We start from the raw sequence: 140,497 nt of genomic DNA, 5'->3' as shown, positions 1-140,497 counted from the left end.
TTTCAGGTTCTCCGGTGCTTTTTTTTAGATCCTTCGGATACACCTAATCCGAATTTAGCTTTGGCTTTGATGATGGGAGTGATCAGTTTTCTTTCGTTTACTTCTCTCTGAGTAGGGTTTGGAATGGAGTTCATTTCTTCAAGCATCATTTGATCAGCCAAAATTCTGCTTTGAACGTCGTTTAAATATTTATAAGCTAAATCGTGATGGTATGCTGCATTGTCCACTCGATCTACCGGTTTGCTCCACTCTTGATACATATCGGTGGATGTGAGCCTTTTGTCCAAGTTTGTGCCAGGTCCTGCAAAATTCATTCCTGGAATGTGCATTTCTCCTGGAAATTTTGCCCATGGAAGCTTTATTTTTTTTGAAAAATTGTTGATCGATTCCACCAAGTCTCCTCCTTTTGCCGTATGCGAAGATGATCCTTTGAGCGCATGCGAAGAAACAAACTTACATTTGGTCGTTCCGCAAACGTTGCAAGCCCCTTTAACTATATGCTTGTTGTTTTTTGTGATTTCGTTTCTCAAATGATTCGTTTCTGTTTTCCTTTTGCATTTAACACAATACATTTTATTTTAAAAAAAATATTTTTAAACTAAAAATGGAAGTGTCTGATTTGTCATGGAATATTGGAAAAATCAAAAGAAACAACAACAAGCTTTTACCGAGAAGCATTCGAGGAATCATCGTTGGAAAATCTGGATGTGGAAAAACAACGTTGCTTCTCAATTTATTGCTCAGACCTGGATGGTTGGATTATAACCATTTGCAAGTTTTTGGAAAATCTCTTTTCCAACCCGAGTACAAAATACTAAAAAGTTCGTTCGAAAAAAAATTACCAAAAAAAATAATTCTCGACTTGTTCAAGGTACAAACCGAAATTGAAAAATTGAAACTAGACCCTGAATGCGTTATCAACGACCTTTCAAAAAATTTTTCCGAAACCGAGGGTATGGAGTGTGAATTTTTTGAAACGGCTGACGATGTGCCTAATCCTGAAGATCTTGATTCATCCAAAAACAATTTAATGATCTTTGACGATTTACAACTAACCAAACAAAACAAGTGTGAAAAATATTACATCCGAGGAAGACACTCTAACGTCGACTGCTTTTACCTCGCTCAAAATTATTTCATGCTCCCAAGACAAACGATCAGAGAAAACACCAATTTTATCTGTCTCTTTCCCCAAGACTTAAAAAACATTAACCACATTTATCAAGACCACGTTTCTAGCGATATGGAAAAAAAAGAGTTTGAAAAGTTTTGCAGACATTGTTGGTCTGAACCTCACGGATTTGCGGTGATTGATTTGTCGTCAAAAAAGGACAATGGAAAATATCGAAGCGGATTTGACACTTTTTATTTTCCAAAAGAAGCCATTTAAAAAATGTCACATAATAAAAAATGTCAGGCATAATCATCGACGTGGATGGAAATTCCAACGTAATCATAACAGAATTTTTAGACAAAATCGTTTTTGAAAAAGGAAAAACTTATGAAATGGCTTTTCTAGGACTTGAGACGTACAACAGCTTTCCAAACATCACCAGCAAAAACAATTCTTTCCGGTATAGCATGAACAACGGAATCAATTGGGAAAATGTCTCCATTCCAGACGGGAGCTATGACATCATTGACATTAACAATTATTTACAAAAGACCGTCTCAAACACAATAAAAAATTATGCATCTCAAAGCGCAAGCTTCGTCACAACAAATAAAATCAGCTACTCTCCAGATAACATAAAAATCGGATCCAATTTAAACACTTTAAAATCAACCATCACACTTGGATTGAATTATATGATGGATTTGAATGTGGATAACAGCATCGCCTCACTTTTAGGATTCACAAAAAGACAATTGGATCCTAATTCCGAATATGAGTCTGACGATGTCGTCAGAATTTCAAGCATCAACACGATTAGAATCCTCAACAACGTCATCGGGTCGGCTTACATCAACGGCTCCCAACTCAATTGCATCTACTCTTTTTATCCAGCTGTTGGTCCTGGGTTTAAAATCATCGAAAGACCCACTCATTTGGTTTACCTCCCTGTCAAAGTCCCAGAAATCTCCACAATGATCACTCGCGTTGTTGACCAAAATGGAAATTTAGTTGATTTTCGTGGAGAGGACATTACGATCCGTTATCACATTCGAGAAGTGAAATAAATATTTTTTCCCACATTTAAAAATGAGCAAAGATGTTAGTGTTAAATTAAATGTGTCTCAGGGACAGATTGAAAAAATAAAAAAATCAATGATAGCAGGTAAACCTGTGAGCATCCGTATTTCAAAAGATGATTTTAACGGAAACGACGTTTTACTTGTAACACAAAATCAACATCGAAAACTTTTGGACGCTCTCCATCGAGGAGTTGGAGTCACCATTAAAATGAGCAAAACCCAATTGGAACATAACGCAAATGTGAAAGGAGGATTTATTGGAGCTCTTCTACCTTTATTAGGTATGTTGGGTAGTACACTTGCAACAAGAGTAGTTCCAGCTCTTGCCACCGGATTGTTAGCAGGTGTAGGATCTTCTGCAGGTTCTGCTATGGTTGATAAAATTGCAGGAAGAGGTATCGTTTATTTGAAAAAAAATGGAAATGGAATGAAAATGGGAACGCACAGAGGAAACGGATTATTTTTAACACCCTGGCCTAAAGGAGGATCATTCAAAGACGGAGTTTACGTTAAAAGCGGAAGAGGATATGAATCTATCGGCGCTGGTTTGCTTCTCGGACCAAACTCTCCATTCTCAAGCATCCCTTTTTTAAATTTAATTTTGTAAAATATACAGTGAAAACTTTTTTTAAAATGACTTAAATAAATTTTTTCTTGTTATAAAAATGAGTATTACAGAACAAGAAGAATATGAGGAATTCTGTTACAGTGAACTACAGGAAATAATTAAACCCACTTTTGATCCAGAATTACACAGAATTGCTATACAATTCCACTATGATAATCACAAAAACAAAATTGATGAAAATTATCTTAATAAAATTAAAAAATTAAATACCTTACCCATTCATCACAATACTAAACTCTTACTACAACATGGATTTGAAGAACAACGACAAAAAGAACATAATCAATTAATAAGAGAAACACGAAGAGAAAAATATAAACATCTTTTTCCATACTTGAAGAACAACCAAAACAAAGAATAAATTAACTAACACATTCACAACCTTTTTTCATAATGTCATCTCATTATGAAAATGCGCAAAAATGGAAATGAGCCAGAACCCTTAAGTATGGAAAAGTATCAATGAGCCAGAACCCGCTTTTTATAGTAGTGCTGTTGATTTCGTGATTTAAGTTTAAGAAACCGTCATTCTTGTAACTGTTAATCTTTTTTCGAGCTACAAGAAGAAAGTTGTGTCGAGAGCGCAAGGATTTCCTTATGAGAGGTCAACTGACTGAGGCAGATCAAATCTAACGCTTTTACATATTTTCATTATAAATAAAGGTAATTATACAAAAAATGACATAAAATTTTAATTTGCTTGCATTTGATGCCATCATCAGAAAAAAACAGATTCCACTGCGTATTGTACATTAGGAGGTTCGAAAAAAGTAAATTTTTTATGATGCTTTAGGGGTAGATAGGAAAAATTGCCTCTATACATAAGGAACTTCTGTTCAAAATATCATAGGATAATATCTCCTGTTCTGGCAAGGGACGTTAAATTTCAAAAATTTAGTAAAATAGCCAAAAAAAATTTTTTATTTTTTAATTTTTCAAATGTCACAGTACTATGCGGTAATGTGCAACGTTGCACCTATGTATAACTGTGAAAAATATGATGCCCAACGGACAACATCTTCTGTTCTGGCAAGGAAACAGAAATGATCTAAAAATCGATAAACTGTATACACTTTCATATTATTATATCTAACAATTAAGAAATAAATATTCAAAATTAAAAGCACAAAAATGTGTGTTTTGTTATGTCTTTTTGATTTGCACTGTCTCTTGCACCTTCTCGTTTTCACAGTTGAGCAAATAAATCTATCCCGTTTGTTATGACCACACAGTTTCTTTTAGGCCTACGTAACCAATTTTACTATTCTTTCGGCAGGTTGTGTGTGGCATTGAAACTTTGTAAAAGCCCAGTCAGTTGGTATTGGTTCTTCAAGCATACTTTTCAAATCTTCTGTGGTCACATTATTCAGTATTGGTGGGAGAGTTACTTCGCTGGACGACCAGTCAATTAGTTCGATATAGTCATTTCCTTCAAAGTTTATTTTTTGAATATTGAACTTTCTAATCCCAACGTACCCAACCGTCTCAACCTTCTCGCACTTTTATAACTTTTCGAATGCCAAGGGTTCTGATATGTGTTCTCTTATCAGTCAGCATCGCGAGCAAAATGTTTTCTGGAGATACGAAGTAATTCCGAGAAATCACATGGTCGATGGCGTGGCGGTTAATTTGATCCAAGTATCTGGATGACTAAATGGTTAAAATGCTGAGCTCCATCTTTAATTGTGGATTTCGATGCGGAACCAAGATGGCACATACACCCTGATAACAAACTCTATTATGGTACGTAAGTTGTCTGATGGTTCTGTGGTGGAAACATACAGTCTTAACATCCTGTTGGTTGTTGTAAACCAGCGGAATATGTTTAGGGGAGCTGGATCGCGCTTAGCAAGACCTGGAGGACACATGTCTGAGCTAATGGTAAGAGCAATATCCCCCAGATACTTCTGGTCTTTATTAAAAATTGATGCATCATCAGATAGCAAGGTACAGTTAATAGGCTCAAATGTTACTACTGGAATCAGCTCACTCGCCTTCAAAGATTTTTCAATGCAACCAGTGTAGGAAGCTGTGGCTTGAAGCGCTATCCCAAATCTTTGGCTTATTAAGTTCAGATTCCTTATGCCTCATCATCTTTTAAGAACGTTGAAATTCAACCCCTAACACCTCTGATGTAATCATCTTTTAAGTACGTTGATTTTATTCCCCTTACACATCTGATATCTCTTCATCTTTCGTTATCGGCTCGGTTGTGTTGAAAAAATCATCCGAGGCCACCACATCTTTCGCCGTAATTTCTTCAGGGTAGAGCTCGGAGGTATATTTTTCTAACTAGTCCTTAAGATCCCTAAAGGGATTATGCACGTCAACACACTTTTTTTCTGAAATTCCAGCTGTAGTGAAACAGTTGCAAATAGTTTCTATCACTCACCTTCCTCCAAACATTTGCATGGCATCCAGTGTAGAGAATTCCGGAAGAGGCTTTTTATTCTGTATAGAACCTATCAATTTTCAAACAGACAATGTTCTATAATGGGTTTTAATTGACCTAATTACGTCCTGGTCCAACGGTTGGATCTTTTAGATAGTGTTCGTTGGTAGAAAAATCAATTTGGTAGAAAGATCAATTTGGTTCGTTGGTAGAAAGATCAATTTTATTGATCTGGACAATGATTAACTAATAAAACTTATCGTCCTTCCTTCGCAAACTGCCAATCAATTTCACGAACCCATTCCTCAAATAGTGTGCCATCCATCTCTTTTTTTGGTTTCGATACGGCAGGGCAAGTGCTTTACATTTTTGAAGCATCTACGCGATTTAGTTTTGGTTTCTAACCACTTTATTTTCACTTGTACAAGCATTGGCTTCATTAGAAACCGATTTGAATGATATGTTAAATGATTGCTTTCAACGGTCTAACCAACCATCTGAAGGATGAGAATTATCAAAGTTCGTTTTAACAGCAAATTCCAGGGCTTTAGTTTTAAGAATTAAAGCAGAGACAGTGACATTTCTGCTACGAACGAACAGACGCCATTTGAAAATGGCTTGATCTAAATTTACAAACGAGTATGTTCTCAAACGCTGACGTTTTTGGTAGTTTCATTTCTTCACAGTAACAAAAATCTTTTCCTTATTTCTCAACCAGGTGGATAAGGTGTTCTTTGGTATCCCATACTTTAATGTAACCTTTAACTTGGGGATACCATCTAAAACTTCTTTCAGCGCATTGCATTTGATTTTAATAGCTTTCAACTTTAACTTGCAACTGTCGCCATGTTGTAAATTTTGAGTTAAAAAAGCAAGTGTTCACGCTAAAACTTTCGTAAAAAAATTGGCAATACAATGACTTCTTTATTATTCGGTATTAAGATCACGTCTATCAGCTTGTTACACGTACAAAAAGTTTGAGTCATCCAAAGAAATTTGCCGAAAGGGGACGAAAAATTGGTTTGACTTAACGAAGTTTGAATTATCCAAGGTTCAACTTAACCGGAAAATTTTGTTAGAAATCGGTTAAACGACTTCAAGGGAACAAAGAAAACAGTTTGAGATGATAAAAACTCTAGTTAACTGATGTTCGAGTTACTACAATTTAACTGTAAATGTTATTAAGAGATATCAGCCATGTCTCTGCCCCATAACTAATGTTCATTATTGAGAGCAATAACCGTTAACGAGATTGAAATTTAATATGCATTAAATTCCCATTTGTCAACATTCAACAGCCTTTGTCAAAGTGCGACAGGAGTAAGAAATTGGAGGCAAGTTTGAACGTTTATCAAAAGTATAACTTGATAACGATTTAAATGATAAATGAAACAAAAAAAAATATTGCCCCGCATCCTTCAAAATGAATCTCAAGTATTCTAGTTTACATTCCAACAAAATTTCGTCATCCGTCTGGGAATCGGCTGCGGCGTCTAAAGCGGGTTTAAAATGTCGTGGTTTAAGAAAGTTTAAATTGAGGCTTGTAACAATTCAAAATTGCATGACACCAACAGTCTATAAGAATAGTTCAAATATCGCAAAAACTTCAGTAAAAAAAATGAAGAGTAAACATCAAAAGCATCTCTTTTTATTTAAAATACTTAAAGAAGAAACCGTTATATGCTCGTCATTTTTTAACAAATCGAGAGGTTAGAATTATTTTGTTCTATCTCCTATTTTAAACGCTCAGAGAATGTCTTTAATTTTCTTCTAAAAGTAAAAATTACCTCAAAGTTTACATTTTAAAGAAATTTAAAACTTATGCTTTAAGTAATTTATATTTAAATAAATTATTTAGAAAAAAAATTAAAAGTAAAATATATTTTGAAAATAATCATTACTTACTAAAATTAATAACTTATTTTCTATCAATTTCATATCATTTTCATTTTTTAACTCGCGAAAACCTGACCTTAAAATTGTATAACTTTGTTTGATTTTAAGACACAAAAATAATTAAAGAATGTAATCATTTTTAAAATATTCGGCTACAAATAAGGTTTCATTGCAATAAAAGTGACACCCTCCGACGTGTGCTTTACAGATCCGTCAGGAAAGAGTTCAAACTTGGCTTTTGCACCCGATTCTTCGTAGATAGCTTTGAAATCATACTTTCCACTGTAGAGTGCAGTGACCCAATTAAGAAAGTTACTTGTTGTCCCCATTTTTACTTCTTTGTAGCGATGTTCGTATTTGAGGAGCCTAAACCCAGCTTCCGTAAGCATCTCGTGCAACTCGCTGGGGCTCTCTCGGTAGTAGTTACTTAATACCTTTTCTTGGTCTTCTTTAGCAAGAAGCGATACTGCCAAATCCAGATTCTTTGAAGTCTTCAGCGATATGTTACCCACAAACAAACCGCCCAGTTTTAACGAACTAAGGATTCTTTTAAAACTGGCAACTTTTTCGTTAGTAGGAATCCAATGCAAAACAGCATTGCATATGGCATAATCAAAAGGATCGCTCTCATCGACCGGAAAATTGATGCTTTTAGCAGAAGTAAATGTTAAATTATGCAAATGCACAAACTGTTTTTTTGCCACTTTAATTCGGTCTAAGTCCGGGTCAATTCCAACCACTCTACCAGTTTGCCCTACCTAAACGCATTTGATAGATGTTTTTTAAAAAAAGGTAATTAAAAATGCAATTCCAAGAAAAAAGCTCATACCGGGCTACTAGTTTCTTACTTTTTTAGCCATTAGCGCCGATAAGTTCCCACATCCGCACCCAATGTCCAAAACATGGTCGCCCTGTTTAATGTCAACCAGTTTCAAAAGATCTTCGCCGTACGATTGTTGAACTTTTTGTGACCTTTGTAGGTAAAGCTTTGCAGACATGTCTCCTTCCATTCTCAAAAGCGGCGTCTCAAAAGTGCAAAACTATTCGATGTTGGTTTCAAGTATTGTGATGGTGCGAGTTGTTTATCGATAAAATGCTCATAAATTAAATATTCTCCATAAGCTTCGTAAAAAACCTGCCGGAAAATGCTAATGATCCTTAGCGGAACTTGATTTATATAGATAATAGATATTGATATGAGTTTTTTTTTCAATTTTATTTTAAGAATGCATTGTTTGGTTGAAATTGAGGTGAAAAAAAAAACTGCAATCAGAAAATTGCAACACTTCTTGTAATTATTAATAACCAACAAAATGTATTCCAGTGACGCCTCGATGAATAAGTACTAAGGTTAGGGTTAATTACAATTCAATGTTAAAATAAAAAAATAAAAAAGAAAGAGGAAGAAATGCATTTTTCTATAATTAGAAAAATATTGATTTCAACTAATAAATAGTAATAAATACTTAAATAATACAGCTCACTATGGAAATTCATGAGCTATTCAGATAATAGGGGATTACAAAAAATTTTACAAACATGCCGTAACGTGCGGTTACATTGATGCTTAATACTTAATGAAAATATTGCTGCAGTTATGTAGGATCCATATCTAGATTTATAAACAATAGAGTAAAAATTTTTCAAAAAACAAAGGGTTGCACCCTACATCACCAAATTCGCTGAAATTTGGCACAAAAGTGTAAAGATGTAAGTTAGGAAAGACTGTGAATTTTTTTCAAAAATTTTTTATTCCTTGAAGAATTACAGCAACTTAAAGTTTGTTAGATTTTGACTGAAAAATGAGGGGGGAAAAGTGCCGGAAATGTGTCCTTTTACTATTACCCTTATAAGGTACTTGTAGTAATTTTGCATAGCTAAAATTTGGTACCAAAGGAGTTTGAATCCTGTTTAATCTGAAAATTATAGATTTATATCTCTCAAAACATCAAAATATAGTTTATTTCAAGATCTACAAAACGCACCATCTAATTATAATAAAAAAGAGCATTGACAACTATAACTCTAGAAAAAATCTGACTGATAGAAAAAACTTTTGGTTTTAATTTTCTTAAAGATTAGACATATATCTACTTTACGAACCAATTTTGTTTCGGCCTTATGTTTTGCTGAGGAGTTATTAATGTTTTGGTTTTTCAATTTTTCTGAAGAAATTTAAAAAAAAATAAGTAAGCAAATTCATTTTGGCTTTGAACTAAATACAATTATATTTGTTTTTGATCAAATTTTGAGTCAGTTAATTAAAAAAACAACAGAATGTGTGTTATGTGATTTAAGTTTTCACAAAGTTGTTACAAAATATTGTTAAATATTTTGTAAACATATAAATTTGTTATTTTCATTACATAACAGTTATATTATTTGAATTGTTATTTTCATTACATAATTCTTATGTCATTTTCATTGTTATTTTCATTACATAGTAGTTATGTAATTAAATTAAATAATATTATGTAATGTTTTTTTTCTTATTGATTGTTTTATTGTAATAAAATAGTGATTATCTCATCAATAAACTAAGTAATAAAATGACAAGTGTAACATCCAATAAATATTACCTTGTTAAATTATATAACTAAATATAGTTATATTTAGTTATAATCTACTTTCACCCTAATTTTTGGTAGATAATTAGTAGAGAATTGACAATAATTAGTAGATAATTAGGCATTTAAAGTATGTCTATTAAAACTAATAGCTATTTGTTCAAGCAAATGTTCTTTATAAATATAACTTTATTTTAATTTTAATCATATTGTTTGTGTTCAAGTGTACTTTGCTCATTAGGAATATTGTATTGAAGATTTCTTCTATTTAAGTGTTTAGATTATAATTCCTCATTATAGTTTTATATGGATAACAAAATCAATTGTTCATTTGTAATTGATTATGGAGCTTGTTATAAACAATCATATACCTAAGTAAGAAATCTGATTGAAGATATTGACAGGAATGATCTTAAATTACTTGTAAAATGAACAAACTTGAAAGAAGAACAAATTACTAGTATATGCACACATCATTGTGATATGTTAATAGTGAGATATAAGAGTAATCAGAAAAGTTGCTGTAATCCATTTCTGACTCACAAAAAAGTGTGTAGAGATAAAAGCTTATCTATTTACATTTTAATGGGTAATACCATTCTTAATAAGTTGTTTATTAGGATTTGTTCATTGTTTTATAATAATAGTATAATTAATGTTATAGTATTTGAGTAATATAGTACATTTTCTTTTCAGCATCTCTACATGCGATTGCAATGCATACTGTATTAGAAGCAGAAACCATAGGTTTAAATCTTATACCTGGAAAAAAGTTGTGTCCAAGCTATCGAAGTAAAGTTATGAAACATTTATCAAAAAGTATGAGTGAAAATGATGAAGATTTTGATATTGTTAGTGAAACATCCATTCAAAATAAAAAAGAGGGTGTAAATACACACTTTACAGTTGCTGGAATATCTCCTATTAAGGTCAAAGGATTGCATAAGTCAGGTAAAATTAGAGAAAGTAAACGAAAATTGACAGCATTAACAACCTCCATTAAAAAAAAAGTAGCCACTTCCCTTAATATACCAGAAGAAAGTTTTGAAGAACAGTCAGGTTTCGGTAATGAGTATATGGAAAAGGCAAACTTGTTTGATAACATGATAGTATTGTAAGCTAATAAAATGTAGCTCGAACTGCACGTAAATTAGCATTAGAAAAAGGTATTTTACCCATGCCTAATCCTAAATTAGGGAAAGTTCTTCCAAATGTAACAGTTCAACTGGTCAAGTCTTTTTATGAAGATGATGAATATAGTCGTATAATGCCTGGTAAAAAGGATTATGTAAGCATAAAGAAAAATGTTCACATGCAAAAACGTTTGCTATTATGTAATTTAAAGGAATTGTTTGTTGCTTTCAAAACCATGAACCCAGAAATAAAAATAGGGTTTTCAAGGTTTTGCACATTGCGACAAAAATGGTGTATTACTGCTGGTGCTTCAGGAACACATTCAGTATGTGTCTGTGCTATTCATCAGAATTTAAAACTGCTTTTACATCCTCTTGGTGTGACATATAAAGAACTGTTACCTTATATTGTATGTGACATGACTAATAAAGACTGTATGATGCGTAAATGTGAAAGATGCCCAGCAACTATGAATGCATTGGTTGAAAAACTTTATAATTTAATTGGAGAGTTTGAAGATGACGATGAAGTAGAATTTGATCAGTTGACAACAACAGATAGGTCAAACTTAACACATAATAAAGAGCCAGTGTCTGAATACATTGACTTAGTATGTAAAAAACTGACTAAACTTGCACCACACTCATATTTACCTAAGAATCAAGCATCATACCTGAGATCAAGAAAGGAAGATATGTATGAGTTAACATCATTATTTCTGGGTGATTTTTCAGAAAACTATAAATTTGTAGTTCAGGATGAAGTACAAAGCTTTCATTGGACAAATTTACAATGTACACTACATCCTGTGATTATCTATTTCAAAAAAAAAGGTTTTCTCAATCACAAATCTTTTTGTATTATTTCAGATAATATGATACATGGTGTGAACATGGTTTACAAAATTATTGATGTTGTCAGCAATGATATTAAAACAAATCTACCTCAATTAAAAAATATTGAATACTTTTCGGATGGGTGTGCAGGTCAATACAAGAATTGTAAAAATATTTTGAATCTTTGTTTCCATCTTGAAGATTTTGGTCTTTCTGCTAAATGGAACTTTTTTGCAACTAGTCACAGTAAGCAACCTTGTGATGGGATAGATGGCACAGTCAAACGTTTAGCAACACTAGCAAGCTTGCAAAGAGATATGGGTAATCATATTTATCTCCACAAGCAATGCTCAAATATTGCAATCAAAACGTTGAAGGTGTACATTTCATTTATATATCATCAGAAGATTTAACTTTGGTGAGAAACACTCTTAAGGAATGATTGGATACTGCAAATACCATACCTGGAACACGTAGTTTCCATCAGTTTGTACCACATGGCCATCAAAAGGTTAAAATATATATATTTAATATACCTTCTATCATCTTTAAAAATTATGCATAATTTTTTATTGATAAACTCGAATAGATTTTTTATTTGTGTGGAATCATCCTCAAAAGTATTTTTGTTTTATTTTGGACTTACAATTTTTTTTTAATGCCTTTAAAAAACCATGTTTAACAAAATAAGTAAAAAAGAATAAATGTTGCTTTTTTTTTTCTAGACAGGTGCAAAGCTATGCAGTGTTGATGAAGATTTTGCTTTCATTCATGATTTTGGAAACATCCCTGTAACAACTGTATACTTAGTACCAGGTGATTATGCCTGTGTTTCCTATGAGCAAAAGTGGTGGATTTAGCCAAAGACGACTTGAAAAAAATTGTTCTCCTTAGGAAATAGAGATTTTTTATATTTAAACTAATTTCAAGTTTGTTGAGTCTGATATGTCCTATCCATACTTTTTTTTAATCTTTTATTTTTTGTACAATTTAAATAATGTGAATGAAAAGCATATATAAAATCATTTAAATTGAGTATTCATTTTTCAAAAGGTTTTTTTATACCTTATTATTTTGTTCTAAAAAATTAATAAAAATAATTAAGTCACTAAACTATTAATTTCTAATTTGATTAATTTGTAGAAAATTGGGATAGATTGCCTGATTTTTAAAATATCAAAAAATTTTGTGTTCATATCAAACCTTAACAACTCCTCAAGTAAACGTAAGGCCAAAACAAAATTGGTTCGTAAAGTAGATATATGTCTAATCTTTAAGAAAATTAAAACCAAAAGTTTTTTCTATCAGTCAGATTTTTTCTAGAGTTATAGTTGTCAATGCTCTTTTTTATTATAATTAGATGGTGCGTTTTGTAGATCTTGAAATAAACTATATTTTGTTGTTTTGAGAGATACAAATCTATAATTTTCAGATTAAACAGGATTCAAACTCCTTTGGTACCAAATTTTAGCTTTGCAAAATTACTACAAGCACCTTATAAGGGTAATAGTAAAAGGACACATTTCCGGCACTTTTCCCCCCTCATTTTTCAGTCAAAATCAAACAAACTTCAAGTTGCTGTAAATCCTAAACAGATAAGAATTTTATAAAAAAAATTTACAGTCTTTCCTAAGTTATGTGTCTAAACATTTGTGCCAAATTTCAGCGAATTTGGTGATGTAGGGTGCAGATTTGTGTTTTTTTGTGTTTTTTGAAAAATTTTCACCCAATATTGATATAATTTTTTAAGCTATATTGAAGTTAAAGAAATTTTTTTTATAGATCTTGGTTTCTACTCTCTTAAAAAAGTTTGATTTCATTACAGAAATAGATGGTATAGTGAAAATAGATGGTATAGTGAAAACCACTTCTGGTTGTAGGAACAGTAAGGAGCTGCTCGAATAAGAATTAGAAGATTCTCGTCAAGTCAATTACTACAACGAAAGAATTAAAACTTGTAACCTAATTCTTATTATGTGCGATTGTATGTTGAAAAAAAAAACTGTTAGCACAGTTTGTTTGTTTTTTAATCTACAACCGCACATAACGACAATTAGATTATTTTCAAGGTTCTAACACTCATAAAACAAAAAAGTATAAAAGTGTTGAAAAACTCTACGAACTAAGTTCCATTTAGTTTATAGAGCTTCGGCCGAGTGCCGTGCGATGAACTTACGCCGCACAGTGACTCAGGACGATCAAAAAACGGTAAAAATCAAATAAAGTTTGACATAAATCGTAAATAAATAATGTTATATATCAAAATAATAATTTTTGGGTCAAAGATTTCAAATTTGTTAATTTTTTTTTTTACGCGCAGCTTCGACGCGTATAATGCGCGCTTACGCGCATTTAAGGTGACTACGCGTATAAAAATTTTTTTTTTTCAAGTTTTAGAATCGTGGTATATTAATTATCTTGATATATTACTCTACTTGATATTTTTATGAAAATGGTTTTTAAAGGATGTTGATACATTAAAAAAATTGAATGATTGAATAAAAAAAAAAAACTGTATTTTATTACATTTGTTTTATTATTTACATTACAATTAATTTAATAACTTCATCTGGTAACGGTTTTCCTCAATAGCTCTTATGTTTTCTAAAAGATATGCTTGATACTTTTGGATCTTATCTCATTAGAAGGTAATGCATCTGATTCATTATTGTGTTTAACCTTGATATTTTTGCTGTGTGCTTAAGTCTAGAATTTCTTATCTGTTTATTTAAACTCTCCAGTGCATCTTCCGAATATACCCCGATTGGCAAAGGTAATATGATATGTGATATAGAAGAACTATGCAGCAGCAGTAGTTTGTGTACAGTAGGAGGCATAACATACCAGTTGTACAATCTCACTATACGTTTAGCTGTTTCAGTGCAGTGTAAATCTAAGTTCATTGATATTAATAGCATATCCACAAGATATGGTTATGAGAATATATGCAATCTTTCAATTATATCAAAATCAACTTTAGTAGTTTCAGAAAAAACTTTACTAGTTTTAAATGCTCTTCTGGCGGTATTGCCGACATTGGTATTTCCAGACCCAGTTTTAGGCATGTCAACATATAAGCTTAACCGTTCTCTGAAGAGTACCTGGATCTCTTTTTTTTTTAAGTCTACAGATAAATTTTCCTCAATTGTTTTTGGCTTATACTTTTTAATTTCAATTTTATAACTCAAATGAAGAATAAATTCCAAGCATTTTATCCAGCAATGCAAAGCTGTAATTCCAACCCCCAAGACTGACTCATTCTCAGTTTTTGCTTTTAATAAATCAATATTGTTCATTTCGTTGGGTTTAGCATTACAAACATTGCAGGATTGAGTGGATTTTGTCTCTGTAAGTGTGTTGACTACTTTATTATCATTTCCATTTTTCCAAATTTCTCCATCTTCTACTTTGAGCAATAAAGGCATAAAAAGCCGGGTGAATAAAAATGAGCAATTGCTTTTACTCAGTAATTGGTCAGCTTTACGTGAATAAAAAACTTAAGCAGTTTTCCTCATATTTTTATTCGCGTAAAGGTAAGCAATTTACTCAGTAATTGCTCAGTTTTACATGAATAAAAACTAAAGAAAAGTTGTTGAATTTTTTATTCACGTAAAGCTGACTAATTACTGAGTAAAAGCAATTGCTCATTTTTATTCACCCGGCCTAAAAGCTGTACTGAAAAGATTTTCTTCACTCTTAAGTTCTATACTTGTGTTGCTTGTCTCGTATTTCTGTTTATAAATACTTTGGCTTGATGCTCCATCAAAACCAATCTTTTCATATAAAACTTCAAATATTTCGTTACCTTGACCACAATTAGGCATATCAATCATTTCAGTTATTCTACTCACAGTGTGATCTAACATGCTTTGAAGAGTACACCTTGAAGAAATTTAAGAAAAATGTATATTCTCAGGATAGCATTTCAATTTTTCCACAAAAATATCGTGCAAGGTAGGATAAATATTTACATTGTGTACAAGAGCTGAGTTTCTGATCATTTAATATTATTTATCCCTGAGATCAGTGTTCATTTTTAATGCAAGAGCTTCCTTTACACTTATTAATGGGAAAGGTTTTATCCAAAGTTTTATCAATTTTTTCTATCTCTAAAACATTAGACAAATTGTTTTTTAAAATAGCTTTTTTTTTTTCTCCAGCAGCATTTGCTTTTTTTGCAGACGCTAAAAATAGAGCTTCATGATGTTCAGTGGCGAGTTCTTTTATTTTTTTTCTTTTGCTTTGCTCTCCAAGAACACTCCATTGCTTATGGGGCCTTCCAGAACCAAAATGACTATTTTTATTGTTCATAAGACTTCTTTGAAGCCAACGATTTTCTTTTTGTATAAATTCGTCCACATTGTGTTAGTTTTTTCTTTACCTTTGAAATAAATATAACTAAAAGCAACCTTTACTTTATTTAAGTTTTCTTTGCGAATTTCTTCAGTATTTTTTATTTCATTAAGTAAATCCTTCCATAATCTTAATTTATCCACTCCTAGTTCACGTATCTTTGGGATAAGATCTAATCTTTTCATTGTTATTGTTTTTAAGAACCATCAATATAATAAAACTAATAAATCAGAAACATTTTAAATTACATTATATATTTTTTTACTTTACACTGTTTAAAATTTTATTTTGTAATGGCTTTAACAATTGTCACATTGTTACATCCTGTAATAACACTATATTACTAAGTTAACTTTATATTACAGGAGCTACTAAAGCTGTTCAGTTGAGCTTTTTCAAACATGTTGTACTTATCAAATAATAAATACTTTCAAAAATGGCGGAAAACAAGTTTTTTAAGTGTTTATCAACATTTGTTTATCAAGATTTTTAAGTGTTTATCAATCCCTTTATAATTTTAAAGTAGAAGCGTTAATTAACTAGAAAAAATGTATATATTTTTGGAACTCGGTGGAACATTTTTTAGCTGATATATAAACCAAAAAAATACAATTGCTACCTTTTTTTAGAAAAGCCTTTAAATTTAAACAAAAAAATTAGACTTTTTTTTTCTTTTTAGTAAATTTGAAATATATAGAGCCAAAAGATTATCTTTAAAATAAATATACACTTTTATTTAAATTAAAAATACTTTTTTTTAGTTAAATAAAAATCGCACATTTTTCAGATTTCTTTGAAAATAATATCAAATTTTTTTACTTCTTTTAACTATAAAATACAAAATAAAAGTGTTATGAAACAATTATTTATACTTTTGAAATAAAAAATTATTGCAATTTAATATTATTTAAAAAAGGGCATTTAACTTATAGAAAAGTTGTGAGGGGTTTATTACCATTTTTTTTTTGTTTTGAGTCACTGTGCGCCGTATTGAAGATGTTCTTGAACAAGAACCCTGAGCTGTATAGAAAACATTAGCGTTGGCAAATCACATATATTAACTAGATACCTAACTCGCGCTTCCGTAGTGAAGCAAGCTTTTTGCCAGCCGGGTTTGTTTTGCCAGCCTGAAATGACCCAATGATGAATAAAAGCAAAACAATTTGTTGTAAGCGAGTATGTGCGGCTGAATGTACTTCTTGTTTAAACATTTAAAACCAGTGTTATTGTTCCCCTATCAATTAGATTGGGTGGATCTCTTTGATTGTGGTGTCAGCAAATTACTTTTATCACGTACATTTTTTGGTGAGTTTTACATTTTTTATAATGGGTGCGGTATATAACAACTTGCTCTTCAAATCTTTAGCGCATCCATTAAATTTTATGCCATCTTAAAATCAAAAGCGCATCCACTAAATTTTATGCCATCTTAACAAATAAAGAATCCATGCAGGAGTGTATCCTAGATTTATGTGTGCCAAAATGATTGCTAGAATCCGATGAAATTGAAGAGAAATTTTCATATAGCTGAACAAAACAGCTTTTGTTTAAGAGTGAAAGAAAATTAAACAGATATTTCCGTATAGCAGAACAAGATAGTTTTTTTTATTTATTTACAAATTGTTTTTAACAGACATTAAAGTTAGCGAACATGTTTAGATTTTCGGCTTAGTTGATATTCCATACAAAAAACTACATGTCGATCGTGATGTAAGCAGAATGCGTGTAGTTAATTGTTCCTAAAAGTGTTGAAAATTATAGAGCGGCATGCAGAGCTCCCTCTATTTAAATAATTTGCTACAACAATACTAATTTGGATTTTTAAACATCGTAAATTGAAAGTATTTTTAACGGGTGACAACTGAAAAACGAGACTGGATTTTATGACACATCTCTTTTAAGTTGCAAGGAAAAACAAAAAGGAAAAATATTCTAGAAAATATTTTTATTCTAGTTTTTCTTTATACAATCAGTTATTTTCAATTAAACTATATAGACTGAGCTAAATTCCGTATGAGCTCAATATCAACTTTATGAAAGCAATACTTGATTCTAGAGAGCAATTTTTTAAGATTTTCTGCATGACAAATATTCTTATAGACAAGGCCTTTTAATATACTCCAAAAATTTTTGATAGGATGACATTCTGGCAAGTTTTCAGGGTTATCCGCTTTTTCAACAAAGTGGACTTTTTACTTGTTTAGGTATGTGATTACTGTTTTTGTATAATGAGATGATGCCAAATCGGACTTAGAATACATATGCATTATCTGAGTGATACTTATCTCTTCTTAATGCATTTGTTTAAGTAGATTTTTTGATTTACAGCCAGTCCACTAGGCACAAAATAGGGCTGAGAAATGCCATTTTCAGAAAAGGCAATCCAGAGAAAAAAATTTTTGAAACTTTTGTTTTGTTTGATATTTACCTGTAGATGGAGTAGATTTTACATTGCTAGTATAAAATATATCTTTTCGATTGATACTGGAGTGAATTAACATGAAATAAGACTCATCATCAATGATTGGTTTACGATTTTTGAATTTCTGACACAATTGACTGCACTTAGTTCTAGCAACTGCTTTTTGCTGGTCAGATTGTTTTGGAAATTTTTTCTTTTTTTTTGGTTTAATTTTTTTCTTTTTTCTTTTAATGTTTTATAGAGCATCCGGCCATCGGAAATTGCGTAAATGTGTAAATTCCGATGTGAGAAATTATAGGCGTAGAACGCGCTGGGGCTCGGGGGCTCGAGCCCCATCCGAACATTTGTCGCTAGGGCTTTGCCCCACCCGGGAAAATTCACCGAGCTTTCAAAAATATTTAAAAAATAAACCTGCATCAAAACTACCCAAATGAAAATGCCTTTACCTCGTAGTTCAAGAGAAAAAGATTCGTACGAAGCTTTTATTTTAAACGGATTTTCTAATTGGAAGAAAGCGTTACAAATTTTTGGTTCTTACGAGCGATCTGCACTCCATAGGATGTCTGTTAGTATGATCATCTCAGTAACACTGGAATTGACCGTTATCCAACAGCTTAATTATCACCAAAATAAAAAAATGATGGATAATCGTACGGCTTTATCAAAAATATTTACAACACTTCTTTATTTGGTAATTCCTCAATTTTGTTTAAGAATTTATTTACTGGATAACTAAATGTTTCTTCTTAATGTGTTAGGGAACTCAAGGCCTTGCCATTCGTGCAAAGGTTGAAAATAATTCAAACTTTCGCATGCTACTCAAACTACGAGCAGACGATTCTCTGGAACTGAAGAAATGGTTGAATTGTCCTGAAAAGCAAAAGTGGCTCTCTCCTGAAATTGAAAACAAAATCCTACAAGACTTTGCTCATGCAAAACTTCGTAAGTATGCGAAAGTATAAGGGAATCACAATTCTGTAGTTTGATGGCCGATGAAACAATGGATATGTCCGCGAAAGAACAAGTTTCGATCTGCATTCGATGTGTTGACGAAAAATTTAAAATTCAGTAGCTTTTTATGGGATTTTACCAAACCTGGAACATCAAGAGCGTAACTTTGTTAAACTGTTTGATGGACGCTTTGTGTCAATTTAGCCTGTTGATTCAAAGTTGTCGGGGCCAATTTATTTTAAGCAAATTATAATGTTAAATGTTGATTGAAAATCATTTTAGGCATGCAGCTTATTTTTTGTAAAGCAAGAAATACCATTAACACGCACAAGGAGGTGTTAAAAGAAGCCCGGGGTGATACTCGCTTCAAAGTCTTATGGGATGCAACCGTTGTAGCAGCAGAATGTAGTTTACTTGACAAACCAGAGATGCCACGGAAACGTAAAATTACATCAAAATTTACTGAAAGTGGAGTTCCATACTTTGATACGACTCCAGAGGACCACTACCGCCAGCTTTTCTATGCATCTCTGGATTGTGTAATAACGGAACTTGCGACCCGTTTCGAACCGACTGAGACCACTAAGCATTTAGCAAATGTAGAAATATTTCTCATTGATCAGTGCTTGGAAGTTAGATTAGTTGAGGCTTTTTACAAAGATAACTTTGAAGATTATAGAAGGCTACAACTCCATCGCGACATATTTTTGGATCACGCAAAATTCAAGAATATTCAACTAATTGATTTTGAATCAGTTTTGAATGAGCTTGTAGACCATGATGGTGTTCTTTTTCAATTAAATCCACTGATTCCCGAGTTTGGGAAGCTGGTAAAAATTTTACTATGTATGCCTGTCACCTCATGTACGTGCGAGCGCTCTTTTTCTTGTCTTCGTAGGCTAAAGACTTATTTGCGTTCTACAATGTCTCATGAGTGATTGAATCATCTCGCTATTTTAAATTACCATCGCGATATTGCCTACATTCTTGATCATTTGATCGATGAGTTTATAATGCGTGACTCCATACGCATGAACACATTTTATTTGAGAAAATTTATTACATTTTCTGCCCATTGAAACAACTTTTTATTTCTTATTATAGATTTTCAACTCCTACAAAATAGTTTATGCCCCATCCGGGGAAACTAAAACTCTACACCTATGTGAGAAATAGTTTATAAAGGTGACTCCTATGTAATGCGATGGTGAGGAATGGTATCACATCGGAGGTGCGATGTAGTACGAGGCCGATGGGGTGAATTTCACGCACTCTCCGATATATTTCGAGATTTACGCATTATCGTACGATATTTTCGCGTAATTTCACAATAAATCGTATTTAAAGTGTAAACTCGTAATATTGTGGTATTTCCGATGTATTTATCTATAATTATGAAGTTTTCGCAAAATTACAGCAAAATTTTGCAAGCCACCACAAACCATTGGAAAATTTCGGAAAATAAAAAGATTAAATCACATAGGAGTCACCTTTATTAACTATTTCTCACATCGGAATTTACGCATTTACGCAATTTCCGATGGCGGGATGCTCTAATGTTTTACTGATGTGTTGCTGAGCAACAGTTGAACTTTTTTAGCTGTCTGTCATTGAGAAACTCCGTCTTTATGGTCAAACATAAGTTTGAGCCTTTTAATGTTTGTCTTGGTCATTTTCTTAGCCTTTCCTCCATTTCCTTGAACTCTTCGGTAACCAAATTCACACACAACACATTTAATTATCTTGTAAATAGTACTATTAGGTATATTCTCAGTTTTAAAATGGTCATAAGAGAACTTTTTACCAGCATTTCTGTAATTTAAATAAAATTCATACACACATTTTCTAATCTCTTTTTGTTTTGAACATTTTTTTTATTAATTTTTCTATAAAAAAATAAAAACACATAAAATATTTAAAAGCTAGAATAAAAATACTAAAACATTTTTCCTTTTTATTTTACCTTATACCTTAAAAGAGATGTGTCGTTAAGTCCAGTCTTGTTTTTCAGTTGTCGCCCGTTGTTATTACCTTAAAAGAGATGTGTCGTTAAGTCCAGTCTTGTTTTTCAGTTGTCGCCCGTTGTTATTATTTATTATCATCATCATTATTACTATTATTCCATAAATCTAATAATTCGCTTGTGTTAGCTATATCCATACAAACTTGCAGATGCAATAAGAACAGTATTAGCTATGCTGATAATATATGATAATAATGTCTTGATCTGTATGCTGAGACATTGTGAAAACTTTAAGTCTACTAGATATTATGTATTAGTCTATCACCTACTTAAAAAAAAAAAAAAAAAAAAAAAAAGAAGAAGCAAAGAAGTGCTTGACAATTGAATTAAAGGTTAAACTTTACAATAGGTATAAATTTTTTATGCATCTAAATACTTTAGCATAAAATGTAATTATGTCATGCATATTGTAGAAGAGATATAGGCCTAACCTCTAGACTATTCACTACAAATTTGTTATTTCATTTTAAGACTGCTTCAAGCCTACTACATTTTGAAAGTGTCACACGCAACTTCATTTTAATGAAAGTAAAAGGACAACACAATGTGAATCACATTTCAGTTTTAAGCTAACAACCTAACATCAACTTTATAAAAAGCCTAGTTTGAGTTGCTTTAACATTAAATAAAAATCTTGCAGTCAACCATTTAATAATAAATCAAGCAACCTTGATTTTATAATCTTGACACTTTCACCTGTTACATTTTATTGTGTAATAACATACACGTACACGCTTTTTCTGGATAAACATTAAAGATAGTTAAATTTGGCGCCATGTTTTTTATACGAAAACAAAGAAATATTCCGGAACATTTATTTGTTCTGGGTTAGCGGGGCGGTACAAAAGTTCCTCTAATGTTTCGTGAATTTTTGTTCAAGTTGCGTTCACACCAGAGAATATTTGTTCAAGTTCCATGTTCCACCAGATATCCCCTCGTATGAATAGCATTTAAGTAGGTTCAATGGAAATCAAACGTTAGATTAGAAAAAATATTCAGATTAAGAGGACCACGTGTATGTGCACTATCAACCACATTATTTTAGAATTTCATATTTAAAAAAGATGTTTTTCAACACTAAAATTCCGTCTTGCGTTTGCGGACTTTTTCAGTTTGTTGAATGTACCGCCCAGTTTAAAAGTAGATATTAAGTTTTTCACACACACACAAAAAAAAAATCCACTGGTGGAGTATTTTAAGTAGTTAAGCCCTACAAAAACTTTTATGCGTCGATCCCGCATATTTTACCCTCCAATTCACCTTTTTTCTTATAAGCAGTTAGTGTATTGTGTACTTCAGAAATAAGAAAATTATTTTGACAAAAAAAATCTCCTAACTCAGAAGTTTTTTGTTACTTGCCTCAACAAGCTAGGGTAAAGATTCACTCAACAAGTGGCTTAAACTCGAATTTTACCCCTTGTAACAAGGTGCAAATAAACTAGATGAACAATAATCAGATGCAGACATTTAAATTGGATTCAAAAACGTTTTTGAAAAAGTATAAGCCGTAAAGACTTAACAAATTACGAGGAGCAGACTTAATCCAAACCAAACAATTTATTGATTCCAATTCTTTTCTAGTCTTTAGATCAAGTACCTGTGCCAAGCAGTTGCAATTACAATAGCATTTGAGACAGGGAATTATTTCACAACATAACCTTATTATTTTTTTAAAAATGAAAAAAAAAATTTACAAATTTTCTAAGTAGACGATTCAAATGAAAGACTTTTTATTTGTAGTGGCGCTGTTACAAAATGTTGAAACAGCATCACTACAAAATTCGAAGCCCGTCAAAAACCAACGCTTTAATCCACTTTTTTACTATCCCTTTTTTTATTTTTTATTTTTTTTTGGAAATCACCACAAATTAATAACATTTCATAAATTCTGATAATTTCGGGTAAAGAAAAAAAAGAAAAAACTCCCCACAGGATGGTAAGGACAAAATCGCTGTGAGGACTAAAAAAAGGAAAGAAAAAAAAAACAAAACAAAACAAAAAAACAAAAACAAAAAAAAACAAAAAAATCGGAAAAAATTTAACTTTAATATTAAAAAAAAACACATCGTCGAAAAACAAAAAAAAAAAAAAAAAAAACAACAGAAAAACAAAAAAACAAATAGTCAAAAAAAAAAAAAATTATACAATTCGAATTCCTATTTCTAAAATACTTTAACTTTTTTTTTTGTAGATGCATTTGACTTGATGTAATAGCATTAAATTTGGTAAAACAAACCTCATTAAAAAAAACAAAACAAAACAAAACAAAAAAAATAAAACAGCGGAAAAATAAAATGAGCCTAAAAAATAACAATCGCATCCTAAAGAAAAAAAGAAAAAAAAACAAAACGAAATAAAAAAAAAACAAAAAGTAATGTGAAAGAAAAAAAAAAATCTAACAATCTGATTGGGAATTTCTGCAAGGTTGATCGAGTCAATGCGATGGACCGAAATTATCAGAAAAACAGTGAACATGATCATTTGAAAAAATAATGCAAGTGAAAAAAACATTTTGAGCTATGTCTACATTATGAAATTGGCACAGGTACTATGGAGCTAATTGCCAAATAGTTTTTTCGATGCACTTTTAAAAAACTGTGACCGGACTCAAGAATTTCTGAGCAACTGCAACAAGTCAACAAAAACAACAAAACAGCAGACATACTACTGAGCTTTTCGTTAACAATGCTCACAAAGATCCTCTTCTCTAGGGATCTCATTAGGAATATTTAATCTTAGACTTTTACCATTTAGTGTGTTGTTAAATGAAAGGATGGCCTAGAACGCGCATTCATTACTTGTTAGCCTTAACAGATACCTGGAGATTTTTACCATTATAAAACATACCATTTAAACCATTAACAGCAGCTTGGGCCTCATTAGGCACAGGCATATGAACAAAACCATACCCTTTACCTGCAATTACATTTACTTTGTTAATCCTGCCAAATCTGCAAAATAAACCATACAAGTCACTGTCCTGAGCATTAGGACCAATATTATAAACAAATAAAACTATTGACTCTGTAACAGGATCAACTTGCTCTGAACCAATATCACTGTTTAAAGGTCTTGCAAGCGGATTAAACCGTGTACCAACACCCCGACCTCGCATAGCTTTTCCAAAGGCCATGGCACTATCGTATCCTCCTCCATAGTCTGTTCCCCGACCTACAGCAGTACTGTATTGAGCGACATTATATGGATAATTTTCTCCCATTATTGAGTTTTGAGACATTCGTTGTACATTGTGTTGATAAAAGTCGCCGAACTTTGGATGCTGTTTTTGATTCTCATTTTGGTCTTTAGCATACTTTATCTATAATTGTAAAAAACGTTATTAAAAAAATAATTGCCAGAAAGTAATGCTCTAAAAAATAAAATATATAGTGATAAAACCCATTAAATTTTATATTGAAAAACTGATCATACTGCTTTTTTGAACAGGTTTCTGAAACAGTTAATGAAAATACAAACTTTTTAATTTGTGAGATTCAAGTCAGGTTCTGTCAAGTTAGTGTAATCATATTTTAATGTAATTACAGTACAAAATGACCTTACTTTTTTCAGAATAATTTATATGGTCATATGAAGAAAATCACAATTTTCAGATTTAAAATTTAGCAAACTTAAACTTGAAAAAATTTCATAATAAAAACTAAATTATATAATAAATTAGTACCTACTATGAAATTTTTATTTACTTAATAGCTTAAACTTTTTTTTTTTTTTAGATCTGAAATTTTTACACTTCAGCTTGTTTTATGTTAATATCATAAGGTATCACATTAAGCTGCTTCATTTGCTGCTTTTTGTTTTACTGTTTCATTAAAAAATGGTTCAAATAGAACTAGAAGATTTATTTCTAGTTCTATTTGAACCATTTTTTGCATAATGCTATTTCTTTTAAAATAACACTATGCAACAAAATTAGATTTTTTTCTATGCCGTTGGGTTTAAAGTGGTGTATCCTATTTCAGGATTCCAGAAGTAAATAAAAAATAACAGCTCTTTCAAACAAAATTACAGCCTAGTAGTCAGAACAAGATAATTAGAACCCATAGGACTATTAAATTGGATGGCATAAAGATGTTGCTTACATTTAGTAGATGCATTTTACTGTACTTGTGAAAAATTTATGAATAAGAGTGAATCTCTTTCAGTTTATATTGGAAATTTATTAGAATAATTTGAATATGTATCTTAAAAGGAAAGATATTAAGCTTTTTTTAAAAAAATCATTACTACTGGAAATGAAAAATGGTTTATATACAATATCATCAATCTAAAAGACATAGTCCAAGCAAGATAAACACAAACCACAATGAAAGTTAAGTTGCTTCAAAAAAAGCTATTCTTAATTTTGTTGGATAATACCATCAGGTTACCATTTATTTGACATATTTTAATACACTTTAAATAGTTTTTTAAAAAGAAATCTTTAAGTAGAACTTTCACTAATGATAATGATCTAAAACCACACTTGGTTTTTTTTGTTAAGGATCAGAATTTGTCATGAGCAGAGGGAGCTATGAAGTTTCTAGGTAGATATTTAAAGGTCATTGATCAAACAGAAAATATGTAACTTAATAAATTTAAATTTTCTTTTTTAAAAGTAAATTGACTTTAATTTGACACTGAAAAAACAATATTACATCCTAATGTTGGATTCTAATGTTTCCCATCTTTTTTATGATGCTCTACTGGCTTTTTTTAAATTTTTTTAATTGCAAAGTGTTTATGATTGCTGTCAATTTTAAGATGGAGCACTCCAGCAACAAACACCCCAAAAGTTCAACAGACTCCAGCATCAAATACCTCAAAAGATCTATTGGTACTTTTTTATAGCATCCCCAATGCAGAGACTTTAATTACATTCAATACAACCAATTTTAAAGGCTGTTTCTTAGTCAGATGTTGCTAATATTGTATACAGCAACAAACATGTTTGACATGTTGAAATGAAGCAAGTAGATACATTACCATTCTGAACAGACTTTGCAGTAACTTCATTTATCATATTAGCTAAATAGATCTGAGTCCTTCTGCACTAGTTCTTACTAAAAGGACTTTTCATTCCTGTTTCCATTTTTTCAAGTAATGACATAAGAATCAATATAGAAATAAAAAGAATAAAAACAATTAGAGTATAAATATAAGAGTGCAAAAATGAGAGTAGCATTGCTGTAACAAGGAGCCTTATTTTATGGGCACATACTAAAGCACTATTATTCTCTTATATATATGCTATGAATGATAGCAATTACGTTAGGTGAGCAAGATAAGTGTTGCTTTGCTGAAGTGTAAGTGGTACCATAATTCCAGTTCTATTTGTCTTTCTTGAAGTCAACTTTTTTTTTTCAAAATAAGAAAAGAGAATATTTTGAATGAAACTAAGTTGCTTAACCAAAAAGGAATAGAAAAGTGTGTAATAAACATGTTTTGCTTATCATATTTGTACAGTCAGTAACAAAAGCTGCATGTTATTAAGTTGAAGACAATTTATGAGAATATTTATGAGAAATTTATGAGAAGACTTAATTTATGAAAATATAAGACTTAAATTATGTTATTAAGTTGAAGACTATTGGTAAATAAAAAGCACACTTTTATAATTCAAGATATTCATTAAAGTTAGACTACACCTGTTTTTCAAGTTTTCCTCCGGAATGAGGCCAATTTTTCACTTGCAGGCTAATGAACCTTTAATTATACAATTTTTTAACATAATATAAATTAAGAATTTTTAACAGATAGCACTAAATAGAATTAATTCACAATTTGTTTTTAATATTTTCACTCTAAGTTTGATATTAATAGTGGTTAGCTATAGGTCAGTTAAGCTAATTACATAAAAAAGTATTAAAATTGTACCTGTAAATTCATTCCATTGCCATCAGCATAACCTTGCAAATTTTTCATAGCATTGTCAGCATGAGGCTTTTCCTTAAATAAAACAAACCCAATTTCCTTTGAAACACCATCTGATCCTCTGAGTATTTTTGTTTGAACTATATCTCCATAAACTCCAAATAAATCTTCTAATGATTTATCATTAGTATGTTTGCCCAATCCAGTCACATAGAGATTTGCATTTTTACTACATCCTGGTGGTTTCGAATAAGCAACTTTTATCGTTTTATTTTGTATTTGAAATCCATTCAGTTTCGCAATAGCTAAATTTGCACCTTCTGGTTTAGAATAATCAACAAAACCGTATCCAAAGCTATAATTCGTTTGTTTATCGCGAATTATCTTACATTCTTGAAGAGGTCCACACTGACTAAATAACTGTCTAAATTCATCATCGCTCATGCTTTGTGGAATGTAATTTACTATAACCTTTGTCTTCAACCCTGTTGCTCCAATTCCATCTCTGCTATCCATATTGAATTTTTAGTTAACCACTGAATAAACCACTTTAGAACTCTAAAGATTTTTCACCATAACCTTAACAGAAATTTTTCTAAAAGAAAAAAAGTGACACGCTACGGTAATTCAACAAAAAAATAAAGCTGCAATGAGTGAGAGCCAAAATAAAAAGAAGTCTGGGATTTATCAACAAAGATGGTAGTGCAAGAAAATATTTCTAATTAACTAGGCAATTTGTTTGTGAAGAAAAAGGAAAATTGTTTCAGTTTAAAATTTTAGATTTTAGCCTTAAATAGAATTACTGATTTTAAATGGATATAAACTCTAGTGGAAAAAATAATGGTTCTACTCAAAAAGAAGTGGCCAAGTATATTAAGTTTTTTGTTACTAAGTCTTTACAGTCGGTTATTCAATCCAGAAGTGGAAGAAAAAACAAAACTAGTTGCAACCCTTTTTCAAAAGGATTAGATTGGTTTAATATTGCTCTACCAGAAAAAAACACAAGTTGTCCGCTAAATAAAAGAATCTCTGAACTTTTTGGTAAAAAGTTAGCTGATACCCATGAAAGTATATGTTTGGATATTGTTTTAAAGACTTTAGAAGGACGAATTACTGTTCTTGAATCTTGGCAAATTTTAAATAAAAACATTGCTGAAAATGAGAAAAAGTTTAAAAATCAATTTTCTGTTTATAACAGATTTTCTATTCTCATTAAATCTGTGATTGTTTTATCAAGAATATTACCCTTATACCATTTGAGCAGAGAGACAGATCATGATTTTTTCCTATTTTTCAAAGTACATACAGAAATATATCCCTTGCATAGTTATGAAATGCATAATAAACTTAATATTGGCACTATAGAAACACCCTGTGGAAATACAAATGTATCTGTCCTTTTTAAAAATAAAATTTGGTTAAATGGCTCAAGTGCGCATGTGCCTATGTATGCAATATATAATACTGATTCACTTTTCCCATTGGAAAGACAAAAAGATCAGCTTATGTCAGGTTTTCGTTCTTTGGAAACTATGGAGAGTGAGATTGCATTAGCTGCATCAGAAACTGAGTCTTGTTTGCCTAACTGGCTTTCTCCTCTTTCACCTTTATCAAATACAAGTGATACTTGTGAACCTTGTAAGCAGCTTAAAGATGAAACCTCTCAACCTGTTGCTGCTTTTGCAGAACCTTTAGGTGCAATTGAAGATTTCCCTGATTTAGATTTGCCAGATTTGCCTGATATACCACCTTTTTTATCTTTACTTCATGAATCATCTAATGTTCAGACAACAGAATGCTCATCAAACAATATTAAAAAAGTTCATAATACCAAGATTGATGATAATGAAAAAATGACAATGGATTTTTCAACTCAAAGAGCTGAAGCTGTTGGTTATGAAGATGATTTTGTGTTAGTAGAGTTACGTCCAGCTTTTTGTTCTGAAGATGGTTCTGTGGGTGGCTTATATAGACAGTGCCAGATACCTGCTGTCCTAGAAATGTTTACATCATTAGAACAAGATGAACAATGCAATGAAGCATTGGACATAGAAGCTCAACTACAAATATATCAAAAAGAATTAGTCAAATACAAGGAGTTTTTTAATATAAAGTAATCATCAATATGAAAGAAATATCATATTATGATGACTGATTTATCTGAAAAATTGCAATTTATTGCTAATATAAAATGTGATTTTATTTTTTTCTAATTTTGGATTTTATTACAAGTCAATTTTTTTTTTAAATTATCTTTTCTAATACTTATTTATGTTCATGTTTGTATTACAGTTAAAAACTTTAGCTGGTAAACTAATCATTCAATCATGACTGCTTATTATTGCATGGAAATTTCTTTAATGTGTTTTAACATTAAGTTAATTACAATTCTTTAATACAAAAATACTTTTCAAACACTTGTAGTTTTATGAGTTCACCTCCCTTAAGAGAAATCTTTTTTTATTCCTTGAGTTTTAGTAAATTGAGTGTTAGTTGTTTATATTAAATATTTTTGGTTATTAAAGTGTTTTGCTATCAAAAGGTTTTTTGTTACCTGAAAGTGAGCAGTAAATTTTATAAGAAATGTTAATAATAAATTTTTTTAGTAAATATTTACAGTAAATATTTATGGTAAATATTTTAAAAAATATTCCTTAAAAATATTTATAGTAAATATTTATAGTAAATATTTTTAAAAAATATTTATAAAAATTTTTCATAAGAAATGTTAATAGTAAATATTTACAGTAAATATTGTAAATATTTTTTATAAATATTTATAAAAAATATTTTTAGTAAATATTTACAGTAAATATTTATAGTAATTTTAAAAGAAAGCGAAAAAGTTTATTAGTTTCGACCAAAAATTGATAGCACACAACAAACTATCGACTTGAATGAAAACAATTCTAAATTAGATCAGATTTAAAAATGATTTGCAGAAGCTGCCAACGTTAAAAGATGCTAAGTTGTAGAATGCACTCAACCTTTATTTTGTTGCATTGTAACTATTGTAAATTTCTCCAAAACGGGTGTACTAAAATTCTAACTTCATAGTTACTGTAGCGAATTGTGGCTGCGTGAAGAATTAAAGGTAATTCTAGTTCAAATAATACAACAAGAGAAGCTGATTAAATGAGTCGGCACATTAGAGTTTGTCAATATAAAAGTTTCAAATTTTCTTGGAAATTTTGGTTCGAAGTTCCAAAATTATTATTGTCTTACAAATCCTGTTACAGCCATCTTTTTCTTTTTAACAGTCTAATAAATATTCTCACTTAACCGTGCCAGTATCCCATCAACTTTAGCGTTACGCACAATGATGAGGAATAGCAAACTTAGCTAGCCAAAAATAGAAATTTTTGGTATCGTAAATAGTTCCGAATATTATGATTTTATATAACCCACCTATCTAACGATTAAAAAATATACAATTCAATAAGAATTGTTTTATAATGAACGTATTAGAAAAAGTTAAATACATTTGCGTTGTTAAATTCGGTGCGGTTATGCATAATAATCATAATTAGCGCATAACTTTATGTAAACAAAAAACGAAAAAATTAATTTTTTTATATAAAAAGTTTTTTAAAATGAAGGATCTATACAAAATGCAAGTTTTTGTAAAACCGAAAATTTGATAATTATGTGTTTGCAAAATAAAATGATGGTGAGTAGAATTTTGATGAGGAGTTTGAAAAATGTATGAGGGGTAAAATCAAAGGATTCTGTAGTCACCAAAAAAATGGAAAGAATTAAATCGCTGTATGTCATTATTTTTAATCAAAAAGTTAAAATGGTTGCAATTAGAATTTAATGTCATTTTGTTTAAAAAAAAACAAAACAAAGTGAACCGTTGAAAAGTCGTGGTAGACCACGTAAATTGTTTTCTGAAATGAGCGAATCGTTAAAAAATATATATATATAAAATACAAAATGCAAATACAAAATCTCACGGAAATGATATTAAAGAGTTAATTTGTGCGACAAGAATCACTATTAAAGGAAAGTGTGTCACAACTTTACAAGTTAACGAGTATTGTCACTGGGTATACTTAGGTGGGGTAAGTTGGGAGAAAACCTTAATTTAGTTTTATTAAGTTTGACAACTTTGGTTCTTGTAGCACAAATTGAAATTGACGGATTTATTGGTATTACTATTTAATTTGATAATTTAATTTTGATAATTATCAAATACCGGGGGTGTGAAACTTGCTTAAACTAAATTAGAGTTTTCGTCCTAAGTTAACCCTGCTTGTCCCAAGTAATTTCAGTTGACGATGCTCTTCACTAAGACCAATCAAAATGAGGAAGCTTTACAAGGGTTTGCTAATTAATCCTAAAATAACGAAAACTTATAAAAGACAAGGGGGTTACTACATTTGAAGAAAAAAAGTTGTTTCACAGAAAACATCGTCTATTCCTTTCTGTTTACCTTATAAAATTTATGCTTGAAAAAAGATAGAAGTTACAAAAGATGAAGTTGAAAATGTGGAAAAATAGATTTTCGGAACTAAAACCCCTAGAACTAAATATAAATAGCAGTATTCTTTTTTATTAATCATACACTGCGGATAAAATGGTTTCTGGCGAAGTTATAAATACGTAAGCAGAATCTTCGAGCCAAATTTCTTACATGTGTAAACGTAATCCTAAAAGTATCAATAGTTAAGACTAAGTGGAATAATTCAGACTACTCAGTAAACATTGGACATCCTCAGACCAGTTTTGTTCGGTAAGTGGAAAAATTTCAAAAAAATAAAAAGCAACACTAAGTACGGATTATCCATGTTACATACCTGCATCAAATTTTTAGAGCGCATTCTGCATATTTCAAAAAACTAGGGTTGGCTCCAACAGCAAATAGAATAACTGCTGAGCAAAGACGTCAAACTACAAAAATAAATAAATAAATACAATCTAGCCTTTGAGAAGGAATAGGTTTGATAGTTAGGGTAGTTTAAGGTCAAGGCACTTTAAATTCTAGAAAATTTGCACGAAGATTTTTTTAAGAACCCTGAAAAAGTAGTTGAGAATGCAGGAGTTAGTACTCGCTTAATTTTCAATTAAAATAGCAGAACTTTTTTAGAAACTATAAAAAAAAAAACCACAAAAAGTTTAATATGTATGTCAAAGTTTACCATTTAAACTTGCCCTTTAATATTTAAAAATCCAAGTTCAACGGTTCAGTGAAGAATCTGGAACAATTACCAACTCAGAGTAATTTAAAATTTTAACTTTTGTATATGCAATGTAATATAGTTAAATTGTAATCTAGGTTCTTAAAATATTTGTTTTATATCTTTTTTTTTTTTTTTTTTTTAATATAAATTTATCGATTGCACCAGTTTAACCCATCATCGCTAGGGAAAAGCTTATAAAACTTGGCAGAATTAGTGCGCAATATTAGCCTAACATATCTCACATAAAAACCAAAATACAACGGCAAGGTTACCAAAAATCATTGAGTAAATGAAAAGTTTGTATACCTGGTTTAAATGTTGATATTTGCGCAAAATAGTGACTTTAAATGAGATGCTCCTTCTGAATTGACTTGATAAACTTTTAGTTTCTTTTTTTTTTCTTTTCTTAAAATGATAACAGTAAGTCACTTTCTTTAGAGAAGCTGATTTATAAAGAAAGTTCATTTAATGAATATTCTTTTTTATCCTTCAAAAGATTTAGAGCAAGCTGAAATTGTTGAATACGGTCCTTGACAAAATCCCTATTGATGTTTTATATAGGGATAATAATTCAGAAAAATTGATATTTCCTTCACGGAACTATTTTCAAATGTAAAGTAGTACATTTTTCCAATATCGTCATGAATCTGCCATCCTGCGAACGAATGAAGATAAAACAACTAGCAGCCTAGACTTAGGACAGCTCGTTTGATTTGAGTTTCTTCGAACTTGTCTCATTGTGTACCGTATGTGTAAGACACCGAGACAAGTTCTGAATGATTTTATGTTTTCTTTACAGAGATGTATTTATTACTTGTGTCTGTATGGATTTCACATAGCTTTTCCGGCTGACATATTTTCAAATTAATTCAGTTTTAATAAATAAGTTCAGTTCTCAATAATATAAAATCGCATTTAATAATTTGCTTTAAGTGAATATTGGGCTTTAAGAAAAATAATTGTATGCGTTGAGACAAAAAAATCATGTAAAACATTATTTGCAAAAAGAGTTAAATAACCTGGCTTACTGGTGCAAATTTTTTTGTAACGTTTAAAAAGCACATCGCGTTTTTGTTTATTTATCTCAACTTACTTTATTGTTGGATTCTTTACTAATATTTTTCAAAATAGTTTGTATTGACAGTAATTGTATTTTTCTTAAAACTTTACTAAAGTGATTAAAATGTAAAAAGTAAATAAAAGTTTTATTATGTAGATGGCAATGTTAGGAGCAGCAATTAGCAAGTGCATATTCAGAAACGGAGCTCAGCCAAGTGCTATATTATTAAGGAGGCTATATCATAAGAACGTAAGCTTTCTAATAAGTCTTTATTGATTTTATAGCTTTGTAATAATTTTACCTATTTAAATGTGTACGTATTGCACAGCTTTAACCTGAGCTCTTGTTATGTTAAAACAATGTGCATGTGTAAGTTCTGTTGTAATGTAAAAAGAAATGTGCCAAATTCTTTTTCAATTGCTTTCTTGATGAATGGTAACTGCTGCTACAACAATCACTATCACATTGGTTGCCCATATAATAGTATTATTAGTGATCGTAATACTGTATAGATTACCAGCACAATTACTATTACTTAGTTTAGTGTTTTTTAAAAGATTATTACTTTGTTTCATAACAAGGATTTTAGTTAAGTAAAATGTTCTAAACCTTCTTTGCTTTTAAAAATCTTGTATATATAAAAATTATGTTGTTTGGAGTAAATTAAAGTTTTTCAAACATTTTATTTCAGGTAATTGATCATTATGAAAACCCACGAAATGTTGGCTCATTAAACAAGAATGATGCAGATGTTGGAACTGGTCTTGTTGGGGCTCCAGCTTGTGGAGATGTTATGAAGTTACAAGTATATTTATTACTGATAGAACATTTCATAAGTCCTTACTAATATTAATTGTAATTGATTATTTGGTTTTGATGATTTAGTATATTACTGATTCCAGAGTATTTAAAATAAATAATTACTCATCAATTTAGATTAAAGTTGACGAGTCTGGAAAGATCATTGATGCTCGGTTTAAAACATTTGGATGTGGATCAGCTATTGCATCAAGTTCATTAGCAACAGAATGGATTAAAGGAAAAAATGTAAGTTTTATATTCATTAAAATTTTAATATTCTATCTTGCTTAAATTGAATTTTTCTTCATAATGTTTTGATTAATCATATATTTTTTGAGGTACTGTGATATACTATTTTTAGATAAGTGATGCATCTAAGATTAAAAATACAGATATAGCAAAAGAACTCTCACTTCCTCCTGTGAAACTTCATTGTTCAAGTAAATAATGTTTTTTTTTTTATATACATTCTTGTATGATAAATAAAATGGAGTTAAAATCTATTTTTTCATTAAATATTACTGAATGATCTTGTAAATCTTATACTAGGGTATCCTTATTCATTATAAGATTCATATGCTGATAAAAAAAAGTTTACTTTAGATAATGTTTTTTTATTTATTATTGTAGTGTTAGCTGAAGATGCAATTCAAGCTGCATTGAGAGACTATCACTCAAAACGTAGCAAGCGTGAGGAAATCCCACCAAATCAGTGAAATTTTGATTTTCTTTAAGAGTTGTTTGGTCTAATAATGGATACCTCTTTTGACTTTTTGTAACATTAAAGCTATTTTAGTTATACAGAAGTGAATTTTTATCACAATTCTTATATGGTTCCCTGTAATTTTGGGAGTTCAGAAATAAAATTTCAAGTAGCAATTTGTCAATTTTCTTGAATGTTGTTAAATTACTTTGAAATTGACGTGTTTTTACCAAATAAGCTCTATAATGCAATTTAAACTAAATTGGAGGTCTTAAAACAGTTGTTAGTTATTGTTTTTTGTTGATTTTGCTGTTGTTTCCTGCATAAAGTAGCAATTGAAGTTTAAAGTTTGAAAAATTTTTCTGTTTTCTTTTTTTTCTTACTGCTTTATGCTCTTTGTATCATGGTTTTTAAATTATTTTGATAATTTCATTATGAAGGGATTTATAATATATAAATTTAAATATAAGATTTATAAACCAAAATATTATAAACCTAAGCTTTTTTTGAATTTCATTTTTTTTAATTTTTTATCTCTAGGTTAATTTCATTATTCATTTTTGAATTGTTGACATAGATTTACATTTCATAATTTTTTTACATATTTTAAAAGTGTTTTTTAAATTTCAATCATGATTTTAGATTGTAGATATGTTTTGAAATGATAAAAATATTAGATGCATGCAGTTCTTAAACTGGTACAATGGTATGTTCTTTTATTTTGATAAACTTAGAAATATTGATAATAATTAATTATTGTATTCTTATTGTTGTTGTTGTTGCTGTTATTGCTATTATCATTATTGTTGTTTTTATTGTTGTTATTGTTGTTGTTGTTAATATTATCATTATTATTATTACTACTACTACTACTACTACTACTACTACTACTACTACTACTACTACTACTACTACTACTACTACTACTACTACTACTACTACTACTACTACTACTTCTATTATTATTATTATTATTATTATTATTATTATTATTATTATTATTATTATTATTATTATTATTATTATTATTAATATTTTTATTATTATTATTATTAATACTATTATTATTATTATTATTATTATTATTATTATTATTATTATTATTATTATTATTATTATTATTATTATTGTTATTGTTATTATTATTATTTTTATTATTATTATTATTATTATTATTATTATTATTATTATTATTATTATTATTATCATTATTATTATCATTATTATATAATCTTTTACATTTTTTATATTTAGGGCGTTAATGCATCATCATTAGAAAAAGACATCGGTTCTGAATTTCCTATAAATGAGCATTTCTTCGGATTGGTTAATGTAAGTATTTAAATAAAAGTAAATTTTTAAAATAATTAATAAGACATGGCTTGGCAAATTTAAAATAGTGTTATTTTTTTTTGTTTGTTTGTTTTTTTTTCAGTTTGGAAACACCTGTTACTGCAACTCAGTTCTACAAGCATTGTATTTCTGCCAACCTTTCCGTGAAAAAGTTCTTTCTTACAAGCCACTAAATAAACGTAAAGAGAATCTTTTAACGTGCTTATCAGATCTCTTTAGTAACATAGCAACTCAAAAGAGAAAAACTGGGGTAATTGCTCCAAAACGGTTTGTGGCACGTCTCAGAAAGGAAAATGGTAAAAATTTTAAAAATAAATTCAGTTTGGATAGTATTTTTTAATTTGTGATTTAATTATTCCATCCTTAGTATTTTTCATGTATTATAAGATTATTCCTGTATAATATAATATTTTTCTTGTAATAAAATGCACTAAACATTAGTTTTTTTTATTCTTTTTATTGATTCTGTTTGTTTTTTTATAAACTTTTTTTTAAAGAGTTATTTGATAACTACATGCAGCAAGATGCCCATGAGTTCCTCAACTACTTACTCAATACCATAGCTGATCTTTTGCAAGGTTAATTTTTTTTGTTTAGAAAAAAATCTGCTTGTCTAAGATTATACAAATTTAAAAGTTTGATGTTGAAGTTGAACCTGTTAACTTTAATGTTGAAAACTGTTAAAACAAATCTTTGTAAAACAGTTCTCTTTGTTTATTCAAACCATATTAAAATTTTTAAAGCGAATTTTGTACTAAAGTTTGAAAGATAGTAAATATTGTAAGAAAAAAAAGAAGATAAGTATTTTTAAAAAAACTTTTTTTTTTGGGCAGTAAAATTTGAAAAAAAAAAAGTTTTTAAGAACTATTTTTAAACCAGCTTTTATTCCTGTGACACAAGAAACAATCTAGTTTTAAATTATTTTCTTGTTAAATTTTCATTATAGTTAAATGGCCTAGAACTAGTAAATTGTTGAATTTTTTAAAATGATGCTTTGCTGATGGACTGCCAAAATTGGATTTTTTGATTATTATTTTCATGTCAAATATTAGTTGAAGCCATTTTAAAATGTTTAAGGACTTTGTTTTTATTTAAATTGTTTTTACTTTTTTCATTAACTCCTCCTCCCCCCTCTCCCCTTACCCTATAAGTAGCATTAAATTTTAAAGGTAATCATGAGGATTATTTCACAAATATTTAATAAAACTCAAACTTTTTATATCAGGTGAAAAGCAAAAAGAGAAAGACAAAGACAAATTAGGAAGTCTAAGTAGTGTGAGCAGCAAAGCCAGTGGTAGTTCTGGCTATTCGACAGCCACAAGTCAATTTGCTTTCAAAGAACCTCCAGAGCCAACTTGGGTGCATGATCTATTTGAGGGAACACTAACTAATGAAACACGATGTCTTTGTTGTGAAACTGTAAGGGAACACTAATATAATAGATAAATTATTTCATAATAGCATTATGTTTAATATTAATAAAATTATAATATTAGAGTTATGTTTAGTATTAATATAACAATAATGATAATAGCAAATATGATAATAATTACATTATCTTTAACATTGATGTAATAATAACTATAGCATTATGTTTTGAGTATGGTAATTTATCAAATGATAAGTTGAAAAAAAATTATTCTTGTTCCTATTGAGCTTTTTCATTTTTCTTTAATATTTTTACATTAATATTTTTACATTTTTTCTCTAAGTTTTAATGTAAAGAGTAAAATAGTGTCCAAGCTAAAACTTTGTTAAATAAAAACATCTTTGTAGTTTGTCCTGAATTGATCCCATTCTCATCAGATTGTTATTTAAAAGACAGATGCCCAGAGAATAAATATTGTTTATCACAAATGTATTGGTTTATTCTTTTATCTTAGCTAAGTAGCAAGGATGAATCATTTTTGGATATATCAGTTGATGTTGAACAGAATACATCAATCAGTTATTGTCTTAAGTAATATTATTTCATTATAACCTTTATAACTTCTTGAAAGAGTTTTTAATGCTTTAAAAACCAACTTTTATGCAAAAAATCATGAATATGATTGTTAAATTTTCTTTTAGGAATTTTTCTTTCACTGAAACCTTGTGTAGTGAACAAAAATATTTTTGTGAAGTTTGTGGGAGCAAACAAGAAGCCCAGAAAAGGTTTTTAATCTTTGAAGACTCTATTAGTGTAACTTTTTGTAAATACTTGTAACTTTTTGTAAACACTTAACTTTTCTTTCTGTCTTTGATGTCAATCTTATCATCATGCTTTCAATTGTTGAGTTAGAAATGCTGAATATGTATATTGCTATTTTTTTTACTTACCTAGATGTTGTTGTCTTTGTGTAAATCAGCTTCTTATTTTTTTTACAATTGTGAAATATTCATATCTTGTAATTATTTTATGAGTGGATATTTCCATTAACAAAAATATTCTTTTTTCTCATATAGTTTCACTCATCTGCAAAATGTCATTTTTATTTAACAAAAATCTTTATATTAATACTTCAAGTTCCTGTAGCATTTTGCTGTGCTAAGAGTGAGAAAAAACTTAAAAATAAACAATTGTTATTGAATTCCACCTCTTTTCTAAGAAAGCAATATGCTTGAGTGTGCTAAAACGTTAATGGTTTAAAATTTATAACTCTCAATTAAAAAATCATACTTTAGGTTCCTTCTCTAATGTTATTTTCTAATATTTAATCTATTTTTACTATACTCTTGAAATAAATATTGTTATTATGCAATATAAAATTAAGCTTACTATGCAGTACAAAAGTAACTTTTGCCTCTGTTTTGGTATTTGTTAACAAATAACAAAATGACATTCTTGCCTAAAAGTGTCACATTGAATTTTATAACTAAGAGATACCAAATGTGGTTAGCCAAGAGACTTTCCTGTTACTCACTTATTTACTTTTGCCTTTTAGATGTTTTTTTTTTTTTTTTTTAAACTAAATATTAAAAAACTAAAAGATTGATTTAAAAAAAAGTGTTTTATTTTTTAGAATGATGGTAAAAAAGTTACCTCAAATACTTGCATTGCATTTAAAAAGATTTAAATACGTTGAGCAACAACAGAGATTCACAAAACTTTCACACAGAGTTACATTTCCACTTCAGCTTAGATTATTTAATACTGTAAGTACGTCAAAAACCTTATTTTTTGTATCAGGTACATATATTTAGATTTTTAACATATTTAGTTGAGGATCGAGATGATTCAATCAAGACAATAGCTTTTATGTGTAAAGTAAAAAATAATTGAATAAATCTTTAAAAAAGTTTAAAAGATGAAATAGAATGTTTTACCATACATGGTGGAAGAGAAACTAAACTAATCTAAGGTGCTTCTGTGTTTTAGTGCTTGTAAGAACTATCTTGTCTAGCAAACACCATTCTTGAGATGTCGTTTTATATTCCATCTAATGATTCATCTTTTATGGTCATCTTTTATGATTATCTATCATATTTTATGTGGAAATGTAGAAGCAGTATCTTTCCCATTTTTAGCTAGAGAATGCAACCCACCGTGATCGTTTGTATGATCTGTCAGCTGTTGTAGTTCATTGTGGCACGTACGCATCAATATACTTCTTGTTTTAGTTTTTCTGCTTAAAATGATTTGATATTTTTACATTAACAAAGAATGCTTCAAATTGTATGATTGAACTTAAAATTGTATTTCTAATCTTTTTTCGTTTCTTTTAGTGGACCTAACCGTGGTCATTATATAGCAATTGTTAAGAGTCATAACTTTTGGTTGCTCTTCGATGATGACATTGTGGAGGTAGGATGCTTTACATCGCAAACAGCAGTGTTTTTCTTGAGTAGAATTTATTTGAAGACCTCAGGGAGAAATTTGCCCAAAATCATATTTTTTTGGTTTTTTAGTTATTACTTCTTAATAGATTATCCAGCAAAGTTCTGACATTTTAAGAAAGCCCATGAGAAAACTTTAAATGAAATAGCCATAAACAATAGAAAAACAGACATAGTCCAAATTGATTGAAATCACAATAGTATTATTTTTGTAGTCTTCATTTATTTATTGACTAAATAGCAAAGAGTTCTAATCGAAATTTTGTTTTAATTTTTGAGTCCTAATAAAAAAATTAATATTTTGCATTTATTAATTAAATTTCTATATATTAGTTTCATATTTTTAGGAGTTCTTTTTATTCTACTGACGCTTATTATTTTTATTTTAATTATCTTCATTATTGTTATTATTATTATTATTGTTAATTATCTTCATTTTATTGTTATTATTATTTTTAAAGAAAATTGAAGCTCGTTCATTAGAAGATTTCTTCGGTTTGACAACTGACGTGCAAAAAAACTCAGAATGTGGATACATATTGTTTTATGAGTCACATAAGTTATCATTGAAGTAGGTGATGCACTTTGAGACGTCCTGGAAAATTTTGATTCAACATGCACATGGCATTACTTTTTCTGGTACGCGTTACGTTTACTCTTGCGATCAATTATTGCTCTACTCTGTGTCATCTTCGCGTCCATGGACAAACTTGAGACTTCCATGGACAAACTTGAAAGCGGATAATCATGATTTCATATAAAGATGTTACCAGATAAAAGAAAATGGTTATTTAAGTAATATCCGAATAATGCCTAAAAATATCAAACTTGATTTCTTCAAAGAGTTTTTTTGAACTTCACTTAAAAGTTCTTTAAATTTTTATACTGCTTATGACTTTTAGAAGTGGAGTTGAAAATATTTATGCAAAAACCCTAACGAGTGTTAACAAAATACGATTTAATATTTCGGTGCTGCTAAGAATGAAGTTGCTGAAATTTCATCTTTTAGCAAAATAGTCTTATAAAGATTTTTAAAAGTGCTGATTGTATTCAAAGGAAATTTTTAAAAACCTTTAATCGTTGTTAATATTTCATGTTTATGATTACATGACAGGTACTCAGGTACAACAGGTACAAATTTTTAGTTCCTCATAAATTAAAATGTAATAAAAAAAATTGCATTAATCATAAATTAACAGGAATTTTTTGTGTTGGATGGCATATTTGTTTTTGTTTATTTTTATTAATTCTGAAACTTTTAAATAGTCCTTTCAACATTTAACATTCGAATCGGATAAAATGTCTTATACATTGACTCATTATAAGTCAACCCAAGTTGCCTTATAATGAGTCAATATATAAGACTGTTTAGAAAATCGCTAGTTTTTGTTCATATTAAAAGTGAGCCAGTTTGTTCCACCAAGGTTCCGGTTAAGTGGATTATCTATTACACTTATCTTACGTTAACCCCAAATAAACTAATGACCAACAACTTTTTTTTAGATAAGTTTTATTGTCCCTTGTATTTGAATTTAATATATTAGTTATACTTAAGTTGTGTTTTTTTACATAAAAAACAAGTCCACTTTTGCGTTAACTATAGACAATATTTAGCGTCATCTGTCCATATCCATATTTTTAAGTGTTCTTCCAGCGTATTATTTGGCATGCAAAGGTTGTCTGTGGAATAAATTGAATATCGGGTGTTGTTCAGGATTTAAAGCACAAGATGACTTCGATCGTAGTCAAACAACCAAATGCTTCTTCACAAACTCAGTTAAAAAATACATGTAATAGTTCTTTCAGTAGCTATTCTAAATAAGACATTGTAGGGTAGGGCTTTATACACTACTGTCTAGTGTGTGTCAATATCATCACTTTTTATAGCTCGTCTAACAAAAAGAGATAGTGGTTTTTGTGGTTCGAAGCGTTTGGAATTTAAAGTCCTCTTTTCAACATTTGTGACAGAGGGATTGATGGTGGTAGAAAACGATTTGGTTTGACGGTAAAGTAGGGTCCTCCCGGTCGTTTACAGCATTTACGATTAAAAAAAAATACTGACTTATTTACATATGATGTGTATACCAGCTGATATTCTTGGTTTCTAACGACTCGGAGATGATTTCCGATTTTTCTGGGACTGTATATTATGCAACGGCAAGAAAATGAATATTGAAACATTTTGCTGGGTGAACACAGAAATCTAGTGAAACCAGATTTCTGTGTTCACCCAGCAAACATAAGTCTATCGTAACATCAGCCTTATTGAGATGGCTTCCATATTGATCTTGAGGGAAGATGAAGCCGGAACGCTCACGATTTAAAAGTGGCTTTTTTATTTCGATTAAATGCGCTCCAAAAGTTGCAGCTATAAATAGAGCATTAAGGTCATGCTGCAGGAAATGACTAACTGCTACCTCATTTACATTTTAAAATAAGACACTTAAGTACAAAAATATTTAAATCTGCTATACATTTACATTCAAAGATTTTTTTGTATAAACTTTTTTTAATATCGTGGCCTTCCTTAAAGTACTAGATTGGCTTTTACACTACTGCTCATTGAAACAATTCTTTATACAAAAGAATCTCTACCAGCGAATAGAACCAATATATTAATATCTGAGACAGAAACCATATGTCGAAATGATCTTTTCAGCCTTTTTTCTAATTACTTCAAATAGACTTGGTTTTACATTTAACTTGTGTTTTCTTTGCATATTCTTTTTGCTATTGCTCTACTTTATGAAGAAGTTCGTTTGCTGCTATAATTTTAAAAAAAGTGGTTTGGACCTGTAGAAAACAGAAAATCGAATATAATCAATGTTGGAAATATGGCCGTTTGAAGATTTACCTAATATCCAACTTTAAAATCATTTTAGATTTAACATAGATGAGATATGTTTAAAAAAATTTTTTTTTTTTTTTCAAAAAAATTATCATTTGCAGTTTAAATGGTTGCAACTTGGATTTTCTAAAACAAGATCTTTCTTTGAATCTCCTTAACTTCAGTTTGGAGCTTAGAATCATTATGGAACACGCTTTACTTCTTTAATAGATTATAGGATCAACTTGGAGGTGTTTATCTAACTGAGCTCTCTTTAGTTTTGTGATCTGACCAAGCTCTCTTCAGGAAAGAGCCCCTTCGAGCTCTTCCCCTGCCCGTTAGAGACTGTTATTTGTTTAGAAAATTTTTTTTACTAAATGTATTTTTTTGATAAACTTTTTTTTGATAGAAAAAGTCTGCCTGAAATTTAAAAACTACCCCCAGTCTACTTTTTCACCATTAGCGAATGCAAAGCCGTACAAAAGTAATGGGGACGAGTTTTCAAGCGAAACCCTTGTACTTAAAAAGTATTAATTTATCATTTCTGCAGGCATACTCCACTTAGGCTGTTTTAGCAACCAACAGTAGGGCGTAAACTTTGACTCCCTACGTTCACAAATTATTGGTTTGGCATTATCACATATTCACATCTAATTTAAAATTATAATCAACATAAAAGTGTTTAATTAATAAAGAGGAAAATTTAAATATAGCTAAGATTACGAATGCATTTTTAAAACGTAAATTCTAAAGATTGAAAGAAAAAAAATTGTCTTAATTACTTAGGTTGATATTCGGAAGCCGCTATAAAAATACCAAATTATTTTATGCTTTGCCAGCTTTATAAAAATTCAAAATAGAAAATGGCAGATGACGAGGAGGCGTCTACAATAGAATCTCTAAAACCCATAGAAAACTATGAAATCAGTGGTATGGCTTTTGATTTTTTTCAAATTATTTTACCTGACTAACTCATTAGCAGCAATTTTTTTAAAAAAGATATATTTCTTACATTTTATAATACTCTATCAGTCAACAGCATTTTTAAAGAACTCATCACAATAACAGAGATGATGGTGATGCATTTACATAATAGAAAATAGTTTTAAAAAATCAAACAGGTTTTAAAAAGTTGTGGAATCTGTTTGATTGTTGAGGGACTCTTTTATACTTGAAAATCTAGCATCAAGGGTTAAAAAGCCTTGCAAAAATATTCGAAAAGGTAGTAAAGTTAATGAGAAGGAATTAACTTTTAATTTTGATCACAAGTTAGATAAAATATGTTGTTTTTTTAAATTTAAAAATATGTGTCACCTCATTAGTTATTCCAAGTAAAATCATTGTTTATGTTTTGTTGTTTTTTTATATTGGAATACAAAAACACAAGCATCTTAAACAAAATATATTTGATCTATGTCTTTGATATATTTAATAGTTTTAATCATCTCAGTCATCATCATTATCATCATCATCATCATCATCATCATCATCATCATCATCATCATCATCATCATCATCATCATCATCATCATCATCATCACTTCATAAATTATTGCTGAAATTGCATTATACCAGAAGTCTGTAGGATAATCAAAATGTCAAACCAGAAACTCAACACTTTATTAATTAGTAACATTTAGTAGATTTCCAGTGTTTACAAATACTCTTATTAACTAAATTTATAATCTGTTAAATCTTTTTAAAAAAATTATTTTAACTTAAATTTTTTTTTGCTCCAAGATCAAGTTAATTATGTCATTCGCCGTTTTAGGAGCAATTTCGTTCTCTATAATAAATATTTTGATTAAAGATCTTCAAATAAAATATTTTAAAATGTCCTCATTGAGGTTCTAAGCAAAAATGGATTAAAAAGAACTATTTTTATATTTTCATGTCATAAGTTACAAGAGCTTTTTTATGTTACTGTAGTTTTGTTTGAGCATAGTGTATATTTTTGAGCATAGTGTATATTTTATGGTAAGCAGCTTTGAAATTTTTAAGGAGTATGTTTAATTTTTTTACATATTTTATTCACTGTGTAAAATCTCCCAGCTGTTTTAATTTACTATTCAATTTTTAAAAAAAACATTCCTATAAGTGAGTGCTTTGAACTTTGCTTAACTTGGCTGTTGCAATTGTACACCTGAGATTTTATAAATTTATTTATGCAGAATGCTGTATCAGCAAATTTAAAAAATTTATTAACTAAGTTGCTTTGAGGTTGAGTTTATGAATGATGAATAATTATGCTTTATTCAGCATTCATTGAACTCTTCAAATTTTCATTGATAAAAAAGAAACTTCAAATAAAAGCTTCTTTTTAGTGAAACTTACAGTAACATCTGTTTTTTTAAATATGTGTGAAATTTATTTAATACTTTTTTGAAAAATTGTTGAGGTTTTTAGAATTTATGAAAAATTATCTTTTTGTTTTTATACAACCCAGTATTTGTTTTTGATATCATTATTTACCATCTCTCTACTTCAATTTCATCTATAAATATTAATAAATGTTTTAGCAACAATGTCTTGATATAAATATTAAATTAATTATTGTCATGTCAAGTAAAATGCTAAAATTTTTTTCATGAAGTTATGTAAAGTTTTTACATAACTTCATGAAGAACACAAATTCATGAAAAAAAATTAAAGTAAAGTAAATTTTTGTCTTCATCAAGAATATAATTTTATGAAAAAAATTGAAATAAAGTAAATTTTCAAAAAGGTTGTATTTTATTTAGTTACTAAATTTAAATATTCTTGTTTTTAAAAGTTATTTATGCTTATTTTGCTTTAGAGAAAAAAGATCTCCCTGAGGTTAACATGGTTTTATGTGTTGAACAAGAAACAAACATTCAAAATCATTCAGTGGTGGGAAATCTTGTAGCTGATCCTAATGAAAAAATTATTCAAGTTACTATAGAAAGTCCAACTGTTGATATATTAAAGAATGAAGATGTGAATAAGAATCAAACAGTTAATACAAATGGGTTAGAAATTAATAATGACATTAAAAAACAAAAACAAAAACCAGCCTCTCCTTCTTTGCATAAAAAAGAAGAGTCACCACATATTTTAAGAAAAAGTCTTACTGCAGAAGAGCTAAAATCAAAAAAAAGACTTACTGATTCTAAGAGTAAAGAAGATGAGCGCAGAGCTGCTGTTTTAAAAAGAAAAAAGAAATTAGAAGATGAAGAAAATGCGAGGAAAGAGGCTATATATAAAAAACTGTCTGCAAATACTGCACCTGTAGATACTACTGCAATTCGAAAAAGGTATTCTTTATCTACTTCTAACCTATTACAACTGCGCAAAAATAAACCATTAGAAAAAGAAATAGATATTGGTGATAAAAAACCTGCTGAAAAACAGAAAATAAATCAAAGACCTCGATCATCAGCTTCTACTAGCAATCTTTTAAAGTCCAAAGATAAGATCACTCATTCTAAAGCAGCAGATAGTAAGCAGTCTACTATATCAAAAGAAAATCCAGTTAAGTCACCTACAACTCGCCATTCATTAAATCAAAGACCATCTACTGCTTTAGGTATATCTACTTCAGATAAAAAAAGAACACCTCAGTCAACACCTCTAAGCGAAAAAAAGGTGAAAAAAGTTTTAGATGTTGAAAGACCTTCAACAGCTCCAAAAGCATTAAAATCAAAATCTGAATCCTCTCCACCTAAAAAACCTGGTTCTGCTGTGAGATCCAAATCTGATAGCTATACTCCAAAACACAGCTCTACACCAAAAAAAGTATCATCACCTACTTTGAAAATAAAAAACGAAAATAAAGAATCTGGGGAGTGTGTTTTAGAACATTCAGTAGCAGATAGCGTTCCAGACCAAAAAAAAAATGCTGTAAAAGTATCAAAACCAGGGAAAAACACTTCAGTTTCTGGATCAAAGGCACCTAAGATGTCAGAAAAATCTATAGCTACTGTAGAGGCAAACCATGCTAAATCAAGTTTAGAGCAGGCTGCATCAAAGGGTAAATCTAAAACTAATGGTAACAAAAAAGCTGTAAAGGCTGATCTAGATGCTAAAAATAAAGCCAAGACTGAAGAAGAAGCAAAAAAAGCTCTTGCTGAACATCGTAAGAAAGCAAAAGAAGAAGCTGAAGCCAAAGCTAAAGCAGATAAGGAAAGAGATGAAGAAGAGTGTCGAAGGCGTGAAGAAGAAGAGAGGAAATTAGCTAAGCAATTAGAGGAAGAGGAAGCTCTTCAAAGTGCTCTGCTTGATGAGTTGAAACATGAAGAAGAAGAGAGGCGTCAAAAAATGATGGAAGAGAAAGAAAAGCGTGATCGAGATGAGAAGCAAAAGGCAGAGGAAGAGCAGAGGTTACGAGATGAGGAAATAGAGCGAAAGGCAAAGCTGGAGTTAGAAAAGCACCTAAAAGAGCAGGAAATTAAAGAACAAGAACTGGATGCAGAACGAATTGAAAGAAAAAAGGTATTTATTTTAGTTGTTTAAGTATTACTTGCATAAATTTTCTGCTGTCTGTTCCTTAATATGCTTTAAGATAAATGTAGGTAGGTTTATTTGTTTCATCAAGCTCCAGTGTGTTGAAACCTTTACTTTTTTATTAAATTTTAACTCCTGGTGACAAAATTTGATGCAAAATAAACACAAGCAGTAATAGTACGAAAAAAAGTTTAATGAACAAAATACTAATACAGAATAGTAAGCAATATATATATATTTTTTACTTTCAGGACTGAAATAATGATTTCTGTCCGTTACATTATACATCAACTTTTTTGTTTACATTCTTGCACATATTCTGTACAAGATTACACATCAATATCAATACATCATCAATATCTTTAAAGATTGACTAGAAATCCTTATTAAGTTGTAACTCTGGGACTTAAGCTTGATTATCAACTTTTGTAACAATGTTTTTCTCATTAAGGTAATTGATCACACTTCTGACATAGTGTGAGGATGCTAAGTCAGCCAAAATGCATAATTACCATCACTTTGATATTTTTTAGTAAAAGAAATTAATCTTTTAATGATTTGATCATTTTTATACACTTTTTTATTAATTGCCAGTCCTGTAAGAACAATAAATGGTTGAGAGATTCCACGAGGGGATCTACTAATCCACACAAGAACTTTTCAAATTCGCTTTTGCGCTTTCATTTTACAATTTTTTGGTGCCCTTTTCCATTCACCTGAGTAAAATCCCATATTAGAATTGTTTATGTTTAAATGTAAAGTATGACTCATCAATGATAAATTCACATTTTCTGACCATGCAGCAAACTCTTCCTCACTTCATTTGTAACTGCTCTGTTTATTAGTGTGATCAGGATTTTTTTTTTTTTTTAAATGATTGTTTTGTTTTTAATATTTTTAGGATGTATGAATGATCATACTTGAAATTGTTCACAATTTTTTTTGTTAAAGTTCCAGACCGGTTGTTCAAGAGACCTTTGATTATTCATGTTTCATTGTTCTTCATCTTTGTCACATGATGTTGGTATTATAGCATTTTGAAGCCCTTAATGTGTGAAAGTTAGCCATCGTCTGCTGCTTTCCTCCCTTATCAAATTTTCTCCTAGAAAATCATTAATATTGCCCTTGTGTCCCTCAGCCAGTTACCTTATAAATGCACGTCTACTCCTTCCAAGAAGACCCTTTGGAACATTATCCCAGAGTTTGCTTCTCCTTCAAGAAATAGACAAAAACTCCTTTTATTTGGGCAATTATTCCTAATGGTTGTTTCCAGGAGGACAAGCCTCATGTTGATCAGGTTTACTTTCCTATCAGATAAATAAACCTTAACTTCAGCAATAATAAAAAGTTGGTGGTGGAGCATTAATAAACTTTAACTTACAACTGTTGTAATTTGTATCCTAGCAATAATAACTTCTTTGTTAACTAAAAAAAAATCTCAGTGAGAGAAAACTAACACTTAAATAAGGTTTAAAAGATTTAACTACTCAAATATTGCGTCAAATTTTTGTCATCAGGGGCTATCAAATAAATTTTGTGTATGGTGTCAATTATAACAGTATTAATTGTTTATTGTATATATATATATATATATGGGATATGACAATTTTTAAAGACCCTATCCCCATGTTATTTTTTGTGGAGTTTTAATGCAAAGATCAAGAAAAATCCAATGACAAGTGTCAACATTAAAAAAATGTCACCCCCCTTATTCAAATTTATAAAAATATATACAATTATACATCGTACAAAATGGTTTTTTTTTTAATCAGAAATACAAACATACAGGTTTTAGTGTTCATTTGACAAAAGAAATTTAATGTTATATTTTTCAATGCTTTTGCACAATGGAAGTAAATCCTGCAAAACTTTAATTGCACGTTCAGCACAAATGTTTGACCTTTGAGTTGGGATTGGAGTCGGCTCAACCGACCAAAAAGTCCGTAAAGTCTTTATTGCCTTTGAGTGATCTTTGCAAACGGCTGCCAAATTATGGTAGTTATCCTGATTATAAACCTGACCAGAAAACCAGATGTCACTCCACGTGCCGCTAATAAAGTCACATGATGACTGACCTTCGGCTGACTGTCGAAATTCTGGAAGTAAGATATAAGCTAGCAAAGCATAGATTGCTCGGCTATTCCATCTTGCATTGCTTATATTTGGCAAAGTTCTGAAATTTACTTTAGGGAAGCATCCTGTTTTCTTAAACTCTCTGTAACAAGTGATCAAGTGATGAAGGAAAGCCATATCATCTCTCCAAACAATTTCTTCTTCCTTCAGAGCATCGCCAGAATTGTCAAAAGATGCTTTTAGTTGCTGGTACTCTTCTGTTATTCTGCTAATGAACCAATAATTGAGATTAGGCGAGGTTGTTGCTGCTTCAAAATAATCATTCATCACATGTTTTAGTAATGTATCAAGAACATGATGCTGGCATCCAATATAAAGAGGTTTGTCTAATCCAAGCTTAACAAAATGCTTCTGTAGTAGTGTGACTGCCCCAACAGATTTTCCTGTATTTGCAGAGGTTGTATCAGAAATTATTAACTTAATTGCAGGCCATAGCTTACATTCATCAAGCACAGTTTTTATTCCATTGAATATTGTTTCACCTTCTCTATCTTCATTTTTTAGAACTACAACCTGGTACTCTGTATTCTTTATGTGCTTCCCATCAAAGTGCAAGCTCCAGTTTTCGTTTCTTAGAGTTTCAGTAAAGTGTTCTTTTAATTTTTCTCCTGCTTTCATTGTAGCTTTGTAAACACCACTTTGACTTGGAGTTAGAATAGAAATTCCATCTTTTGCAAGAGTTTTGCAGACTGTGTGTGCCTTTATTGAACTCAGTTTTGCTATTGTCACCAAATTTATTGCATAATCAGTTTTTTGTCTTTTACATGTTGTTGGAGCCTCTGAATCTTGAGAACCACTGTCAGAATCTTGTTTTTCTTCTTCAGTACTAAAATGTTCTTCATCTTCACTGCTTAAATCATCCTTAGTATCTTGACTGACTCTTTGCTGTTCTTCATCTTCACTGCTGAAATCATCCTTAGTATCTTGACTGACTTTTTGCTTAATCAACTTTAGTTTTCTAGGATGAACTCCTTGTATATCTGCAATTGTGGTGCAGTAGCCAGCTCTACCATTTGTTGACATCTGAAGATTATAGAAGGCTTTATCTTCCTGGCACAACCGTTCTCCATTTTCATCAGTTACGTTGAACAAGTTGGTAAAGTCTTGCGTTCCTGGTTTTCTGCTGTCTTTTTCATACTTGTTTAGTACATTCTCAATTTTTCTTTCCACTGTAGATTTGCCTTTTTGAATTGGAAGATTTAGTTTCTTCCATAAGATTTTTACTTCTTTGACCACTATCACAACTCTCTCCTGTCTACTTTTCACATTTGCAGCCAAGCACTTAAATCTATCCAGGATATGCTGTTCTGTTGGCATTTTGTTCATTTGATCAAGACTGTCAACAATCTTTGCATACTTTCTTGAATTCTTGGCTGTTTCAAACCTCACCAAATTTGATTCCCATAGTTTCTTATTCAAATCTGAAGGAAAACTATTTTTAGACATCTTGACTATAGTCTTGTCGAATTATAATTTGAGTGGAAATTTAATTATCTACAAATAAACAAATCTTATGAGTTTAGGTTATCAAAAGAAGTTTACAAAATATCAAAAGTCAGGTGATGATAACAAATATAATATATAATATGAAAGATGTAATAAGAATGCATTTAGCAAAATCACACCAGCAATAAACTGAAGCTGTGATACCTTAAACTGTACTGTATCTAACAATAGATACACTATGAGTCATAAAAAAACATGCCACTGAACTTATTGCAATAACTTTGCTCATTGTGAACCGATTTTAAAAATTTATTCAGCGATTATTCACAACTAAATTATCTACTAAACGACATCAAAATGTAGTAGTACTAAACAACATCAAAATTACCACCAAAGTGCCATTGCTCACTATGCACGTGCACTCCAAACTTCAACAACACAAAATTGTCTCATTTCTTTACCAAAAAGTGAAATTGCTGAAATGCAAATGTTAAGCTAAAAACATCCAAAAGTTTAAATACTTTTAGTTGTTTACTAAAAATGGTGTCTTCTTCAAGTAGAGAACAAGAACAATACTTGACTTATATAAAATATTACTTTTTAAATTCTTTTTTATTGTCTCAACCTAGAATTTTTAAACTAATTTTAACTTCTATATAAGAAATCAGACAATTTTTCTGTTATTGAAGTTTGGAGTGTTCATGTACAGTCAGTTTTTAGAATTGGGTCGCCATCAGACGAATAATTTTCTGCAATTCAATTCTTAACAAAACCTGAAATTTTGTTAGGCATCAGACCAAATTTGACAAAGTTATGGTAGAAAGTTCAGTGGCATGTTTTTTTATGACTCATAGTGTAGATGGGAGAAAACAGTTTTCAGCTTAGGGGGGGGTGAACTTTTTTAAGATTTAACACTTTCAAATGGTATTTCCAGTTTTAAAATGTAATTTCTCCACTATATATATATATATATATATATATATATATATATATATATATATATATATATATATATATATATATATATATATATTAGAGGTATGACTAAAAATTTTTTTTGGCAATTTTTGGTTTCCCATGTTACTATGAGTGGAGAAATTACATTTTAAAACTGGAAATACCATTTGAAAGTGTTAAATCTTAAAAATGTTCACCCCCCCTAAGCTGAAAACTGTTTTCTCCCATCTACACTATGAGTCATAAAATATATATATGTGTGTGTGTGTGTGTGTGTGTGTGTGTGTGTGTGTGTGTGTGTGTGTGTGTGTGTGTGTGTGTGTGTGTGTGTGTGTGTGTGTGTGTGTGTGTGTGTGTGTGTGTGTGTGTGTGTGTGTGTGTGTGTGTGTGTGTGTGTGTGTGTGTGTGTGTGTGTGTGTGTGTGTGTGTGTGTGTGTGTGTGTGTGTGTGTGTGTGTGTGTGTGTGTGTGTGTGTGTGTGTGTGTGTGTGTGTGTGTGTGTGTGTGTGTGTGTGTGTGTGTGTGTGTGTGTGTGTGTGTGTGTGTGTGTGTGTGTGTGTGTGTGTGTGTGTGTGTGTGTGTGTGTGTGTGTGTGTGTGTGTGTGTGTGTGTGTGTGTGTGTGTGTGTGTGTGTGTGTGTGTGTGTGTTTATATGTTTGTGTGTTGTAGAACTAAATAAAGATATTTTTGGAAATAAATAGTTTCTTTAGAAAAGTATTTTAAGAAAGATCTTTTTAAATCTAGAGGGTAGAAATGATAATGGCAAGAGTATCTGCAAAACGTACAGACCAACCTACAGATTCACCTGGCCCTACGCAAAATATAATTCCTTCTGAAGAAAATACTTCTCCAATCGAGGTAAAGTTTTATAGATTATGCATGCATGATTATACATAATACATACATACATACATACATACATACATACATACATACATACATACATACATACATACATACATACATACATACATACATACATACATACATACATACATACATACATGCATACATGCATACATACATACATGCATACATGAAAGTATGGAAAGTAATGTACATGTATGTATGTATGTATGTATGTATGTATGTATGTATGTATGTATGTATGTATGTATGTATGTATGTATGTATGTATGCATGTATGCATGTATGCATGTATGCATGTATGCATGTATGCATGTATGCATGTATGCATGTATGCATGTATGCATGTATGCATGTATGCATGTATGCATGTATGCATGTATTTATATATGTATGTCTTCATGTGTGTGTGTGTGAGTGCATGTATATATGCATACATTTATGCATGTTTGATAAATTTTTCTTTTAATTATAGTTGTTGTTTTTAAGGAGAAAATTTTTAGAAAATAGATTTTTCAAATAAAGTATATAATTTTCTTTTTTGCAATTTATTATCTGTGTATTTATTGTGCATATATATATATATATATATATATATATATATATATATATATATATATATACTTATTTATTTATTTATTTATTTATTTATTTATTTATTTATTTATAGGTTGATTCAGAGAATATGCCGACTCGTTTAAAAGTTGATAGAGTGCTCCAACGTCTTAATCTTTCCACTGACAACTTTCTTAATACTTCAAAAAATGGGTTTAATATTTCTGATTCTAATTCTTCAAAACAACCCAATGACCAGCAACAAAGTCTCATTGGCAGTGTTACAGATAAATTAGAGGCAGCTTTAACCAATACTGATGAAAATGGAAAATCTGATTCTGATTCATTAAGTATTTTTCAAGAACCTGTTAAAAGTGATGCAGTACATGAGGTTGAATCTGTTAATACAGCTCATCATCTGTTATTAAACAATGCAAAAACTGATGTTTCAAATAACGGAAATAATGAAAATTCTCTGAGTATTATAGTTGATTCTGTAAAATCTAGTGAAGAAAAAGAAATACCTTTTGACATTGTCATGTCAAGCAATAATAATACAGTTGTTATACAAAATGGAGATGCACATGTAAGTTTTTATGTCTTATTACCTGTTGTGAGTTTTTAATATCTTCAGTTGACTTCTACTTCATACCTTTAGTTAAAGCATGGTCAAGAAAAAAATCTGGCCGTTTTTGATAGCAAAATTAAATATGAAAACTAAAGCTTTTTTTACTTTACAGTATTATTTTATTACAGTACATTATTTCAAGATATACATAGTCATTTAAATGTTAAGATATTCTTGCTCTCAAAAAAATGCTCGAATTTTTCGCCATTAACTTTTACATAGCTTCTTTTTTGACTTGTGTTCCTACTCTATTCCAATTATCTTGCATTTCTGTGTGATTATAAACAATTTTTTTTGGACCAAATTGTGAATTTAGTGGATTCATGTGTTTGGGAACTTATACGACGCCATTTTTATTATACAATTGTCATTGTAGAGAACTAGGTAAATCAGGCTAAAATATAGTAGGACCTCTATGCTGTTTAATAAAAGGCAGCAAACGCTTCTCAAGACACTCTTTGATATATATTTACTGTCCATTATTGACTTTGCTACGAAAACTTTATTCTTTTGTCTGCAGCTACAAAAAAGATACCATATCATCATCTTCTTACTAAATTTATCCACTGAAATGTACTAAAACTTTGGCGTAATTCTTCCACGATTAATTGCCGAGTAAAATTTTTGACCGGGCAATTGATTCAAATCACATTCTATGTAGGTTTCGTCATCCATAATTATGCTGCCGCCATGTTTTGTAAGAATTTTGTCATACAATAATCTTGTACATTTTCCACTTGAATACTCTGATAGTCCCGGATTTTTTTCAATTGAAGTCTTAATTTTTTTTCACTAATTTTTTATCAACAAAACCACTCTTTCGTCCAGTACCTTAGAACATCAGGAATTGTACTTCGCGGAACTTTCAATTGTTTTGCAATAACTCTTGCAGAAGCTTGCCGATTTTCAAGATATTTGTGCGAAATTTTTTTTCTCAAAAATTCTTTTGTTGACATTTTGTCACTAATTGAACGCAAGTAAAGTTCATCAATCTATTTAAAATGTGCTTTGGCCGTTATTTAAATATTAAAAAGCAGTTAAATAGTTAATTTTTCATATTTAGTTTTGCTATGAAAAGTGGCCGGATTTTTTCTGGAAATTGTTTTAAGTTCTACTTCATAACTTAAGTTGAATTCTTCATAACTTCAGTTCAGTTTCTATCTTCAGTTTTAATCCACTTATTTGGAAAGTAGATCGTCGCATCACTAATGATAGTCAGTTAAATTAATTATCTAAGGATTGTGGATACTATTTACAAAATAATAATAATACTATTTACAAGATTTTGTTGATTATAGTTTAGAATGAGTTAATTTTTATTAATTTTAAATTTTTTTAAAAAAACGTCTTTTTAAGATTAAAAAACTATTTGTTTAGAAAGACATTTCTGAACATTGGAGTGACCTAGAAAATCATATGAAAGAAATGCAAATTGACTCGATAACCTCCAATGTGGAAGAGAAGAAACTTTGGAAGGTTGTAGAAGGCTCGGTGGATATTTCCGAGTGCTTTTAACGAATCATTTTCTATTAAAATATAAAAAGAAACGCATTCAAGCTCAATATTTTTCACAATGAAAAGTTTTATCGGTTTTCTAATATATCGTTAAAATTTCGAAAGTTTTCCAGCTTAACTAGTGGTTTTGTTCTCTTAAGTAGTGAAAGAATGTCTATCAAGCTTTATAATTGATTTGCGAAACGATATCTAAAATGGCAACTTTTAGGTTGTAAAAAAAATTAAATTTTTTATGTTTTCATATAAGAAATATCAACTTTTTTATTTTTTATTTTTTTTTTTTTTAAGTCTGAAGAAGGCCACTAAACAAAAAAATTTTAAGATTTTTATCTGTTTATTCCTCAAACAAAAAAATACCTTTTAAAATGTGCATATGTTATGTTATATAAACAGGTGAAAAACGTTTTGTTTTTGATTTTGTATATTTATAGTGTGGAAGGCTTACTGGTGCACTTATTTTAAGTTTTTACTCTAAAAATTTCTCGAAACGATTTGAAATTTTGTTTTATCCAGTTGAACCAACCAATGCATGTTTTTTCGCTTTCAAAAAGAATGTATAGTTTTTTAAATGCTTCAGTTTCATTTTTTATACTCTCCTTTTTGTGTCTTATAAATATCTGTAACTGCTTCATGCGAGTTGTTTGTATTATAATTTCATCTTGAAAAAAACGTTTAATTTCTTTCGGCTCACATCATCCTTTATATAAGTGCAAATAATAGAGTCAATACGTAAAAATGATTATTAAATTAAGTCGAGTAACCTCTTTTTTAATGTAAAATTAAGTTAACAGCTGGAGGTGTTTAATTGAATTAATGATTGCAAAAAAAGAAATTTTTTAATTAAAATATTTAAGTTTTGATAACCAACGGCTACTATTTTATTTCCCTGGCAAATTACTTACGATTGTATCTGCCAATTCACTATAAAAGGTTTTTAGTTAGAGCGTGTGACTGAGCATGCGCGACTTTCATTTTTTTGAGAGAGCAAATGAAGACCCAAAGTTGTAAAATTTTATTCCACCTAATTTTAAGCAAAATAAAAATTTATTCTTTCAAAAGTGTTAAGAAAATAAGAAACTTGCATCGTGTGAAAATTCCTCTATTAATTCAACAGCTCACAAAAACACCTGGTTTACCTCTTTTTAAGCTAAAGATACAATGCTCTATTATCATTAGAAATAGACCTTAATTTTGAGATTCGATTAAAATCTGTCGCATTTTCGTAATTCGTAAAAAAAAAAAAAGAATATGAAAGTTATTCTTCTGTTAAGAAAATATATGATATACAAGATTTCATATTTTCTAAGAAATTCAGGGTTTGATTTAGTATATAAAGACCTTTCTAGTGCATTAATTGTATTATGAAGTTGATCAGCTTCATTATAAGATTGCGCATTTAAAAGGATTTTTGTGTGAATGACTTTCAAATTATTCCCAAAATATCTATATTAATGACAAACGCAAATCTCAATGTGATGAGCGTTTGAGAGTAAGAATGAATGGGATTAATTTGACCGATGAATGTTACACTTGTGTGACTATTTTATTAGGGTAATCGAAATGGCGTATAGTGTTGTTTAATCTTCGATAAAACTGTAGCTTACTGAACTTTTTATTTTTACTTTTATGTGGATTTATCAGTTATCAGTATAATTATTATAAAGATTTGAAAGACTCATTAGACCGGAATAATTGGTTCAATGGAAAATAAGTTGGTCTTTTCATAAATTATCTACTATAATAAATATGGTTTTGACAACAACAGACTCATCGAAATATAAAAATGGCGTGCAAAATGGTTTGTCACCACGAGAGCTCCACGTGCACTATGCAACAGTTAGTGAAAATGCTGTCCAAGAAACCTCTAGCGCCCAAATAATTTACGTATATTGCTCGCCGCGTCTCAAGCATACGTTGGGTTTGCTTTGGAAGTTAATTTTGTTAACTTACGTTGTGACTATTCCTCTTTTTATCTATTTTCTGCAAAAGGAGAGTGAAGAAAACACAGGCAAATTGAACAGGTTGGAGGCTCACTACGCGAAACATATAAAACACTCCGAAGAAGAAAGTGCCAAAAGAGTGCGCAGAGATTTGGCCAGCAACAGCTCCTTAGAAATAAGCTTGAAAACGTTTGCAGAAACTTATAAAACAAAACCCATTCAGGACGTGGAGAAAATTATTAACGAGCAAGTTATGGGATTTCATAAAAAGCTAGAAGTGTATACGATAAGGTATGATTCTCTCTAAAAAGCTAGAAGTGTATACGATAAGGTACGATTCTCTCTAAAAAGCTAGAAGTGTATACGATAAGGTACGATTCTCTCTAAAAAGCTAGAAGTATATACGATAAGGTATGATTCTCTCTAAAAATTCATGAGAATCTTTCATAAAGAATTTTAAATCGGTTTTTAAAAAATTCTTCTTCAAAGATTATCATGGAACTCAATCCATCAGGTGTAGTATTGATGCATCAGTTAGGTTTTGGACTACTCCCCTCCGCCTCTAAATGATGACCAAAAGGTTTTGAGAATTTGCGTCGACTTTTATTTACTTATATTTATTTATTTTTATCAAATAAAAAAGTTTATTATTAACAAGAAAGATATTGTTCTTTAAAGCAATTATAGCAATATTTTTCTTTAGAATGAAAAGTCTTAAAGCCGCCGAAGATTGGGTTAATAAAATATATCGAATGCACGCAAATGAAACGTATTTAGCTTGCAATTGTCAAGAAAATAAATTAGTCGGTATAGCAATCCATATAATTTTTTATTTTTATCATTAGTATTTTTTTTTTCTCACAATAAAGTGCTCCAAGCATAACATTGGTTAGTTGATTTTTTTTCACAGAAAACTGCGACAACAGATTTGAAGCTGGAAAAAGTGACACAACGGTAATAAAAAAGAGTTTTTATGGTAAAACAAAAAAAACAAACATGAAAATAATAGAAGTGTAAATAATGTAAAAAAAAAAGTTAAGTATTAAGAAAACTTTATAGGATAACAGTCAAAGAGGGGTAAGAGGACCAAGAGGACCAAGAGGTGAGCAGGGAGAAAAAGGTGATACAGGCCCCCCTGGAACACCTGGTAAATTATTTTTCATCACATTAAAAGAATGTTACGCCAATTTTCTTAACCTCTTCTTTTTTCTTTCTCTAGGAGAAATATTTCTTCGTAATTGCAGAAATGCTCTTTATTATTGCAGGTATTTTTTTTTTTTTTTTTACTTTCCTTCAAAAAAATCTTTTCTCTCTGTGTAGGTTATAGCATCGGTTGTACGCCAACAAAAAATAGCTCTGTAACATACATCAGATGGGGAAGCGAAGAATGCCACAAAAATACGAGATTACTTTACAATGGTAATATCTCCTTTTCAAGTATTATTATCTCTCTTTCATGTATTGTTATCTCCCTTTTACGTATTATTGACTTTTTAAGATAAACATAATAATCTAATATACGCTTACCTTCTTTAATCATCAAAATATAAGTAAATTAGCATCAAATCATTTGTAAAGACAAATATGCTAGAACTATCTGCTTCCTTTAACAAAGGCTTATTAAAAAGTTTACAAAAAAAAAAAAAAGCTTTCTTTAATTTTAGGTTATACAAGTGGAGCTTCATCTGGAGATAAAGGGTCAGGATCAAATTATTTGTGTCTTCCAAAAAAACCGTCATATTCTAATTTATACGAAGAAGAAAATGGAAAGTTTAATGAAAATTATGCACAAATAACCGGCGTCGTTCATAGTCAAAGCTACTCGTCTAATAGTAAATTAGTATATTGCTCTGTTTGCGAAAGTACTAGCAAAACGAATGTTATTATGATACCGGCTGAAAGAATATGCCCGATAGGTTGGTTTACAGAGTACAGCGGTGTTTTAAAAACTCAAACACATGCAAGACGAACTGAATATATTTGTGTCGACGGAGAAACAGGGAGATTTACAAGTAATTTAGAGAGTTCAGGTCGCTTAGATCCCGTAGTTGTGTCAAGTTGTTCTTTATTGGGTTGTGGAGAAGAAGGTTACCGTCTTAATGTACCTCTTTCGTGCGTAGTCTGTACAAAATGATGTTCTTCATCTCTACTCTTTAAAGTAACTTAGTAAAGTTGCTTAGTAAATATATGCTAATTATTTAAACGAATTTAATATAGTAATCGTATTTTCAGCGTATTGTCAAATGAAAAAACTCATGCAAGATAAACAAATGCTTGTTATAATCGCTTATAAAAGTCTATAGTTAAGTTAAATACAATTAAATATAATTGTATATAGTTGAAATATTTCTATCAAAGGCTTAAAATCTGTTTTATTATTAAAAGTTTAATGGATAAGTTATTCATTTAATTATTGCGTCAATATCAAATTAATAAAGTTTTTTTTTATGCTTCACTTTAACGAGTCTTTCCATCATCATCATCATCATCATCATCATCATCATCATCATCATCATCATCATCATCATCATCATCATCATCATCATCATCATCATCATCATCATCATCATCATCATCATCATCATCATCATCATCATCATCATCATCATCAAAAAAAAAAAAAAAAACTATGCCGTATCAGAAATAACCGAAATTTTCGTTAAAATTTATGAGCACTCATGAGAAGGCTTTTTTATTCGTTATTACTTTATAACGTTAATGTAAACTGTGCTCTGGCTAATAATTTTTTTTTTTAATTTGTAGCTTCAGCTCCCTTTTTTTTAAGAAATTTACTTAACTTGTGTTGGAAAATTGTTGTCAAATAAAAATATTACATTCCAAAGAAATAAAGACATCTTTAGGATAAGCTTCGTCAACTGGAATATACCTATCCCTTTTTCTATAACAAAAAAATGTGAAACCTCGATTATACAAGATTTACCTTTTGGCTTTCCGTTCTGCTACGCAAGAGCTTAATAAGCCAGTGCACCTTATATTTTTATCATTATTTTTTAAACTGATTAAATGTTAATTTTGATTTTTATAGCGTCATATTAGATAACATTTTCTAAAGAACGCATACTAACGATTACCCAGCCCTCCATAAATGTCTTTTATTTAGAATGAGTTGATGGAGCGGTAATAAACTGAATAGTTTTAAACCTTTTAGAGTCGTATGGTTCTATCTCCAAATAAGAATTACTAGTAAATTGTCTAGGATTTCTGTTCCTATTCAATTTTAGGATGTTGTGTTTTTGTTCATTTTCATAGGACACGATGTAAAAGACTTACAAACTTTCAAAGCTGTTTTTCTTCAAATTGCTAAAAGTGAAAATTAAACTCTAAGACATGTACCAGAAAAAATCTGCGCGGACATTATAAAGGATATTTATCTAACTATTGTATTTCGATATTGAATGTTATGTATATTTTGAAAGTACTTATATTAATATTTTTAAATTTCACTTAAGAAAGTTTGTGAAGTTTTGTACGTGAGAACGCACGCACTTTGCGTTTTACACTCGACATCAGCTTTTGCACAGCCTTCGGCTGGACTTTCTTGGTAGCTCTCATCCATTTATTTTTGAGGTCTTTAATGTTTTTGACTTCTTTTACATTGAACCTTAGTTTTCTTTTGACAAGAGCCCAATATCTTTCGGTAGGACGTAGTTCGGGACAATTTGGTGGATTGCAGTGTTTTTCAACGAAATCTACTTTATGTTCTCTAAGCCAGTTTAAAGGTGTCCCAGAGTAGTGACATGATGCTAAATCGGGCCTAAATAACGGGTTACCCGTGTGTGTTCTTAAAAACGGCAAAAGACGTTTCTTGAGGCATTCTTTTATGTATGTTTTGGTGTTAATTGTTCCCGTAGTCACAAAACAAGAGCTTCTTTCACCACATTCACAAATTGCTTGCCAAACTAAGAATTTTTTAGCGAATTTTTGCATTCCAATGCATTTATATTTGGAATTCAGTTTCTTTCGATTAATTGCTGAATAATATTGGTGTCCTGGAAGAGATCGGAAATATGCAGCACAATAAGTTTCATCGTCAATAATCAAACAAGATTTTTTAGCACATAATTTTTTTATAGAGCAGCTTTGAACATCGAATTGCGACATTTTCTTGCTTTTCTTCACGACGAGAAACTTTTTTCTTTTTATAAGATTTATAACCACAATTTCTCTTTACTCTTTGTATAGTGGAAGCACTTGAATTAAATTTATTCGCAAATGTTCGAACAGAAATCTCCGGTTTTCTGTCTAAGGCATCTTTTACCTTTTTACCAAGATCTCGTCTAACAAAACATTTTTTTCTTCCACTTCCTGATTTTCTTATGATTGTACCAGTGTCCTTAAATCGTTTCACAACGCTCTGCACTGTTCTCAAAGCAATCTGCAGCTCTTTAGAAATTGTTTTGTTTGATACACCAGGATTTTCAACGAGAAAATGCAAAATTTTTTCTCGCTTCTTATCTTGATTTGATGACATTTCAATTAAAGCTAATTGTTTTAATAACAGAGTTGTTTAAATTTTGAACAACATTAATACAATCTCATTTTAAAACAATTAGCTATTTTAAATGATGTACGGTTTTCGTAAACACCACATCAGAATACGCGCAGATTTTTTCTGGTACATGTCTTATTATTCTTCGGACGTGATATTTTTCAACGGAAAAACTCTTTTCCGTGATGCAAAATATTTTCAAAACACTGTTTACACTATTAAAACTTCGCGTAGAGTAATTTTTTTTATTTCTTGTTTTAAATCTATAAAAATCAATAATTAATTTTTTTTAATCTTAATATCATTATATAAATAGCAATTTTTCAGCAGGCTTAAGCTCTTTTTTAAACTGAGTATGAATCAAGGAGATTATAAAATACCCCTCAGGCTGAAGCTGTCTTGTAATACTTAGTTAAACAAACCAAAAGTTTAGCAAAATTCAAAAATCGAATAAGGGATTGAAGTTACGTCGATTCCTCCCCCCCAGGGGCTGCCTTATCATATTAGAAATAAAACCTCAGTACCAAATCACTAAGGTAGCGTTATGAAACATAGAAATACTATCTAAACCATAATAAAAGTCTTAAATTTTTGAATTATTTTATTGAGTTTTAAATTTAAAGTATGGGTTCATAATAGTTGGAAGTTGTTTTGACTAGTACTACGTATAAAGGTTCTTGACTAATACGACGTGTAAAGGTACGGTATACAGATACTTACACTTGTAACTCCTGATTCAAGTAGGTACAACTTAAAGCTTGCTTGCTATTAACTTGGTACAACCGTAGGTATAGACACCTTTACTTACCTAATTTAGCTTGAGGTAAAAAAAGGTCTAATTTTTGATCCTACCTATAAGTCCCTTTATAGCTATAACCTTGTATTTTTGTTGTGAGGGCAACTGTTAATACAATTACTAGTTTCTATTAATCATATTAAATTGCTAAGACCTCTTATAATTAGAATTTTCTTTGTTAAGTTACTAAAAAAAAATCTCTTTTATCTCCTGGATTATTACTTCTCCATTTTCTTTTATAACAATATAAACAATGAGTAAGAAATGAATTGTTCATTTTCTATTTTACAGAAAAAATCTGAGGTTATGACCCAAAGGTCACATTTTCAAAATATTATTAATGGCAGAAGGCGCCATCACAGGGTAGGAGGAAGGAAACCAGAAGTGTACAGAAATATACCCTCAGCCTTTTTTGGACTTGTTGCCACTGGCCTATATATAGTCTCAATGGCAGAACCAAACTGGTTTCGTTTAGAAGGTGGAGCTTGCTCAGCTGGACATTTAGGATTGTATGTTATATTTGGAAGTCATTCTAAGTACTCTAGAGGTACAAACATGTTTTCTGTATCCTTAATATTTATAAGAATATTTAAAATTTGTCAAGATATTATTTAATGTTTGTCACAATTGCTTCTTTTCTACTTTTAAAATTCTTATTCCCATTCTCTTTTTAAAAGCAGCAATTTAGTTTTTCTCATAAAAATCTTTGATAAAGTTGAAGATAGAAATTAAGTAAATATATTTATATTGATAAAATTTTTATTTAAAAGCTTTTTTTAAGGATCTAATGTGTTCTTTTGTTTTATTAATTTTTTTTTTTATGGTAAAAAAAAAAAAAAAGTTTCCAAGAAGTTTGATTGAATGAAAAAACTTTTAGTTTTTTTAAACAAGTAAAAGGCCTCTTTTGAGTTCATTCTTTCTTGCAGCTCTCTCTCCTCTACAAGAAAGAAGAGGGCTGTTAAAAAAATGTTTATTCATAGAAAAAATTTCCAAAAACCTTTTTTTTTAAAAAAAAAAGCAAAGATAATATTTCTGAATTGCATTTCTTTTTGTTTGTTGATAATTTTGATTTATAATCAGATATCTAAGTATCTTTCTTCAAAATTATGCCTAAAACATTTAAAGCTTATCTTGTAGTTACAAGCTATATTACTAACTTTTCTTGGTAAAAGCATTTCATCAGCATTAGGTAAAATTTGCTTCATAGGCTTCCAGAGAACTTTGTCAACAAATTTTCTTTTGATTTGTATTTCGTGGGTATACTGGCAAAAATATTAACTCAAAAATCCCTGTTGCTATCCTCCATTGAATCAATATCATATGTTTGTTTGATAGAGTAAAATTATGCTTCTTTTTTTTTTTTTTTTTTTTTTTTTTAATCAGAATAGTTAATAACTTAATCTCACTGGTGAGCAAAAAAAATAACCTTCTTGCACCATTAAAACCAACCTCATTGTGCCATTAAAAGTAAATTGCTTTTCTTGCACTCTAATAAGTGAAATTTTGTTTAAGCCATGGCAAAAACAAAGTGGTTGTTAAATTTGTGGTTTTTATTGTAGCAAATTGTTTCCTTCATATAACAGTCTTTTCTCAGTTTTAATGCTATTTATGTAAAATAGAAAATATTAATCAAATTATTATGGTTTACCAAAGAGGGTTTCGGAAAACATTGTCTAGAATTGTTAATTATGAAATAAGGATTGGAATAAGTCACAAATTAGTATATGCTATTAAGCTAAAAATATCTAATATCTAGAGTAATAATAAATTAATATCGAAATTGTATCTAAGGAAGTTGTTAAAGTCTAACTGTTAACAAATGTTATTTAGTTTTAAAAAGTATGTAGGTTTGTGCTCTTGTATTGCACTCAGATCCAATCAAAGACTCAATATCACTTAATTTTTGTTCACAAAGCTACATAAAGCGTTTTCAAAGTCTAAATGAAAAGTCTTGATCTAATTTGATGCAACTTGCAAGTCTCCAAACTGCTTTTTACAAAGTTGTGTTGATTTTCTTATTTTTACTTTTGTTTTTGATAACTTGTTCAGCTTTTTTTTTCACAAAATAAAATTAGTTATATCTTTATGTATGCTCAGCATGTGTTTTATCTGAAGATTTAATGAAATAAGATAGTATCTGTAGTAAATTAAATGTTATTTATAATTTTTTTTTTTTTTATCTAAATTAGAAAATCATTCAGAAATCAACATAAAGGAGTAGATAATGAATAAATGTTTTTCTGTTGTTATATTTTAATTGGTTTTATAACTATGCATTTAATAAATGCATAATATATAGGAAGGCATTAATGATATGTGCTTATATATTTTTTTACATTAGGTTGTTGGAATGGGAACATCATAGAAAAACTTCAAGTATGTGCAGCACTCTCCTTTTTAGCTATTATTAGTAGCATGCTTCAGTTTACTTTGGACCTGTGTGGGACAAGTAATCGTGGACTCATTTTTGTTTGGAGTAACTCTATTGGAAATATAATCTCTGGTAAAAAAAAAAATAATGTTTTTCCTTTTTCTTATTGTTTGAACTTTTTTTTTTGCTATTGCTTAAGTTTCTTCAATAAATAACTCTCTAGCCATATCATTGTATAGTTTCTCTTTTTCAAAAAACTAAAAAATTCCACACTTAAATTTTTTTAGTTAATTGTTTGCTTTGTTTGAATCTTTTTTAGTCTTACTGTCCATCTGCATAATGTGTATTTGTTATTGGATTACTGTTGATGTCAATAGCTTGGAACCGGTAGGAGAATCAAAAGTAACCTGCTCGCTTGATGTGGCATTTTATCTTTTAAGTGCTGCTGGGATTGCAGCCTTCTTGGCTTGTATGTTAAATCTTCTTAAAATAACTTGTGAGAAAATTGTGTTTCCTGTTCAATCACATGCCAGTGAAACACAGCTTCAATTGATTCGTAGTGGTAACGAGATAGAGGAGTTTCCTCCTCTGTCTCCCCCTGTTTATTGTCCTTGAGCAAATGTGTTTTTAAATATGACACATGATTTTTATGATTTTTGTAAAGTCTGTTGTATTAAAGTATTCATAACAAGAAATCTGTAATTAAATAAAAATATGTAATATTCATACTTTACATCTATGTGTATATTATATATACGTGTGTGTAAATATGTTGTAGGCTGTATATGACATTATTGTAGCATAAATAATGAAGAATTAGCAAAAGGATGGCTAATTGCAAGGTGGTTATTAAAACGATTGATCATGCTGAAATTATTTTAAATAATTTTGTAGATGACTTTTATTGAAATATTTTTGTGAAGTAAACTTATATTAACAATAAACTCTTTTTTAACTTTGAAAATTTACAAGAAATAATTTCTGTAATGTAATTTTTTTTACTGTATATAAGTTATTGATTTATATTTGTATTGCTACATTCTCAAAGTTTTTAATTTAAGCAATTACCTGTAATTCCATAAAAAAAATTTTAATTTTAAATAGTTATCTGTTACTCTCTAAAATTTATTGCTTAGTTGGAAGAAGCTACTTATTAATTTCTTGATTATAGTGTGCATGACTTAAATATCTAATTCTTAAATATCTAATTCTTAAATATCTAATTCTTAAATATCTAATTCTCTCCAGGTTTTTTTTGCTTACTTTAAAAATGTTACTTACTAGAAGTATGTTTTTTAAAAGTTTTCGAAAAGTCTAAGATTTTGTATTACATTAACTTGTCATTTAGTTTGCTTTTCTTGTTCCAAATAAAATTTTAAAATTATCTTCCCAAACTAAGATTTAAATACAAAAGCAGTTTAATTGCAAATACTGTTGTAATAACAAGCTTTTAAATAGCAATGATGGCCGCTGTCCTGACTACCAAAACCACTGGACTCACTTCACTTGTTAAAAGATCAGTAGGAAAGGTGTTGTTAAAAAATATTTTGTAATAAAAGTAATCTGTCTTACAACATTACCATTTACCAAAATAATTTCCTTTTTTTAGATACTTCCTGCTATGTCCTTTCAGCTTTGTAAAATGGCGACTGCAGATTCATCAAGCTCTGAGATTTCTGTAAGTTGATCTTTTTCATAAGTGATTATGGTCGTTGCTACTTAGAGCGCAATGCGCTCTATGCAGTCATATGCTACTCGGAGCGCAATACTTTGTACGCATGCGCTAAATTTTTTTTTTTTTTTTCCTTGTTGATGTTAACCCTATTCCCATCCCTATCCCTATCCCTAACCCTTACCCTAATTGCCTACTTAACCAGCTTTATTGTGAAATATAAATCACACTGTTATAATAAAATAATTGCGCATGCATGTACAATATTGTGCTCTGAGCAGCTTATGGCTATGTAGAGCGAATTGCGCTCTACGAAGACGTTTCAAATGATTATACTGCTTACGCAAGTATAACTTTATCTCTAACTGATTTATTGCATGATGTATGTTCCTATAACATCTATTTCCAATATTACTTTAATATAATATTGCTTAAACATACAAATAAAATTAAGTATTCGAAGAATAAATTGTTTGATTAGCTTTTAAGATTTTTTGAACAGTTCACTTCTATTATATTATATTATTTCTATTGATCAATTTTACTATATCATTTACTTCTATTGCATTATATTATTTCTATTGATCAATTTAACTAACATCATTTACTTCTCAACCATGTCAATCATGATTTAATGTTGTTGCAGATTACACAGGGAAAAATAAGGAAAGATTTCCACATGGCATATTGTCATGGATACTTTAATGAAAATAAAGCAAATGTTTGTTTTATCAAAATTTCTTAATAAAAAAAGTTTTATTTCAAAATACTAAGAATTATTGGTATTAATTTTAATATCTATTATAATTCTAATTGTATTATTTTTTACATTATACTTTATATTTATTGTTATTCTTATTATTCTACATTTTAAAATAGGCTTTTTTCTTTTTTTTTATGATAAAAAACCAATAAATTTAATTGGAGGTAGAGCTTCAGCTAATCTTCTATGGTTTAAGGTTAAAAATACATATACACAATACGTGCAAATATATACACAACACATATAAACAATACATTGAGTTTAGGCTAAATTTATTTTAGTATTTTCTTAAAAAACTACCTTACATGTACTTAGGACAATTGTTCTTTTAAAAATAGTACAAAAATAGGGAAATTATTAATGAAAAAAATTTAAAACCAATTACTCCTATTTGCACCTTTTAAAATGCTCTTTATCACATTTGTCTTGCAAAACATGAACTGAAATAATTTGAATAAAGCAAAAAATTTCTAAGAGCTTTTATTGCCAAATTTATTTCTACTGTAATTTGATAGTATGGATAAGAGAGCAGTTTTGAACCAGATATTAATCAGTTCATTAATGGCTGAGTTAAATTGTCCCCATTCTAAGAGTTATGTCTAGCAACAAAGTCTACCATTACATGCTTAAAATGTCAAAATTGAATTCTTTGTAAATAAGGTTAATTTTTCTTGAGTAACTTCCTAGCAGAAATATTCAGACTTTTTAAAGGAAACCATTATATTTTTGCTTTGCACTTTTTTGCTTTTGTGCAAATATTATTTTTGTCTCAGCTGTTTCTAGAACAGAAGCAATTTAATTAAGTGCACAATATAAATGCAGTAATCTTTTCAGCTCAAAGAAAATGTTTATTTATGCAATCAAGATGACATAAATAACACAAGACAAAACTTTTATACAAGAAAATTAAGAATCTACATAAAAATATTTCAGATTATGAGCTAACAGATTGTAGTCTGAAAAATTCATGCTTATGTATAATTTTGATTATTAATAAGCCCAAGATTTTTTTTACTGGACAGTCTGGGCAAGGAGCTCTTTAGAGTAAAGTCTCCATGAAATAAGTTTGCAAAAGCAAGTTTTTATAGTAGACTTCAAATATTTGTTGAATAACTAATTCAAAATTATATATATATATATTTTTTTCGGATCCAGCATTTAAAGAAATTTTTTTAACCATGCGGAATTTTGTTGCTGATTACACAAAAACCTCTGCTACTCGCTACTTGCCATGGTTAAGACTTTTACCTTTTAGCGGATTAAAAGAACTTAAAATCACGCTATTAAAGTCGTTTTCTATCCAAAAAGAGCAGTTGTTAAAACACTATAAAGCTGATGTGAATAATTTATTCAAATTTCTGCTAACTTTTTTTAACAACTTATTCAAATTAATATTTTTTCATTGGAGCATTGTTAGATGTTGATGCTGTTGTGTAAACCAAACTTAAAACATTGCTGACATTGATATTGTTGACATGATTTTGATTAAAAATTTACCTTTATTTTCCAATAATACTTCTTTGTTCTTTTTTTTTTTGTAATAGTCAAGTGCCATATCTTAGAATAACTTATCATGTAACATTGTCACGGATGTATCTTCAGTATTCATGCTGCAATTTGTTTCCTGTTATGAATAGCATCTGTTACATTTTAATGATGAATATCTACTTAAATGTTTCTTCTTTTCTTTTATGTTATGGTTCATCTAATGTCTACAGTGTCAGGTATTATATCTCTTTTGGTATTCTAAGTTTATCTATTGACTTTTTTTGTAATATTATTGTGTTATCTTGTTGATAGTTATACATCAGTTTAAGTATAAATCATTTTCACTTTTAATTTTGTTCAAATTTAGTGCGCTTCATTAATATTGTATCTGCCAATCTAAATATTTTCTTATTTTTGATTCAGCCATACAAATATCACAAGCTGGATGGTCATGAGCTGCCCTCTAGTGGAATAGTAACCCGAGATCAAGCATTGGACTACTATAGGAAAATGACTGTTATTCGAAGAATGGAGCAAGAAGCATCTAAGTTATACAAAGAAAAATTTATTCGTGGATTCTGCCATCTCTACTCAGGACAGGTAATCTTATCTATGATAAAAAGCTCAGTGATTATCAGGTACATAAAATTCAGGGCTTAATCTATAGAAGTAAGAGAAAGCACACTAATGTTAAAAAACAAACAAATAATGGTTTTGCAGGCTTGGTCGGGAAGTGAGAGCAATCGCTCTCAATACTGACTATGGAAATAATACTTAGTTGCAAAAAACTGACCAGGTTCTTTAGTCGTTTTGAGAACATTTTATTTTATGGTCCGTAAAACGAAAATTTTTTGTTTCATGGTCATACCATAAAATAAATGTTAATGTGACTCTGCTTGTAGGACTCTTTCATTATTCAAGACTAGTGTCGTCATCAACAAAGCATACTATATTATGGTGTTTATTGGCTGGTATTTACATGGATAACATTGGGTAACTTTCACCACATAGCTCTATGCTAGTCTGTTCAAAAGGAGCTAAAATCGTGCTAAAACCTTGTCACCAATAGCTTATATTATTTCTTTAGCTTTTTTCATGCTTTAATTCAGTATTTTGCATGACCACGTGCTTTTACGCACACTCATATACATTTTTGCATATATTCAATCAAATGCTTACATATTTCTTTTGGAATTTTGTTCCAAAATTTTTGCCAGTGCAAGTTTCAATTGTACAAAGCTTTCCACATTCTCTCAATAATTTCTTGTCCATCCATGACTAAATATTGTAGATGGGGTTCAGGTTTGGTGATGTGCTAGCCAGGGTAGTAGAGTAATATGTTGCCTTTTAAACCACTTTTTCATCAAGTTGCAAGTATATGTTGTTTCACTGTACTGTTGGAGAATCCAATTTTTATGCCTTCCAAAAAATGATCTAACAGTAGGTTAAAGCTTATTTTCCAAAGTCTTTTTATAAGTATACTGGTTAATTCTCCCTATATAAATGTTTTGAAATCCTATCTCCTTATGAGAAATGCATCCCTATATTTTTATCAAGCTCCCACCACCTTCTCCTCTTGGTACACAAAATCTTTCCTTTTATTTCTCTGAAGATAAATCTTTTAACTATAAATATTGATTTACGATTAACCACCTCAAAATTTGATTCATCACTAAAAATGACCTTAGACCAATCTTCTTTTGACCAGTGAAGTCTTTCCTTACACCAATTACATCTTTTAATAGTTTTTCAGTTTTGTTTGGACACAGCATAGTGAAACACCAAATTCTTGCTATTTATTGTTGACTTTTTGTATTATTTTTTGGATGGATATATTTGGACAGACTATTTGCCATTTGACCTCTTGTAATACTGGTTTTCTGCCCATTTTTCTGCTTTTGGTGTGACAAGAATTTACCAGCTGAAATATCTCTTGAAATACTGGTCAGAAAGTTTTTTTTTTAAATTTATTTGTAATTTATATTAGTCAAAGCAAGTACAAATTTTCAGGGTTCTCGTGTGATTAATTTTAGAGTTAAGTTTAAATTAACTGACCTCATATTTTTTACAATTTTTTTAATTATAGTATTTTGACCTGATTCTTTTTTTTTTTTTTGATTGATTTCGGTACCAAAATAACATTTTTTTTTTTTTTTGGTTATAAAATGAATTCCAAATAAAAATTTTTTAAAAAAATCTTCTTATTTGTTTAAAAAGCATGGAAATAATATAAGTAATCGCAAAAATATAAGTGACCACTAGGTCACTTATATTTTTGCGATTAGCCACTATTTGATTAACTAAATACATTCAATTATTGAATAAACTTTAACTCAAAACTTTCATTTTTGCACACTCTTAATCAGAATTGTTTTGAATAAACTCAAACTTGAACTAAAAACTTTGAGTTTTGCATGCCGCTAAACAGGATTATTTCAATGTGAGACTGTCAATGTGAGATCTTCAAGTTCAATGTGAGGCTATGATCTGTAACTCTTTTTGTTTTGTCTTAAAATTAGGCATAGGTAACAACACCCCTTAATTTTCGTTTTTGGTTTATTTTTATGATGCTTTATCATAAAATAAAAGCAACTGAAGGTTGTAGCAGCACAATACCATGTTAAAAATGATTGTATTAGATAAGAAAAAAGAGTAACAGAAAGTTACAGGACCAAGTGTAGACTCTTATAGAGTTTCTATTTTATATTTTTTGTGTTTAAGTAAAACTTCATACTCTTGTTTAACATTTTTATACAGTTTGCCAATCTAATTTATAAAATATAATTCAGCATGGATAGAATAAGCTCAGCAGTTTCTGAGCTGTTTTAAACTAGAAAAATGCCTAGTGAGAATTTTAAGAATGTGAAGCCTCTTGTTTTTTTTGTTTTTGTCGTTGACACTTGAGAAAAAATCAGGAGAAATTCAAAGGGAAGAAAGTTGGCTTCAGCAGCAGATATCAGGTGCAAATTAAAGAGCAATTAATTCTTTGGATCAATAGGGGATTTAAAGAGACTGGCATCACTCTCCAACAAGATGGAGCAACATCTCATACTGCAAACATTGTTCAAGATTGGTGAAAAGACAATATGGCAGAATTCTGGGGAAAGGATTTGAATTTCCCTCTTCACCAGATTTAAATCCAACAGATTTTACTATGTTTTACTATATTAATGGATTTTATTTTATATTTTATGGAGTATTTTGGAAAGAGGTGTATGTTCACCCTCACACCAAAAGTGTAACAAACGCTAAAAACTAAATTATGGCATTGCTGGGACAAAATTTCACCAGAAGCCATCCATGCTTTATGTAATTAGGTGATAAAAGCTAAAGTGGATTACATGGAAAAATTAATTGTCATTCATATTTGTAAAGTTATGTACTTTATTTAAGCAAAAAATTAAATCATTTTTCCTTATTTTTGCAAAATTATTTAAATAAAAATTTGTCTGCACTTGGTATGATCACCCTGTGCAAGTCAAACATTTTTTATGCATCAAATTTACTAGATTTTGCAAATTAAGCTTAGAAACATTTTCCAACAATAACTAATAGATTAAAATCTGGTGATTGAGCTGATGAACTCATTTAGTGGACTTCATATTCTTCATTATTTGACTCTTTAGGATCAGTGTGGGATCATCCAGTTTTTTTAATTGCATCCAACAACCCAGGTTGTTGATAACAGTCGATCCAGTGAAATATTGTTGAGCGATGAACTTTATTTGCTAATTATTTGGAGCTTTTTTTTTTATTACATATATACATTCTAGAGCTTTTTTCCCTTCCTTATAGTGGGAAATAACCAACTCTTAAAGATCTTTCAATTTAATTTTTTTAAAATTAATTAGTTAATGATGAAATATGACTTCATGCTATTAATATTTAATACAAGTGTATATATACTACATGAAATAGTAATAAGTTTAATTATTACAATCATGTAATTTTCTAAAAAAAAAAAGCTGCAAAGCATATGCCACACCAAATATTTTTTGTATAGTTTTTTCCTCCTTGTTAAGCTATAAATATAAAACATAAACTACTTGGTTGTAAGAGTAGTTTACTAGAACTTATAAAGTGTTTAATACAAATTATTATAGATATTTAATTGTGAATTTATCCAGACTTTAATCATGTTTAGTAAACCCCCAGCTTATTTGTGAAATGATTGTACAAATTAATGAATACAGCTTAATGCTGTTTCTACAAGAGAGCTAACTAATTGATATTATTATCAAAACAATTAGTCAGGTTTAAAAGAAATATAATTTCTTGTAAATGTTTAGTCACCCCAATAATTTCTTTTGTGCTAATAGTAATTTGGATTTTTATTTTTTTATTTCAAAAACATTTGCTAATTTTTTTTTTCTCTCTTTGTTAGGAGGCTACATGTGTTGGAATTAATGACCAACTTGATAAAGATGACAGTGTCATAACAGCTTATAGAGCTCATGGGTGGACATATATTAAAGGTAGAACTGTAACAGAAGTGCTTGCAGAATTGACTGGTGAGTTAGTTTTTGATTTATATTGTTGTTTTATGCTTTTAAAACTATTATAATAATTTTGTAATAATTTTGTAATAATTTTGTAATAATTTTATAGTAATTTTATAATAATTTTTTAACTTAAAGTAATTTTATAATGATTTTATAACTTATAATAATTTTATAATAATTTTAATGATTATTTTAGAAAATCTTAATGAAAATTTAAGAAAATTAAAAAGTAGTTATTTTGGGCACTTAGGTCGAAAGACTGGTTGCACAGAGGGTAAAGGAGGTTCCATGCACATGTATGCACATGAATTTTATGGTGGAAACGGAATTGTTGGTGCCCAAGTAAAGCTCTTTTTTATTTCTAAAAACTTTCTTTGTTTTGACGTTTTTTAACTTGTATTTTTACTTGTAAATATTCAGTTTAATATCCTAAAAAGTTTGTGACCATTTACTACAAATTCCAATAGAAAATAGACTACCTTTTGTAGTTTCACATTTAAAAATGATCATGTATTGAAATATGCCATCTACCTTTAAGACTTTACCAGAAATTACTCTCGTTAATTTGTGAGAATTACTTATTGCTTATTGCCACTGTAGATTAAATTAGGTGCAATTGATGGTATTGACCCCACCTATGCTATTATTACATGAGCATACTATTGATGTTTTGAAAACAGAGTTATTTTTTCTATCTACTTTACCAGGTTAGCCATTTTTGCTGAATGGCAAGTTGACAACATATACACAATTTTCTGCATATTTCCTAATGTATATTTTAGTGCTATTTACAAGAAATAATATGTGGATCATCTGTAGACCTATAGAATACAACATCACCTTTCTTGAATGCAATTTCAAATAATTTCTTCGCAGTAGTTTGTTCTACTTGTTTTTTCCCATACAAGTGTGTATTTCTTCCTAACAAAAAGGTTAAGTGCTTGTATAACAGTTATCCACAAACAGTATATGGTCTTTTTTCTAAAAAAGGTTCCATCAGTGCAACTGGCATTTGCTCAGTATTAGGCATATCCTTATGGCCATTTTCATAAAAGATACCTTTTACACAATATACCAAAAAATTCAATAATATTCCATTTGATGATGCAAGTTCATACAGTTTGATGCCAAAGCATGCTCTATTTGTTTGAATGTGTTTAAAATTCAGCCACCCTTTAAAATGAGTTCTGTTAATGGTCGCACTTCTTGTAATTCATTACATAATTAGAGTTATTATTGTTGTAGTGCAAAATAACTTTTAAGAATATTGTAGTGCTAAAAATTTCAGATGTAGACCAATACATGTGCATGTCAGGTTTGTATATGATTCTCATAAGTAATAATAGACCAAGAAACCTTTTCATTTCTAAAACTGTAAAACATCCTACATATATGTTACAAAATCTTGTCTACAAAATCTTGTCTACAAAATCTTAAGCAAACCAATTTATTTCTAATACTTAAAATGTTCATTGGTAATTTATTTAAACATATTGATCATGGCTCCTTGAAACAAGTTTTACCAGTAATCTTTTAATTAACATTTGTCTCTGGTCTTGGCTTGTTTATAAAAATCATGAAATAAATAGAGTATCTCGCCATCAGAAATTGCGTAAATGTGTAAATTCCGATGTGAGAAATAGTTTATAAAGGTGACTCTGATGTGATTTAATCTTTTTATTTTCAGATTATTTGTCCGATGTGATTTAATCTTTTTATTTTCCGATGGTTTGTGGTGGCTTGCAAAATTACAGCAAAATTTTGCAAGCCACCACAAACCATCGGAAAATATCGGAAAATAAAAAGATTAAATCACATCGGAATCACCTTTATTAACTATTTCTCACATCGGAATTTACGCATTTACGCAATTTCCGATGGCGGGATGCTCTAGAAATAAATGCAGAACTGTTGTGTGCCTTACAAATTGAACTATAACCATTTGTCAGTGTAGTTACAATGAATTTCTGTTTGTTACTATTAAAACAGTTTTAAACTGTAATGGTGTGACTGATTTGTTTTTCAGGCAACTTTACGCCTGGTGTTTTGATTGTCTCACACTTTTCTTTGGTTGAGCTCAATAATTTCCATTGTTAGATACAGTTCAACAAAGTCAAGAGGTGCATCATCCTTATTTCTTGCATCATCCTTATTCCTTTTCCCTCAGCTTCAAATAATGGTATGACTGAATCATTAGCATTATCAATATTGACATGCTTTCAAGTCGATGGCAGTTCAATTCCCTTTTGGCCTCAGCCTCAATCCCTCTGTTCTGCAACTCATATTGCATCATGCTTCCCACCTTGTGGCCTTCCACTATCGCCTATAATGTTGTTACCCATTCTAGGATTTCTAACAGTTGAATTTTTTTGGTGCTTACCACCATGCACTCATATTTTCCTTTGTAATGCTGCACTACATCCTCTAGGGGGTCTAACTAGTTGCTCAACAAACATGATCAGTTCCCTTATTGCTATTTTCTTCTATTCTTTTATCCTCAGTGCTACTATATTTTATGTCAAATGGAAAAAGCATTGTTTTTAAATTCAAGGTAAAGCTACATGAGGATTTAAAGCAGTTCACTTATGTCAACTGATAACTCACCAAGGTTCATTCTATTATTGGTATCATCCATAATTGATTTCTAAATCTCATCAATATTTTTAAAACTTCTCTTATAAAAATCTATTTTTCATTAAACAATATCTTTTGAATCAAGATAGATATTGACATACAAATTTCAGTTTGTAATACATTTACCATTCTATTTTCCATATCTTTAAAGAATAATTAACATTATGTAATAAAATTGTGTAATTTTACAAACAATATCAATTTGTACACTTACCTTCCATCTTTGAAAAGGTAAGTAATGACCCACTATGCTTGTTAGAGGGAAGTAATGGGTTAATTTGTTTAATGCTGATCCTAGAAAGATCACTGTAACTTTGAATTCTGCAAACGGTTGAAACACCTGAGTTGAGTTGAGCTGAACAACTTGTAAATTAGGATCCGATTTGAATCAAAATTTATACAAGTGTGGCCACTTATACTGGTTTATTTATGTCAACATTTATGTCTGGCCACATATAACTAGGTATCTTTATTGTCCACATATCCAACTATTGAATACAAAGCATTAGATTATACATTTATCAAACATATGTATATAAATTACTGACAATGAAACATGGTGGATAAAATGTGGTTAAAAGGTTTCAGTCAAAGTTCCATTTGCCAATTCCTCTCATTGAAGGTCGATTAAAATGAAGCAAAGACTTAATTAAAGTGATAGTGCCTTGTTGAAGAAAGAAAATCCCAAATGGATGGATCTTCCAACAGTATAATGATTCAAAAGATACAGCAGGGTTGGTAAAAGAGTTTGTTAACTTTAAAAAATTACTATTCTTGAATAGGTATTGAAGAGTCCTGACTTAAATTCTACAATATATTTATGGGAGCATTTGGATCACCAGTTAATAGGTAGAAAGCTAACAAATAACCAGGATTAAGATGATTTAGGATGCTTGGGAAAAGATTGAAATTGATATTCTTATCAACCTTCTTGATTCCATAACATGTTGATGCTATTGATTGTAAAGACTATCTAGCCAGTTATTAAATTCATAGTTAAGTTCTAGTTGATTCTAGTAAATTTAAACTTGCACACTTTTTATAAAGTTTCCCAAAATTTTGAAAACTTCTGTATAAGTTGTACTCAAATTAATGAAGTTTTATGAAATTAATGAAGTTTTATGAAATTAATGGTTTACTGTTGTTGTCCATTAATAGTTACTAAATCAATGTCTTTTTTTGAGAATTTAATGTTGGCAACGCAGGTTGTTATTCCCTGATCTGTTTGCTTTTTGCTTACATCATTGGTACTTTAAGACTGGCACTTTTAACACTAACACTTGTAATACTGACTCTTTTCCCTTTTTCATGTTCTTAAACAATCATGTTGTAATTTTTTTCCAGTCCTCTGCTCATCAACTGTAAGTATGTATATAGTAAAAACTCTAAACAAAGTCATATTTCGTTTTGTAAACTCATTTTTGTCTCCTTCAGAGAGTTGCTAATTATCTGAGAAAGCTTTGATCATAAGGCAGAGTGGAAAAGTGCTTGCTAATTCAGTAACTCTGATCAAGTTACATATCCATTCCACAACTGATTGTTCTTTGTCATTTTGCAAATCTAATTTAAGTTAATCCATGTATTCCTGTTGCTGAAAAAGCTGTAGATTGACATTAAACAGTATCATAGCAATCTGCTTAAATGCAAATGTTTTTTCTTAGTAGCATTCTGTTCTAACTTATATACAGACCTAAAATATTTAAAGATGGTTTTTCTTGCTTGTTAGCGAAAAATCAATATTTTAAATGCGGTAAATATTTGTTATTAGCAGTTCAATGAAGTTTTACTGAATGTTAAAGCTTATTGAAAATCCTTTTTCATGTATGAAAGAGGTTGTTGTAAACAGGACCTAAAATATATAAGTCATTGAGTGAATTTTTTGTTTGATATTTGCAAGCACTATAGAGTATATTAACTGATTGTTTGTAATAAGTTAATTATTTAATATATTTGTTAATTATTTTCTTATTGTAAAGAATGTCCTCTTATTATAGAGAAATTAATTTTTTTAAGGTTCCGCTTGGTGCTGGTATTGCTTTAGCGCATCAATATAGAAAGAATGGGCATTGTTGTGTCACTTTGTATGGTGATGGTGCTGCAAACCAGGGACAGGTAAAGTTTATTGGTCATAAATGTTTTTAATTTAAAGGGATGTGCAAAGGGTTATAAAATAGTATTTTAAAATACTGTCTGGCTATTTCGTTCACAAAGTTGCATATAGATTTGTTTTTATTAGTATTTTATTAAGGCTAATTATAGATTTTAATTGGGTAGTTTTAATAAGATAGGTCTTGATTGGTTAGTTTTAATGATTTTGATTGGGTAATATTTAGCTTTCCTATAAAAAAAAATTGTTGAAAGTGTATGATCTAAAAGAAAGAGTTAATACCATTATGTCATAAAATAATCAGTATACAGTACCGTGAATAAGTTTTAGCCCACCATAGGTTTATAATTATTTTTGATTTTATCATAAAAATATAAAAGACTTATGAAGTAAAAAAAACCAGGTTTATATACAGATATAAACAAAAATATCTAGAAATAATTGGATAAAATATGATACAAAAAGAAAGAACAATTAATACTTCGTATGTTCGCCTTTTGCGTTGATCACAGAAGCGAATCTCCTGGGAATTGATTCATATAAGTTTGTAATGAAATTTTGTGGAATATTGTCCCTCTCTTTTTAATATTCGAAATCATTCTTCAACATTTTTGGGGTTATATTCAGCCTTTTTTTTATCCAAATAATCCCAAACATGTTCAATAATGTTCAAATCTGGACTTTGAGGAGGCTAGTTCATTACTTCGAGAACACCCTCCTCACACATGTCCTGTAAATATTTTTTGGCCACATGGGAACAATGTTTGGGATCATTGTCTTACTGTAGAATGAAATTATTACCAATTAGTTTCATTCCAGATGGTATTCCATGATGTCTTAAAATTTCTTTATACTGTTCTCCTGTCAGTTTGCCATCAATTCTGATTAAATCACCTACTCCAGATGATGAAACACAACCCCAAACTAAAATAGAACCTCCCCCATGCTTGATTGTTGGATGTAGACAATCAGGGCAATAAGCCTCTCCTACCCTTTTTCTTACATACTGTCGTCTTCTACTACCGGACAATTAAAATTTTGATTCATCTGTGTATAGTACACGGTTTAACACTCCTTGCGTCCAATTATTATGCTGTTTTGCATATTTAAGTCTTTTCTTTATTGCTACAATGTAGTAAAGGTTTTCGAACTGCAACACACCCTCTTAACCCAGCTTTTAGCAAATGTCGTTGAATGCAAGATGAGGAAACATTTGTCCCAGTCACAGCCTGAATGTCTTGGGCTGTTAATTTGGCCAGAAAAAAATGTTTTGAAAAAAAACAATGCTCAGTTAACTGAATTTTTTAAAATCAATTCACTGAAGGTTTTTTTCCGATTTTACAGAGACACATTTTTTAGATACTTTATGTCATGTTTTGTAAGCCTTCTTCCACTTCGAATTTTATCCTCAAGAGATCCCATGTTTTTAAATTTTTTTATAATTTCTTTAATGGCTGTCCTTAAATATTTTGTCTTTTGGACAATTTGTTGTTGAGAATAACCTTTTTTATGAAGCACGATAATTTTTTTACATTCCAGTAGTGGAATTTTATTACTTAAATAACAATAAAAATAATAATACAAAAGAAAAAAAAAACAAAAAAAAAACGTAAATTAGAAGAAGTTTCGCTCTTAAAAAAAATAATAATAATATTAAACACACAGTATCTATGAAATATCTCTGTAAACTGTACTATCATCTAATATGAAGCCTTCACAGCAATAAATAAACAAAAATGCAAGAGCAAACTAAAAACAAACGAGCTGATACAAATTGGGTTTAGGTCAGCATAAAATAAAAATAAACACGTTAGATATCTAAATACAAAAATTTAAGTAAAATTTTGATAAATATTGCTTTTGTTTGTTAAAATAGTGTTTAGTATTGTTTGAAGTTAGACATTATTTTATATAAAAAAATAATCGGAAGCTATTATTCAAAATCTGTTAAAAAAACACGAGTTTTAATAAGTGGGCTAAAACTTGTTCACAGTACTGTATATTAAAGATTGTGTTTATTGGCTGGGTGACATTTGCTTTCTTCTACTGTTCAGTTGATCAATTGATATTTATATTTAGCATTTTTAAAATGTTTGAAATGTTTTCTTAAAGTGAACAAAATAAACAAAAAGGCAATATCAATTGTAGGTTTTTGAAGCATTCAACATGGCAGCCTTATGGCACTTGCCATGTATTTTTGTGGTTGAAAATAATGGATATGGCATGGGAACATCCACAAGTCGAAGTTCATTTGTTAATGAGTATTATACTCGTGGAGACTACATTCCTGGCATTCAAGTTGATGGAAATTGTGTTATCAGTGTTCGTGAAGCAGCTAAATTTGCTGTCCAATGGGCAAAATCTGGAAAGGTAACTTATTCTTTATAAATGGAAAGTTTATTTTTCAAAAAAAAAAAATAATTTGCTTGTTACTTTACTCATATCTTGTGTTCATAAAATTGGATTTGTGTTTTGTGTTTTAATTATTGGATTTGTATTTTAACTATTGGCTTTGTGTTTTAACTATTGGAATTCTAAAAGAGTGATTTACTTAGTATCAAGTTTAAGTTTGAAAAAAATTCTCAGTTCAATAAAAGATTTGGAAAATTTGTTTTAATTTTAAAATATATTTGCTGCTATCTTTCAAATAATCTTTATGTCATAGTCTTTTGTGCAACATTTATTTAAAGACTCACCTTATAACTTGCATCATTTTTTTAGGGACCTATCTTATTAGAATGCAACACTTATCGATATTTTGGCCACAGCATGAGTGATCCTGGTACAAGTTATAGAACAAGAGATGAGATTCAAGAAATTCGACAAAAGCGTGATCCTATTGCAAGCTTTAAGGAAAAAGTTCTAAATTCTAAGCTGTTGAGCGACAACGACTTTAAGGTTTGATTTGTATATAAAATGCTAATTTTAAAATTTTTTAAGTTAAGATCTAGATACTAAAAGTTATTGCTAAAAATTGTTTTGTTTACAATATCCATTTCCATTAAAAAAAAAACTTTTTCAGGCTGATACGAGATATTTTCTTTACATATAACTAGGTTTTTAATTATTAAAAAAGAACTAAATAACTACAGGGTGGACCAAAATCTACTTTACCATTTAAAGATAAAATAACTTGATTGCTAATGTGTGTGTGTGTGTGTGCGTGTGTGTGTGTGTGTGTGTGTGTGTGTGTGTGTGTGTGTGTGTGTGTGTGTGTGTGTGTGTGTGTGTATAGGTTTTAAAATTTACAGTTCAGAAATAAGCTATTGGTAATTAAGAACAGAACAACATGTAAAAGTTATTGAATTTAGCATTTTCAACAGAAAGTTTCCATCCAGGATTTTCCACAGTCTGGAAGACCATACTGAGCTTGTTCACAGGGAAATATTGAAATGGGTAGAGCAATCATGAAAAGCATGAGACATCCACTTGATGCTAGTCTCAAGACCTTGGAATTAGTTGGAATACTTTGAGATTCATACAAAGAGGTCTAAACAGGCCAAACTGTTGTGTCTCCATTTAAGAAAAGTCCAGAACAGATGGCAACTTTGGTCAACAACTGATGATGGACAATGAAGCCCATTTTCATTTAAATGGCTTTTTGAATAGATAAAATATCAAGTTTTTGGAACTTAAAATTTTAGAGCCATTTTTCAACAAAAGCTACAGCCTTTTAAAGTCATGGTTTGGCATAAAATTACATCAAAAAGGGTGTTAGGTACATGGGATATGGTCACAATTAATACCAAAAGATTTTTGTGTTTTCTGCTGTTAAGGATACACCTGAAATGCAGTAGCAGCAAATAGAGTAATTGCTCACTCAGTCCAAGAGAGCATTGCAGCTGTAAAAGGTGAATTTTTGGAGAACAAATAATATCCAGAAATGTGGAATTTGGCTGGCAGTCAAGTTTTCCTGATCTGATCCCCTAGACCTCTTTTTATGAGGATATTTAAAACAGGTATTTAAAACTCCACAATTAACTAATGCTGTAGAAAGCACTCACCTTTATGAAGAGTAAACCAGGGGTCATGTGTACATTGTAATGTTAAAAAGAAAATTATAGAATAATAAAAAGTAAAAAAGGCATTTCATTTTTAAATGGTAAAATTACTTTTGGCCCACCCTGTATACATACATACATACATACATACATACATACATACATACATACATACATACATACATACATACATACATACATACATACATACATACATACATACATACATACATACATACATACATAATTTGCAGCTATTTTTGACATTAAAACTTAAAAGATGAATTTTTGGATTTAAGCTCATGTTTTAAACAATTTGAATGTTTGGTTTTGATATGAATCTTAAGCCGTTAAGTTTCAATCGCAAAATAAATTATGTCAGTAAAACTCTGGAAAAAAATGTTCTAAATAAAAATAAAAAAAAAACTTAATTCTTGGCAGCATCAAAAATTTTGTTGTTTGGGTTTGGCTGCTTAAATGCTTATTGCTCTTTAAAAAATGCTTATTTATTTTTATTCAACCTAAATTTAAAACTCTTATAAAAACCCCTAGGGCATTTAAAATGCTGTTTAATGATTAAAATTTAATTTCTTTATGTAACATCAAAGCCTAACTCAGAACATTTGAGCACTTTTATTATGACATTAAAGTCAAATGTTTAATCTATGCAAATCTTGAATACAATGGAATTTCAGAACTCAAATTATTGAGTTTTTTAACCGATTAAGTTTTTGGCATGGCATTATTGTGATATTATTAAATTTAATTAATAATTTACAAATATTTTTTTAAGGCTATTGATAAATCTGTTAAAGATGAAGTCGATTTAGCAGTGGAAAGATCTAAGAATGACCCTGAGCCACCAGTTGAAGATATGGCATTATATATATATTCAGAAGGGAACCTAGGCAAAGAAGTGCGAGGAGCTGACCTATTTACTCATTGGAAAACTAATGACAAGATGTCACTATAAAATTTTTAAAATTTGTAAGACACAGCAACAATGAATTATTTGTAACATATTCCCACAATAAATTAACTCAAATGCATTTTGTCATCTTTAGCAAAAGAATAACTTTTTTTTTTGGATGTGTTTTTTTTTTTTAATGCGTTTTTTTTTTGTAATGGCTTTAAAAAATTAACTTGTTTTAGAATCAAAAAAGTTTAGTCATTTGTAAGTTGCATTTTGAAAAAAATAGTTTGTTTACTGTAGTGCATGAAAACTTAAATCACTAAGTTTTAATGCATGTATTGATATCTGCATGTTTTGCCAAATGCTAAAAGAATCTTTTTTCAATTACTTAAGATTAAAATCTAATTTTATAATGGTTAAAAGTAAGTTGACATCAAATTTGACAAAGTATCATTAATTTTAAAGTTCTTTTAGCATTTGGAAAATGATGCAGCACTTAAGTATTCAAAAGCATATATCAATGCATCCAGTAAAAGGGAATAAAGAATGAGTTTTTAATGGCTGCTTCAATCTTCAAAAAAAGTTGCTGAAGCAAAGATATTATCTATTGAAGCATTCTTAATAAATTTAACTTTTAACAGTTCTAAATAAAAGTAGCAAACAATATTAAATATTTAGTTTTTGGATAAAAGATGAAAGATAGCAATGATCAAGTTGCAGTCTTAGCTAGTACAAGTGTTAATTTGGCCAGAAAATAATGGTTTGAAAAAAAAACAATGCTCAGTTAACTGAATTTTTTAAAATCAATTTGGTTCCTAAGAGTCTGGAATAGAATCAGAAATATTAAGACTTTACTACCAAAAGGGAAGTAGAATTGATTTACTTAGTAAAATTAATGTACACAGAAATTGAGCTTTTTCTGAAATCAGATTTTGTGACAAAAAAAATCTGCAAAACTTGCTCTGAGATTTTTTTTTTTTCCTCTATTTTTTTAGGTTGTTAAAAACTCAATATGCTTACAATCACTTTGGGTGATGTGTTACTTAATTTTTTTAATTCTATTTACAGATAATATTAATAGTAATAATGGCTACATCAGACCCTACAAAAGCATCTTCCATATTTGAATTTCACGCTAAAAGTATTGATGGTGAAGATGTCAGTCTTTCAAAATATAAAGGCTTTGTTACACTTATTGTTAATGTGGCAAGCCAATGAGGTTTGACTGAACTTAACTATTCTCAGCTTGCTGAACTGCACACAAAGTATGCTGAGAAAGGTCTTCGGATTCTTGCATTTCCTTGTAATCAATTTGGTAGTCAAGAGCCTGGTACAGATTCAGAAATTAAGGATTTTGCACTAGCACGAGGAGCACGCTATGATTTATTTAGTAAGATCAATGTCAATGGAAGTGATGCTCATCCTTTATACAAATACTTGAAATCACAGCAGAAGGGATTTCTGGGTAATAAGATCAAGTGGAATTTTTCAAAGTTTATTTGTAATAAAAAAGGGAAGCCTGTTGAAAGATATGCCCCTATGAAAGATCCTTTGTCGTTGGCTCCAGACATCGAAAAGTATTTAGCTGAATAACTACCTAGAGCATCATTATTCTTTTCTTTTTTTTTTTTAAATTATTGAAATTAAACTTATCAAAATAAAAAATGATAGCTAAAGTGTTATAATTTTTTTTGTAAAAAAAATCTTCCTCAGAAATTTTCTTTAATTGTTATATTTGTATAAGAGACTTTTTTCTATTTGTATTTGAAAGTAAAACTTACTAATTGTATTGTTACCTTGCTTTATGATTGGTTGGCTGTAACTCAGTGAGCGGCCAAACATGATATTACTTTATATTGTGCAGATGTAAAGTTGAATTGTGGTGACATAAATTGAAAATATTATACTGATAACAAATATGAATTGTGTTATGTATGTGTATATATATATATATATATATATATATATATATATATATATATATATATATATATATATATATATATATATATATATATATATATATATATATATATATATATATATATATATATATATATATATATATATATATATATATATATATAGAAAGAATATGTATATGCATATATATGTATATGTATTTATATATATGCTTTTCAAGAATCTCTAAAAATGTTTGAATTTTTAAAAGTTTTAATGAAAAAAAAAAATAAATGAAAATGATCTTTGAACATATTTACACCAAATGTACAAACACCAAACATTCAGCTTTTAAGTCATAAACATCCTTAAAAGCTCTATTAAATTTTTTTAACGAAATAAAATCTCTTTGGCAGTCAAAACTATTAACCGCCATTCTTGATGGTTATTATTTCAAATTCAATTTAAGACGTTTTTTAAAGGCAACCACTGTTTTTTATTTGCCCCTAAAATATTTGGTGCAACATAAAACACCTAATCTGACATAGAATGACCATTTTCATTACCTTTAAAATAAAAGTTACAAGGAAACAAACAACAGCTTTGATTATTTTTAAAAGTTATCAGCTTACTTATCTCAACCAATATTTTAAAAATTTAATTTTTTGGAGTTTTTAACTTCTTATAAACTTTTATGATATAAATAGAAAACTTAATCTAAAAATACTGGATTTTGAATTAAAAGTAATGTGGACTGGTTTTGTTTTAGACTTTTTATTGAAGCTCTTTTAAGATGATGTAAAAAATCTGACAGTCTAATCTAGTTGGATTTCTTTTAGAAAGTTCTCAGTCTTTTAATGAGTTGTTTATACAAAGAAAACGATGTTGTTATTATGGCAGGTTTTCGCACTCCAGTGGGTAAATACAAAAAGGCGTTTGCAAACTTGAAAGCTCATGACTTAGGAGCCATTGTGATAAAAAAGATCATAGAGTTTTGTAATTTGAATCCACTTGATGTTTCAGAAGTCATTATTGGTCAAGTTTACACAGCAGGTACTGTAATTTCTGTTATTTATAAACCTAAGCATACATTGTTAACAGGCCTATTCACCATTCAGTTAATATCACAATCTTTTTTCATATATGATTCATATATGACATATTCAAGATTAGTTAGTGAGTTAAAATTTTGTAACTAATAATTTTATTCTTATTCAAGGTATAAAATTATATTTAAACTAAAAGAATAATTCAATTAGATCTTGCGCCCCTAATTTTGATGAATATTGCACAAAAAATCTTAAAGAAAGATCTTTTGTCTTCCTAAAAAAACTAAATGAAGATAAAAAGAAGTTATGCTAAGGAAAACGAAAGATAAAAGAAGTTATGCTTGTAGAAAGTATATTAGAAACTAAATGTTGTTTTGCGAAAGGTATGGTGGGTATCCTTCAATGACTTTTTATGGAACTTTCAATTGCTGTTTTAAGGAACTAATACAACTTTTAATACAGAGAATTGATTCAATCAATTGATCCAATTCTTCAACACAGATGTATCAATTTTTGTACTAAACATATAAAATAAGTTTATTTAAATGTTAATGTAATTTTTCTTGAGGTTACTTTGTGAGAGGTCTGAAAAGAGCTTTTTTTCCAATAGCATTTTGAGAATGTTTATATAGCTTGCAAACAAAAGACAATTCGTTTCTTTTAAATCATAAAAAATGTATGGAATATATAACTGAAAGAGTCGAATAGATTTCTTTACCTACATGCAGACAGACATCCATACATACATCCATACATACATCCATCCATCCCTTCCTCTATTCATCCCTTCCTCTCTCCATCTCTCCCTCCATGCATGCATACATTTAAACCGATTCAATACTGTTTTCTTTTTTTTTTAAAACTTACTTCTAGTTTATGATGTCATCTGCATGTTAAATATTCCTGTTAATGAAGTTTGCTCGGGTAAAATTTTTTGATGAACCTTTTTTTGATAATAACATTTTAGATAAATTAACTTTGATTCTCTGAGATTTTAAGGAAAAGCAAATGTCTTGTTAAATTCTCTTTTTGGTCTGTAATTGTAACCCAAAACATTTGATGAAATTGCGGTGAATTTCAACTAACTCATCGATAACAAAACTATATTTTTGTTTCAATCTTTGTTTTATAGAAGTTTCTTAACAGTAATTTTTTTAAATTCTTTTTTAAATATTTTTTAAAATAAAGGCCAAGGGCAAAATCCAGCAAGGCAAGCATCTGTTAAAGGTGGTCTGCCTTACTCTGTTCCTACAACACTTATTAACTTCTTATGCGGATCTGGTTTGAAAGCAGTTGTTAACGCATACCAAGCAATAAAGAATGACGATTCGCTGGTTATCATTGCTGGTGGACAAGAAAGCATGTCAAATGTAGCTATGTATATATCTATTGAATCACACAATTTAATTTGCATTGTAAATTGAACTTTAGTATTTATGAAAAATAGAGTCTAACTTATATAAAAAAAAGTTTATGGATTCTGTATGTTTTTCGGATTCCGTAACTTAAACTGACCCAATACCAATCCAACATTATGATATTGGTATAACTATACTATGATATTTTAAGATTTTAAAGTATTACCATAATATTAGACGGCATTTGATTGATCAGCAGCCGGTATTGATTTGGTAATCAGTCCTGTCCGCTGTATTTCAAATTTTTTAAAAATTTTTCATTCATTTTTTAGGTACCTCACTATGTAAATGTTCTTCCAGATGTTAAATTTGAAGATTGCCCAAGACTTAATGGGTTAGTGCATGATGGTTTGACTGATGCTTTCCTTGGGTATCATATGGGAATTACAGGTGAATCTATTTAACTTGGGAACCATTTTTAAAAAAGTAAAAATCTTTGCACCATGTAACATTTTTAATTTTCCCTTTTTTAATTATTTAACTTTTTTTAATTCAATATTTAAATAAATAACATAAATAAAAACTATAAATAAATACTACAAATAAATAATATAAATAATTATTAATAATTTTTATTTTCACTTTTGGGAAAGATTTTAAGCAATAAAAAGATCTTTTTTTAATTTTAATTACCAATTTTTAAAGTTTTAATTTCGCAAACTTCAACGCAATTCGTTGTCGGTTGGCTATAATCCTTTGAAAAAGACTCGATTTGAGTTTTTTGATCAGAGAATTTCTTTTTTCGGTTATTGCACCAATCATTAATTTGTTGAACTGTTTTAGTGGGACAAACATTGTTTCGATTTGCTTAATTTTTACATAGTTAATTTTCATATGGTTTTAATTTTCAGCTGAAAATGTTGCTAAACAATGGAACATTTCACGAGAGGAGCAAGATAGGTTTGCGTTTTGTAGCCAGCAAAAGATATCTATTGCTTTTAAAGAAGGCCACTTTAAAGACGAAATTGTTCCTGTTGTCGTCGCAGGTAAATTACTTTTATTAGGTTTATCTTAATCCCTGGGCTTTTTATTAAATCAACTTTTTAAGTAGCTTTTCGGTACCGTTGAATTGTCAAGTAGCTTTCAAAACCAAAACCTTATGATACAAATGTTTAAATTCTGCAAATGTTTAGAGTCGAGAGAGATAACAATTGATGAGTTCCCGACGCCTTCAACGACTATGGCTGGTTTGTGTCAACTTAAACCTGCTTTTATAAAAGATGAAAGTGGGACCGTAACTGCTGGGAATTCTTCTGGTATCAATGATGGAGCTGCCATGCTACTTGTTTGTAGTATGGCAAAAATAAAAGAGTCAAAGTTAGTAGAACCCATGGCTAGAATAGTAGCTTGGGCTCAAGCTGGCGTTGAACCATCTATTATGGGTATTGCTCCTGTTCAGGCTGTGCACAAAGCAGTAGGTATTTGTCATTCTACTGATTTCTCTGTGATTTTCAAGAATAAGTTTTGTTAATTGTAAAAACTTCAATAAACTTATAGCCTCCTTGTACAAAATGAGATAAGTTTTTTTATAAATTTGTTTATGTTAAACCATGCTGTAGCTGGAAAAAGCAGGTTGGACACTTGATGAGGTTGATTTATTCGAGTTAAATGAGGCGTTTGCTGCTCAATCAGTTGCTGTAATTCGAGAGCTGGATATCCCAATGCATAAGGTATATATGACTATGACTATGCAATCAGCTGAAAAGTATATATGGCTATGACTGACTATGCAATCAGCTGAAAAGGTTAATTATTTCATTCTTTACATTATTGCAACTTAGCTATTCCTTTTAAATTAAGGTTAATGTGTGCGGAGGATCAATAGGAATCGGTCATCCTATCGGAGCTTCTGGTGCAAGAATATTAGTGACATTACTACATGCCATGAAGAGATTAAATAAGCGTAAAGGTGTGGCTTCTTTATGCGTTGGAGGAGGAATGGGGATAGCTTTATGTGTTGAAAGATTGATATCCTGATTGTTTTAAATCATCTTTCAGTGACGCTTTTGTAGAGCATAAACTTAAAGAAAATTGCAATATGAAAAAGAACATTTGAGAAAAGCAACAAACAAGTGTTTTTGTTGAATAATAATTCTCTATTATGTTTTATTACTTTGTCAATAAGTTAAAAAATCCCAATGTCCAATCATCTTTCTTTTAATCGTTTAAATTATTTCCTTTTATTAAGTTTAATCCACTACAACTCTTACGAGCAACAAGTGATTCGTCTGTTCGTTAGAAAGGTTACCATTCACACTATTAGAAAAGAATGTAGGGAAAAAAGGCTGCTTTTACCTAAGCCAACAATTTTTTTGGATTGAATTACATTTGGTAGAATTCATATGCATTACAAAATAAATATACATTAAAAGTATATTAAAGTAACATGAAATTTTAAGGGTTTCAAACACTTCCATTTCAAAATTAATTTACGGAGATGGCTTTTTCTTAAAGGGAATTTTTTTTTCCCAATTTGTAAAAGAACAACTTAAACATGTTAAGCTATTTATGTTAAATATTTTATAAATATTATTTATATATTTATATATATTATATTTTTTAATATTTTAAATATTTAATACTTTATATTTTACTTTTTATTAGAATTTTTTTTATTAAAAGTTTTTGTCCGACTTTTTTTTCGGCATGGGTTTATGACCCGTGTTCTTTTTTCCGATAAGAATTTTATTTACTTTTTTTAAGTTTAACAAGTTGCTCTTCGGTTCATATTTTTGACTCAAAAACTGACTCCGGAATTGAACATCGGTCTGAGTGTGCAGTGAACTAAAAGCAAAATCTGTTGCAATCTCCTTTTAAACTTTTACTCGCACATTATACAGGGTGATCAGACCAAGTGGACCAAGTGTAGACAACTTTTTTAAAGTTGGTTATTTAACTCTTAAAGAGTTTCTATTTATATTTTTTGTGTATAATTAAAACTTCATACTCATATTTTATACTTTTATGCATTTTTGTAGATTTATTTTAAAAATATATAGTTAGTTTCTGAGTTTCAAACTGGAAAAACGTGAGAATTTTAAGATTTTGAAGCCTCTTTTTAGTTTATCTGGTGTCTATAAAATCTTAAAACTCTCAAAGAAACTGGATCTGCTCTTTCACACCGAATCGAAAAACCAGAACACCCAGTTTTATCAAGAAGACTAGAGAAAAAATCAGAAGTCCAAAAAGAAGCATATGAAAATGAGCTTCAGCTGCAAATGGCAGCTATGGTACAATGCAAACCATATTTCAAATTGATCTAAAACTTACAGCATTCAAAAAGAGCAAAGCTCAACTGCTGTCACAAACCACCAAAGTAAAAAGGTTGAGGAGAGCGAAGCTTCTTTTGGATAGGCCTAAGAATGGCATGCAAACTCATACCTCATAGGGGAGAACGGGGTGAGATGGGACAAAAAAATTTGCTTGCGTGCTGTGCTTTAAATTTTCCACAATAACCATACAAATCGGTTTAAAACTATAGTCCAATGAATTGTCATGTTAAATTATTGCAAAACCCATTATTTAACCATCAAATTAAGTTCAAGAGCTTGGTTTTTTAAAGTGACACTGTTTGTCCCATGTCACCCCATGTTGGGGTGAAATGGGACAATGGTTGGGGTGAAATGGGACAAAAATAGAAACAAATAATTTTAAGCATTATTTAATTGTTTATTCTACTCCTTATAAAACATAACAATACACAAAATTTATTTATGTTTAACAAGAATAAAATACCATTCTAAATGCATTTGTAACTTTGTTCAACAGGTTGCTTGATGTTTAAATTGAGTCAAAATTACGTTGATGTCTGAGGGGGTAACTTTTTTTCTTTTTCTTATCTTTATCTTCTTTTTTTCTTTTACATTCTGATAAACTTTCAACTAGTTCATTTCTTGTTGGTGTGTCAGTCAATACCAGAGACCTAGAACATTTTTTTTTTGCACTTTTTCTCTTTGCCACCCTTTCACCCGCTTTTGGAAATGGCCTTATATCTTCTGCTGTCCAATGGTAGGCAGAAGTGCTGATTTGCTGTTTCTTTTCATTAATAACTTCAGATACAATACACAGTGATGTGGGGATTGTTTGTTTGTCGGATTTGTCATTTGCTGGAATTGGTCGATCAGATACATAAGAACATAAAAAGTCGACATCACTGAAAACATATGGATCGTACGGGAAAATGCCAGCTGCTTTAAAACCATTTTGAATGTTTTGGGAAGTAAAGGCTCTCGTATAAGCTATTCCTAAATTTTCAGAAATGTCATATATCGTCATAGGAGTATTTGGATGCGCCTTTAACCATGAATCACATGCTGAATTGTAAAATTTCTTTAATGGCCCAAATACTGATCTGTCAAGTGGTTGGAGTTTGTGGCTGCAATGGGGTGGCAATGTCAAGAGCACAACATTGCTTTCCTTAGCTTTATCCATCAGTTCAATCGATATATGAGTTTTGTGGTTGTCCATTATTAAAAGTAATGGATGATCCTTGCTGGGATGCCCATACTCCACAAAATGATCAAACCATTTCAAAAAAATTTCTGTATTTATCCATCCACTAGGATTAGCATCACCTTTTGTACCTGTTGGTGCACCTTTAAGCATATGGCTACGAAAGTGGACACGAGGAAATATCAAAAACGGTGGAATAAAATTTCCAAGGGCATTAATGCAACCCACCATTGTAACTAGGGTTCCCCTTTCAGCAGAAGTTACCTGTCCTACTTGCTTTACTCCTTTACCAGCAATCACTTTCACTGGCTTATGAACAGTTGTCAGACCTGTTTCATCAATGTTGTAAATGCAATCAGCAGAAAAGTTATAGCGCTTCTGCACACTGTCAAGGTTTTTGAAGAAAGTATCTACATTTGTGCGATTGAAACTAGTTGTTCGACTGAGGCTGGTAGCTTCTGGCGTACGAATAGATAATTTTGTACGGTTTAAGAATAAATAAAACCATTCAGTTCCAGCTGTTTCACTCTTTTTCCAGTTTTCTGGTATTTTAATGTCATTTTTAATTGCATATTGATATGCAAGTTGCTTTGTTTTTCTAACATCAAGTCCATAATGCATATTAGATGCTTGACGAAGATATATTGAAAGTTCATCTTCTTGTGTCTTATTAAAAATATATTTATGTTGTTCATCAAAGTATAAGTTACTGTAAGAAGTTTCTTTGTTAGCCTTTATTTTCCGCTGTAAACTTGATTTTGAAATTGTATACTCTTGTGCAGCTGCTCGTAGTGATAAACAGCCAGATTCGACAGCCATCACAGCAGCTTTTATTGTATGAGCATCAGGCTTTAACCGACTTGTCACTCGTTTGTACTTTCTTGGCATCTGAAAAATTATTACTCATATTACTCACTCCATTATTAAAAAAAATTATGCTCTTTTTAATTGCATTAACCAAAATCCAGATTAGGCTATAAATTTTAAATTCATTTTAATGAAAATAAAATAGTATCACAACCCTATAAAACTTATAATGTGATTAAATTTAATAAGGCTAATAGTGAAGAACTTTATTTAAACTGAATTTAAAATACAAAAATGATTGGCATTAAAACAATACTTACTGTGAAAGATGTCTTCAGGACAAAGTAACAAAGAAATCCAATATAATAATAATTATTTTCTATGATAAAAAACACTTTACTATAAAGTAAACATTGAAATCTTATCATAAACATAAATATAATTTTCTGTTCACTTGCTTTTTTACAAAAATATTGATTATAAAAGTTAAAGTACAGTAAATTAAAAAAATGATAAAATTGAACAGTGTCCCATTTCACCCCATATCTCCTGTCCCAAGTCACCCCATTACTCGTAAGTGTGAGAAAACCTTTATTTTATATAGTTCTCGTAGCCATATGCTAATCATATTTCTTCAGTAGTTAAATAAAACAATAGTGAATAATTAAAAACCATAAACATAAAAATATATGCAAACAATACATAAATATTTAATATTAATGATGTCTTCAAAATCCAGGAAAATTGTTAGATTTTTACATATTCGCAAATAATCCGAAAAAAAAATACTCCTGAAACTTAAAAAACACAACAATATGAAGAAGCTATTGCAAACTTATAACATATATAAAAAACTTTTGCTTTATTAAATTTTTCACTGAGATATTGCCAAGTCCCATCTCACCCCATGTCCCATCTCACCCCGTTCTCCCCTACCATCAATCTTATTTGTACTATGGACTGATGAGAAACTATATATAGTGCAAGCAAAACACAATAATCAGAACGACCGAATTTACGCACAGCGAAAAGAAGACATCCCATTGAATGAGTGATTAGCTGATCAGCGCTAAAAACCATCATCTGTAATGGTTTGGGCAGGTGAAACCTCAACAGGTGAAAAAACACTGAACTTCTGTTTTAATGGACAATTTTCTTGTTTGCTGTTGAATGTTTTTTTTTTTTTTTTTTACTGTGCTCACTTTCAACGAGGGTTTCAACAGCTCCTAACAGCAATTGAATCCCCATCTCTTCAACTCTGTGCTTTATCTTTTTTGTGAAACCTAAAACTGCTAGTCTTGAATGGTTTCTTTTCTTTTTTTTTCTATTTGACAGACAACAAAAAGAGCTTCCGTAATGTATCCATGTGCTTCTTTCAAAACATAAAACTTTATATTTTTTTCATATCCTCAAATCAATTAAATAACTAAGACAAACATATGCGTATATTTTTATTTCGCAATGCAATCGATTTCCAATTCAATGACTTGATTAAAAAGTTTTCTTGCACCAGTTAAACAGCATCGAGAACCCGAGTAATAAAAAAATTGTGCTCAAAAATATTCTAAACATATTTTTAATTTTGCGTCTTGATTTTGACCTAACTTCACGAAAGATAATTTTATGACCATTATTTCTAAACCCTTAAAGTCTTTTTGTCCTCAATGTTCTTTACATCAAGTTTTTCTTTGATTTTAGTAAAATTTAGTTTTAATCAAGTGAAAGATTAAGAAAAAATGCGTTTCTGCAGTACTCTTGAAGTGACAATAGTGTATATGTTCATAACAAGCAGTGTTACAGGAAATTCGGGAATTCAGATTTTCAATTCTACTGAATGACGGTTTTTCATCGACATCTTAAAGTGGAGCTAATTAGTGTGCTCTCTTCCACAACGATTATTTATATGGTGCAGTTCCATCAGTATGTTGAATAACACGTTTGCAACGTTTTATTCAACAACGCGCTTTTATTTTTTTATAACATTTACGAACTCTCTCTCTTTCTCTCTCTCTCTCTCCTCTCAAAATGCGATATAGTTATTTCAAAATGCGATAAATGCGATTACTTCAAAATGTGATAAATCTGAGTGATGCGATAAATGCGATTACTTCAAAATGCGATGAATTTGAGTGATGCGATAAATGCGATTACTTCAAAATGCGATAAATCTAAGTGAACAGTTTCTAAGGTGTCTAAAAAAAAAAACTCTAAAAGTTTTATTCTGGTTCTTAGACATAGTCTTTAATTTTTTAAACTCTTTTTTATCTTGTATATCTTTTTAACCATATTCTTAATAATTTAGACAGTTATGACCTTTGCGGTCAGCATTATTTGAAATGTTTAAATTGATTTTTTTACAAAAAGATTCGTTTTTTTCCTACTTTTCTAACACATAATTTTAACACTTGCAAATTCCGAATTCTTACTTCATAAAATTCATATGTGTTAGTTTTACAAAGTTTTATATAATCAAGCAAACTTAATTTTTTATATTTTTGGTATGATTTTGGTCCTCCCAGAGCGATTGGCTTTGTAAAATTAAAAAAAAAGTTACTTCTTACTATTTAACAGTTATTAAAAGTTTCTAAAGAATATTTCACCAGAATCCAAATTTATGAAAACAAATCATTTGCAAAACAGATGACAATTAAACTAACTTAAGTAAGCTTGTCGCATTTTAAAAATTGAATTTAACAAGGTAGTTCGAAGAGTTTTTTCTTAATTTGGAGGAGAAAGTGTGTGATTGAGTTGGTAAGCAATTTAATTATTGTGTTGAATAGTCCTTTCGGTTGGGTAGTGATAACAACATCAATGATTCTCACCCATATCAATTTAACATTTTATAAAAATAGTTTTAGAAATTTTCTTTTTAATTTTTTTAACGGCATTCCAGATTTTGATTTTTTTTTGTTGTTTTCTAATTCTGAATAAACAAGCAAATATTTGCTTGTTTATTCAGAATTAGAAAACTTAGTTTGAGAGAGTTGTTACTTGTAACATGTGATAACTAAAAACCTGGACAAAGTTTGTGTAAATATAAAAATGCAAAGGAAAAATTTCATGAAAATGCAATCACTTCTCTTTTTTTGCAAATTTAATTTTTTAAATGTATTATTAAAAAATGATTTATTTAGGAATAATTAAAAATGAAAAAAAAAAAAGCTTATAACGAAGACTCCCTTAGAAAACGAGTGTACGCATTTTTGGATTTGTATCCGGATGACAACAAAAACTTTATTGTAAATCATTTTCGAACGGAGAACATAAAAAAATCTACTATTTATAATATACTTAAAAAAAAGGGGAACAATATAGGACCAGAAAGAAAAGTCGGAAGTAATTTCATCCTTCACGCTTATAATTCTCTTCGCTCGACCAAGGGTTTGGTTGTTTTACTGGCTAATTCACTCACTCACCACACTTGATGTTAAGTTACATATTCATCATAAAGATAGAGCAAGTGGAAAAATATTTTTTTACTAAGTTTCTCTAAAAATAGTTGCGGTTGATAGGTTTTTCCGAAGTCGCTATGCGATTGTTACTTCGTGCTAGATTTCCTGTGGTGATTTTTTTTTTAATGAAGAATTACCTATTTATAAAAAGGTTGACTGATCAAAAATCTAAACTTTAGCAATTGTGACGTTTCTATGTGAGAGCGTAAAAGTTTAATAAGATTTTATATGATTTGTGAATATTTTTTTCGCGACTCATTTTGAAAAACTTAATCGAATTGACAAGATAGACATTTTGAAAAACACTTTAATGGTTTCGAACATGAAAGCTGCAATTCTTATTGGTAAGTAACTCTATTGTTATGTTGTTTGGAATATTCCCTTGAGTAATAATAATGATGTCGATAAAGAAACTAACAAATGTGTGAAAATTGCGTTCACTAGAATAAATGTGAATATATGAAAGCGAATTCAAATTTTCAAAAACTAAGTTTGCAATATCTTTGAATCTAATTTAACCAGAAAGTTTAAAGGTCGAAAAGTCTTTATTCCTATTCGTTAGTCCTTCATCAGCAAAATATTCTTTAAGAATTTTGACAATAAAATTTTTGCAATAAAGGAAGCACTATTTAAAAATTAAACTTTTATAATGGCGAAGTTCTTAAAGTCATATTTTCTCGTTGTTATATATGAGAAGAACTTTACTCTTCTCACTTACAATGGTTGGGAAATCTTTGATGAGAGGATACTCAATATTCTTGTATAGGTCACTTTTTTTTTGTTTTTTTTTTTCCTTTTTTGCATGTAATCAGTGTTTCCATAGGAAAGTTTTAATAATTAAACGAATGGATTGAGTTAAACGAATGTGTTGAGTTTATACTTTGAATGAAATTAAATTATTCATTTTTAGCTTTTGCAAGCCTCTTCGGTAACGTTCAAGGTCAAGGAGAGTGTGGGAATTTAAATTCTACCCAGGTACAAAAGTTTTTTACAATTAATTAAACTTCTTCGTTTCACATTAAAAACTTTTAAAATTAAAAAATGATGCATTAAAAATTGAAGAAGTTATAAACTCAATTCGGCTAAACTCAATTTTTTTTTAACTAAATGCTAAAAAAGAAAGGGAGAAATATTCCTCTCTTGTCAATCTTATAGTAAATAGTCTTCACATAAAAATATATCGTTATATTAGTATAACAGATTTGGAAATTTTATTTGAATAGATTCAAGCGTTTACTGATCAATATAACAAAACTGACGAGGACAAAATAAGGAAGAGTCATATTGACGGATTGAAGGAAGCGATTCAGTCTATATGTGGCGAACTCGGCATAGATGATGAAGATCCTAATATTTATACAGAAGGCAACACTTTTTATATGTGTCAAATGGTAAATATAACAGAGAATCAGAAAGACAGTACTATTTGCAATGATGATGGCCACTGTGTAAGTTTGGGTGAAGATATTTTAAGCAATTACTGGGATTGGCAGTGCACAGAAAAGGATGTATGCAATGGTGTTAAAGTTGCTTTGGTTATGGTAAATATTTTTAAATTTCAACATTTTTCGAATTTTAAGAAAACTTTTTTTTTTACTTAGAATTTTTTTTTTTTTTTTAATTTGAATTTATAAATTTGTTTAAATTTTTTTTTCTTCGCTCGATTTACCTTAATTTCAATTGTTTTAACTTTAGTTTGATCAAGATTTATATGCCGATGAAACAAATGACACTGAGCCAGTTTCGTTTGTTGGAAATGTATTTATTTTAAATCCAATAACCAACTGTGTAATTGACTGCATAGATTGGTCGAGCGTTAATGTTACTTTTATACTCCAAGACTATTCTGTTTCAACTACTACTGCAGTTGAAACCACCACTACAGAAACAGAAACGACAACTGTGTTACCTGAGACGACAACTACTTCAACAGAAACAACCACCGCCGCCGCAATAAATACAACAACTGCCTCACATAATACAACTGCTTCAAAAAATGCAACAACAGTCTCAACAGCTACAGAAACTACCTCAAAAGATACATCAACTGTCTCAACAAATAAAACAACGGCTGCAGCAAACACAACAAGCTCTACACAAAATGTGACTTCTACAGCTTCAACCATCAGTCAAACAAATTCGACGCTTGAGCAAACGACAACTACGGAAGAAACAACTTCAACCACAGAAACGCTAACAACAACAGCTGCATCATATGTATATCAGGTAAACCCCAGTTTGACATACTTTTTTAATACAATTTTTTCTTTTGTATAAAAATCTTTAGAACTTAGACCAATAACCGCTTTTTTTTCATATTTTCCTGTTTTTAGTGCTTCCGTTTTGATGGACAAAATAGGTTTTGGCGAAAAGGAGGATGCGACACATATCTTTTAAATGATACTATTGTTATATGCACTTGTTCAGAACCAGGCCCCATCCGCGTTTTTGTTATTGAAGAAACTGATGAGGAAGACAATTTTACATCTGTTACCGTACCGCCATGCATTCCAATAACCACAACAAATGAACCAACAACAACGCAGTCTGAAGCAAATGTAACGATGGATCCAAGTTTTGTTAAAGTCGAATGCACCTTTAGTTTTCCGAATCCATACGATCCAAATGACGAGAATTCGATTTGCAGCGAGTGTCAAAATATATTTAATATGACAAACGACGAGTTTCAAGATTGTGGAACTTCAAACGGAAGCACAATTGTTCAATTTAGCTTAATCGGTAACTCGTCTAGTGTCAGTACAGCGTTGAACATAATAAGTGATTTGGTTTCAAGCGGAAAAATGACCATAACAATCAACGGCGTTGTATTTGCTGCTTCTAAGGATTCCTTTAAAGCAGTATACACGATCACTCTCCCACCTCCAACTTCAACTCCAGACGATGATGACGATGATGGTTTAACGGACGCAGAAATTGCAATTACGGTTGTGTGTGTCGTAATTGGAGTCTTAGGTCTTATAGTTATCGCAGTTGTTGTTTACCTCGGACATAAGAAAAAGGTTTCGCTTTTTAGTCTAATTTTCAACCCAAAATTTCGAAAATATTTACAAGTTTGTTCTTATCTTTTTCTTATTACAGTAAGAAAAAAATTATAAAACAGATAAAAAATTATAAATATAAAATTATATCAAAAAATTATAAATAAAAAATTATAAATATAAAACAGAAAAACTATTTTAGATTTTTTTTTTCCTATTAAAAAAGTTGTTAATGATTGTAATGTATTTATAGCATAAGAAACGACCAGTTTCACCCAGCGAGAGTGCAACTCCAATAACGCTTGATGCTGAAAGCAACAAACACTCCTCAAGTAAACTTTTTTTGCATTTCATGTATAATTACGTATAATTAGAACACAACATTCATAACTTACGTATAATTAGAACACAACGTTCATAACTTACGTATAATTAGAACACAACATTCATAACTTACGTATAATTAGAAATTATACGTATGATTACGTATAATTAGAACATTATATGTGTAGTTACTTATAATTAGAACGTTAGGAGCAATTTGAATAAAATTTTTGTACTTTTGTTTATTGCAAGTATCGAGTATCTGTAATATTTTTAGATTTGATAGTTTTAAAATCTAAACAGACCTTTGCGTGAATTTCATTCGCTATTTTCTTAACCTTTTTAGATGAAAAACATCATAAGGGAAAACACAACCCGACATATGAAGGAGATATATAAGTAAAAGCCACGAAACTACTATTGGAATATTATAAAGGTCAGTTCAGATTGGCAAAAGATGAAAAAATGTGGTCAAAGAAAACGTTTAGTGTTTGTTGCTACCACGTGAAGTTTCAAATTTAGTTGCATTTTATATTTGTTAATTTATCGCCATTTTAAAGTTTAATCGTTTTACCGTCGAAAACTTTTTTAAAATTTTTTTTCGGAATATTTTCTAAATTTTCAAGTGATTAACGCATGATGACGTCAAAGGATTAAGTTCGAAAGAAATAAAAACTGCTTATTCAGCAGAATGACGCAAGTTATTTTTGTTAAGAACTTGTATTTAAGGCTTTCGGAAGGTGTTTTTTTTTATCATTATTTAATGTAAATTTTATTTAATTTTGTTTATAAAGAAAAATTTAAACATGTTAATATAGAAAAAAGTATGTATACGTTTATAATATCAATAAAATTTTATTATCATACATCGTATTACAACATAGAATTATACATCGTAAATACAGCGTAAACTCAAATGAACAAAATAAAATCATTGAAACTAAAATGCTTAACAATGAACTGCAATAAATTTATTATGCAACTTTTATTCAACATTATTTACAATCCAAATCTTAGATAACTCTAATTTCAAAAAAAAAATAATAATAAAAAATATCAATGTGTTTTGTTTGCTGCAAGCAGAATAAGATACTCACTGAAAATGAAACCAGTGTCTCTTTACAAACTTTACTCACCTTTCAAAAAGCACAAAAAAAAATAATAAATAAATAAATAAAATTCATAATGAATACAAATTTTTTCATCACACAAAAATTGCTCTTTTAAGTCTACATTGTTAAAAATAGGCAATCCCTACGAAATAATAGAAAAAATACAGAGGCCCCAGATTTTAGTTTTCATCGGAATCGGGGGAGGGAGAAAGAAAGAAGAAGCGGCTACCTCAACAAAACTTTTGCAAGGAAAACTCGTAGTTAAATTTAAAAATATATATTTTTTATCAAAATAATTTGATAGCGCCCCACACTCAGCAAGTTTCGGAGCCCCTGTATAAGTAATATATTACATCAATCAATAAACTAAATGAAAGTTTTACAAAACTAAATTTCTAAATAAACTCACATTACTCATTATATGTAAAGGGTTTAGTCTATGATAGACCTCACTTTGCCAAAATTCAGCCCTGCTTGGGTAGCTCCTTTATTTGAACCCATTTGCAATCCAATTATATTTTGCCCTCTGGTTAATTGTTCGTTTGTAAAATTTCTTGGATTTTTTCGAGATTCTTTTGGTCCTAAGATTGGTCCATGATACCCGTGCGCCTGAGCCTTTCTTCCTAAAGAGTGTATTGTGTCTATGACACTTTTGATATTATACCCGTCATATAAGTCACTTGTTTGAAATAAGTCCGCATTTTTAAGCCCGTACGCTCGGCAAGCATTTAAAAACAATTCGATATTTTCCATGCATCTAAAAGGAGTGGTTGGGGGGTTAATTTTTTTAATAATCCCAGGTGACAAAGATTGAATGAGCTTACATAAATAAACTCCGTCTTTTAAAGCATCAGCTGTTTTTTTCATTCCTTCTACCCCTAAAAACGCCTCTTCTTCGTCAATGACTGCCTCAATCCAACATAAAGCATCTTGCTCGTCATCATAATTGTACTTTTCCTCATTTTTGCGTTTAATTTCTGCAGTTAGTCCGTAGCCAGTCGGTCTATTTGCCATTAAAGTAAACTAAGAACTATTATCAATTGTACAGTTAGATAAAAATGGTTTTTTGATGGCACTAAGTTTAAATTTTCTTCAAAGCTGCGGCAATCTGAACGTTTTGAGAACAATAAATCTTCATCTAATTGATCTTAATAAATTTGTTATTTTCTTTTCAAATAATTCTTTTAACTTTATATCGTATAAGAAAAAAATTTCTTGCTGTGAGAGTGTAGGAATGCAGAATTACGTTATTTAATTTTTTGAATGAAAAAATTTTTTTTTTAATATATCTTTATAATTAAACTTTTGTTATTTGCTTTAAAAATGGCGGATATCCGAAAGTAAAATGAAAAAACGAACGTTTTTATATATATTTTTTAATTTAATGCGTGAGATTATTACATGCAAGATTTTGTTTCTTTTTAAATATTTTTATACTTATGGAATGAGTCCTAAAAGTCTGATTTTTATACTCTAACCATAATATGAAGTCATGACATTTTATATTACGATTGTAATTCTAAAGTTAAGACAAATTTTGTAAGTTCTGGTTATTAAACTCTAATATTCGCTGTAAAAACATAGAAATGCCTACTGGCGTTAATAGTTATTAAGAAATTTTTCTGATGTAAAGTATTTATGCAAATTATCCGGTAAAAGTATTTATGCAAATTATCCGGTAAAAGCATTTACACGAGTTTGACTGCTGTAAACATTGACACCATTTTCTCTGGTGCAACTTGGTGACTCAGTTTTGCGAAGAAAAACAGTTTTCGCAACCGCTCATTAAAAAATTAGAAGAATTTTTAAAATTCTTGAGAAGTAAATAGGCTCTCGCTTGATTAAGCATTTATGATAGTAAAAAAATTCTTTTCCCACGTGTTTAACGGTAAATTCTTTTTAAATGTGTGATTCTGTGTTAAAAAAAGCATTTTGTTGTTTTAATGCATTCCTATTGATGCACAAAATTCATAATGTTCCGAATAAAAGAGTACGGCAAAGTAGAAAACGAAAACATTCATGCAAAACAGTTTGAAAATAAATTTCTTAATTGAAAGATGTTAAATTACACTAAAAAAAGTGTGCAGCATGAAAAACACAGAAAAAGGTGTTAATTTACGTTTTTTTTTGTGTGTTTTTTACGCTTTTAGTGTAATTTAACCTTTTTAATTAAAAATGTACAAATGATTTTCTTTGACGTTCCTTTTTTTTTCTCGGAAAAACTCTGAGGAATTTTCCTCCTTTTTTCATTTCTTTGAATTTAAAAGTCAAACTTCATTGTATCAACTACCTAATTTACTATCCTCATGCCATAAACTGTTTGAAATTTCTTATATTCCACTAAATGATCAGCAGAACTGCGCATCTCTATAGTTATCTTATGGGTAACTAATAAAAACATTATCGCGCAGAAAACATCATAATTAATCCATTAATTGAAAAACTATGGTAAAGTATTTGCTTAATGAATTAATTCTGAGTGAATGGATTTTTTTTAAACTAATCTCATTTATTAATGAATCAAGCAGTGTCAAGTATAATTTTTATCTTACTTATTTATGAATCAAACAGAGTCAGGTGTATTTTCATCTCATTTATGAATCAAACTGTCAGGTGTGTTTTTACCTGCGAAACTTAAAAAAATATATCGATGATTTTAAGGAAATTCGACGTGTATAAAGGACCATAAAATGTAATAATTCGAAACGAAAAAACAACGTGAATAAAAAAGTTGAATTATCCGCTATAGTAAATATTTGAAAATAATATGGCAGACTAGCTACAAGATTAAAACAGATACTAGTAGTTCTAAGTGTTGCTTTCTTATATGCATAAATTGTAGCTTTAATAAAGTTGTGTATTGTTTCAAACATCATTCTCATCAGTAAAGTCACAGACCCAATAACTGAATTGTGAGTAGCTAATTTTAAAACACTTTGGTGCTATAACATTTGGACGGTGCTATGCAATATTTTCTTTAATTTTTGAGGAATTAATATCATATTTCTTTTCATGAATTCTATATTTTACAGTAACAAACCGGATGATAGCTAGTAAATTGACTATTCTAAAGATCAGAAGAAAATGTTGCAAAGTTTGGAGTCCTGCAGATTTTTAAATTAGACATACCTTTTTAACGAAAAAAAAAAAAAAAAAAAATCGATGAACATTCGCATTACTATCGCACTCAAGTTTCTTCAATTTCCACGCAAATGATGACATAACTACTCTCAAAGTAAAACCAATGAATTTAGTACAAATGTAAAGTAGATGTTTAAGCCAAAAACACTTCATTTGCTAGATCAAGTATCCTCCTAAGAGCCAAATCAGGCTTTCTTTCTGCTTCATAAATGCTCTTTTATGGCATTAGAAGAGTTGTTTTACTTTTTTGGTTTAAGGCCACTGATAACCTTTGATCCACAGGAAACAAAAAATTAAATCTACTGCTGGTTAAGCTCAGTTATTTAGCTATATCTTAAAATTTAGTCAAATCTAAAGAAATAGATTATTTTTATTATTGTTCAGTTGCTTCCGAGATAAAAGAAAATGGCGTCTTGTAGCTTTTCAATACACCGCACAAAATAATCCAATTAAAACTGAACGTCTGATTTAATCACTTCCGGATTCACTCATATCATCTCGTTCATGCACATTGATTTTCAAGGGATATTCTTGATCGCATCCCATGTAACAGTCACTCATATAGTACAGATTGTACAAGTGGTTACCGGCCGACGGTGCGATAAAGTCCAATTTTACTTTGGCTTTTTGTTGAAGCGTCAATCTCTTGATTGAAATTAAGCTAAAAAAAAAACAAAAAAAAAACAACCTTTAAATATTGATAACAATATAGTTAAAATTAACCTATGGCGATTATGAACGAATTTAAACTGCCATCATTATTGATTTAACTTATTTCAAACAACTTTAATTATGACTCGAAATAGAACTTTGAATCAGTAAAATTATTTCGTTATGGAGCTACCATCAAGGAGAATATAGGAACATTTATAAAAAACTAAGATTACCTGTTATTTTTCTGATCACCTATTACTATCCACCAGCCTTCTTCGCGTTTTTGTGGAAAGAAAGGAGCAATAACAGGTCCGGGTTGCTCGTCCTCACGCTCTAAGTTTACATTTACAACTACTGGTCGACCGCTAAAGGAAACAAATGACACAAAAAATGTAAAGCGACCTTCGTTTTAAATTTAACAAATATATATATATATATATATATATATATATATATATATATATATATATATATATATATATATATATATATATATATATATATGTATATAAAGAGTTTGAGCCACGAGTAAAAAAGAATCTACAGCATTAAAAAAACTGAAAAAATATGCGGGATGTTCGAAACACGAAAAACCTAAGAACAAAAAAAGCAATGACAAAATGTAGAAAGCAAATAATTTTTTTACCTTGCGAGAGACTCTTTGCCAGCAACTTCATAAGATAATTCAATATTCGGGTATCTGTTGCAAAATTTTGCAACATCTTGCATTTGTAAATCTGATAATTTTAACAAACTATTGCGATCGTCGTCTTGCATGTCCATGATATCAAAAACTGACTCAATCTCCTGAAAGTATGTTATCAAATGTTTTTCATTTTTGGCGATGATAAACTACTGCATGAAATGAAAAAAACAAACTAAGATGAAAACTAACCTTTTCCTGACATCTTTTAATGATCTCAGCAGAGAAATGAGGTATTTGTTTGAGGTAAGAGTCCTTGGACCACATTCCTTGAGTTACCATTTGCGCAAGCTCCATAGCAGTGATCGCAGGAGATAACCAACCATTGCTGCTAAGAACGTCAACACATGCTTGAATCAAACGCATTGCCTTAAACAAGGATATATGAATTAACGGAGATTTTTTGATTTTTAAAGATTCATGAACTCAAGTTAATAAAGATATGATACAAAATAACATATAAATTAAAGTTAATAAAGATGTTTATGAAGTAACACAAAATAATATAAAGTAATAAAACCAGTTTAATAAAGGCTATTATCATATAAACGTTAAACTTAATTTACCTTTCCTAAAATAAATTCTGTGTCTGACTGAAGTTCAGCAGATAATTGCATCCTCGACAAATGAGCTTGTAAAAGTAGGTTAGTTTTTACATGGGGATCATTAAACTTTGCATTTGAAACTTTGTATGGAACTCGATTTGAAAGCTAAAAAGAGGGGAAAAAAAAAACTTTTTAAAATTTTGATCATATAAAAAAACAAAAAAACAACCTTATCATACATTTTAAAAATAGAGTATGATTTACCTGCTTCAAAATTGTATCTTCATGCTGACGTATGGGTAGATTTTCGTATTCGTATGCAGAAGAAATAATTTCAATTAAACCTTTCAACTTGGTTTTGGCAGAAAGTGAAACACTGAAGAGTTCTTTTTTTTTTAAAAAAAAAAATTTTTTTAAACCAAAAAAACTCTCATTTAATATAAATAGGAGTTACTACTTATTAGAATCTGAAACAAAGATCTTCAGAAACAGAAAAGCTCCTCAGCAACTGAATTTCTTAAAAATTCAACCACTCAAATGACAATTAACAAGAAAAATAACAGCACAAACCTATCGTTGTATAGTTGATGTAATAATATGCAGCAATCATTCCAAGATTAAGAGGTGTAACATTCATTTCATCTTCTATGGAAACGCACTAGAAATGATAACACCATGAAAAAATACAAGAGAAAGGCTTGAAATCTAAGAGCCTTACCTTTAGGTAAAATCTATTCCAGGATTAGAATACATTTACTTGACTTTCTTTCTAAAACAATTTTGATAAAACTTTACCTTTGACTGCTCTAAATCAGCCAGTGTATTCTCAACAAGCTCTGACATGTGATCAGACAGATGCCGATGAGATACTCCTGAATACATAAAACATAAATCACGTGAATTAGTTGATAAAAGTTTAAAAATAAAATAAAATCCTTCTATACAAACCAATTCTACAACAAATCAGAACAAATTAACCTTTAGGCACCTTGTAAATTATAATAGTTAGGATTTTGTGTCATTCTTCTATATAAAAATGTCCATGTTAAATAATCAACAGCATCTTGTTTGTTTGCAATTGTTTTAGTAACAACTTCAGCGTTGAAGTGATCATGAAGACAATGATCTAAATGTGACTCAATAGGCAATGGCTCATAGAGAAACTTTTTGAAGAATTCTTTCTTTGAGGCTAAACATAATATTACAGCTTTGCCAGAGTCATCAAGTAGAGGACGGTTAGCAATTCCAATCATCTGTAGTACATCAGTAACTGGGTAGTCCACATAAGTGTGTATTTTACCTTCATAATACAATGTGTCTACAATGACTACTAAATGTGCATGAGTGCTAACAGTCCAGCAAAGATTTCGAGAAACAACTATTATCTATAAAAAAAAAAAAGAAAAAAAGAAAATTGTTTAACAGACAAATTAAATTAAACAGTAATTATTTTAGTGAAGATATTGGTCAGCACTATACTTGAACCATACCTGGACAGCCCCCGAGGTAAAGAGCTGTTCAACTACTTTGACTTCAATGTCAGTAAGTCCTTCATGTAAATAGCCCACTCCATAAGTAAGAGTTTCTTTCAGTGTTTTTTCTTGGATACGCTTTAGGTGAGGTTGCAAATCTTCTTCGGTGCAGTGAAGAAACCTTACAATTAATTTTGTAAAAATCTTCAATGAGATTAAACACTCTCATAAAATATTTACTTTCATTTCAGAACTTTATATTAAAAAAAAATCTGTTAAAGAATAGTGTTGAAAGGTATCAATTTCTAATTTTTTTCATTTACCTCTGAGGTTGATTCTCAGCTCCACAAAAAGACAGTAAATCAAGTGCAGTAATTTTACTTTGCTTTCGAGATGGTACAAATACAATAACAGGTTTTCTTGGTGATAACCTTATTATTGACTGATAAGCAGGCTTAACCATAGCTATAAGACGGGAGCCAGTGTGGGTAATATTGAAGCCCTAATAAAAAAGGTATTTTAAAAAATATTTAAGAGAAAATTTCTACAGCTTATTTTTTTATTTAAAACAATCATTTTACCTGAATATGTAACTCCAGTGGCACTGGCCTCACATTAGGATGGAAGTTAAAGATATTATTTGTGCTCACACCAAGCCACTGCGCGATGTCTTTTGAGTTACTAAGTGAAGAGCTTAATGCAACTATGCGAATGCTCTTTTCAATCTGAGATGATATGTAACGCATACGAGAACAGATCACCTCCATCACAGGCTTAAAAAAAAAATTACAACTTTTTAAACCATTTTTCAAATAAAAGTTAGCAAAAAAAACACATTTCAAATTGTCTGACTTTGATTAGATGTGTTATATTGTTATTATTATATGAACATAATTTGCTTTAACTATAATAAAAATCTGAACATTATAGAACCAGTAATCAAAACATTCACTGATTTTAAGAAACCTCTAATAATTGTTTAAATGTACTAAAAATGTTTGTGTTCATTGAAAAACCTTTTGAGAGGTAAGAACAAATATTTTCATACACACACATAAAAAGAGATAAATATACCCCATTTTCTCCACCAATCAAATGCAATTCATCCAAAATAAATAGATTGACATTCTGAACATTTTTTCTCTGCTTCCACCTACGTGATAAAACATCCCACTTATCTGGAGTAGAGATAATAATGTTACCTTTAGCAAGCAATTTTAGATCTGCACTTGTTTCTCCTGTGAGCATAACTACATTTTTTCCAAGCATTATGCCAAATTTACTGCGCCAATCAGTAAATACCTTAATATAAAAAACAAATTTTAACTGTAAAATTAAAAAACCTTTTTCTTAAAAGTAAGAATAATATCTCCATTTGCAATTTTGCCATTAAGGAAAAGACTAAATTACACAAAATTAGTTGAACTCACATTTGAAATTACTAGATAAAATAAAAATTTCCCGATATTGAATAAAACTAGTAGAAAACCTGCTCAGCAAGAGATTGCAATGAAGTAATATAAACACAGCGTGCATCATGATGTTGCAGCAACAGATGCAAAATTGAAAACTCTGCACATATTGTTTTTCCACTACCAGTTGGAGCACCAATTAAGATGTTGTCATCAGAATTATAAAGCGCATTAAAAACTGAAATTAAAAATGTTAATCATACTGCAAATCTAATTTTTATTAATATCTGCAGCTTTTTACTTTGAAATGTTTTAAAAATTATTTTTTTCAATAATATTTAAACAATATCTACCTTGAGTTTGGATAGGATTAAAATAGGGAAATTTGTCTTGATAGAGAGCTTCAAAATCTGGGTTTCTTAATGCTGATACAGGAAGTGGTTGCAAGTCTAGCAACTCAGTTGGTGGAGGATTCTTTTCAGGTAAATAAAGATGTCTAAAAGATACAGGTAGCTGTGTTTCAGAATGTAACCATTTATCTGATATTACTCTGATAAAGTATTGAGGAGGTAATGGCTCAAAAACTGGAACAAAGAATTTCACTGTGTGTTCATCAGTTGCATATTTTGCTTTTAACAAAAAATATTCATGATGTAATATTCTTTCTCCATCAACATCTTCCACAAATATCCAGAATGCCTCTGAATTGCCATGAATTTTTGAGTCCCATTGAAAATCTGGTGTTATTGTAACTTCCACACTTAGGGTAGAACGTGTGATGGGCTGAATATGAGTAGTAACCTCAACTTTAGGAAACTGGTGCACAAACTTATGAATTACCTTGCCCATCTTTGGAGCATGAATTAATTCAGCAATTTCATTATGACCAAGATCATAAAACCTTTTCCATGGAAAGTCTTTTTTCTCAATCTTTTTAATGACCTCAAGAGGCATTTTTTTGAACTGCCTCAAAGGTGTCATTGATAACCACATACGACTGTTAATCATCTTACAAAGATTTAGAACTCTATCGGTTAACTGTGCCCAGCCACGATGAAGACAAATCTCAAAAATGGCGCGCATAAGACGACCTGCAGATTGAGTGACAAAAACCATATCAGCAACAAGAGCAAACCCATCAAGTTTCAATTGTGAAATATATGCTTGTAACAAAACATTGACTTTAGCACTTGCTTCTTCAATGCTCTCTTTGACAGGTATTGGTACCCTTTCGATTAAAAGTTGAAGCTCCATCTTTTCTTCCTCTCTAACATTTATATATTTAAATTCTGAAGAAAGAGAGAAAACTCGGAAAAGTTCAATTTCACTGAGAGTAGCTTTTAGAAGTTTGTTATAAGTTGCCATTGACTCTTGTGTGCAGTAATAATGACTTGCAATTCTTCCAAGTTCAGTTGTCTATAAAAAAAACAAACAAGATTATTAATCTAAAATAAAATCAAAATTTAATCCCAGTACACAACAGTGATGTCAAGAATAATTTTAGGTAATAATCACCTGTAAAATGCCAGTTTTTTTGTCATACTTAATAAGTTGGTTTTTGTCAAGTAGAACTGCTGCACTATGAATAAGGTCCATTCTACGCTGTTCAAGCAGTTTGTCATTTTCCATATCATCATGAGAAATTCCATATAATGTAGGATTACGAAGCATGCGAATATAAAGATAAGTATAACCTAAATATATTTAAAAAATCAATACCTTCTAATCTGTATGATTCAACTTACTGAAAGTAGCTTTAAATATGTTTTTGATGTGTTTTTTGATATTTTTATTACTAAACAAAATAAAAACATTTAACACTTCAAGATTTATGTAAATGAGTAAATATTTTTTATATCTCTAACCTAGCCATGTACAAGCATCTTTTACACTCTGTACTGTACCAAGCACAATCTCTGCATTCAAGTTATCTGCCAATTTGCTAATAAACTGGCTTTCAACTGGAAGTTGTTGATTTAACAAAGACAAATAGTACTGAAGTTCAGTATGATTTGTTATTAGAATACCTTCACCTTTTGTATCATATTGTGGACGCCCAGCACGCCCAAACATTTGTAAGATATCGAGTGCACCTAGCTCAACCCATTTTCCTTTTTCTGGGCTATAGATCTATAATGGCCCATTAGAAATAGAAAAACATAAAGATTTTTAATTTAGGATCAATTTTATTTTTTTTTTCATTAAAAAAAACTGCATCCAACCTGAGTTCCTTTAATAATGACAGTATGTGCTGGTAAGTTGACACCCCAAGCTAATGTAGCAGTTGATACCAGAACTTGAATGTGACGATCTCCAAATAAATCCTCAACAAGTGTTCTGTCAACACGACTCATACCTGCATGATGAACAGCAAAACCATATGGTAGAATATCTTTTAATTCTAAGTTTTTAACCTGTTCTGCTTCTGTTCTATAGAAAAGAAAACATTTTTAAAGATATTGTGAAATGAAAACGTTGAGATAAAAAACCCAGTTTCTGAAAGTTTTAAAGTAAAAAATCTTTTGAATAAAAAGAAAAAGCTTTTGTTTCAAATAAAAATATTAATAGCATCAAATATTTAAAACTATGTTAGATAAACTAGAAAAAAAATTTCACCTCAAAACTTCCATACTAGCTGAGTCTTCTCGCAAAAATTGCCCCAAAGTATCTCTTTCCAAACACAAGTCTCTTAGAGCTCGAGCTGTTTTACCAGTTTCTTTACGAGAATGAACAAACACTAGCACCTGATTTTTGCCAGCATTTTCCATGACTTTTTCATAAACAACTTCATTCATGACTTGAAATCTTTTGATAGCTTTTTTTTCTGTCACACCAACATACTGTTGCTCAAGTGGAACAGGCCGAAAGCTATTATCAAAGAAAAACAAACCTTTGTCCACATTGACTCTCATAAATGTTGCAACATCTTCATAGTTTGGCAATGTAGCACTCAATCCTATCAACCGCACAGGCTCTTGAGTACTTTCTATTTGTCTAATTGTTCTAGCAATTATTGCTTCAAGTACAGGACCTCTTTCATCATGCAGTAAATGGATTTCATCAATAATAATTAGCCTTACTAACTGTGTGTAAGTGCGCTCACCTGCCTTTCGAGTAATAATATCCCATTTTTCTGGCGTGCATACAATAACTTGTGTGTTATCAATTTGTTCCTTGTTTAACTGATGGTCGCCAGTTAACTCAGATACTTGAATATCATAAGATTGCAGCCTCTATTAAAATAAATAAAGTGATTACATAGTTAAAATGGAAAAATAAATAAATTATAAGTAAAGTGATTTAACTTTGCTTTTAATATTAAAATCTTAAAGTATATTTCTATAAATATACAAATATAAGGAGGAAATAGTAAATAAAAAAAAAGCCAGAAAGACTTCAATTGGATTCATAAAAAAGCACAAAAACATAAAATTTTTTTTGCATGTAACAAATAAAGAATCAGTACCTTTGAAAAGTTAAGCACCATTTCTTGGACAAGAGATCTCATAGGAGCAATGTATATGACTTTGAACTCACTTGTATTAATTGTACCATCAAGATTAATGTGTTTTCCAATTTCACGCAGAATTGCCATAAGTGCAACATTGGTTTTACCTGCCCCAGTAGGAGCACACAAGAGAAGATTTTCATCAGTTTTCAATGCAGCATCTGCTAGTTTACTTTGAATTCTGTTTAGCTGTTTATATCCTTCAAATGCAGTCTGAGAGTATTTTGGAAGATCGCTGATCTGAACCAAGACCTAGAGATAAGTTAACATGCAGTAACTGAAGAAGTGACAATAGCAGCAGAAAAGAAACAATTTTCTGAATATTTTAACATGAAATAGGATAAAAGGGCACGGTGTAGCAAAATTTTGTCCAAAGTTATCTACATTACAAGCATAAACTTTTTAAAGAAAACTTGAATATATTTACTTTAAAAAATTTCCTTGTAAAACTACTGTACGCAAGTCAACAGCATTAAATTTCACTAAGAACTATAACCAGTAATGTAATCATTACAACTAATAATTATTATTAGAATCATTGTAACCATAAATCTCATTTACCTCTCCATCTTTTAATGGTTTTGGTTTTAATGCAGGCACATGAACTTCCTCATAACCTTTTCTTTGCTTTCTAAATGAACCATCTGGTAATTGACACTTTTTATTTGCCATAAAATGGCTTCCATCTTTAAATGATAAATCTTCTAAGTCAAGCAATTTCTTTGCAAACCTACTCTAAAGATAATATTTTTTCATTATAAATACATCACGATGTGTTAGGTGCATGAAACACCAAAAACAACATTAAAAATTTCATCTAAAAACTCATTTAAAGTTGATTATAAGCTGAAATTTTTAAAAAAATAGTTCACATAAAACCTTGTAACTCAAATTTGACTTAATTGGTTAAAATAAAGATAAAATTTATTGTAAGACAATTACCAGTTTATCTTCACCATCTAAAGCACTAAGGTCAGCATCAACTCGAGATTTTCTTGCAGCAGCTTTTCTTGCACGCTCAGCCTAAATCAAGGTTTAAAATCCATTTCAACATCAATATTTGTTTCACAATTGTATTTGCTATAGTGAGGCAAATTTATCACTGCAGAAAATAATTTAAAAAGTATTTGATGTTTGAACATAGTAACTAAATAGAAACCAGGAAAATAAAATATTAATGCACTTTAAGTCATGAGAATGCAGAAAAACTCACTTGCACCAAATCCTTTTGATCCTCTTCTGAGAGTTGATGAAGTATTTCAGCAAGCTCTGGGTCAACTTTCATTTTAGTTTCTAGGTCTTTGCGTTCTTTAATTGTTTGAGCCATTGTCAATAACGTGCAATATAAAACTATGAAGAATTTCAACATTTTACTCGGTTTTTTACTGTTTTAATAAAAGCAATCTGCATACATTTTGTTAACTAAACTAATTCTGCACTGAAAAATTTAACACTAAGTAGTTTTAAAAATGAACACATTTAAAAGCTAAAACTAAATCTAGGATATTTATTTATATGATTGCATACCGATTTTCAATTGTTCATATTTGGAACTACTTAATTTTTTCAAATTTCTTATTTGTTTTCTTTTTCATTTTCAGATTGAATATTTTTTTACAGATAATTTTATAACTATAACTTGTTAAAATTTCCTAGCTAAATATTTCATTGAGCGCAATTAAAGATTAGTAACCAAAGCTTGTAAGCAGTTACTACTAAATCACATTCTTTAAAATATCATAGGATAAGATAGATCTTAGTAATATAGTAATAATAACACCAGAATAAGATTGATCGGATAGATTTCAGCTATAGACCTAATGGACAACCATTATCAGACATTTTTTTAACACTGTCATTTTGTTAAATATTATTTAGTACTACCTTTTTGTTAAATACTATTGATACATGAGGCACTGACTCCACAATATTGTACAATGTTGTTTTCAAGAATGAAAAGATTGTAATTTTGTTTGAAGTAACTGTCAAAATTTTTAAACAACAAACTCTATTGTAATTTATGAACAGCCATAAGTCAAATGACCTGATTTTAAGCTTAGGATGTTTCACAATGCAATTTTGAGCAGGCAGTCAACACAAGCAGATATAGCTTTTTAAAAAATCAAGTTGACGTTCCTCTAAGTATATTACTTATTTAGATGTCAAACACAACTTTAACAGATTTGCTTAAACTCAACAAAGTGGTTTTTTTGACTGCTGACTTTAATAGCTTTTTAGGTACCAGCTGTGAACTTGGTAAGGATTATTTGAAAAAGTTATGTGTTGCACAATTATGTGATGGTTCTAATTTATTTTTAACTTTAAATTGAGTCAAACTTTTGCACTTACAATTATTGAAAAACATGATTTCAGCATATTATTAAAGCCTGAAGGGCTAAAATTCTTTGCTTATACAACAATAATTTGAGATTAGCCCTGACTTAGTTGTTATCAATATTTCTCTGTTCATGAGATATTAAGCTTGAAAATAAGATTATCAAACTTCTATATTGTTATTTGATTTGTTGTAACACTTGTGAACTGTATTGTTTATGAACTGTATTGTTGTACAAAGTAACATCCAAAACATGTGGGACTCATGCTGTGTTGGACTCAAAATCACTAGTCTTAAAAAAATAAGTCAGGAAAAAGTAAATGCTGTTAGCTTAATCTAGTAGAAGCAATAGGAAATTCAAAGGAGGTGTTTAGAAACTTGATGAAGAATAAAAAGAGATTTGTAATGTTAATATTGCTTGAATGTTATTTACTATTTAGTAAATAAGTATTCATTTAAATGAGTAATTTAAAACAAGACAACATTTGAGTGTCACACCATAGAACTTTTAGTGATACCAGGTTGGGTAAACTTAAGCCTTAGAAAAACATATTAGGAATGTGAAAGAATTGCAAAATCTTTTTTATCTTGTTTATACTTGAAACTACTCAAATGTAGTATAGATTTTGATTAGGAAAATAATATAAAAATATAAATTTATTTATTTATTAATCTTTTTTTTTACTACTTTAACTTGTCATAAATCTTGAAAAAAAAACTCTAAAAGGCTTTTTTAAACTGGTTTTTAGTTCCTGAAAAAAAAAGATTCCTAAGAGTAAAAGGTTTCTTGAAATCAACAATTGTCTTACCAAGACTCATTTAAAATGCTTTAAAATTGCAAACATTGCAACTGAAACAGATATTTAATTTTAAAAATTTGATTTAAGCTAATAAAATGTAGTTTATCTCTTAAAGCCAGTTAAAGCCACTCAATAAACTAGCTTTAATGTTCAAATTAACCCCCTCTTGATTTGAAAGATTTCTTTCTTTCTCTTTTCTAAACTAAATTTTGTAACTTATTTTTGTGAATAATGAATTTATATTACTTTATTAATTGGAAATTATCAATAAGATATGATTTTAAAGACTTTGGATTTTGATATAACTATACACCTTTAAGATTAGAGTTGTAATCTATAAAAAATATTACAACATGTGCATAAGAAAAAAACTTACTCAACTTTCGATGTTTTCTAAGAGTTTTAATGATAGCAAATTTGTCATGGCCCAACAAAAGTACTAATTTATTTTCTAGATCTCTTTCATCATTTGCATTCTAAGAATAAAAAGAATTTTGTCCAGTTTTTATCATGTGAAAATATTACCATTTTACCTAAGTATATATATAAAAAAGCTTTAAGTTGGTATGTACTAATTGAAAATGCACTAATTGAAATAGTTAAAATATGAAAATGGCACATTATACTACTTTTTAAAATTCAATTAAACGTCTGTTAAATAAAGTTTTCAGTTTTTTAAGCTAACTTAAAAAACTGAAAAAGTTATAACTTACTTTGAGAACATTTAAAACTTCATCAGCTTTTGATCTTGATAACTCAGCATCATTGTAAAACTTATTAAGCTCTCTTTGTAACCAATATGCATCAATCTCACGTGGATGAAGAATCCCACTGTTCTTTTTAAAACCACTTTCATCATCAAGCTAAATGTTACGATGGCAAAATAAAACTTCAAAATATCATGCATTAAATGTTATCTATAAACAGAGTTAATTTCCTTAAAATATGAAATTAACTTTAAAAAGATCAAAAATAATTTTTTTTTCTTTTTTAAAAAAAAATTGAGATCAAAATTTAAACACCAGAAGTTCAACAAAACTAAACTAAACCATTACACTGCAGAAACAAAACTAAATCTATGACAAATGATAGTAGAGCAATACTCACACCACCATGCAATGTCATATCCACTTCAGCCTCGACTCCTTCATCATCATCATCAGACTCATCACGAATCTCACGTACATCTTTTTCCTGATAATCGAGAAGATTAGAAAATTTAAAATCTCTAAATTTATCATAAATTAGTGTTGAACACTCTAAAACTATTATATGCATTAAATCAAAACCTCCTCCTCTTCTTCGTCAAACTGGACTGCTACACCATAATTTTCATCAATCATGTCCTCTAAAAAAGAATAACATGTAAAACTTAGAAATATAAAATTTGACATTAACAAACAAAAGTAAAATAAAAATCAAGTAAGAAAAATCTACACACATCCTCTCACAAACTAAATTTTCAAAAATACCATCTGCAGCTCCTGAAACAGGTTCTTTTTCAACTAAATAATCTGTTATCTTTCTACCAAGATTTGACAGCAAAGCATATCGCTCATCAGCCATATTTCCTAGCAATGCTGATATTTCTTTTTTTTTTTCCTTTTCCTAAAAATAATTTTGGTAGGAAGATTGCTGTAGGATAAAAAAAAGTTAGGAAAACTTAAACTATAATTTGAATCAAAGTAATTTAGAAAAAATTCTCTTGATTAATTTGCTTTCTGTTTACCCTTTTGCTTTCAACAAGATGTTAAAGAACTTTTAAAAACCAAACATTTTAAAATAATTTACTAACTTTAAGTCGTTCATCTTTTAAAGTAATTAAAACTTCATCTGCAGCACCACAAAGTATGTCACGAGGCTAAAATATTTAAGGTGTTTACTGCTTATGTAACCAATTTATTAAAATTTTTCTCTTAACAAATATTTTTTTTCATGATAAAAGTTGCATAATAGAAAAACAAACTTGAATTTTCAAACTTTTAATGTAGCTATTTTCAGCCGTAAAAAAAAAATAATCATTTTTACAGAATAGTATCAAATAGATTCTGTAAAAAATACCATAGAATACCATCAAAGTCGTACCAAAAAAAACTACTTGATGAAAATTTTCAAATTGTTTATATAATCTGTGTGATTTAGCATTTTATAGTAAAAAGAAAAGTTTAATACTGTTAAAAATTCTTACATGAAAACAAGTAAATAGTCATGTGTTACCTGATCCCCAATTGCAGCTTGAATAAAACTAAGGAGGACTTCATATGTTTGACGTGTTTCAGAAGTTTTTGGTCTGTAATATATACCCTCCATATCATCTACCTTATCAGATAAGAGAGTTGAACTTTTTAGTTTACCATAGTTCAAGTTATCAGCTTCTTTTTCTGTTTTTCGCTTCCTAAAAATTCAATACTAGCTGTAAGGTAAAAAAAAAATAAACTTATTCAGAAATTTTTTTTTGTTGAAAAAACATCAGCAAAAAGGAGACAAATCTGAAAGCATACTTTGCTTTCTTAGCTTGATCCTCTAGCTCTGGTGGTTTAGATCTCAAATATTTATCACCCATCTTGATTCCTTCAATATGATGCTGTAGTGATAAAACCTCACCAGTTGCTTCATCTCGACCACGCCGTTCAATTAAACTAAGATCAGCTTGTAACACAAGATTTGAGTTCTAAAAAATTGAGAAAACCTTTAACTTGACATATAAAAATGTTCAAACATTATAAATTAAACAAAAAAAAGAATAACTTTTTTTCAAAAAATAAGCCTCAGATAAACGATAAATACACAAAACAATTTCTAAATGATGTTGTCACTGATTGGCACTTGAAATAGAAAAGAGAAATGACATGCAACAGAAACCTTACAGAAAATTTAATAACAAATCAAATTTATTATATTCGATATAACTATTTAAAATTGATAAATACAAGATCCTACCGCCTTATATTCATATTGCAGTGATCTTGCAGTGGCATCAGCCATCTTTGATGTTATTCAAACAATATAGCTTTAAATAAATTAAAAAAAAAGGGGAAGATTATTTCTACTTATAAAAGAGTTATGAACCATGATAGATCTTTCTATAAGTATTTTTTAAATAAAAAACACAATTAACAACTGCTATTGCAGCAAGGTTAACAAAACAAATAAAAATCTAATTTATTTTTCCTTTTAAATAGAGAAAAAAGATTATTAAAATAAGGAAGCAAAAAATCTATATATTTTTTAAACATTTTTGTATTCATTTTTTTTTTTTTTACAAGTAAAAAATCTATGAAGTGCTAACACAAAATACCAAATTTAACATAAACTTTGACAAAAACAATGTTTTTATCAAAGTGTATCAGAGAAAATCTTTTACATGTGACATACTAAACTTAAAATAATACATAATAAATTTATAAGAATTCTTAAGAGAAAACAAAACAGCAAAACATGCAGCAAAAGCCACTACAACAGTCATAACTTTTACAAAGATTTTATATTGCCATTAAGTGGAGACATATCTATGAGTGAAATTTTAAAGTCAGTACCATCTCCAGGTAGTTTAGAAGTAATATATGGAAAAATCCAAGTTAAGTACCATCTATTGCCTAAAACAACACGCCAATTTTCCATTAAACTGAGGGAATAATCAGATATTTTCTTGCGACACTCAAACTGAGTCTGGCCCCTACTAATAAAAAAAACTTGAAAACAAACCAGCACTGTAAAAAGAAGCATTGCCATACAGTTTATACCCATTACAAAGGAAATAAACAGTTGGTAAAAACTAAGAAAACCAAAAGTCCATGCAAGCAGAGGAAACAATAACTTGAGTAACAGTCCTAAACCAAAACTTCCAAGGACATTATTATAAAATTCAAGATTATAAAGAATAGTATAACAGCAACCCAACCACAAATAGAAAACCATCATAATAAAATAACGGTGATTATGAAAACCAACACAGTTACCAGTGAATACACAATGATGATCTCGTTTCAACACACAGACATTGCAAACAGGGCAATGATGTGAGCGAGGTGGTGAATTCAGTTGGCAGAAATTACAATATGTCCAACCAGGGTATAAAACTGATGGAAGATTTGCATGTGATCTAATTGTCGAGTTAGACAGAATCGTTGCATACAAGTTTGAAAATACTTGAAAAGCAATATATATTCCAATAAAAATTTGAACACAGTACATTGATGTAAAAGGGTCATGGTAAATAGGTAAAACAACAAAAAATTCAAATAAAACTATTCCAATTAATCCAATATGAGTAAATGAAAAAGCCAATTTATCTGATAAACAGTGTCGAGGCCAGATACTCCTAAGTATCCCCATTATAATGCCAGTTAATAAAATTATTATAGGTATCTATTTCTTGTCCTAAAAAGAAAACAATAACGCTCTTGTTTACGAATCTCTTTATGACAACTCTTAGAAAAAATCATAAATTAAGGTGTGACTTTGTTGTTCATATTATGGTGTAAACTTAATAGTTTAATAAAGTAACTCTATTGGGTCAAACTAGATACTTATGAACCGGCCATATTATATTTAACTACAGCTGATCTAAGCATTGCTTTTAAGGTAGTAGCGTTTTAGTTAAAATATGCATTCTTACCATTTTAGATGTAAAAAGAAATATATATCTAAAATGTTACTATGCGTTTCTACTATATGACTAGTTTAAAGACGTAAAAATTGGCAACATTAATGAAAAACGAATTAGCTTGACAGTTATCTTATTAAACAAACTGTACAGTAAAAGATGTTTTAGTCCAGAGGTTCTATGCAACCGCCATTATCAACAGAGCACGCTATGCGCATGCGTATTATTCAATTCAGCGATGCTGTTTCTGAAGCTAAGATTTAATTATAATAAGGGATGTTAGCCCAACCCGCATCTTGTGTTAAAATTAGGGATCGCCGGTTACAGTATACGGTATAGTAACTTTACGGTATACTTTACGGTATACTTGGTATACTAAAATTTAGTATACAGATTAGTATACCTGTTTACTTTTATTTGTGAAATATTTTTGGACTGGCTTTAAAATTATATTTTCTTAATGAATTAAATTACTGCATCATGTCTATTATTTGACTAAACATGATTAAAGTGTTTTTTTTTATTCAATTTTTGTTTCTTAGATTTATTTAATAAAAACTTTAATTTGTTTAGTTGTTATATTTTTATACCAGGCTGTTTGTGCTGCTCTTCACCCTTTTAAGATTTAAGATTGTTTATTCTACAGATTTCTCTAATCTGAAATAAATAGTAATAATAGTAATCGAAAAAAAAAAAAGTAAAAAGTTTTGTTTACGTTAAACTTTACAGTATACTTTACGGTATACTGTACGGTATACTTTACGGTAGACTGTACACTAAATCTTTAGTATACCGTATACTGGCGATCCCTAGTTAAAATACGATAAACTTTTTAAGATATGAACAAGTTTAAATAACACCGGTCAACAAAAGAGAACTTTTTCATCTCATCATAAACTAAAATACATTTTTAAAATCAGTTTTTCATAATGATTCCAAATATATTATTAGTTTTCTTTTAGCACGTCTCGTTCATAAGATACTGACATTGTATTGACTTCATAACTTTTATATATATTTAAGAGGTTTACAGGAAACAGAATCGTACTAAAGTTCATCTAATTGTTGTTTAACTTATAGACCATGAATATTTGACATCATTTTAATAAGCACAGGTATATTGAACAAAAATAAACATTAAAACCGCTGTGAATACGATTTTCTTTTGTGCAATTTATCTGTTTCATCGCGATATAACATCCAATAATAGCCAGCTATCATGCTTTTATTCTAAAAACATTGGTAGCGTTTTTATATTAGTTGAATGTCTTGGTGAAATCTTTTACCTTGCTCATCACTTACAGCTCCAAGATTTTCAAGGAAATAGTGAAGATGCGAATGTAAAAAATTTAATTTAAAAGGCACGTGACATCCCATTTTCTGAAAGTCGTCGAGCAAATCCTGAATGGCAACTTTTTAGGTGGGAGATTTGTGATTGTCCAGGAAGTTCTAAAAAATCCATGTGAAAGTCTAGCAAGCTTCCTTTTTTTGAACATTGAGAGAATTTATGAAGTTTGCATCTTGCAATACTTCGCGAATCTGCGGCCCAACAAAGATTCTCTCCTTTAGTTTTATTGCGAGGATTTTTGGAAATTTGTTTACCAATGAAATCCTAAAGAATTAGTCTTTCCTATTACTTTCACAAAGCTCTTCATTAAGCTAATCTTAATATGGAGAGGGGATAAGAGAATTTTCTGAGGTTCGACCAAAGGAATAATTAGAATATATTTCTTCCTGGATTACACTCATCCCTTTGATGCCAGTCACGTTTGACATAATGTTCTATAGTAGCACAGCTGTTCCACAGGCGCAGGGAACAACAGAGTTATGTTAACCCTGCTTACATTTCCATTAACATTCTAATGACTTTTAAATCACCACAGATATTCCAGTGATGAGGTTTTTAATTGATTGCTTCGAGTAATAATCTAATGTTTTCATGTGTTTCACTTAATGCATAAAATGTGCAATTGGTATGCAAGGTCTTTGATTTCCATTATGTAATAGCACATTTTTCAAACTCCATTTTGAAGACTCAATAAAAAAGCGCCATTTAGAAGCTTTGTGGGACTGCGATAAAAATGTCCCTTGATGTCATTGTAATAACACAATTGGTCATCAACAACAAAAAACTTAGATAAGTCAAGATTACGTTTTCGATATTGGCATACCTTTACGCCTATTCCAAGTAGGTGTTTCTGCTGAAATCTAGATGCTAAAACTCGGCTTTTTCTTTTGACAGAGATAAGTCTCTAACTAAACATTGAGCTCATCTTGGTTAGAGGTTTCTGGTCTTATACATTAGAATCAACGGTGTAGTCCAAATCCCTAAAACCTTGATCACTATTGTCTGTAAAAATATTAAAATCTGTTTCATCTTTAACTGACTGAAGTCCATCCGATGGAGGGACTGGAACAGGCAGTTACACATCATGAGCAACTAGTCTAAAGGTTGAATCCAAGTTTTGATACACAATTTTGTGCTTATTTTTGACCGAAAAGCCATTAATGCTGCAAAAGTAGCAATCAGTAAGGTGATCCTTGGGTTCCCTCCATATCATGGGTATAGCAAATGGAAGTGAAGCCTTTCGCTTATGGAGCCAATTACGTTAACCACTAGAACACGAAGTACAAATAATCTGCGGAGCCCATGATTTGTTCTGATCGCCTAGTGGAGATCCAAAATATAATTTGTAGATTTTTATTAGGTTATTCATAATTTTGAGTCATTGTCCAGAAGCTGTAAATGATTCCCGAAGCTGTAAATGCTGGATAATTTTTACATGTTCTAGGCATGTTGTTAATTAAATTTATAGTCAGGAAAAAAAAATCTGAAATGAGAAGTAATATTATTTAAATTTTAACAAAGTCACTAAAAACTGCGAAAAATAGTTTATCTCATCGAAAAAACTAGACGTGCTACAGAAAAACTAAAGCAGGTTTGAAATCAGCGTTAAAAACTCTATCTAGTTCACACAAAAATATGTCTGATGAAAAAGGCTACTACTATGACTTGCCGATTCTGGCGCATTGACATTTTTTTATATGCATTGACAGTTTTCAAGACACAATATCGATTCTGGCGCATTGACATTTTTTTATATGCATTGACAGTTTTCAAGACACAATATCGATTCTGGCGCATTGACATTTTTTTATATGCATTGACAGTTTTCAAGACACAATATCGATTCTGGCGCATTGACATTTCTTAATACTACATTGATACTTTCTATACTTAAGGAAATTCAAGATGGCGTCGTGTTTTTAATTTTCTGTCATCATGAATTCTGTCGCATTGCTATTTGTTTTGTTGACTTACCTTTTTTTTGTCTCGTTGATAATCTTTCTGCACTCTGCGATCAAGCTTTTTGACTTACCTGAAATTTCTTTGTTTTCCTCGATAATCTTTCTGCACTCTGCGATCAAGCTTTTTGCATCTGTCTCTACCTCGTGTTCTGAGCCAAAGAGTTGATCATAGTCCATAAAATTAAAACAAGGTTGAATGCCTATCGTAATGTTGTCTTGCAAGATGTGTCTTTTGTCATCATCATGTCCGAAGAGTTGATCATAGTCCATAAATGTAAAGCACGGTTTTAGTTTGTAATGTCCAAGGGCTAGCGTGTGAATTCCGTCTTGCAAGATGTGTCTTTTGTCATCGTTAGCGCTGAGTGCGACTTTGTTGATTTCTTCGGTGTAAATGTTATGCTGATGTGATCGGATAACGTTCATAGCTGCAAGCTTTTCATTTCCACTGAATAAGCAGTCTTTATAATCTTGATGAGTAATGTGTTTTTGAACGACTTTATTTTTAACCCCTTTGCATCTTTTCTCTTCTTTTTCATAGGTTTTGTAAGAGTAGAGCTTAGGACGAAGTCCAACAAACTCTTTAATTATTTTTCCACCAGCCTCGTCTTTGAACATACCTATAATCTTATTATTTAACCCTACTTTAAACCCAGCGTTTTCAATAGCAGGATGGTCTTTAGAAAAGTTGCTCGTGTCAAATTTGGTTTCAAGATCGCTAGAAATGTCTTGATAAAAATCATCCGTTTCGATTTCATAGATGAGCGAGTCAGTGTCAGTCATGAGTAGTTTCACGCGATCTCCGTATTTAGGTTTGATATAGTTGTAATGGAAATCAAACATCAAAGTTTTGCTTATGTCTAGAACGCTTAGTCCTAAGTAAACAGGCTTGTTGTAAAAGAGTTTTGTTCTTTTCATATGAACTGCAGTAAGGTTTTCATCAAAAATGGTATTTCTATCATAATTAGACTTTCTTGACAATTTCAAGACTTCTTTTCTTGTGGTGATTAGTTTAATATCAACATGCTTTCGAATATTCTCCATGGTTTTTCCAAAGACAGAGTTATTCATGAGTTTAAAAAATTCTTTTTCAAACTCGTTTTTAGCTTTTGCTCTTAATCCAGTGTTGAGATCGATGTATTGTTTCATGAAGGGTTCTTCTTCAAAGGTGACACCTCGATGAATTTTAGTAGTGATCAATCCAAGTCGTTCATAGAGTTTTAGGTTTTCATGATGAATGACGTATTTTTCTTTGTTGTTTAAATTAGGAACGAGCTTATCCACTTTATTAATTTTTAGTCTTTCAGGAGCTAAAGGATAGTCGTTGTGTAAATCGTGTAGACTTTTAGGATAATCCAAGTCCACTTCGAGAATACAAGGCATGGATTTCCAATTAGCGAGCTCCTCTTCAGTCATCCATCTGAATCCTCTAAAAGGAAGAGGCTTACACATAGCCCATCCATATAAATTATTTGCGTCTAAATACTGAATGAATTTCGAAGGTTGTGAAGGATCATAATCACTCATGTATTTGTTGTTAGCAGTTCCATGTCGTTTGCTGATCATGCAAATTCCACCGCGTATCCCTTTTTCTATCATATTAAGCATATCAATATCAGACAGAAGCTCTAACCGAATTCCAGTTAGTTTTAACATGGCATCCCAACCCAAACCAGGTGAGGTGTAATACCAAGCAGGATCAAGCTTGTAATAGGTACGGCACACGTCTCTGAAATTTTCAAAGATATCAGCAAGTATCAACACGTCTGACTTGTTGTACAGTTCTTGGTAATCTTTAAACGTTTTACATCCAAATACATTCCAAACGTTTTGCGCATGCGCATAGTCTTCACAGCTTATTCCCTCATCATTCAGTTTGGAATAGAACGCTTCAATAGGAGGTAATTGCGTTTCGGAGAACTTTTCAATCGAGTCTACCCAGTCATAAGGGTAAATACCTTTTTTTCTTAATAAATCAAACTTTTCTCCAGAGTAATATTGAGCAACGTTTTTGCATTGGTCGTTGTTTAGATTTTTAGCTAGATCTTCTAACTTGAAACTCATGAATCTGTAGCTGTCGATAAACCTTAGCTCTTTCCATACTTCCTGAAGTTTACCTTTCTTATTAATAAATTCTCTCACTTTGATTTGTTTAGAGAAGCTGATATATTTTTCTTCATTGTTGGGTATGCAATTGAGCTTTCCACCTAATTTCTTGATGAACAAATGACTGTCATAACCGGACAAATTATGGAAAATGATGGGTATGAATTTTGGAAGTTTATAATTCAAGTTGCATTTGTTATGAGCAGCTCCTCGATACTTTCCAGTTAAATGACAGTGATCCCACACTTTGTCACTGTTAAGATCTGATTCACAAATATGACATAGAGTTGCAGTCTCAAAATTCTTTTCATCCTCATCCGTTACCACTTTCTTTTTTACTATATCAATCTTGTCGAGAATCTTTATAAGGTCGGATTCAAGCATGGTTATAAACTTTTGAGCTACGTCATCCTCTTCGCTTTCAGCTGTGTACATGACTGGTTCTCCTTTGTAAAGGCTATCGTCAAAGCATTTGATATAATAGCAGAAGGAGCTTGGAACGTGCTTTTGATATTGTCTGGTGTACGACTCTTTATGATTATATTCAGTGTTATCCTCGATGGGTTTGATGAAACTTTCAAAGTCTGCATATACAACGTATGGAACTCTCATAGACTTGTTATAGTTTTTAAAATGAACGGTCGTTCCTTCTTTAGGAAGTTCGATTCTTACTGCATCGTTGTCATAGCAATAAGGTTGATGCTGTTGAAGCTTTTCTTCCTGGTCATAACCTTGTAAGCAATTTCTGCAATAATACATTTTGTGCTGATGATTTGATGTTTGTGTAGATAATAATCGACTCAAACTTTTAATGAGACAGTAATGGTCAGTGTCTTCGTTTGAAATAAGCAACAAATCAATGCAGTGCTTTCGATCTACAAAGTCAGATATTTTCAAAGGGTAAAGTTTTTTATTTTCATACCCAAAGACGTTGATGCTAATGTCTGGATTATTTTTCTCAAACTTATTGATTTTATTAAGCTTGACAGGAAACTCTATTCCTTCCCAATTCAGTTCTTCTGATTTTAGAACCAAGTCTTTATCAATTCTTTCGTTGTCTCTATTTTTTAAATTCAACGCTCGAGTGACTGACCATTTAAAGCATTGATCGTCCTTGTTTTCCATGTTGATGATCGCCTTTTTGTCTTTCAGCTCTTTAGACAGTTCAATATAGGAAGAACCGCTGATAGGTTCGTAATCAGTAAAGTTAATGTCCATTCTTAAAATCTTAGATAGGATACTATTAGATCCTAAGGCATTGTATTTAACACTATTTTCCAAGACTTTTTCTTCCATTTCACCCATGAGCTCTCTTACATCCGTAGTCGCTAGAATAATCTCCGATCTTGATGAAAAGCTTGCTTCCCGAGTCACTTCTTCACCAGTCATCATGCTTACAGATTTCATTTCACACGTTAAAACAATTCTTACCTTTGTATTTCTTTCCCCTTCCATGGTTTGAATGGCAGACTCTCTCACCAAATTAAAAAAGGTTGCAAGGTCGTTATATCGAGAAGAAGGTCTATAAGAAAATTGTCTTACAGAACCCTCTGCCGAATGTTCAGTCATTTTAAACTTTACTTTAATTGGTTTTACCACAGGTTGTTTTACAGCAGGTTGTTTATACTCTGTTTTTGATACAAGCGATTTGATAGACTTTATCTTTTCATCGATTTTGTTCACTGCTTTGCTTACCTGATTCTTGACTACTTCGGGAACGTAAGGCTCCACCCATTCTTTAACATCATTTAACTTAGTTTTAACATAGGACGCCACACTTTTTGTAGTTGCCTTCAGACTTGAAAAAAATGAAGGTCTAGGTGGAATGACTGGTTTTGGTGTTATGACAGGTGTTAAATCTGAAACAGGTTCATCAAGGATGTGTTTTTGCAAATGAATTGGTTTCGGAGCAATAGGAGGTTTTACTACAGGTCTTGGTGGAATGATTGCTGGTTTCGGAGCAATAGGAGGCTTTACCACAGTAGGTCTACGAAAAGCAGCAGGAGCAGAGACAACTCTAGGAGGTTGTAAAACCATTATAAGTTCTCCTTTTCTCATTTTAGAGTATCCTCTTATTTTTTGCTCTTTAGCAATTTCTTTTAATTCTTTCACCGTTTTGTTTTCCATTTTATTAACACAAGATTTTTTATTTAAGCCATTTTCAATTTTTTAAATTTGATATATATCAAATTTAAAAATTTCTACCTCCAGAAATCTCATACTTGTATCCATCTACTACTTTTCCATTTCTACATTCAAAGTACTGCCAGCTATGTCCTGTCTTTTTATGAGTCTCGTAAGCAGACTTGTATTCCACCACCTCGCCTGTATCCACATGAGTTATTCTCAAACTTAAAGGATTATTTCTAATTAAACCAAGTCTAGCATATTTTGGATCAAGAGGTTTCTTTTCTTTTTTCTCATGTATTCTAGGTCTACCAACAGGTTTCTTGTCTTTCGAGTTTTCCAAAATGACATCTTTATCAATCAGATTGTTTTCAACTGCAAGCATCATGAGAGACATTTTATTGTCTGACGTTTTGGAAACACCGTTTTCTTTTAACAAATTTTTCAAAAGTTTTCTTGTATATTTCATCTTTTTTATTTGTAAAGATTTTTTTTAAATCAAATTCGATTTTTTAAAATTTATGTCATTGATGAAAATTATTCTAAAGTTTTTATATACAATATCATTAGGATCAAGTGAATGATTTAAAATTGCGCTTTTTAGATTTCCAGAAATCTTTTTCTTCTCCTCGAAATCACAATCCAAACCAAGCACATAATTGTCAATCATTCTTAGTTTTTCTTTTTTAGGCAAGACTTTCCAAGTACTGAGATGCTCTTTGATTTTCTTTTCCATTCGTGAATATTCTGTCTCACCACTCCATACAAGTCGGTAAAGCTTGTCTCTCTCTTCATCACTGTACTCTTTTGGAATATTAAAATCTCCGTTTTCAGTGACGTAAACAGATTCGCGAAACACACCTATTTTTCCAAATGCAAGAAGCTCAAGATGTCTTTTTTTATTTATATCAGTCTCTTTGATACTACATTCTAGAAAAAATGGAAAAAACTGTATCATTTTATTATTCTTTTAACAGATTTAAATCCTTTTTAGGTCTACCCACGGGTCGATCTTCCTTCACGTCTTTAATCAATATGTTTTTATCAATCAAGTTGTTTTCAATCGCAAGCATTAATAATGACATTTTATTGTTTGACGTTTTGGAAATTCCGTTTTCTTTCAGCAATTTTTTCAAATCCTTTTTCGTATATCTCATTTTTTATTTTAAAAATATTATTTTTGAGTCCTTTCAATAAACAAAATTAAATCTGCTTCCATCTGATTCAAATCTAAGCAATTTATCAGAAATGAGAACAGCAAAAGCCTGGGTGTTTGCAGGAACGTTCGCATTAAATGTAGCTTTTATTTGCACATCTACCACTGAAGTTTTTAGTCTCTCAGCCTGTTTGCTCACATCAAAAACAAACAGAGGACAAATGTATCTATAGTTTAAGGCAGATATATTAGGTTGACTTATGATATCGCTTACTCCATAAAGTCTATTGTCAAATTTAGAAGCGTCCTTATAAGCTCTTGAGTATTTTTGGTTGTTAAAGTCCAAATTGTTATCAACAGCAGGATATCTTTCACTGTTTAAAGTGACATATATGTTTTTCAAGTCGCAGTGATCAAAGACTGCAGGATTTAGTTCTTGACTTCCAGATTTATTGGTTTGGAATCCAACAATGACATACCTTGGTCTTTCGCTAGCTGATCTTGCGCTTAATCTCCAACTAAAGTTATTGGATACAGGAACAGCGATGGTGTCGCATTGTCTAGATCTGAACGAAATTGGAACATTTACTTTTGATTCAATGATTTTGTAAAGATTGTTGCTAGCCACTACAGAGGGTGTGACATGAGGCATAAACAAAGACAGTTTAGTCAAATCCACTTTTCCTGCAGCTGTTGCAGCTGTTCTAAAAATAGCATCACTATCACTCTTTCTCACAAGAGCAATTGTATGCTTAAATCCATAGAGCACTTTATCGTAATCATCACAAAATCCAAAAATGTGCTTTAAAGGAATGCAAAACGAAAACGTTCCTTTTTCTTCACTTTTTGCAATGATGTAGTCTTGTCTTTGCTTAAATCCAGTGTTGTTGACAAGATCTGCTAAAGCTGTCGTGTCTCTTTGCCACAGCTGATTGATTCCTTCAGACACTTGGAACTCTACTGGATATTTGAGGTATCCAATCATGGTGGTAGCTTGTCCAGGTTCGTAAATGGTCTCCACCTCGTTATTCGACAAATGATAAGAAATCTGACTGAACATGTACATGAAACCATTGTTAACCAAAGTAACAACATCTGTATCAGCGTAAGAAGTTCCATCCGCTTTTAAAAGTCTTCCTTCAACCAAAAGGTAGGCTTCAGATGGAAGCGTGAACAAATCTTGCTGCTCAATATTGATCCTTATTTCTCCATCCACATTTATATTTTTATTCACAGGCTCGTATTCGTGAAACTCAAATCTCTCAATTTCTTCATCCACAATAATCTCTTCTGTAAAATTTAAAACATCGGAATTTGCCATTTTTATACATCAAAGAAAAAAATTTTTACATCCTCATGCAATCAAAAGTCCATTTCCCTTTTTTACCAAGTCTTGTATTCTAATCGCGTTGTTCTTCGACAATCCTGATCCAAACATAGAATATTCGTTCATAACTGGTGATGCTGACGCCGCTGCTTTGTTAACAATGCTCGAAATAATTTCTTTGCTTTTAAGACTGAGATCATTCTTTGCAGCTTCATGAGGCTTAGATCCTTCGGATCCATGAAAAGAATTTTTAGGAGTTCCAGTCTTGGCATACAATTTCTCAATGGTCTTTTTACCTTTATCAATAGCTACGTCTTTAGCAGTGGAAATGGCTGTTGAAGCTAGCTCTTTTCCTGCAGATTTAGTAGCCATGATGGCTTCTCTTCCCAGTTCAGTTTTTGCAATTTTATTAGCCAAAGTAGATGCTGCTCTTGAAGCGCTTGAAGCTGCTGCTCTTCTCAAGAAATTCTTAAGCGTGTCCATGATTCCACTTCCGCCTACAATATGCTTCTTAACATATCTATTTCTATAAACGATCATTTTTTTATTTCCAAAGATTTTTTTATTTCATATCGATATACGTCATCATAGCCTTGTACTCGTCTTTATTAATCCTATTCTGTCTCAACAGCTCATCGCAAATGGAAACAGCTACATTTCTCGACTCTTTATTTCCAGCATGCCATGCAGCGATACTCAATTTGAGATTTTCCACAAGAGCATTTGGATCGCTTGGAAGAATAATCACACCATTGCCTTTTTTGACTTTGGTTTCACTTTTAATTTCTTCCCAAACAGGCTTTATAAGTTCTGTGTATTTTGGACTTCTTGAAGATATTATCCTGTTTGGATTTGATTCTGAAAAAATAGATCTACTTTGGAAAAGAATTTTTGTATAGTTATCCTTATCTTCTTTGCTTATAACGCTGCTGTTCAAAAACTCTTTTGAAATGTTCGGATTGGTTAGCAACTCCCAAAGACCTTGTGTTCCTTCATACTTTTCTCCTCCAACAATGATATCATTTCCATCCACCTCCAACCCCATTTTTCCAATGTGCATTTGTTTACCATCTCTACTAATTTCATAAGCTCTTTTTTTAGAACTTTTTACAAAACGCTTATTATACCTATTTAAATAAACGGATGAAATGTCTCCTAAATGATTTGTCTCATCAAAACTTGGAAGTGATTTTTCATTGCGACTTTCTTCAATGCTCTTGATCATCTTTTCATTGCTTTCAATCAGAGGCTTGTAAAGCTTGCTCAAATCCGTCTGAAGATTAGCATCATAAATATTCTCATTCAAACTATCTTGATAGATTCTTTTTCTTCTTTCAACAAATTCTTTCACCAGTTCATCCCTCTTGTTAGGGTCTTGTATTTTAAAAAAGGACATTTTTTAAAACGCAAGAAAAAAAAACTTAAACGTAGACTTAATTATGTTTTTAAATTAGTTTTTTAGATCCGAGTGCAGATCCATGGAAATCTACGATTTCTTAGATTCGCTTGCGAATCCGTTGAAAAATCTAATTTTTCTTAAACATTTTGTTGAACGCTTTTATTGCGTCTTCTCTTCCTTTTTGGATCAACGACTCTTTAGTTATCTCGTCAATGTTGATTTTTGTTTTAGTTCTTATTTCTTTCATCAGACTCTTAAACTTTTGAAGCTCGTCTAAAATCAATTCATACTCTGAATCGCTCACAATGTTGTCTACTAAAGCCTTTGAAATGTGACTGTTGATGGTGTTCAATTTCGACTCTGCCAACACTTTAATCTTTTCATGCTTCTCCGCTTTTAATGCTAGTTTTTTGTTGACTTGTCCTCCTACAATGGATAAAAACCCCATTCCAATAGCCACACCTTCACACGCAATCGCAATAGGAGCAGCAGCGATGGTGCTCAAAGTTCCAATTCCAACAACTCCAAGTGCAACGCCACCTGCTTGCAACGTAGAGTCTACAAAAGAAATGATTCTGAAAGCGCGATGATACTTTTTGCTGAGATGAACTCGCTTTTTCCTCTCGTTGTCCATCTCTTTTTGGACTTCGCTTATTTTTTGAAGACGGTAATTGTGTCCTCCATCATCTGCAGGAGCTGTTGGAAGAACTGGATAAAGTCCATGCGCTTTTGCGTTAGATTTAGCATCGTGATTGTATTCCATTTTATATTAAACGAAAAAAATATTTTTTTTTCACTCATTAATGAAATTGACAAAGCATAAACTTTCCCCTTTTTTAATAATGGCATCTGACTTGCTGTTATTGTAAATTTCCATGATCACATTATCCGTCGACTCTGATAGTATGATGCTGTGACTGAAATAATCCAGTTTTGATTTTAGGCTTTCCCTCAAATTCACTAAAGCTAATCCGCTTTTAAGCTTTATTCCAAACATAAAAGTTATTTTCTGATGACTCAGTTTATTTAATGTGATGTCTTTTTGAGCAAATATTTCATACTTACTTCCCACTTTTACAGGAGGATGCTTCAAATACTTGTCGAAAAAAAGATATGATTTATGACGAGCCTTTCGATCGTTATTAAAAAAATTTTTTTTATGCACATGATTCTCCATTTTTATTATCACAAAAAAATTAATTTTTATAATACATCATTTTATTCCTCACATATAAAGAATAAAATGATTATTGTCTGCGTCCATTAAATATTATTGTTGGTCCTCTTTCAATTATTTCATATCGTTTTTGTTTTTTAAGAGTTAATTTTTCTTCTAATGTAATTTCAACTACAGACGGTCTCCTTATAATAAGTTTAACTTTAATTTTTCCACCAGGTTCAGTAGGCTCTGTTATAATTATTTCAGACGGAGGACGTTCAATTCTTCGTCGTCGTTCGATAATATCATGTTCTTGATTTCTTTCTCTCTCATCGCGTATTCTGTTTGCTCTCGTTTCATAATTTCCTCCTTGGATACGTCTCTCTTCCCTCGGTAATTCATTGTAAGGTAAATCTTCAGGGTCATCATCATCATCAGGGTCAACTAATATAAGTCTTTTGCGAGGACGTATTCTGTTTGCACTCGCTTCAATATTATTGTTAGGTATATCCTCTGGATCATCATCTTCAGGGTCAACCAACATATGCCAATTGTAAGGCCTATCCTCAACAACATAATCATCATCAGAACTATCATCGTCTTCGCTTTCATAGAGATCTTCAGGGTCATCATCATCATCAGGGTTAACCAACATATACCAGTAAGGCCTATCCTCAGCAACATAATCATCATCAGAACTATCATCGTCTTCGCTTTCATAGAGATCTTCTAAAAATTCATTATCTGACATACTCATTGTTATTTTTTATATGAAAAGAAATTTATTTAACTCAAAATTCATTTTTTTTCTTTCATCTGTACATTAGATTCTTTGAATCCATGGAAATTCTTTGAATTTTTAGATCCGTTTGCGGATTCATGGAAATCACTAGTGATTTTTATGCATAATAATAGGCCTGTCCTAGAAGAAGGTAAAAGCTTCCGGATTGACCGACTTGAGCATCACCAGAGTTGAGCGTGACAACGAGTCTTCTACCAGCTGCGACAGTAGGCATAGAATCTGCTTCTCCAAAATTTCTGTAAAAAGAGATGGTGGTGGTGGAACCGATGGATGAAGTGGATTGATACAAAAGTCCAGTCGATTTGTTGTTGAAGGAAGTTAAATTTGAGCCGTTCCATGACGACAAATAAAAATCTTCTAATCCAGAAGAGGAAAAGATGCATGTGCTGTCACCGTCATATCCTGGAAAATACGTGTAATTGTTGGTGTTGTACGGTGTCCAAGGAGTGAGAACAGTGCTGTTACCTGGAGGTAAATTCCCATCGTACATTCTAACTCTTGATTCCCACCAGTTTCCAGAGGCTCCAATGATGTGCATCCTGATGTATTTCAACGACACGCCATTTCCTTTCCCGCTGGTGTTCAGCAAAACGTATTCACTGCCATAAGTGGTGTTCAAATATCGAAACGTTCTGCAGTACAGCTTGTAAAGAGGGATGCTCGCAGGAATGGAAGCAAGTGTGGAAATGAACGGTTGAATCCAATACGTGATGGCAGTAGCATTTCTGTTGACGAGTTGAATGGAGATGTCGTTTCTGAAAGGCATGTCCAATGTGAAATATCCTCCCAAGGAAGTGGTGTTAAACATGTTGCATCCCTGCAAAGAATTGGTGTAAAAAGCTCCTCCCAATGGTGAAAAAAGCAAATCGGTAGCAAGTCCTGTTTGATCCACTCCAATTCCTTCCGTTGTTTCTGCATAATTCCCTACATTGATTTCTCCGTCAGTAAAGATTCGAATAAAAACTTGACCTGGAATATTTGTGCCAGAGGTACTGTATAAAGCCAGCCACAATCTTCTCAGCACTCCGGATTTTCCAGAAAACGCAAACACAGGAGAAGTGGTTAACGCTGCCACTGTCTGAGACTTTAAACCTAAACTGGTAAAACTAGATCCTGGAACGACACTGGTCAGACTTGATTTTTGCAACAGCAAGTCTACATAATTCTTTGTTGCTCCATCTTGCGCGTTGACTGGATCAGTCACGTTGATCAATTTGTGAGAGTTCAAATCCAAATCTGCTGTACCTATGACTGTTCCACCTGACGAATGCGTATCTACATAATTCTTCGTAGCTGAATCCGAAGCTGATGTAGGTTCAGCCAAATTAGTTAGTTTATGAGCTGTCATGTTGATGTCGGTGTATGAAATAGCGTTGTAAGAGACTTTGGTGTCTACATACCCTTTTGTTGCTGCGTCTTTTAAATTGGTTGGATCGCTCACATTGATCAGTTTGTGTGAATTCATGTCGATGATTCCAGTGATGGTGCTAGATCCGTCTGTTTTAACACACTGACTTGAGCTGACGTCAACGTAGTTTTTGGTGGCAGCGTCATGCAAATTAGTTGGCTCATTCAAATTGATGGCTTTGTGAAAATTTAAATCCAAATCTGTAGTTCCAATCACCGTTCCTCCTCCTGACGAATGCGTATCTACATAATTCTTCGTAGCTGCATCGTGTGCGTTGGTAGGTTCACCCAAATTGATGATTTTATGAGAGTTGTAATCTAAATCTGCAGTGATGGTGCTGTTTCCATCTGTTCTGACATAGAGATCACCTGTTATAGCTGTTGCTGAATAAGGATCATAAAAATACCTCCCTAATTCAGTTCTTCCAAATTTGTCAATCATTTTTTAATGAGGGAAAAAATTTTTCACCAAAGTGTGTTAACAACGCTTTGAAAGTTCACCCCTTCCTGTAATTTTTTCAAGACGTAGAGACACAAGTGACCACAATAAGACGTATCACCAAATTGAACTCTCTCGCTGTTATAATAAACAGGGCTTTTCAAATAATGAACTAGCTCGACAAGAGGAGGTTGAGCATAAGAGTCAAAACTGTATTTTTTGTCTCCGTCTTTATACCAGCAGACCCAATGAAATCCATCTGTGCTCGAATCTCCCGTATTGGTAATGCCACATTCTTTTACTCTTGTCTTTTCTGGCAATTCATCCCTCACAAAAACACCTCTAAAGTTTTTAATTTTAAGCTTTTTTGCAGCCTCTATTAATTGAAAGTTGGTAAGAGGTTTGTTCGGTAGTACAATCCCTTCAACGTTGATCATTTTTTAAAATTCAGAAAAATTTTAAAAATTTCACATGTGAAATTCTATGTATTCAAAGAATCTAAAAAAAATTTTTTTAATCCTGCTCTATTTCATCTGATTCTTTCACCTCTAAATCCAAGTTTTCACACAGCATCATGCTATGAGGTAAAGACGCATTTTTTACGATGACAGCCTCCACCAGTTTAACTTGAATAGACACAATCGAAGGACCAATATATACCCCCTCAATTCTAAGTCCTCCAATAGCATAACATCTTTGGTTGATAAAATCATGTCCAGAGCATTTGACCAAATTTCTATTACTGCGTTCTCCTTTAACTCCATTTTGTATATCAAGATTTGTTTTCTTTCTATGGAATAAAGAAGTAATGAGTATTTCATCTTGCACATTTTTAGTAAACGTCTTTGCATAAAAGACTGGTGCTGCTTCAGGATGCTCAGCTTTATATTTTAAAATACTCAATTCTTCTGAATTAATTTGCTTTTTTCTTCCTCCTTTTTTAAGTTTGGTTGACAATTTATCTACTTCACCTCTAATGAACAAAGTAATCTTTTCCATCATGTTAATAAACTTTGCTTCTTCTTCTGTCTTTCCCTTTTTAGCATCAAAGCAGACAAAAGACATGGAATAACCAGTCAATTTTTGTGTTGCTGGTTCTTTATTCTCGCATACACCATACGAAAATAAGATGGGAGATCGTAATACAAGAGGAGCGTCGCCATTGGAATAAGAATATTTTAATGGTATTTTTTGATAAGTTACTGGTTTGGTCGCTGAGTAAATTTCTCCGACTGATAATTTACTCTCATCAAAACTTTCAATTGTAATAAAACTCATTTCTTTTATATAGAAAAGAAAATTATTTAACTCGTTTTTCGGAATAATGAAAATCTACGATTTTTTAGATCTTTTTTTTTCATAGAAATCACTTCTTTATTGTTCACCCAAGAGTTAAAAGAGTCTGGATATCCTAGCCATTTGACTAGTGATCTGTTCTTTTGCTTTCGAATGACTTTTTCAATTCTGAATATGTCTTGTTGCGTCTTTTGCATTTCTTGTTCATAAAATGTACCTTGTATTTCTTCATTGTTAGCATCAGCGATTTTATACGTAGGTGGATTCGTATGCTGAACATTTGTCACGGTAAAAACCTCTTCAGTCCATCTCGGCGTATACCCCTTTTCAAAATGAGACTTCTTTTTTACGATCCTCACTTTGTCATCCATTGAAAATTTTGGTTTTGCTGGTAATGTTTGATCCTTTCCATACAGGTTCCACCATACCCTACCTTTATTCTTTTCATCGCTAGCTTCCACTGGAGTCATTTTGATGGAAGAGTGCTTTGTGTTGTTGTAATTTTTCACCATTTCATCTAATACGTCAATGTATTTATTGGTGTTGTTGGCTGAAAAATATTTAAACATTCTCTCTTTCATCGTTCTATTCCATCGCTCGACAACAGAACTTTTTTCCTCGTTTTCAGTGGAGTATAATTGCACACCTAGAGCTTGTACATGCTTGTTATAAAACTCTTTACCTTTATCCACCCACATCTTTGTACACTTTCTCTCCTCAAATATTTTTCTTAGAGCGTTAGCTACATCAACTCCAGTTTTACTCTTTAACGGAACGATCCATCCATACTTTGAAAACACGTCGATCACCATGAGCAAATATTTTACGCCGTTGTTGAATTTTGAAAACGATTTCATGTCAACCAAATCTGCAGCCCATATTTCATCCATGTCGTTAACAAACACTTTTCTTCTTTTAAAATGACGAATGGCTGGTTTATGAAGCTCGTTTGCAAGTTGATCCGTCCATTTCAGGTTCTCCGGTGCTTTTTTTTTAGACCTAATCCGAATTTAGCTTTGGCTTTGATGATGGGAGTGATCAGTTTTCTTTCGTTAATCTCTTTTTGAGTGGGGTTTGGAATGGAGTTCATTTCTTCAAGCATCATTTGATCTGCTACATTTCTGCTTTTAACGTCGTTTAAATATTTATAAGCTAAATCGTGATGGTATGCTGCATTGTCCACTCGATCTACTGGTTTGCTCCAATCTTGATACATATCGGTGGATGTGAGTCTTTTGTCTAAATTGGTTCCTGGTCCTGCAAAATTCATCCCTGGAATGTGCATTTCTCCTGGAAACTTTGCCCATGGAAGCTTTATTTTTTTTGAAAAATTGTTGATCGATTCCACCAAGTCTCCTCCATTGACTTCATTCGCAGAAACAAACTTGCATTTACCTCTTCCGCAGACAGCACAAGTTCCTTTAAGCATATTTCTATTGCTTTTGCTTATAGAATGGTATATGTTGTTCGTTTCTGTTATTCTTTTGCATTTGACACAATACATTTTTTTTTATTCAACATAATAAAAAATGGAAGTGATTGATTTGTCATGGAATGTAAATAAAAGCAAAAGGAAAAACAACAAGCTTTTGCCTAGAAGTATACGCGGAATCATTATTGGGAAATCCGGATGTGGAAAAACAACGTTGCTACTCAATTTATTGCTCAGACCTGGATGGTTGGATTATAACCATTTGCAAGTCTTTGGAAAATCTCTTTTTCAACCGGAATATAAAATACTCAAAAACTCGTTCGAGAAGAAATTGCCAAAGGAAGTTATTCTTAATTTGTTTAACATTCAAAACAAAATTGAGGAATTAAACGTAAGCCCTGAATGCGTTATTAATGAAATTTCAAAAAAATGGGATAACACAGAGGATATGGAATGCCAATTTTTCGAAACGGCTGACGATGTGCCTAATCCTGAAGATCTTGATTCATCCAAAAACAATTTAATGATCTTTGACGATTTGCAATTGACTAAACAAAACAAGTGTGAAAAATATTACATCCGAGGAAGACATTCTAACGTTGACTGCTTTTACCTCGCTCAAAACTATTTTATGCTGCCTAGACAAACCATTCGAGAAAATGCTAATTTCATTTGCTTGTTTCCTCAAGACTTTAAAAACATAAACCACATTTATCAAGATCATGTTTCAAGCGATATGAAAATAGAAGAGTTTAAAAAGTTTTGTAAATATTGTTGGTCACAACCTCACGGATTCGCCGTCATTGATTTATCCTCTAAAAAGGATTGTGGGAAATATCGAAGCGGATTCGACAATTTTTATTTTCCCAACTCTATATAAAAAGATGAGCGGATTTTATCTCCTTACAAAAGCAAAAAAAGAAACTCCAACCATAAGAAACAGCGTCATCCAAACCGAGTTTGACAACCCCATTGAATTTGATCCTAATAAAAAGTATGAAATGGCTCTTGTTGGCTTTGACACTATTCACAGCTATACCAACATCAATTCGACAAATAATGTTTTCAGATACAGTCCCAACGCCGGTTCAAACAGCTACACCATTTACATCGAAGAAGGAGCGTATGAAATTAGCGAGATTAATGATTATCTTCAGAAGGAAATGGAAAAACAAGTTGGAACCTTGTATAGAAAGGATGGTGTTGTTATCGGTGCAAACCTAACCACTTTAAGATCTACGCTGAAATTTGGAAAACCTGGATCTACAACAAAATATTGGGTGGATTTCAACGTGAATAACAGTTTAGCTCCTGTTCTTGGATTTAATAAAGCAGAATATACCTATGTAGAGAAAAAAGAAGATCCGGCTAATCCGGATAAAGTCACAAGTTATATTGACTATTACGAGTCTGAAGCACTTTCGAGAATAGACAATGTGACCATCATCAGAATCACAAACGATGCGATCGGAGCATCTTATGATAACGGAAAAAGAACATCTGACATTTACTCTTTTCATCCTGACACTCCTCCAGGCTACAAAATTAGCGAAAAACCTTTCCACTTGATATACCTACCTATCGTGGTGGGTAGAATTTCAAGAATGGAAACAAGAATTTTAGATCAAAACGGTAACTTGATCGACTTTAGAGGTGAAGACATTATCCTCCGATTTCACGTGAGAGAAAGAATAACATCTATTCTTCAAGATCTTTTTACGAGCAGCGCTGTTCAACGATAATTTTTTTCTTTTATTTAAAAAATGAGTTACCAAAAAGTAAAATTAAACATTTCACAAAGTCAATCTGACAAAATAAAAAAAGCGATTCAAGACAAGACTGATGTCAATATAAGACTATCTCATCAAGACTTGAACGGTGAACATATTCTCGCTATCACTCATGCGCAATTGAACAAAATTACAAAAGCGTATGAAGCTGGTAAAGGAGTCACACTCAAACTGAGCAAAAGACAACTTGCGCACAACTCAACCATTGAAGGTGGATTTATCGGAGCTCTTCTGCCGTTACTAGGTATGTTAGGCAGCACACTTGCTACAAGAGTAGTTCCTGCTCTCGCTACTGGATTGTTAGCAGGAGTAGGCTCTTCTGCTGGCTCTGCTATGGTTGATAAAATTGCAGGAAGAGGAATCGTTTACTTGAAAAAGAATGGAAGTGGAATGAAAATGACTGCTGCAGGATCAGGAGTCTTTTTAAGACCTTGGGTGAAACCTACTATTGGTGAAGGACTCTTTGTTAAAAATGGAAAAGACTATCAATCTATTGGATCTGGCTTATTGCTCGGACCTAACTCACCCTTTAATAGCATTCCCTTTTTAGGTGCTATTCTATGAATAAACTCTTGTAAATTGTACAAAGAAAAAACTATTTTATATATTTTTCAGATATATAAAATTTGCATCTTCACAATATATACGTCACTATCGTCAACAGTAATAGAACAAATACGATGACGAACTAAAATAATGAACTCGCTCTCATTTAAAAAATGAGCATTGTCTTATTAAACACAAAAATTATGGAAAAGTTTGACAAGGATAACATTGACGATATAGC

At 30.4% G+C, this 140,497-nt stretch overlaps 16 protein-coding genes, 3 long non-coding RNA genes and 2 pseudogenes across 29 annotated transcripts; 13 read left to right on the top strand and 8 right to left on the bottom strand.

Annotated features, from left to right (window-relative positions):
• Positions 1-7,229: 7,229 nt before the first annotated feature.
• Positions 7,230-8,286, bottom strand: LOC145180663 (uncharacterized). Its single transcript, XM_080055590.2, has 2 exons — positions 7,961-8,286; positions 7,230-7,870 (listed from the first exon to the last, which is right to left on the bottom strand). The coding sequence occupies exons 1-2, from the start codon at positions 8,120-8,122 to the stop codon at positions 7,265-7,267; spliced, it is 768 nt and encodes a 255-aa protein (XP_079911716.2). The 5' UTR covers positions 8,123-8,286; the 3' UTR covers positions 7,230-7,264.
• A 2,075-nt stretch (positions 8,287-10,361) lies between these two features.
• LOC149890605 (uncharacterized) lies at positions 10,362-12,674 on the top strand (annotated as a pseudogene). Its single transcript, XR_016451163.1, has 2 exons — positions 10,362-12,160; positions 12,375-12,674. The product of XR_016451163.1 is annotated as an uncharacterized LOC149890605 (transcript).
• Positions 12,675-23,213: 10,539 nt separating this feature from the next.
• LOC145202044 (ELAV-like protein 3) lies at positions 23,214-27,913 on the bottom strand. Its single transcript, XM_080074921.2, has 2 exons — positions 27,273-27,913; positions 23,214-24,717 (listed from the first exon to the last, which is right to left on the bottom strand). The coding sequence occupies exons 1-2, from the start codon at positions 27,783-27,785 to the stop codon at positions 24,193-24,195; spliced, it is 1,038 nt and encodes a 345-aa protein (XP_079931047.2). The 5' UTR covers positions 27,786-27,913; the 3' UTR covers positions 23,214-24,192.
• A 29-nt stretch (positions 27,914-27,942) lies between these two features.
• On the top strand, positions 27,943-29,684 carry LOC145202043 (uncharacterized). The gene has a single exon (XM_080074919.2). The coding sequence runs from the start codon at positions 28,082-28,084 to the stop codon at positions 29,384-29,386; it is 1,305 nt and encodes a 434-aa protein (XP_079931045.2). The 5' UTR covers positions 27,943-28,081; the 3' UTR covers positions 29,387-29,684.
• A 2,048-nt stretch (positions 29,685-31,732) lies between these two features.
• LOC149890604 (uncharacterized) lies at positions 31,733-33,205 on the bottom strand. Of its 2 annotated transcripts, none has more exons than XR_016450684.1 (3): positions 32,759-33,205; positions 32,069-32,162; positions 31,733-31,921 (listed from the first exon to the last, which is right to left on the bottom strand). It is a non-coding gene; the product is annotated as an uncharacterized LOC149890604 (long non-coding RNA). The 2 variants fall into 2 exon arrangements; XR_016450683.1 differs by lacking the exon at positions 32,759-33,205 and adding an exon at positions 32,411-32,627.
• A 389-nt stretch (positions 33,206-33,594) lies between these two features.
• Positions 33,595-35,192, top strand: LOC145202343 (uncharacterized). Its single transcript, XM_080075251.2, has 5 exons — positions 33,595-33,761; positions 34,204-34,317; positions 34,449-34,559; positions 34,675-34,753; positions 34,944-35,192. The coding sequence occupies exons 1-5, from the start codon at positions 33,669-33,671 to the stop codon at positions 35,027-35,029; spliced, it is 483 nt and encodes a 160-aa protein (XP_079931377.2). The 5' UTR covers positions 33,595-33,668; the 3' UTR covers positions 35,030-35,192.
• Positions 35,193-35,576: 384 nt separating this feature from the next.
• On the top strand, positions 35,577-41,739 carry LOC145180462 (ubiquitin carboxyl-terminal hydrolase 46-like). Of its 2 annotated transcripts, XM_080055358.2 has the most exons (11): positions 35,577-35,722; positions 36,271-36,348; positions 36,452-36,665; positions 36,867-36,947; positions 37,595-37,788; positions 38,253-38,329; positions 38,440-38,523; positions 39,372-39,504; positions 39,877-39,941; positions 40,075-40,153; positions 40,647-41,739. In XM_080055358.2, the coding sequence occupies exons 1-11, from the start codon at positions 35,720-35,722 to the stop codon at positions 40,758-40,760; spliced, it is 1,122 nt and encodes a 373-aa protein (XP_079911484.2). In that variant the 5' UTR covers positions 35,577-35,719; the 3' UTR covers positions 40,761-41,739. The 2 variants fall into 2 exon arrangements, 1 of the variants encoding a protein (XP_079911484.2); XR_016450682.1 differs by lacking the exon at positions 39,877-39,941 and having other exon boundaries at positions 35,586-35,722.
• A 1,810-nt stretch (positions 41,740-43,549) lies between these two features.
• Positions 43,550-56,036, top strand: LOC145180461 (uncharacterized). 3 transcript variants are annotated; one of them, XM_090081630.1, is made up of 6 exons: positions 43,550-43,637; positions 43,799-43,942; positions 45,810-47,464; positions 52,756-52,869; positions 53,549-54,019; positions 55,439-56,036. In XM_090081630.1, the coding sequence occupies exons 2-6, from the start codon at positions 43,876-43,878 to the stop codon at positions 55,574-55,576; spliced, it is 2,445 nt and encodes an 814-aa protein (XP_089937756.1). In that variant the 5' UTR covers positions 43,550-43,637; positions 43,799-43,875; the 3' UTR covers positions 55,577-56,036. The 3 variants fall into 3 exon arrangements, with proteins under 3 accessions (XP_089937756.1, XP_089937755.1, XP_089937757.1); XM_090081629.1 differs by having other exon boundaries at positions 43,550-43,942; XM_090081631.1 differs by lacking the exons at positions 43,550-43,637; positions 43,799-43,942 and adding an exon at positions 45,605-45,663.
• A 795-nt stretch (positions 56,037-56,831) lies between these two features.
• On the top strand, positions 56,832-60,278 carry LOC145180463 (uncharacterized). Its single transcript, XM_080055359.2, has 6 exons — positions 56,832-57,807; positions 58,220-58,323; positions 58,427-58,470; positions 58,576-58,663; positions 58,837-58,935; positions 59,181-60,278. Exons 1-6 carry the CDS (start codon positions 57,323-57,325, stop codon positions 59,648-59,650), a joined length of 1,290 nt encoding a protein of 429 aa, XP_079911485.2. The 5' UTR covers positions 56,832-57,322; the 3' UTR covers positions 59,651-60,278.
• A 2,248-nt stretch (positions 60,279-62,526) lies between these two features.
• LOC145201985 (transmembrane protein 127-like) lies at positions 62,527-66,232 on the top strand. Of its 2 annotated transcripts, none has more exons than XM_080074851.2 (4): positions 62,527-62,725; positions 63,114-63,369; positions 65,164-65,325; positions 65,513-66,232. In XM_080074851.2, the coding sequence occupies exons 2-4, from the start codon at positions 63,129-63,131 to the stop codon at positions 65,806-65,808; spliced, it is 699 nt and encodes a 232-aa protein (XP_079930977.2). In that variant the 5' UTR covers positions 62,527-62,725; positions 63,114-63,128; the 3' UTR covers positions 65,809-66,232. The 2 variants fall into 2 exon arrangements, with proteins under 2 accessions (XP_079930977.2, XP_089937768.1); XM_090081642.1 differs by having other exon boundaries at positions 62,690-62,814.
• A 303-nt stretch (positions 66,233-66,535) lies between these two features.
• Positions 66,536-83,409, top strand: LOC145202383 (pyruvate dehydrogenase E1 component subunit alpha, mitochondrial-like). 2 transcript variants are annotated; one of them, XM_090081641.1, is made up of 9 exons: positions 66,536-66,722; positions 66,803-66,875; positions 69,540-69,716; positions 73,501-73,627; positions 73,869-73,960; positions 78,266-78,364; positions 80,508-80,729; positions 81,081-81,257; positions 83,154-83,409. In XM_090081641.1, exons 3-9 carry the CDS (start codon positions 69,627-69,629, stop codon positions 83,331-83,333), a joined length of 987 nt encoding a protein of 328 aa, XP_089937767.1. In that variant the 5' UTR covers positions 66,536-66,722; positions 66,803-66,875; positions 69,540-69,626; the 3' UTR covers positions 83,334-83,409. The 2 variants fall into 2 exon arrangements, with proteins under 2 accessions (XP_089937767.1, XP_089937766.1); XM_090081640.1 differs by lacking the exons at positions 66,536-66,722; positions 66,803-66,875 and adding an exon at positions 68,066-69,352.
• Positions 83,410-84,306: 897 nt separating this feature from the next.
• Positions 84,307-85,190, top strand: LOC145180393 (phospholipid hydroperoxide glutathione peroxidase GPX4-like; annotated as a pseudogene). The gene has a single exon (XR_016450681.1). The product of XR_016450681.1 is annotated as a phospholipid hydroperoxide glutathione peroxidase GPX4-like (transcript).
• Positions 85,191-85,495: 305 nt separating this feature from the next.
• On the top strand, positions 85,496-89,751 carry LOC145180421 (uncharacterized). Of its 3 annotated transcripts, none has more exons than XR_016450680.1 (7): positions 85,496-86,228; positions 87,413-87,594; positions 87,915-88,032; positions 88,494-88,628; positions 88,776-89,060; positions 89,202-89,312; positions 89,443-89,751. XR_016450680.1 is itself a non-coding variant. In XM_090081638.1 (7 exons), the coding sequence occupies exons 1-7, from the start codon at positions 86,033-86,035 to the stop codon at positions 89,617-89,619; spliced, it is 1,200 nt and encodes a 399-aa protein (XP_089937764.1). In that variant the 5' UTR covers positions 85,922-86,032; the 3' UTR covers positions 89,620-89,751. The 3 variants fall into 3 exon arrangements, 2 of the variants coding, with proteins under 2 accessions (XP_089937764.1, XP_089937765.1); XM_090081638.1 differs by having other exon boundaries at positions 85,922-86,228; positions 88,776-89,056; XM_090081639.1 differs by lacking the exon at positions 85,496-86,228 and having other exon boundaries at positions 87,420-87,602; positions 88,776-89,056.
• Positions 89,752-90,479: 728 nt separating this feature from the next.
• LOC149890603 (uncharacterized) lies at positions 90,480-93,822 on the top strand. Its single transcript, XR_016450726.1, has 2 exons — positions 90,480-90,525; positions 90,705-93,822. It is a non-coding gene; the product is annotated as an uncharacterized LOC149890603 (long non-coding RNA).
• Positions 91,291-94,652, bottom strand: LOC145201758 (uncharacterized). Its single transcript, XM_090081772.1, has 2 exons — positions 93,222-94,652; positions 91,291-92,982 (listed from the first exon to the last, which is right to left on the bottom strand). The coding sequence occupies exons 1-2, from the start codon at positions 93,333-93,335 to the stop codon at positions 91,423-91,425; spliced, it is 1,674 nt and encodes a 557-aa protein (XP_089937898.1). The 5' UTR covers positions 93,336-94,652; the 3' UTR covers positions 91,291-91,422.
• Positions 94,653-96,542: 1,890 nt separating this feature from the next.
• LOC145180724 (uncharacterized) lies at positions 96,543-100,540 on the top strand. Its single transcript, XM_090081769.1, has 7 exons — positions 96,543-96,697; positions 97,264-97,328; positions 97,577-97,894; positions 98,049-98,579; positions 98,687-99,373; positions 99,606-99,684; positions 100,023-100,540. Exons 1-7 carry the CDS (start codon positions 96,664-96,666, stop codon positions 100,073-100,075), a joined length of 1,767 nt encoding a protein of 588 aa, XP_089937895.1. The 5' UTR covers positions 96,543-96,663; the 3' UTR covers positions 100,076-100,540.
• A 426-nt stretch (positions 100,541-100,966) lies between these two features.
• LOC149890602 (myophilin-like) lies at positions 100,967-101,942 on the bottom strand. Its single transcript, XM_090081770.1, has one exon. It carries the CDS (start codon positions 101,800-101,802, stop codon positions 101,221-101,223), a length of 582 nt encoding a protein of 193 aa, XP_089937896.1. The 5' UTR covers positions 101,803-101,942; the 3' UTR covers positions 100,967-101,220.
• A 1,617-nt stretch (positions 101,943-103,559) lies between these two features.
• On the top strand, positions 103,560-103,955 carry LOC149890601 (uncharacterized). Its single transcript, XR_016451255.1, has 2 exons — positions 103,560-103,700; positions 103,821-103,955. It is a non-coding gene; the product is annotated as an uncharacterized LOC149890601 (long non-coding RNA).
• A 283-nt stretch (positions 103,956-104,238) lies between these two features.
• On the bottom strand, positions 104,239-118,589 carry LOC145180419 (U5 small nuclear ribonucleoprotein 200 kDa helicase-like). Its single transcript, XM_080055302.2, has 32 exons — positions 118,299-118,589; positions 117,860-118,029; positions 117,576-117,753; positions 117,154-117,219; positions 116,831-116,966; positions 116,648-116,706; positions 116,466-116,552; positions 116,072-116,221; positions 115,735-115,834; positions 113,437-113,573; positions 113,166-113,246; positions 112,785-112,958; positions 112,182-112,475; positions 111,332-111,948; positions 110,938-111,145; positions 110,581-110,845; positions 110,231-110,409; positions 109,069-110,131; positions 108,793-108,953; positions 108,378-108,605; positions 107,885-108,076; positions 107,627-107,805; positions 107,322-107,484; positions 106,820-107,216; positions 106,627-106,703; positions 106,402-106,489; positions 106,096-106,217; positions 105,853-105,996; positions 105,479-105,655; positions 105,230-105,390; positions 104,817-104,948; positions 104,239-104,590 (listed from the first exon to the last, which is right to left on the bottom strand). Exons 1-32 carry the CDS (start codon positions 118,341-118,343, stop codon positions 104,398-104,400), a joined length of 6,423 nt encoding a protein of 2,140 aa, XP_079911428.2. The 5' UTR covers positions 118,344-118,589; the 3' UTR covers positions 104,239-104,397.
• A 240-nt stretch (positions 118,590-118,829) lies between these two features.
• On the bottom strand, positions 118,830-119,693 carry LOC145180479 (putative palmitoyltransferase ZDHHC24). The gene has a single exon (XM_080055375.2). The coding sequence runs from the start codon at positions 119,691-119,693 to the stop codon at positions 118,830-118,832; it is 864 nt and encodes a 287-aa protein (XP_079911501.2).
• A 9,000-nt stretch (positions 119,694-128,693) lies between these two features.
• Positions 128,694-130,526, bottom strand: LOC149890600 (uncharacterized). Its single transcript, XM_090081939.1, has 2 exons — positions 130,283-130,526; positions 128,694-129,949 (listed from the first exon to the last, which is right to left on the bottom strand). The coding sequence occupies exons 1-2, from the start codon at positions 130,524-130,526 to the stop codon at positions 128,694-128,696; spliced, it is 1,500 nt and encodes a 499-aa protein (XP_089938065.1).
• Between the last annotated feature and the right edge of the window lie 9,971 nt (positions 130,527-140,497).

This window comes from Hydra viridissima, unplaced genomic scaffold (assembly GCF_058129835.1).
Source record: "Hydra viridissima isolate aposymbiotic clone 2 unplaced genomic scaffold, HvirCarnegie_v1 scaffold_3, whole genome shotgun sequence".
Lineage (NCBI taxonomy): Eukaryota > Metazoa > Cnidaria > Hydrozoa > Anthoathecata > Hydridae > Hydra > Hydra viridissima.
Note: the sequence above shows the minus strand (reverse complement) of the source record. Positions and strands in the feature narration are given on the sequence as shown.

What these genes read in the sequence shown, in the direction of transcription:
- LOC145201758 (XM_090081772.1), bottom strand. Translation starts at nt 93,335, where the DNA reads ATGTTTATGATAAGATTTCAATGTTTACTTTATAGTAAAGTGTTTTTT. An exon ending in TCCTGAAGACATCTTTCACA is followed by an intron (nt 92,983 to 93,221) that starts GTAAGTATTGTT and finishes ATAATTTTTCAG; the next exon opens with ATGCCAAGAAAGTACAAACG.
- LOC149890600 (XM_090081939.1), bottom strand. Translation starts at nt 130,526, where the DNA reads ATGATCGTTTATAGAAATAGATATGTTAAGAAGCATATTGTAGGCGGA. An exon ending in AGACGTAGCTATTGATAAAG is followed by an intron (nt 129,950 to 130,282) that starts GTAAAAAGACCA and finishes TAAATTTTACAG; the next exon opens with AAGAGATTATTGTGGATGAA.
- LOC149890602 (XM_090081770.1), bottom strand. Translation starts at nt 101,802, where the DNA reads ATGGCAAATAGACCGACTGGCTACGGACTAACTGCAGAAATTAAACGC.
- LOC145180462 (XM_080055358.2), top strand. An exon ending in ATTTCTTCGGATTGGTTAAT is followed by an intron (nt 36,349 to 36,451) that starts GTAAGTATTTAA and finishes TTTTTTTTTCAG; the next exon opens with TTTGGAAACACCTGTTACTG. An exon ending in TCGATGATGACATTGTGGAG is followed by an intron (nt 40,154 to 40,646) that starts GTAGGATGCTTT and finishes TTATTTTTAAAG; the next exon opens with AAAATTGAAGCTCGTTCATT.
- LOC145180663 (XM_080055590.2), bottom strand. Translation starts at nt 8,122, where the DNA reads ATGGAAGGAGACATGTCTGCAAAGCTTTACCTACAAAGGTCACAAAAA. An exon ending in CGGCGCTAATGGCTAAAAAA is followed by an intron (nt 7,871 to 7,960) that starts GTAAGAAACTAG and finishes AAATGCGTTTAG; the next exon opens with GTAGGGCAAACTGGTAGAGT.
- LOC145180463 (XM_080055359.2), top strand. Translation starts at nt 57,323, where the DNA reads ATGGTTTTGACAACAACAGACTCATCGAAATATAAAAATGGCGTGCAA. An exon ending in TCAAGAAAATAAATTAGTCG is followed by an intron (nt 58,324 to 58,426) that starts GTATAGCAATCC and finishes TTTTTTTCACAG; the next exon opens with AAAACTGCGACAACAGATTT. An exon ending in AGGCCCCCCTGGAACACCTG is followed by an intron (nt 58,664 to 58,836) that starts GTAAATTATTTT and finishes CTCTCTGTGTAG; the next exon opens with GTTATAGCATCGGTTGTACG.
- LOC145180461 (XM_090081630.1), top strand. Translation starts at nt 43,876, where the DNA reads ATGGCAGATGACGAGGAGGCGTCTACAATAGAATCTCTAAAACCCATA. An exon ending in AACGAATTGAAAGAAAAAAG is followed by an intron (nt 47,465 to 52,755) that starts GTATTTATTTTA and finishes TTTTAAATCTAG; the next exon opens with AGGGTAGAAATGATAATGGC. An exon ending in AAAATACTTCTCCAATCGAG is followed by an intron (nt 52,870 to 53,548) that starts GTAAAGTTTTAT and finishes ATTTATTTATAG; the next exon opens with GTTGATTCAGAGAATATGCC.
- LOC145180479 (XM_080055375.2), bottom strand. Translation starts at nt 119,693, where the DNA reads ATGGGGATACTTAGGAGTATCTGGCCTCGACACTGTTTATCAGATAAA.
- LOC145202383 (XM_090081641.1), top strand. Translation starts at nt 69,627, where the DNA reads ATGACTGTTATTCGAAGAATGGAGCAAGAAGCATCTAAGTTATACAAA. An exon ending in AGTGCTTGCAGAATTGACTG is followed by an intron (nt 73,628 to 73,868) that starts GTGAGTTAGTTT and finishes TTGGGCACTTAG; the next exon opens with GTCGAAAGACTGGTTGCACA. An exon ending in AATGGGCAAAATCTGGAAAG is followed by an intron (nt 80,730 to 81,080) that starts GTAACTTATTCT and finishes TCATTTTTTTAG; the next exon opens with GGACCTATCTTATTAGAATG.
- LOC145201985 (XM_080074851.2), top strand. Translation starts at nt 63,129, where the DNA reads ATGACCCAAAGGTCACATTTTCAAAATATTATTAATGGCAGAAGGCGC. An exon ending in TCATTCTAAGTACTCTAGAG is followed by an intron (nt 63,370 to 65,163) that starts GTACAAACATGT and finishes TTTTTACATTAG; the next exon opens with GTTGTTGGAATGGGAACATC. An exon ending in TATTGGAAATATAATCTCTG is followed by an intron (nt 65,326 to 65,512) that starts GTAAAAAAAAAA and finishes AATCTTTTTTAG; the next exon opens with TCTTACTGTCCATCTGCATA.
- LOC145180419 (XM_080055302.2), bottom strand. Translation starts at nt 118,343, where the DNA reads ATGGCTGATGCCACTGCAAGATCACTGCAATATGAATATAAGGCG. An exon ending in TAGATGGTGAAGATAAACTG is followed by an intron (nt 112,959 to 113,165) that starts GTAATTGTCTTA and finishes TATTATCTTTAG; the next exon opens with AGTAGGTTTGCAAAGAAATT. An exon ending in TGATTGGTGGAGAAAATGGG is followed by an intron (nt 108,077 to 108,377) that starts GTATATTTATCT and finishes TTTTTTTTTAAG; the next exon opens with CCTGTGATGGAGGTGATCTG.
- LOC145202044 (XM_080074921.2), bottom strand. Translation starts at nt 27,785, where the DNA reads ATGGATAGCAGAGATGGAATTGGAGCAACAGGGTTGAAGACAAAGGTT. An exon ending in GCAATGGAATGAATTTACAG is followed by an intron (nt 24,718 to 27,272) that starts GTACAATTTTAA and finishes TTACAATTATAG; the next exon opens with ATAAAGTATGCTAAAGACCA.
- LOC145180421 (XM_090081638.1), top strand. Translation starts at nt 86,033, where the DNA reads ATGAGTTGTTTATACAAAGAAAACGATGTTGTTATTATGGCAGGTTTT. An exon ending in GTATCATATGGGAATTACAG is followed by an intron (nt 88,033 to 88,493) that starts GTGAATCTATTT and finishes TTTAATTTTCAG; the next exon opens with CTGAAAATGTTGCTAAACAA. An exon ending in TTCAGGCTGTGCACAAAGCA is followed by an intron (nt 89,057 to 89,201) that starts GTAGGTATTTGT and finishes ACCATGCTGTAG; the next exon opens with CTGGAAAAAGCAGGTTGGAC.
- LOC145180724 (XM_090081769.1), top strand. Translation starts at nt 96,664, where the DNA reads ATGGTTTCGAACATGAAAGCTGCAATTCTTATTG. An exon ending in GGAATTTAAATTCTACCCAG is followed by an intron (nt 97,329 to 97,576) that starts GTACAAAAGTTT and finishes TTATTTGAATAG; the next exon opens with ATTCAAGCGTTTACTGATCA. An exon ending in AAGCAACAAACACTCCTCAA is followed by an intron (nt 99,685 to 100,022) that starts GTAAACTTTTTT and finishes TAACCTTTTTAG; the next exon opens with ATGAAAAACATCATAAGGGA.
- LOC145202343 (XM_080075251.2), top strand. Translation starts at nt 33,669, where the DNA reads ATGGCAATGTTAGGAGCAGCAATTAGCAAGTGCATATTCAGAAACGGA. An exon ending in GGAGGCTATATCATAAGAAC is followed by an intron (nt 33,762 to 34,203) that starts GTAAGCTTTCTA and finishes ATTTTATTTCAG; the next exon opens with GTAATTGATCATTATGAAAA. An exon ending in TGTGAAACTTCATTGTTCAA is followed by an intron (nt 34,754 to 34,943) that starts GTAAATAATGTT and finishes TTATTATTGTAG; the next exon opens with TGTTAGCTGAAGATGCAATT.
- LOC145202043 (XM_080074919.2), top strand. Translation starts at nt 28,082, where the DNA reads ATGGATATAAACTCTAGTGGAAAAAATAATGGTTCTACTCAAAAAGAA.